The sequence below is a fragment of the Quercus robur genome, chromosome 12 (assembly GCF_932294415.1).
Source record: "Quercus robur chromosome 12, dhQueRobu3.1, whole genome shotgun sequence".
NCBI classification, from domain to species: Eukaryota; Viridiplantae; Streptophyta; class Magnoliopsida; order Fagales; family Fagaceae; genus Quercus; species Quercus robur.
Window position 1 is genome coordinate 14,893,897 of NC_065545.1, and position 112,200 is coordinate 15,006,096.

General features: G+C 34.2%; 10 protein-coding genes and 1 pseudogene across 10 annotated transcripts; 3 read left to right on the plus strand and 8 right to left on the minus strand.

The window, feature by feature from the left end:
* Positions 1-17,830: 17,830 nt before the first annotated feature.
* LOC126709911 (histone H1-like) lies at positions 17,831-18,821 on the minus strand. Its single transcript, XM_050410279.1, has 2 exons — positions 18,597-18,821; positions 17,831-18,504 (listed from the first exon to the last, which is right to left on the minus strand). Exons 1-2 carry the CDS (start codon positions 18,675-18,677, stop codon positions 18,055-18,057), a joined length of 531 nt encoding a protein of 176 aa, XP_050266236.1. The 5' UTR covers positions 18,678-18,821; the 3' UTR covers positions 17,831-18,054.
* Positions 18,822-21,620: 2,799 nt separating this feature from the next.
* LOC126709830 (sulfated surface glycoprotein 185-like) lies at positions 21,621-22,614 on the minus strand. Its single transcript, XM_050410176.1, has one exon. It carries the CDS (start codon positions 22,505-22,507, stop codon positions 21,920-21,922), a length of 588 nt encoding a protein of 195 aa, XP_050266133.1. The 5' UTR covers positions 22,508-22,614; the 3' UTR covers positions 21,621-21,919.
* Positions 22,615-26,499: 3,885 nt separating this feature from the next.
* LOC126710003 (uncharacterized) lies at positions 26,500-28,152 on the minus strand. The gene is made up of 2 exons (XM_050410388.1): positions 27,852-28,152; positions 26,500-27,151 (listed from the first exon to the last, which is right to left on the minus strand). The coding sequence occupies exons 1-2, from the start codon at positions 28,026-28,028 to the stop codon at positions 26,606-26,608; spliced, it is 723 nt and encodes a 240-aa protein (XP_050266345.1). The 5' UTR covers positions 28,029-28,152; the 3' UTR covers positions 26,500-26,605.
* A 1,700-nt stretch (positions 28,153-29,852) lies between these two features.
* On the minus strand, positions 29,853-31,316 carry LOC126709962 (GATA transcription factor 15-like). The gene is made up of 3 exons (XM_050410345.1): positions 30,925-31,316; positions 30,689-30,811; positions 29,853-30,514 (listed from the first exon to the last, which is right to left on the minus strand). Exons 1-3 carry the CDS (start codon positions 30,940-30,942, stop codon positions 30,236-30,238), a joined length of 420 nt encoding a protein of 139 aa, XP_050266302.1. The 5' UTR covers positions 30,943-31,316; the 3' UTR covers positions 29,853-30,235.
* A 6,882-nt stretch (positions 31,317-38,198) lies between these two features.
* LOC126709819 (uncharacterized) lies at positions 38,199-40,637 on the minus strand. Its single transcript, XM_050410163.1, has 3 exons — positions 40,051-40,637; positions 39,514-39,891; positions 38,199-38,774 (listed from the first exon to the last, which is right to left on the minus strand). Exons 1-3 carry the CDS (start codon positions 40,460-40,462, stop codon positions 38,413-38,415), a joined length of 1,152 nt encoding a protein of 383 aa, XP_050266120.1. The 5' UTR covers positions 40,463-40,637; the 3' UTR covers positions 38,199-38,412.
* Positions 40,638-43,382: 2,745 nt separating this feature from the next.
* LOC126710621 (importin subunit alpha-2-like) lies at positions 43,383-49,223 on the minus strand. The gene is made up of 11 exons (XM_050411183.1): positions 48,765-49,223; positions 48,341-48,437; positions 48,159-48,250; positions 47,915-48,046; positions 47,609-47,794; positions 47,342-47,505; positions 47,153-47,231; positions 45,560-45,688; positions 45,202-45,329; positions 44,732-45,103; positions 43,383-44,033 (listed from the first exon to the last, which is right to left on the minus strand). The coding sequence occupies exons 1-10, from the start codon at positions 48,963-48,965 to the stop codon at positions 44,734-44,736; spliced, it is 1,578 nt and encodes a 525-aa protein (XP_050267140.1). The 5' UTR covers positions 48,966-49,223; the 3' UTR covers positions 43,383-44,033; positions 44,732-44,733.
* Positions 49,224-50,727: 1,504 nt separating this feature from the next.
* LOC126709359 (uncharacterized) lies at positions 50,728-54,988 on the plus strand. The gene is made up of 9 exons (XM_050409571.1): positions 50,728-51,012; positions 51,597-51,727; positions 51,834-51,919; positions 52,060-52,154; positions 52,825-52,921; positions 53,780-53,894; positions 54,065-54,219; positions 54,371-54,496; positions 54,664-54,988. The coding sequence occupies exons 1-9, from the start codon at positions 50,831-50,833 to the stop codon at positions 54,895-54,897; spliced, it is 1,221 nt and encodes a 406-aa protein (XP_050265528.1). The 5' UTR covers positions 50,728-50,830; the 3' UTR covers positions 54,898-54,988.
* Positions 54,989-54,995: 7 nt separating this feature from the next.
* LOC126708181 (endoglucanase 25-like) lies at positions 54,996-56,528 on the minus strand (annotated as a pseudogene).
* An 8,318-nt stretch (positions 56,529-64,846) lies between these two features.
* LOC126709339 (uncharacterized) lies at positions 64,847-74,252 on the plus strand. Its single transcript, XM_050409548.1, has 13 exons — positions 64,847-65,134; positions 65,301-65,438; positions 65,603-65,684; positions 66,462-66,538; positions 68,487-68,593; positions 69,540-69,660; positions 71,307-71,423; positions 71,527-71,618; positions 71,899-71,965; positions 72,100-72,178; positions 72,267-72,358; positions 73,487-73,630; positions 74,017-74,252. The coding sequence occupies exons 1-13, from the start codon at positions 64,886-64,888 to the stop codon at positions 74,155-74,157; spliced, it is 1,506 nt and encodes a 501-aa protein (XP_050265505.1). The 5' UTR covers positions 64,847-64,885; the 3' UTR covers positions 74,158-74,252.
* A 24,767-nt stretch (positions 74,253-99,019) lies between these two features.
* On the plus strand, positions 99,020-99,355 carry LOC126708182 (uncharacterized). Its single transcript, XM_050407988.1, has one exon. The coding sequence runs from the start codon at positions 99,020-99,022 to the stop codon at positions 99,353-99,355; it is 336 nt and encodes a 111-aa protein (XP_050263945.1).
* A 4,870-nt stretch (positions 99,356-104,225) lies between these two features.
* LOC126710029 (uncharacterized) lies at positions 104,226-105,455 on the minus strand. Its single transcript, XM_050410411.1, has one exon. The coding sequence runs from the start codon at positions 105,292-105,294 to the stop codon at positions 104,734-104,736; it is 561 nt and encodes a 186-aa protein (XP_050266368.1). The 5' UTR covers positions 105,295-105,455; the 3' UTR covers positions 104,226-104,733.
* Between the last annotated feature and the right edge of the window lie 6,745 nt (positions 105,456-112,200).

A 112,200-nucleotide genomic window follows, 5' to 3' on the forward strand; every position in this document is an offset into this window, starting at 1 on the left:
AAAATGATAATTTTTTTGGACTCCCATCATAATTTTTATTTTTATGTAGATTATCAACGCTTGAGTTTGAGTTTAAGTTGGACTTTTTAGAGAGATAGAGTTTCACTCCTTGTTAAGTTTTGATTAAACAAAAATAATTTTATTTTTAAAGAAAAATGATAATGATAAGTTTGAGTTTAAGTTAGACTTATTAGAGAGAGAGAGTTTCACTCCTGATTAAGTTTAAACTAAAAATAATAATTTTATTCAAATAAAATGATAATTTTTTTTGGAGTCCCATCATAATTTTTATTTTTATATAAATTATCAACATTTGAATTTGAGTTTGAGTTTAAGTTGGACTTTTTAGAGAGATAGAGTTTCACTCCTTGTTAAGTTTTGATTAAACAAAAATAATTTTATTTTTAAAGAAAAATGATAATGATAAGTTTGAGTTTAAGTTAGACTTATTAGAGAGAGAGAGTTTCACTCCTGATTAAGTTTGAACTAAAAATAATAATTTTATTTAAATAAAATGATAATTTTTTTTGGAGTCCCATCATAAATTTTATTTTTATATAAATTATCAACGTTTGAGTTTGAGTTGAGTTTAAGTTGTACTTGTTAGATAGATAGAGTTTCACTCCTTGCTAAGTTTTGACTAAACAAAAATAATTTTATTTTAAAAAAATGATAATGATAAGCTTGAGTTTAAGTTGGACATATTAGAGAGATAGAGTTTCACTCCTGGTTAAGTTTGAACTGAAAATAATAATTTTATTTAAAGAAAATGATAATTTTATTTAAATATTGTGCTGACATGGAAAATTATGAGAGCTTCAGGGGTTTCGATTTTATATATATATATAGTTAGTTAGAGAGATAGAGTTTCACTCCTTGTTAAGTTTTGATTAAACAAAAATAATTTTATTTTTAATAAAAAATGATAATGATAAGTTTGAGTTTAAGTTGAACTTATTAGAGAGATAGAGTTTCACTCCTGGTTAAGTTGAACTAAAAATAATAATTTTAAGTTGTGCTAATGTGAAAAATTGTGAGAGTTTCAAAGGTTTCGGTGTTATATATATATATATATATATATATACACACACAAATATTTATTTTGTTGAATAAGGTTGTAGTCTTAAACAATAATTTTATTTTAAAAAAATGATAATGATAAGTTTGAGTTTAAGTTAGACTTATTAGAGAGGTAGAGTTTCACTCCTAGTTAAGTTTGAACTAAAAGTAATAATTTTAAGTTGTGCTAATGTGGAAAATTATGAGAGTTTCAAAGGTTTCAGTATTATATATATATATACAGATGTTTATTTTGTTGAATAAGGTTGTAGTCTTAAACTACAACAAATTTTGTAGCTAAATTTTGTCCTTTAAGTTAGGACTTAGGAGTCTCCTCTTTCTTTTTATTTATTGTAGTCTAAAGCTATAGCCTATTGTTGATGATCATTTTGGGAATCCGAATAGAGAGGAGAAGCCCAGCAACACGGGTAAAAAAGAGCTAGTAAGAGGACAGGAAAACCATTAAGCCTAAGCGGCAGGAATAATGGATCACAGGTCCATGAAATAAACAAATGGGCATTGAGGAAGCAAACGGGCTTAAGAAGCCCAGAAAGAGATAAATAGCAAACCCATGAGCAGTATGTGATGAAGAAAAGTGAGAATGAGCCACAGCAAGCCTAAAGTAATGCAAGTAAAGAAAGTAAGGGATTGATGGCAAGCCCATAAGCCTCAAGGATAAGAGATAAGGTAATTGGGTCAGGGAAGCCCAAATAAGTTAGTAAAAGCCCATGGGAATGCAGAGTTGGGGAAAGGGCCAAGGAAGCTCAGGAAAAGCAAATGAACCAAGGATGCCCAAAAGGAAGCAAATGGGACACTGGAGCCTGCAAGTAATGTAATAAAAGAACCAATGGCCATACTGAGCCATTGGGGGAAGAACAAATGGCAGGACCAAAGAGGTCCAGCAGGATTAGGTCAAATAACATCACAGCAGGAATGGCAGGAAATAATAGCAGTAAAAGAGTAGGCTGAAAGAAGGCAAAAGCCCACCATCAAATAAAGTCCAGCCCCTAAGGCGAGAAAGTCATAAAAGAATGAGAAATCAGAAAACAGCTCACACCATAAAAAGTCAAGGATGGACAGCAGACTGTGCAGACAAGCCTCCAGACCACGGTGAATGCATGAGCAGCAGGTAAATTTTGGACATACATAAAAGTGAGGCACGCGCAAGGTCCAGACATCACCAGCCTGTACCCAGCCAATATAGGATACCATGAGGTCATGGGTCAAAAGTAAGAAGGCATGGTTTGGTGGTGGGGAGAGGGGAAAACCTATTTTGAGGTTCCTGTTCAGGCTTTTTAAGGGGAAATGTCTTGTTGGGATAACATACCGCCCAAAAGAAGAAGGATGAGTTGGAACCACCAGGTGCATGCCATGAGGGATAGAGAGAGAGAGCACCCACACCATAGCAGGTAAGGGTGTCACGGCAGACAAACAAACAAAATAGTCTTCTTTGTCTGGTAGTGGGGAGTGGCACAACTATCACAAACAGACTAGTGGTGGTTGGCAAGTACACCCAGACCAGACAAAGGCGGTTAAATGTTAAAATAATAAAATCCGGTCATGGCAGGCACTATAAAAAGGGGCTCTTGCTATGCACAGAAGGGGGGACACAATCACGGTAATAGGAATCCCTAGGAGAAAATCGTAAAATACTAGAGTAAGTACTAAGAAAAGAAAGAAAAACAACAAAGGAAAAAGAGAGAACTTAGAACGGCAGGCATGCACCAATAAGTTAATTCCCTCTCTCCCTTTCAAAGTTCTGCTCTCTGTCAAAAGCAAAGGGTTCCCTTAGGTACCAACCATTCAGGTTCGGTTTCCTCAAAGTGATTAATTTCCACGGTAGGATTTCCCTGGGAGATTATTCGCATTGAGGAAAATCGTTCTTCCCTCTTTGGTTTCGGTCCTGTAGCACAGCTCGGTACATAAGATTGATCCTATTTCTTTCTTTTGTTAACTCGTGTCTTACCCACTTATTCCCACTGTTTTTCTTTAAAAAAGTGCTTGTAATTATCATTTTTATTGGGGATTATTTACTCACTTTGATTAAAAGCCAAGGTACCTTCTTTTATTATTATTATATGTCTGCTTGCCAAAACTCATCTAAAGTAGCTCTGCTAGCCGTAAGCATGCTCCTGACAAACGAGGTATAGTTTGCGCACAAGCTGGACCAAATTGAGTTGTAGTTGGACTGGTCTCAACTCCTTTACTCAGAACACTTGGGCCCAGTACCACAGGAGGCAGCTCAGCCCAACATTGTAAAAAAGGCCCACATCACCTATAAGCTTATAGATCAATGGTAAATATTATTCGATTGGTACGAAATTTGACATGTGTGGTAAGAATATAAAAAACATTCATTTCAACGGTTTGATTTTCAAAATATATAGCCATGTTAATTTTTAAGTGAGAGTTGTAGCCTTAAGTTACAACTAAATTTGTAACTAAATTTTATTTTTTTCATTATTAAAAGAAAGTTAGGAGACTTATTTTTTTAGAAAGAAGTTAGGTTAGTGGTACCCCATGTTACAAGCTAGTATTAATAATGTACTACCAAATTATGAATAACACAACTATCATCACTAAGGCATGGACCATATAAAGATTCTAGTAATGAGAGTTCCTTTGCAGCGAGTTTCTAATGAGTTATTACTAGAACCTTTATATATTGCCATCACTGTCAACATTTTTTTAGGTAAGACTGCCATCAGCATCAATTCAATTAACATAGCAGATGTAGAGCACTCACATCCGGCTTTATGAATCCATTTTCAGTTAAATTAACCAGCACGATAGCTAGAAATAACAAAAAATATTCACCATAATACTTTATTACTGTTCAAAATTTTGATAAAAGAAAAAGAAAATAGCTACATGCGGTGCTCGGTAATAATACTATTATCAATACCAAGCATATAGCTTTTGTGTGTCATTTTTACCTTTTTAGGGTGAGGGGTGTGGGTGAATAAATTTCGACAAATTGATGCTGTGGTGAAGATGAAGTGGTGACTTTTTGGCTGAGCCAAGAGTGATTTGGTCTAATCGACTTTTTGCTATTTGGATTTGCTTTTTAGAAGGTGAATGTTTCTTTTATGCCTTTTGGATTAAGGGTAAAGGTTTTATTTATTTATTTATTTATTTTTTTGCAATATATATATATATATATATATACTACTATTTAAGGGGCTTCACTTGTTTGGAATTCTCAATTTTGATGCCTAAAATACCTTTATTATGCTCACTTACAAGTTTTCAACTAACGGCAATAAATATATAAATTAACACTCTTATACTTTAAGACCCACAAACGCACATACACTTTGCCTGTTTTTATCTCTCATTCTTCTTCATATTGAAAATATTCAGTTTAACTCTACTTCCTCTTCTTTCTTCTTCTTTTACATTCAAATTTGGTTTCTAAACAATTTAAACAGACATTGTCAGAGGTTTCAATGGCTTTTCAGGTTCTATTTTTTGCAAGTTCCTTTTTTTTTTTTTTTTTTTTTCATTGACTTTCGTTGAGTTCTTACCTGCCATAGCTGCCAAGTATTCATAGTTTGAGGAGTACTTACTTTTGGGTGAATGTGATTAGGGATTCAAAGGTGTTTGATAGTTGCTTATTACCCATGGCTGACTTAGAAATTTCTAAAAGGAGAGTTTGTGCTTGAACTGGCTACTTGAGAAAGAATATTGGTAAGAGCTCTTTCTTTTAATCTGGACCTGCAATCAACCACAAACTCTTTTTTTTTTTTTTTCCTGAGGGGATTACGCTACTAGGGTTTTTTTTTTTAAAGAAATTTATGTTAAATTTATTTTAGGGGATTACACTGCTACTTGGTTTCCCAATTTAAATCAAACACAAACTCTAACAAACCTATACTATTATCTTTAATAACACGCATGCTAGTTACTTGGTTTGTTGATTAAAGTTTCCTCTCTTTTTTTTTTCTTTTTTTTTTTTTTAAATACTTGGTTTAATGCTAATTATTTTTTCTCCCTCAAGTTGACGTACGCACAAATTTATTGGATTACATTGAGAAGGCGTTGGAATGAAATATTAGATAAGTTCGGGTGAGAGACTTTACAAGAATTATTATATGATTCAAACCTCACATGAAGTGGTTGTTATCTAAGAAATTATTGTAAAAAAAATTTCTTTTGTAACAAAAACTATATTTATCATTTGTATAATTCTATGTGAAATTCAATTTACATTTTTTTTATAATAATTATTAATTTACTACTCCATCAAAAATGTTATGTACCTTTTCTCGGTTTTAAAGGTAGTTGATAACTTTTGTTAGGGGTGGCAAAATCTGACACGACTTGTGAAACTGACACAACTAACCCATTAATAAACAGGTCATGGGTTGAGGCTAAATAGTTTCGAGTCATATTCGGGTTGACACGGCTAACCTGTTTAATAAATGGATTGTGTTCGCGTTCAACATACAAACCTGTCTAACTTGTTTGATCTATTTAGCTTATAAAGTTATTAGTTATCTCGGTATTATTTCTTAATTTATGGTTGTTTTTTTATATGTTTATTACTATATTTATGGTTGTAATTGTATTTTAATTTTAGATATATGGAAATTGATAAAAATTATATAGGTTAGGTATGACCTATGAATCAAATGGATTATTAAACGGGTTATTTGTATTGATCTTTACGTCACTTGTTAATTAAACGAGTCAAAACGTGTCGGGTCAAGTCGACCTGTTTATTAAACAAGTTGTGTTCAGGCTAAGGATTCTTGACTCGTTTATTAAATAGGTCAGGTTCGGGTCAACCCATATAGCCGAATACTCATAGTTTGAAACGACATGAACCCGACCCGTGAACACAAATTTCAACCCTTAATAGTAAGTGGCTAACTTTTAGGATTAAACAAAAATTGATAACTGTTAATAATTTTTTTTTTAAAAAAAACAACACCAAAAAAAGAAAAAGAAAAAAGAATTAGATCTTGGAGCCTTTCCTTTAACACAAAAATAAATAAAAACAAAAACAAAAACAAGAAAATGTGAGCCTTTTACCGTTAAAAAAAAATATAGTTACAAAATTATATAGGTTAGGTATGACCTATGAATCAAATAGATTATTAAACGGGTTATTTGTATTGATCTTTACATCACTTGTTAATTAAACGAGTCAAAATGTGTCGGGTTGGGTTGACCTGTTTATTAAACAAGTTGTGTTCAGGCTGAGGATTCTTGACTCATTTATTAAATAGGTCAGGTTCAAGTTAATCCATATAGTTGAATACTCATAGTTTGAAATGACACGAACCCGACCCGTGAACACAAATTTCAACCCTTAATAGTAAGTGGCTAACTTTTAGGATTAAACAAAAATTGATAACTGTTATTATTATTATTATTATTATTTTATAAAAAAAACACAATACCAAAAAAAGAAAAAGAAAAAAGAAGTGGATCTTGGAGCCTTTCCTTTAACACAAAAAAAAAAAAAATGTAGTTACAAATTTTTAAATATAAGGTTTTTTTTTTTTTTTTTTTCCTCTTTCTTTATTACTTCTATTTTGGATGTATAGTAAGTGGCTAAATTTTAGAATTAAAAAACTACATTTTAGGATTAACCAAAAAATGATAACTGCCATAAATAAAATTTAAAAAGAAAAGGAAAAGAAGAAAAACAACAACACCACCCAAAAAAAAGGGATCCAACATCCTCGAGACTTTCCTTTAAAAAAAAAAACTAAAAAAAAAAAAAAAATGTGAGCCTTTTACCATTAAAAAAAGAAAAGAAAAGTAGTTACTAAATCTTTTTTATTTTATTTTTTATTTTTAATACAAGATAGAAATTCTACTATAACCTAATCTTAGTGTATATGTGTGTAAAGCTCCCTCATAGAGACTTGAGCCCCAACTCTTGCCACCCACACCTTACAAGCACTTATACTTGCAGAGTGACCATTGCAGTAAGAATGTGTAGTTGTGTAGTTGCTATATCTTAAATTGAAGCTCTTTTTAACCTTTTGTTATGGATGTGAGTACATGGCTAAGTTTTAGGATTAAAACACTACATTTTAGGGTTAAACAAAAATTGTTAACTGCCATAAATAAAATAAAATAAAAACAACAACAACAACAACACCCAAACAAAAACAAACATGGATCTTGGATGCTTTTCATATAACAAAAATAAATGACCAAAAAAAACCTAACACAAAAAAAAAAAAAAAAATGTGAGCATTTTACTGTTACAAAAATAAATAAAAACTATTAAAATTTTGTACTTTGTTTTATTATGAATTTGTATTAAGTGGTTACATTAATCTAGGACTATCATAAATAAATAACAGCTATGTCCATTTTTCTCAAAAAAAAACCCACATCTATTTTTATTTCCATAAAAATGTTACATACAGTTTCTTGGTTTTAAAGATAGCTGTTAAAACCTGAATTGTAGCTCTTTTTGACTTTTGTTATGGTAGTGTAGTAAATGACTAAATGTTAGGATTAAAGACAAGTAGATAACTCCCATAAATAAATCAAAATTTTCTCTTTAAAAAAATAAGAAACAATTGAGAAAAGAGATGTAAATAAAAGTTTGGATAAATGAATGATTTCAAAATGAAGAATTCTCAAATATCAGACTAAATTCAGTACTAATAATAAAAATGAATAGATATGCGCTTTAACAATTTTAACTTAGTAATACTATTATTTAAGCATATTTTATATTTTAGATGGTAGACACGATTCAATTGCCCTTGCACTCTACCACGCTTATTATTTGAGACTGTAAAATGGACCGGACTAACTTGGGCTTAAATTTGAATATAACTGCAGAATTCTACATTTAAAAAAAAAAAAAAAAAACCTATGAAAAAAGCAATGTAATATATTAGTACTAGTCGCTAACCCGTGCGATGCACGGGATAGTTAAACAAAATTTATACACATTCACTTTTATTGGTACAATCATTTGAAAATAATTCTAACTAATACACTTAAAAGGGTTAGTAATTTATAGTACTTACCCCCCACTATTAGTATACAGACACCAAGTGCGGTCGTCGTAGCCCTTTGAAAGAACCTTCCCCAATTAGACCTATCAAAAAAAAAAAAAAAAAACACCCAATTAACAAAATTGATCCAAAAGGGTCTAAAAAGCACACAAAATCAATTCAAAAAACAAAAATATGAGACAAAGTAATTACTTTCCTCTGCCAATGAAATCGTCTTTTGTATTGCTTTTCCAAACTGCAGCACTTATCTCTCTAAGGTCTTCAATTAACGAAAACACAAACTTCTCTTGGAATACCGGAGTATTATGACCATCTATACACACATACACAAAAAACAAAATCAGCATAACTCACTATAACTCTATAGAAGCCTACAAAATATAAAGAGAAATTAAAGGGGTTGAATTTGATATTTACGTTTGGAGAGAGAGAGTTTGCAGAAACTATGGCTTTATATTTCTTAACTTGAGAGAGGGGTAAGGTTGCTAGGGTTTTATTTCTTTACTTGAGAGAGGGGTAAGGTTGCTAGGGTTTGAGGTGTTATAATGTTTTTATTTTTATTTTTTAAATATTGTGCTGACATGGAAAATTGTGGTGCCGGCAGAGGCTTCGGTTTTATATATATATATAGATTAGCTCCAGTGGGTAATCAAATCACTCTGGCTAACTAGGACTTGAACTTTTTTTTTTTTTTTTTTTTGAGAAGGAAGACATCAAACTTTATTAAACAAGAAGGGCCAGATCAGCCTGTACAAAATAATAGATGGATGGTGGAACTTCTTCCATCCAAATTACACAATCTGCTAAATTTGCAACTAACTTGGTCAAACTGTGCGCAACTTTGTTGCCTTCTCTCTTTGTGTGAGAGTAGGACACATTTGAAAAATTCCCTGCTAAGGTACAAGCATCTCTAATCAACTAGAACTTGAACTTGGCCTTACAAAAAGGCATGATTTTGTTTAAAGTGTGTCAAATGAGTCCAGCAAATTTAATCTAATTTTAAGTAGAAATGAGTTTGGAAAATAAAATTTAGACATTTTCTAAATTATATTTTGGTCACATTGATCTAACAATTCATAACCTAAATCTAAATATATTCTTTCAACCCCAACCTAAAATAATAATTTAATAATTTTAAGAAGTGTAACTTTTTTTTTTGAGAAACTAGACCCGAAAGTCTACTAAGAAGTGTAACTTATTTCTCTTATTTTACAAACTCTTACTTTACTAAACTTATGCTCTGTTTGTTTCAGCATTAACCCATATATGTGTGTGATTTTAATTGTTTTTTATTGTACCGTGCATATGCACAAGTTATACACTAATGTATATTTAAAGTCAAAGTTGAGAGAATATACAATTAAATTCTAAATTAGATTCTAATTGTTGTCTAATTTTGTGTCATATGTCCTATCTTTTTCTTTTTTTTTTTCGTTTTTTTTTTTAATTTTGTACTAGCTGAGTTAATGTTGTGTAAAAGACAAAGAGTCTAATAAATATAAATATACCATAAAAAAAAACCCAATAAAAAAAAGAAGAAGAAAAAGTAAATTCATGTGTATATAAAAATAAAAAATAAAAGGAGAGAGAGAGAGAGAGAGAGAGAGTAAAACTTAGGAATGAATCTATAGCTTACAAAATGTGTAACTCTTACATTATGTATAATTTGAACTCTTATATGAGTGTGATTGTGATTGTTTTTAATTGTATTGTGCATATGCACGAGTCATACACTCATTTGGATGAATGGTGAAGATGGTTAAACGACATGTTCTCTAGGTCCATTAAGTTTAACATTCAATGATTTTTTTTTTTTTTTTTTTTGTGAAAATGAAGAATAAATTTTGAAGTGTCAATATCATTTTACAATTAAAAATAGATATATTTAATAAATATTATTAGTTATAAATTATTTATAGTTAAAAATATTTTGGCTGTCAATTTTTTTAAAGTGCTTTTAAAAATATATTACTTTATTTATTTAAAGTAAGAAAGAACTTCAAATATACAATTATATCTTTAACCAAATTACCAAAAAGTATGATGAAGTAAATGTTATTAAATAAGTGCCGAAAGTAGCTTAGAAGTTATAATAAGTCTATCTATGAGTTTGGTATTTAAAATTTTTAATTACTACCTATCTTATTCTCGCACTAAAAGGATAAAAGAAAAAGAAATTGACTGCAATTTTTTTTTAAGGATTTTACTAAAGTGTGCCCTAAGGGCACACATTAACCTTTATATTTATGGAAATATTTTCTCAGAAATTGAAAAAGTTGTCATTACTTTTTCAATTCCTGAAAAAATATTTTCACAAATAGAAAACTTAATATGTGCCCTAAGGGCACACATTAACCAGATCTTTTTTTTTTAAGAAAAATTGCTTGCACCTTAAGCAGGACGGACCGTACATTTATTTTGCAATCAATTCGACTAGCTCGGTGCCTTTATCATCATGGATTCATGGTAGATCAGTTGGAATTGATTTTTTTTTTTTTTTTTTTTTTTGATAAGAACAACACAGAGAACTTTCATTAATCTGAATTCTGAGTAAATAACAGTACATCTCTTCTCACTTGACATTGAATAATGGGTGGAGTGTCCTCCACCCATACTACACAGTCAGAAACTAGTTTGGCATTTCGAGCCATTAAGTGGGCAGCACCATTTCCAGTTCTTCGGACATGGTTAGTAGTCCATACCTGGACCTTCTGCCTCCAGTGCTCTGCTCCTTCAATAATTGGACGGATTGATATCGGTGGTAAGCTTTTCCCCAGCAGTGCATTGGTCACCACTTGAGCATCACCTTCCAAAATCACTTGATTGAGTCCTAGGTCCCCTGCAAGCAGTAATCCCTCCTCAAAAGCTTTAGCTTCCACTTCCACAGCCCCTAACGGTAACTCCAACCTTTTACTCATAGCTCCCATTATCTGGCCTTGTGCGTTTCTGATTACAACACCAACCCCACAGCTACCCGACTCCAAAAACACTGCCCCATCCACATTTACTTTGTACCACCCTTCACTCGGAGGCGTCCATCTCTCAGTTCTCGGAGACGGAGTACCAATCGAAGCTGCATTCAAAGAATTGAACTCCGCCACCATAATTTCAGCTTCCTTAGCAATTGTCTTCCCTGACTTGCCACAACCTTCAAACTTTACAGCATTTCTATTTTTCCAAATACACCAAGCTATGATGGCAAAAAACTCCCAGCTGATTTCCCTTCGTTCCTCCCATAATTTCCACACAACTTCCATGAAATCCCGCATAGGTCTTTGAAACTTTGGCAAAGCAAGCTTTGACTCCCTCCACACAGCCTCGGCCATCTCACAGTCCCACAACGCATGCCCCGAAGACTCTACTTTCCCACATACTCCACATACGTCCTCCACAGGAATTCTTTTGAGCTTTAGGCCGTAGTTTGTAGGGAGGATATTCTTGCACGCTCTCCACATAAAATGCTTTACCTTGCTTGGACAGTGCAGCCTCCAGATAAATTTCCAGAACTCATTCCACTTCTTTGGATTTGATACCTCTCCCCCATCTGCTGATCCCCTTTGTTCCTTCAGCCAACTACATGCCACTTTATACCCACTGCTCACAGTAAATCTCCCATTTTGGGTCCATGCCCAAATTATAGCATCCTCTGGAAAAGTGTGGCTAATTGGGATGCTTAATATAGTCTCAGCTTCAAAAGGAAGGAAAACGCTGCTTACCAAGTTTTTGTTCCAACCGCCACCCTCTCGATCTAGAAGAGAATCCACCATATTACTCTCAAAAGCATGGGGCCGAGGACTAGTAACTTTGAAGGATTTTTGGGTTGGCAACCATCTATCACCCCATATTCTCACCCTTTGACCATTTCCTATGCTCCAGCGCAGCCCCCTTTCAAGGACATTTTTAGCTTCCATCAAGCTCCTCCATGTGTATGAAGGCTTCTTACCTACTTGTGCCTCCATGAAATTGCTTTCCGGAAAATACTTCGCTTTTAAGACTCTGTGTGTAAGAGAATCCGGATTTTGCATAAGCCTCCACCCTTGCTTTGCAAGTAAAGCTAAATTAAACGCCTTGAGATCTTTGAAGCCCATCCCCCCATCAACTTTTGGTTTGCACATTTTCTCCCAAGCAATCCATGCTAGTTTCTTTTCCTTGTCACGCTGTCCCCACCAAAAATTACAAACTAAAGAGTTTAGCTCGCTGCACAAGGAGTCGGGGATTTTAAAGCAATTCATTGTGTAAGTTGGAGTAGCTTGGGCAACAGCCTTTATGAGAATTTCCCTGCCTGCCGGTGATAACAATTTTCCCTTCCAACTTGCTATTTTGCGCCCAACTTGGTCCTTAATACGATTGAAAGCTTTCTTTTTTCCCCTCCCAACCAAAGGGGGCAAACCCAAATACTTCTCATGTTGGAGAATGATCTGAGCTCCAAACATATCCTTTACCCCTTCTTGAACCTCCACCTTTGTATTTTTACTAAAAAATAGGGATGTCTTTTCTCTGTTTAGCTTCTGCCCAGACTCTCTTTCATAGTTATCCAGTATTTTGGTGACTTTTAGCCCCTCTTCTATCGATGCCTTACAGAAAACAATACAATCATCCGCAAAAAGTAAATGGGACACTCTTGGGGCTCCTCTACACACTGAAATACCCCTTAGATTTTCGCCAGACTCATCTCTTCTTAGCATTGCCGAGAGACCCTCCGCACACAGGAGAAATAGGTATGGGGAGATTGGGTCCCCTTGCCTAAGTCCTCTTGTTGGAGCAATTTTACCCTTAGGTTCCCCATTAATTAAAACCGAATACGAGACCGTGGATACACACATCATCATCAAAGATATCCACCGATCTTGGAAGCCCATTCTTCGCATCATAGCCTCCAGGAAACCCCATTCCACCCGGTCGTATGCTTTGCTCATGTCCAACTTGATTGCCATTAGACCTTCTTTACCCTTTCTTCTTTGATTGATGCAATGCATGACTTCAAAAGCCACCAAGACATTGTCTGTGATTTGTCTACCAGGAACAAAAGCGCTCTGAGCATCACCAACCACTTCTGGAAGTACTCCTTTCAGCCTGTTAGCAAGAACCTTGGATAGAATTTTATATATCACATTACACAAGCTAATAGGGCGATATTCAGAAATTTTTTGTGGGGATTTCATTTTGGGAATCAAGCAGATGTATGTCTCATTTAGACCATTAGGCATTATTCCAGTTCTAAGTATATGCATCACACTTTGAATAACCTGAGGACCTACCACATCCCAATACTTTTGGAAAAATATAGGGGACATACCATCCGGGCCGGGGGACTTAGTTGGGTGCATCTGCATAAGGGCTCGCCACACTTCCTCTTCCTTAAATTCCTTCAGGAGCTCAGTATTCATTTCTTCTGAAACTCTTCTGCCAACAGCACCAAGACTTGCTTCAAACTCTGTTGGGTAGGATGTGCTATAAATCTCAGTAAAATACTCTAGAATTATATTTTCAACCACCTCTCTGTCCTCTGTCCATCTTCCCTGCGGATCACAAATTCCTTCAATTCTGTTTTTTCTTTGTCGATTGTTGGCCGTGGCGTGAAAGAACTTAGTATTCCGGTCTCCACATTTGATCCATAGCGCCCTTGATCTCTGGTTCCACATCAATTCTTCCCGAAATAGCACCTCATTTATTTCCTTTTTTAAGCCTTGAATCTCTTCCGCTGACTCATGAAGCAAATTTAATTCTTCCAGTTGCTGTAGGCGCCTTTGTTTCTGTTTCAGAACTCTATTAACATTCCCAAATACTTTGTAGTTCCAATCCTGAAGACGACCTTTGCATCTTTGAAGACGTTTCTGAATTGACATTTCTGGACTACAGTTCCACGGATCCCACGCCGATTCTATAACTTCTCTGCAACTCTCTTCCCTAGTCCACATCTCTTCAAACATGAATCTTCTCTTAACTACCCTTTTTGGACCTCTCATTCTAAGAGACAGAGACAGTAAACAATGGTCCGAAGCTGCCATTGCTCTATGATAAACCTTCGCTTCCGGGAACAAGTTTAACCACTCCTCATTAGCTACCATTCTATCCAACCTAACCAACGTTCGTTGTTCCCCCAATCTCCCATTACACCAGGTAAACTGCTGACCCACAAAACCCATGTCAATAAGCCCACAATAACACAAACAATCTCTAAACCCTTTCATCTGCCTAGCATCTCTTTCCAACCAACCCAACTTTTCATCAGAATTAAGAATCTCATTAAAATCTCCAAACACAATCCAAGGCATATGACACTGATTTTTTAAAGAGACAAGTAAATCCCAAGAGATTGATCTCATACCTGAATCGGGGTGTCCATAAAACCCCGTAGCACGCCACGGCTGAGCACCGTTTCCTTCGCTCACGACCACATCAATATGTGTATTGGAACAACTCTTCAAACGAACATCACACCCTTCTTTCCATAACATAGCCAAACCCCCACTGCGGCCATCTGACTTGACCGAAATTCCTTGTGTCAAACCTATTTTTCTTTGTAGACCCTTAATTCTATTCTGAGTTGCCTTGGTCTCTGCTAGAAAAACCAGTAACGGATCGCAAGCTTTCACCTCATCGGCGAGAGCACGAACCGCCGGAGCTGATCCCATTCCCCGGCAGTTCCACGCTAGGATAGTCATTGAGCTCGGCGGTGCTGCCTCGCAGCAACCGCCACTCCGCCATCCTTGGTTTTTGCTTTCCCTGTACTTTCCTTGCTTTGCACCTCACCCTTCCTACGTTTTGTGTTTCTGAGCTGCTGATCCAGTTCTTCCAGTTGTGTAGGACCTTCTCTTTTCCTCTGAATAGGGCCGGACATCTCTTTACTTTCTTTACACAAACCAGCCCGGGCCCTTCTCTTCCAATGACCACTATTTGGGCCTAAACTTTCCGCAACCCAGCCCACATCTACTTCGTACATCATCGCCACTGGGCCGTCCTTATTTTCATCTAAAGCCAAGCCCACTTGACAGTCGTATCTTGGGTCTTGTAGCGCTGACTTAAAATCAAACTTTGGGATTTCACTATGTTGTGTCCCCGTCACTTTTTCCATGCTTACTCCCTTCCCGCCTAATTCAATCCCACTTTCCCAGTTTTTCTTTCCCAACTGAGCTAACATTTCCTTTGTATTTTCACCAAGGTTTCTGTCATTACCCTTTTGGTGAATAGCTTCTGCGGTCAGTTCTCCCCCGTTTGACTTCATTGTCAGCTTCCCCAACGTGTCTTCCTCGAGGATTGATACTTCCGTTACTTGCTCATCACGCGCCACCGCCCTTCTTGGCTCAACCAGATCAATCCGCCCCCCTTCCAAGCCAAACTTTGGGTTACTTCTTGTATCGCCACCCTCCTTCTTATTTGCGAAGCTATACTCACCTCCCGACCGCCTTGCTGGTTCCCCTCTCAGCCAAGCCCCATATTGGAGCTCACCCCTCTCTTCTACCTTGTCACTTCCTGCACCCTCCGGGCACTCCTTCAGGTCATGTTCTAAAAGACCACATCGATAACAGAAGTTTGGCAAGCGTTCATATTTGAAATGCACCCACCTCGCTTCTTCCCCCTCCAAATTAATTTTTCGACCTCTGATTAACTTCCGTGTAACATCTACTTCAACTCGAACTCGAAGATATCTCCCCCACTGAACACCGGTGTCCGCCACATCTACCTCCATTACCTTACCCAAACTAGCTCCAATAGCTCTCCCCGTTTCTCTAGTTCTGCTCTTGAGGGGAAGATTGTAGATTTGCACCCAGAATGGTGACCATTTCAGCACAATGTCTTTCGGGTCTTGCTCTCCTTCGAACTCTTGCAAAAGCATCAGCTGTTTTTCGTAGTGCCACGGTCTCATCTCCATCACTCTTTTCTTGTCTTTTGCATCCTCAAACTCTGCCAAAAATAACTCCTCTTCAATCACCGAAAGCTGAAGACTTTTGTTTGGTTTCCATAACATCCTTATATTCTTTCTCAGAGCATCTAACAAAATACCCCTTCGTGATAGTACCCTCACGACCAGGCAGTTTTTTCCCCTCTCATTTGCAGCTCTCGTACATTCGCCTCCAAGAGAAATACTGACCTCCTCTTCTTCGGTGACTTTAAGTTTCTGCCATAAAGTTTCAAGCTCCTCCGCCATTCCTACCCGTAACCAAAACCAAGCCTGACCTCACCACCAGAGTAGAAGGTCACTTGACTCCCACAAGAACCTGTGGGACCGACTCTGCCTCTACGTGCCAAAAGGCTCGAGAGCAAGGCTTCGCTAAGGAGGAATGCATGGGTCGGTGTGGCCCACGTCCCTTAAGGTTGTGCTTTGTGCCAAAGATAGTGGTGGTGGTGCCCAAAATTAATCCGAGGACGCGTTAACGTCGTTAAGAGGTCGGGCGTTAGAGATCTAGGCATGCCTCCCTAAGCCGAAACATTAATAAATTGCAATACCTTTAAAAGAAAAATTGCTACACTTCTTAAATTGCCATTAATTAATTCTTTTTGTGTATGAACGGTATTTCTATTTTAGGTTGCTCTTTATCTAATCACTTTTGAAAAAGAGATGAAGTGACTTTCAATTAATTTAACTAATAAATTTTTTTATTGTTGAATAAAAAATTTAAGATTTAAATTCCATCATAAATATAAAATTATACCGTATATATGAAAAGAGAGCAAAAGAAAGCAAAGAGGTGCATCGTGGCATTTTGAAGTTGAATTTCATTCCTTGTAATGAAAACTAATTAAGAGTAGCATAAATATCTAGAGACAATGGCTACGAAAGTCACCCAGGGAAAGGAAAAATAGGGTATGATGGCCCAATCCCCATGTACAGGTTATTTTCACATTAATTGAGCCCTCATTTTCTTTCGGTGCTACCCAAATTCTCTCCTACTTTAATTTTGCCACTCATAATTGCTAAGCAATCAATTCATGCTTTATAAGCTGGTAACAACCAAGATGGCCAAGCATCTCTATTGTCAACAAGGTGATGCAATAGGAAAATGTGAACTGTATTTAAATCAAAAGCCAATTGAGCAACAAAAAAAATGACTATGGGCAGCAAAATTATTCACAATCAAGCGCAAGCGCGTAAAGAAAATCACACCTAGAAATATGCGTTTAATTTTTCAACCAAATGTTGGAAAGGTTTGATTTTTGAGTTGATGGGATGGAAATTTTTATTTGAAATTTGGTTTGAGTTCGCAAAATTTCAACCTAAGTAACTCAATCTAACATTAAAAAAAAAATGAATATTCAATTTATCAATTGATGTATTTTAAATTTTTGAGTCTTAGTTTAAATTTGTTAATTTGCTCTATTTTGGCATGTTAAATTTAATTTAATAAATTGGAAACTTGTATCCAATTGTGTGTGTGATTGTAATTATTTATTAAATAATATACTCAAATAGTTTAATGAAAACCTATTTTTTAAAATGATCCCCACCCAAATGACTCAAATCAACTCAATCTATATGAGTTGGGTTGAATTAGATTTTAGAAGTATCATAGATTAGGTTGAATTAGAGATTTCTTAACTCTGAAAATATTGGATTGAATAACCTTTACTTAACCCAACCTGAAGCTACACATCCCTAAATTCACACTAACTGGATTGAGAAGCAATTTTGTTTTTAGTCGAATCCACCCCTCTTCCATTTCATCAATATCCTTTAAATAAACTGCAATTTCCCCCAAAGAGTTCTCCAATAGCCACAAAAGTACATAAACACATAAAAACAAAGTTAAGCAAGATTAACTAAAAGTAAGAACCACTTTAACCAAACATAAATTTCATTTCTCATTCAACGTCAACTACAAACACAAACCACATTCCACAACCATATGGTCCATATCCAGTGGACCACATGAAAACTAAAGGAGTACCACATAGGAGTATATACCATATAGTACCTAGGTAGCAACAAAGTTAAACAATACAACATTTTCTATCTTAAATCTTAATAAATACTGCTACTACTATTCAAGAACAACACTAGCTAGTTCTTTGAAGCACTCTTCCTCTTCATTGGTGTCAAGTTCTTCTTCTTCTTCAATCCCTCTGGAGTCTTAACCTGACTTAACCTCTTCATCTTCTTCGCACCCGCCACCGCCTTCTTTTTCTTCTTCTCTGGGGTCTTAACCTGATTGAGCCTCTTGGTTTTCAAACCCTTCTCCGAAATCTTCTTCGCCTCGTTTTCCTTGGGCGTCACAGCCTTCTTAGCGTCATTTTTGCCCTTCTTTTTCTGGGTCTCTTTCACAGCCAACTTGTAAGAGTTCTTGATTTTCACAAGCCTCTCAGACTTGACAAACTTCTTCAACTGCACAGATAAGACTGTCTTGAAGTTTTGTGGCAACTCTTTCTTGTACTTGTCATCTATGAACTTCGCTATCGCTGGTTGGCTTGACCCTGTCCGGTCCTTTAGTGTTAATATTGCCTCACTTATCATCTGCCAAACAAAAAACAACAAAATTAAACATCAAAATTATTGTTCAAAAATTAAAATTTTAAAAGCAAAAACTAAAAGGGATTTTAAGGGACCTCGAAGTATGGAGGATGGAGGGTCGAGTTGGACTGGGAATTGGTGGCTTTGTTTTTGTTGTCCTTGCTTGATTTCGCCATTTCTGAAAGTCTTTTGGAGTAAGGAAAAAAAAAACTGTTTTGTGTGTGTACTTTGTAAGAGAGATTAAAGACTTTTAAGAGGGATTTTGAGGTGGTATTTGAATTTCAATTTTGGATTTGGATTTGTAATGGCGGGATGGTTGTGGTTGTGGGTCACGTAGGATATTTGATTGGTGGGTTTTTGAGGCGAGAAATGGGCCGTTTTTCACTCTCCGAGTTACACATTTTCCACTTTGGATTTGGACTCCAAACTCGTATTTGTATGTGTGTGTGTGATCGTGGGCTAAAAATTGTTGACAAGATCAAAATGATTTGCCGTTGCCAAAACAAATGACAAGACAATAACCCACCCCCCCCAAAAAAAAAAAAAAAAAAAAAAAAAAAAAAAATACAAAGACAAGACAATACAATAGACAATAACCCACGCATCAAGGCATCAACCATGCATGATAGATCAGATCCAAGATCTACTCTCCATTCTTTGTCTTCACTGAAACCTTCTTTTTGTTTAGTAAAAACTTTGGGCCGTTTGCAACTCTTTTGACACATTAAAGTGAGAGGCCCTGAGTTTCTCAAAAAAAAAAAAAAAAAAAGTGAGAGGCCCTAATTGTCAAACATTGTTTAAGATATAATATATTGTGTATGGTATAATTTGTCTCATTCTCTCTTAAAAGTTACAATAATTTTTTAGTGGAATCTATGATATACTTTATTTTTTTCCGGCTGGAAGATAAGATTTATGCAGTCTATAAAAAAAAGTATTATGAAGCCAAATGCTCTTGGATGGGCAGTTGAATAGGGAGAGAAATCCTTTTTTTCTCATTTATGTTAAAACTCTCTTCTCTTCCTTGTATGCCTCAAATAACTGAATTTTAAAATAAGGAAAAAAAAAAAAATCAAACATGCGGAATATCACAAATGGTGGATCACAAAGTCTATTTACTTTTTTTAATTTTTTTATTATAAAATAACTGAAGTTTAAAATTTAAAAAAAAAAAAAAAAATCGGACACATTGAATATCACAATTGATGGAGCATAAAGTCTATTTATACTTTTTATTTTCTTTATAAAATTACCGATTTAGAATTGAAAAATAAAATTAAAAAAAAAAAACAAAAACCAAAACAAAAACAAAAACAAACTAGACACATGGGATTTCATAACTGGCCAAGTATAAAGTAAAGCACAAACAATAATATAAAAGATTTTTTTTTCTTCTTTTTTTTTTGATGGAATATATAGATGATTTCTATTCCTTCATGTTGGTTTGTTAAAGAATACAGATTATTTGTCCCACTTTATTGGTTTTCTTACCGCTCTTAATAATAGTTCTTTATCATCAAATTAAAACACTAATCAGTTTTTGAGGTAAGCGAGAATTAAACCCCAGATCCTTTATTCAAGATTCTGAAACTTTATCCCTTGAACTAACCACCAATAACATGGATAGCTTCTTCTCGTTAGAACACCACACAAAATGTAACCTGTCTATGCAAAGGGCGATGTATACTTTTTTTTGATGAAGTGGGCGATGTATACTTTAAAACAGAAGGACGTGCAATAATTACTACAGAAGAGCCAAATCCTTGCACTTTGATGGTGGACCCGCAGCAATATGCCCACCCACGAGCCCAGTATCCTATCTCTCGTCCCGATCTCCATTGCGTTGTGTCATTTATTTCACCCCTTTATACTCAAAACAAAGTTAGGAGTAGAACATGATAAAAAATATTCCACTGACATGTGATGAGAGCACGTTTCTTAAAACTAGAAACCCTATCTGGGTCCATTGGTACTTGGCGTCAATTGCCTTGCATTATAACCTACGAAAAATGATGGACATGATCCGTATTGGTGCGCACGATCAGCTTCAAGTCTCTCATAAAAAAAGAATCACCTCATTTCACTCTTCCTTCAAAAGCTGAACCATATCCAGATATCCTCCTTTTTTTACTTTTTCTTTTATTTTTTGCTACCCAAATTTATCTCAGTATAATAAAAAAGAAAATAAAATTTGATGTTGTTCGCTTTATTAATGTTACTAATGGGATAATAAGATTATTATAACTAGACAATACCAAGGCTTGACAACAATTAACTGATTAAGCTGTGTTTTTTTAACTGGGTCCTTTTAAAAACAATAAACCTACTGATGCAAAGAAAGAATTTAATAATTCTACATAAAATTTTCATTTTGATTCTTTAGAGTAAAATCAAGTTGAACACATTGATGCCAAGAGTATTGTTCCTGAACTGGCTTTTTTTTTTTTTTTTTTTTTTTTTTTTTTTTTTTTTTCTGAAAATATCTAAAGATTAAATCTCTCCTCACTTAAATATTGAATTATAAAAAGAAGAAAAAGGGAAAAAAAAAAAAAAAAGAAGGTTAAACGCGAATACACGATGAGTGGATGACTTTGAAAAAAACCATGTGATACATATTTTTTTTCTTATTCTAATTATTGTACAAATATATAGTTTTATACCTTTAAAATAGTGATACAGTTATACCTTTATAGTAGAAAATCAGGTTAAATATAATGATGTCAAGAGTTTTGTACTTTAACTAATTTTTTTTATATTTTTATTTAAAATATCTAAAGTTTAAATCTCTCACCACTTAAGTATCGGATTATAAAAGGAAAAGTAAATGAAAAAAGGTTAAACACGGTTACTTTGAAAATTGAGTACTATGTGATACAGATTATTTTGCTTATGCTAATTATTTTACAAAACTATAGTTATACGTTTAAAAAAAAATTTGTACCTCAAATTTTCATATGAAGAACTAAACTGAGACAAACGGAGTGACTTCGTGAAAGATGCAAATGAAGATTCAAAGAACAAAGTTTACTAAAAAAAAGCCTTTGAGAACATGAAATAAGTTATGCATATAAACTAAAAAAAATAAATAAAAGGAAAATGAATAACGAGCGAGCACATAATAACAAGAATATTATAAATTGATTTATTTTTCAACGTTAATAACATAACATGATAGAGTAGAATACAATACAATTTACAAATGGCAAGTAAGAAAGATTTCTTCAACCACGAAGCCTTATTTGAACTTCTTTTTCTCCAATGGGAAGCGTGGCAAGATCTAAAGGAGGAATGCTAAATAGTAAATATATCACCCATTCTTTCTACAGAAAATTTCTCAGCCTTGAAATTTAACTGACAAAGAATTAAGAAAGAGAGAGCCACTAAGACCCACCACTTAAAAACAGTTAATAAAATGCGTCTAGAAGAAGCATAAGAGAGAAGTAAGGAAAATAACAATGGAGGAAACACATGGGTTCAATTTCAAATGCAGAGAGTTAGATGTAGTATATTCTGGAGGGTAGTAATAGTAATATGGAAAGTAAGGAACAATTGGGTTTGGGGGTGATAGGTACGGTTTTGGTCCATTTGGTGGAAAAGGACGTTGGTTAGGCCCTGATGGTGGTTTTGGTGTGTAACAATTACCAGGACACGGAAGTTGTGGTGGCGGCGGGCATTCCTCGAGTTCTGGTGGCGGCAGAGCAGGCGGTGGCGGCAGAGCAGGCGGTGGCGGGCATTCCTCGAGTTCTGGTGGCGGTGGGGGGTACTCAACCACTGGTGGTGGTGTTGATGGCACAGGACATGGGTTTTCACATTCATTGCACACTGTGCATGCTATTTGGTCTTTTTTGGACACCGTTTGGTTTTTATTGGAATCTGCTGTTGTTGTTGTTGAAGTTGATGGTGTGGCTAAGGAGAGGTTGCAGTGTAAGAAGATGAGAAGGAGAGTGAAAATTGAAGGTAACATTTTTGTGGGGTTTGCAATTCTTTTGTTTGAATACTGTTTCATCAAATTTCAGACCAAAGTGGTAGAAAGAGTGAGGAATTGGGTTGAGGGAGAGAAATATAAAGACAATGTGGGCTTGGTTGTGACGGAGAGGGAGAGGGAGATGGAGATAGGAGTGTGCATGTGTATTGGTGACCGCACCATTTGTCGGTGTGGTTATCTTCTATGGTATTGGTACCACCAGCGTTAGTAACAAACAAAATGAACAAAAATTATTAATCCTAAAAGATAGAAAAAGAAGATTGCCCTAATTTCATCCACATTTTGCATGATTTTTTTTATCACTACAAGAGAACAAACAGAACTGAGGCAGCGTCGACTGCTTGAAGTTCTTGGTCCTACTAGTAATTCTTATGTGAAAAACAATGTTGATCCTTATGTGAAAAACAATGTTGTTAAATTCTACAAAACTGCAAGTGAATGTAGTTTGCCAATTTTTCATCACTGCATCTCAAACCCTCTTTTTCTTTAAAAAATAGAAATGTCTTACAAAGATTTATGCTAATAATAAAACATTGAGGACAACTTAAGTTTCTTAGGTACGTATAGACATATAGGTGCAGTTTGGATAGCCCGTTTGCGTTTTCTTTATGCGTTTCCTTCTTTTCTTTTCTTTTTTTTTTTCTCCCCAGCCGCAACTGTTGACCCGGTCAGCTATGAACAGTGTACTTGTGCACTGTTCACGGGTCCCACAAACTCCACTTTTTATCAATTTTTTCATTAAAAATGGGTCCCACAGCACTATTCACACATTTAAAAATTATTTTGCTACAGTGTTTTCAGTTTCAGTTTTCAGTTTCAGCAAAAATAAACTCATTCCAAACGGACCCATAATAATGGGAGGGGTAAGATCCAAGTATGGAATGGAGCCCGTGGGCCAAGTCCAAGAAAGGGGAAGGGTCTATCCACGCACCAGTCTTTACCTAACATGTGGATGAGAATTTGAGGAGGGACCACAAAGAGGTTGACCTTCCGAGGAGCTTGAAGGGCAAGTGTTCCTTGAGAATTGCTAAGCGGGCGACTTGCACTAGATGACCAAAGGCCGAGGAAGATGGATGACCAAAGGCAGAAGAAGATGGTAGAGACATGCGAGCAAATAAGAAGTGAAGAATCCAGACAAACAAAGTAACTATGATCCCCGCATTCAATGCATTGTACACTCTACCACTTCCAGCAAAACCTTGATGAGATAAGCATCTAAAGGAAGGTCAATGACTCTACAAGTGGAGGGCTTAGATGCAATTCAGCTGACTATATATAAAAAGGAAGTACCCAACAGAAAGGGGACGAAAGGTTGAAAGGAAATATTGATATTGTGTAACACTATCTTGTAATCAAGACTTGAACAATCTATAAACAAATGCTCTTCAGTCAGACCTAAAGAAGTGTTAATTCTAGAAATCTGTTCTTCTATTTTGAATCATTTAACTTTTACCTTCCACTTAAAGGTAAAATCATACTAACACATTGAAGTTGACCTCAAAAGCCCATTTCTCTAACAAATTAATTGTATGGGCCGGTCTAACCTAAATTCTCTGCTCTAAGTGGCCTTAGCTTGTTGGGCTTGCCTACAAATACATTTTTTAAATTAAATTTAAACACATGACTATATTGATCAATACAATATAAATCATGTTAACTTTATCAAAGAGAAGTAAATACAATTCAAGTATATGTATGAATTTAATTAAGAAATATAATGTATAATATTTGCCCAAACTTTAAACGTGTCATGGCGACTCTAGTTGTCTTTGAAACTTCCACACTCATTTTATTACTTTTTAAGAGGGATCTAAGCATACAACTCTAAACGGGTAAGATTAGTCCTTTATAACCTCACAAGTTGCCTCCATTAAACACATCTGCAATTGAAATGCCAATGCTTCTTTAATACTAAGAAATTACATGACAACAAAGGTCACAATTAGAACTTCATAGCTACTGCACTAATTGAATATAATAATAGGGCAAAGTTTCAATTTAATTTGGTTTGAACCCTATCTCTCCATCCCCACTATATACTATCTACTTATCTTAAAAATAACTATATGCATCCTACTTTATCTTTAAAATAAAAGAGAGCAAATTTTACCATGGGAATGGATGAACCAACCACATTAAATTATAAAGGTCTTGACCTCATGACTGTTTTTAATATAATTAAACCAAATGTGCGAGTAGATCAGACAGTCACAAGATCCAAAGTACGGAATTTCCCAAGCCCATACCCATAAAACCCTAACCTAAGCCCATAACGTGTCCTTTTTTTTTTTTTTTGGAGAAAAATAACGTGTCACTTAAGCCCATAACGTGAGCGAGATACCTGGCCTACCAAAGAATAAAATAAAATAAAAGGACCAAGATTCAAACAAATGAGTTGATGTTGTAAATGAGCTTAAGTGAGGGAAAGTGGGCCTTAAAAATAGATTTTTGAGTTAATAAAAAATAAAGGCCGTTTGGTAATGTTATTGTAGTAATGTTGTTTAAGTATTGTAAAAATATCGTGTTTTGTTATTTAAATAACAAAAATTGTTATTTAAACCACTCAATCAAACAGTTCCAAAATTTTCTACAATGTACCATAACTCCTCACAAATGAATGCAAATCTTCTTTCTCACTTTTTGTGTTTCCCCTATACTCTACCAAACATGATAGGTCACATGTGAGATTTTTTTTTTTTTTTTTTTACTTTTTTTACTTTGGTTATTTTCTATAAAAAAAAAACAAAAGAATACATAGTAAATTGTAATAAATATAATATAAAGTGGAATACAAAAAGTATAACAAATTATTTACATTACCCACCACGTAAAGAAAAAAAACACATCTTTGATTTTGTTTGGTTTTAGTTGCCATCCTCGAGTTATTTCTATTTTCATTGAAATAATAATTCAAGATTCTATTTTTGAGAGTGAGGATATACATCAAGTGACAACATCATTACAACGTTCAAGTTAGATTTGCCTAGTTTTGGTAATGCTTATTATGATCTTAGTGTTGGCATATTCAGTGCCAAAATTTCCCAAAATTTTTCTTATTTGTATTTTGAATTTTTGATTGCAACTTTTACATTTGTAGGTTACTTTGTATTTGGTTGAGAAGTCAAGAGATGAAGTTAAAGTTGCTGCAAATGAAAATCTCATTTGAGGGAAATTTGCATGTCAAGCAAAGTATAGTTTTTGAAAAATAGTTATCTAGTGATCTTGTCCAACACTTGCCCCTCACTTGGTCAAGCAAGATTGCGAACCTAAGAAAAATTTGTTAGAGTCGCACTCTCCTATACCCATCCACTGAGCCCTTTCATATAAGGATCTTAACCCACTAGATTTCACACCAAATTCTCATATTGAAGAGCTAAATAGCAACCCTTTAATTCTAGAGCAAAAACGCATTTGTTCTATCTACCTTCACCCTCTGAAATTTACAAATACTTTAAAAGGAGATTAAAACTACACACATACGAAAACCTTGAGTGTTCTTTGTTGTTGTTTAGTGCTGAAAACCATTAGAGCAATCCCAAACCTTCAAAAGGTCTTGGAGTGACAAAGGAGACTTGGTGTTGCGATTAGCAACTCAATATATAGAAACCAGTGACGAGTAAGGAAAAAAGATTGGTACAATTAGTTGTGACATGGATAAAACCCTCGAATATGTTGTCGTTTATATAGCTTGAAGGGTTTGTAAATGAGATGAATTACAACTATCCTTGTTAATAAAATTAGCTCTAGACCCCAGAGAATTGTTTGCTCAGTTTTAAGTTTTTATCTTCATAAACACTTCGCAGTGTTTGATTTGAATTTGCTATTATAATCGTGTATCTATGCATATGTTAATTGGCTAATCGTAATAACAATTAAGACTTAATTGTGTAGATAAGTTAATATCGACATAAGCCATTAAATTCAAAAAATGGGGTGATCATGCTAAATCTTCGTTGCATTTCAAGACCCATTGCCGGGGCAGTGTCCAAAGATATGATAATACCTCCACAACATTAATAATATATTTTCTAAAACCTTTCAGTAAAAAGAAGAAAAGAGAAACACCAGTAGATATTGGCTTTCTAAAATTACAAAAGCCATTTTGTTTAGTACAACACCTCAAAACCATTCACCACGAAGCTCTCTAAGAACCCGTCCGTGTGGAAGATCCGGGTCTCCACGCATAGCATTCTGCCTCCAAATCTGAACGGCTCTCTTAAGCGCCTCCTCCGCCGTGTCAAGCTGCTCCGGCCTCCACCCAATCACCTCTCCCCCAACCTCAAATTTCGAAGCATCAGTTACCCTTGTAATAGGCTTTCTTGTATCAACCATTTTGATCTCTGACAAAGGCGAGGCCTTGTGATGCTTGTAGTATTCTCTGTCATCTTCAGTCTGTCTCTCTCTGTCACTCTGCTCTTTTTCTTTTTCCTCTGGCCATGGTGTGCCGTCAAGCCCTGCACAACTCACTTCTTCTAGGCTCGTTGCATGGCTACGCTTTTGCTGAGTGATGGGGTTCGAGGCTTGGCTCAAACCAGTGCTCTCTAGCCTCGGCGGAGAACCATAACTATAAGGCGTTCCAGGAGGCACTAATGGTCCCGTTTCTTTACTGGGTTTGAGTTCTATTTCTTGATTCTCAGTATCAGCATCCACAACGTTTCCTTGGCCCTATGAATTTCATATGTGAATTTGTGAATAACAAATTCTCAAAATTAATTTACATATTTCAAGTTTAAGCTCGGAGAGAAAAGAATCCTGAAAAGAAGTGCCTTCATTTGGTTTAACATATAAAGTTATTGAGTTCGTTTTTAAACTTATAAAGTTATGTTAATGGTATAATTGACACTTTTCGAATATTGGAACAAATAAAAGATAAATAGAATGACTAAAATTGACACAGTTGTACACTAGATTTCAATTAAATTCAAACATATATATGTATTGCATTTAATTGATGATAACCCTGTTTGTGTAAAGTAGCACTGTTTGTATTTTAATTTTCCATAAATTTAATTAGGAACTTGAATTACCTAAATTTTAGCCTGGCATATTTAAATAATTTTATTTAGTATATCCATTCACTTTTTTTTTTCTTTTTTTGGCTCAAGCGTGAATTATTTACTTATTTATAATAATTTGATTGTTAGAAATCTTTATGGAAAAGACTATAAGGCATAAGCAATAAGTTGAGCTATATTTATTTATTTATAATAATTTGATTGTTAGAAATCTTTATTGAAAAGACTATAAGGTGTTGAGATATAATAAAACTTTGAAGAATTAAGATAATTAAAAGATTAAAAATAAAAATTAGACCCAATTCAAAGAAAGAAGGAAAATTATTATTTTAGCGAAGAAAGAATCTTACTTCGGGTTTTCTATAATGTACAGCAGGGCCAGCTTCAACCTCACCGGAGTGAATGGCAGGGTCAGCAGTGCGACCAGCCAAGGCCGAGGCAAGTCCTCTACGGAGAGCTTGTTTTTTGTTGGCTTGAGATAAAACCCAAGACCACCTTACTGCTGTGCCTGCTAATCTTGATTGCATTTTGGCTTTTGCCTATTATTAAACAATAGTTTGCTTTGCTCAACTTAATTTTTTGGGTTTCTTTGGTGTTGGTCTAATTGAGAAGTGGAGAAGACACGTGTGTTTGAGTAATGACGTGGAAGCAGTTTATAGTCCCTTGTACTTTATTTTTATGAGATGCATCCAGAAGCGTGGAGATCTATTCCAGGCAAAAGCCTAGAAAGATGGAGAAATTGATTCCACAGTATCTAGAAAGTAGAAAGTAGAAAGTAGAAAGTAGAGTAAGCTTTTGGAATGATTGATATGGCAGGCCCTAGAAGATTTGGACAGCTCTTAGTTCATGTCATGCTTTGCATCAATTAGTTTACATGATTGTATCTACTCATAAATTATAAATAATGTAATCTTATTTTTTAGGATGATTAAATTCAATTAGTACAACAAATAATTGAACACTTTTTTTTTTCTTTTGAAGAAGGAATCACTTTCATTCATAGATGAATAGAATCAAAATACAATGCCTCCATAGCATGTAAAAATTCACGGATAGTGTGGATAAAATTTAGATATATTTCTTTAAGTATTGTATAAGTTTTTCAATTAAAATATAATACATCCATGTCAATAACAACTTGAACCTAAAATTTGTTATAAAAATGTCATAATTGTATCACTTTTTTGTATGTATTTTACATAAAATTAGAGATAGACTAGGTCACAATAATCCCTAGTTTCTGGTTCTGGATACCACCACTAACTACTATCTATTCACTAAATCTAGCTTATTCAAAATATGCTTAAGCAAAATATATATATATATATATATATTAAAAATATGAAATAATTTTAAGAGAAGTATTATGTATAGAATATTTTCACAATATTTTCATAGTAAATCCTATAAGTAGCAAGTTGTTATGGATTATTATTAATAGTTAAAAAAAATAATTTAATAATAAATTAAAATTAATAATAATTTACCACATAATTTGTTGTAAAAATATTATAAACCTATCATTTTTCTAATTTCAAAGCCCAAAACTTTGACTTTAATAAGCTGCGGTCAAAGTAGAAAACTGCTAGCTTGTACACGAATTTTTTTTCTTTTTTTGGCTGAATGCTGGTACACGATTATGATATTACAGAATACAGCTCATCAATAATCTAGTACTCTTAAGCTAAGTCTAGTTAAATTTGTACCATCAAGTAAAGTTATGAACTCCCATAAAAAAAATAAAAAAATAAAGTTATGAACAATTAATGAAGGGTTATGCTAACGGGAAAATTATTAGGTACTCTCGGAGTATCATAAATGCGTATTTTTTCTTCTCACATGAATGGTGAATCCTATCATGAATTTAATTAGTGGAACCCATCATTCATGTGAGAGGAGGGAGTACGTATTTATGGTACTCCAGAAGTACACAATAATTTTCCATGCTAACTAGTGTTTTAAGACATTCATTAATAATCCATTTTAGAAAAATTTTGATATCACTTTTATGAGAAATGAAAAAATTTATCCAAATATTAATTACTTTTTTTTATTTCCTTTAAAATTTTTTTTAAAATAAATTATTAACTAATGCGGGCACTTGTTAGCATTTCTCATTAATGAAATGGACTAAATTAGTAGGGCATTGCACTCGGGTTTGCTCCTCATGAGTAATGATGATTTCGTATATCAAATTTGTCTCAGCTTTTGACTCTAGATTCTAGAACCGAATTTTGGTACTCTTTTTAAGTCTCAACACAAATACACAAATTTCTTACTAATATTTTATTCCTCGGTCTTATGAATATTTCAAAATTTCGAATAAATCTGAGCTAGAAAAATAATCCAACTTGTGAACAAATTTAGCGAGGTCAATTGACCAACAGCTTGTTATTTACTTATTTGGCAGCACAAACAATGCATTGTCCCCTCGTGCTAAAAAGCAAAGGTCTACATAAAAAATAAAATAAAATAATAAAAAAAACTGAAAAAGTAATTCAATCTTTGTGAGCACCATCTCTTCGTGTCAAATCCCAAATGCTTTTCCTTTACATCCACTTCCAATTCTTCATGAAGACTCAAAAATGGAACCATTTAGCAGTAACAAGATTGGGTCCAAAGGTCAAAGAGAAAGCTAAAAAGTAAAAAAGACCATGGAGACTTTAATTTCCTTCCACCCAAACAAAGAAAGGAAGGGAAAAATAAAATTCCGATTCTCTTTCTTTTCATTGGTCTAGTTGTAGACACAGCCACAAGATAGAGCCATCAACAGCATGGCGGCTTGTTCTTCTTCTTTTAGTTTCCTCATAATCTGCTTCTCCTTCCCCAATGATCTATGCAAGCCCATTTCTCTTCCTAAAGCCATCAATCCCAGCTTCAATCTGACTCCCACCTTGCCTTTATTGCTTCTATTAATGCTATTCTTCTTGCACTTCTCTGTTTCTCCTTTGTCTAAACTCAGAAGCGCCCTCCTCTTCTTTCTGTATCTGATCCCACATGCATTGCAAAGAGACTGCAAACATTGTATATTATATGAGAAAAGAATCTAATAGTTTGTTATATTAAAAACGTAGAGAGAGCCAAGCTTTGTAGCTCAACTTGCATTTTATCTGTTGATGTAACTATCAAATTATAAAATAAATAAATAAATAATAAGGGCACAATATGAATAAGACTAATCATTTACCCTTGGCCCAGCTGGACCACCCCTCCATAGAGGTGTTCTTGTTGTATGACAATCTGTACAGCTTTTCTTGAGCTCTTCAACCCCACCTAACAGTGTGCTATTCATGTCCTTTGACTCTGAACTCTGTTTCAAAGGAATAAGGTTATGTAATCAAGTCAGAAAAATAAGATAGAATAGTGTACATTTAAACAAGAAACGAACTCAAACCCTTATAGAGCAAGAGATCATATACTCACTTTTGTCTTTGATTCCATGATTGATCACTACCACCTATTCCAATTAAGAAGCTGAACAAAACCCAGTAATAATGGCCAAGTTTGGTTGGTTGTCTAGCTAGCGAGAAAAATGGTTGGTGTAGTAAGTTTAACAAATCCTTTAGGTGATGCTTGTTAAAGGCATAGGTAGAGAGTGAGTATCTTAATGAGAAAATAGACGAATTGGGATGGAGAATGAGAAAGTCAGAAGAATTTGACTATTGTGAAATGTGGCTTAGGCAAAAAAAAAAAAAAGACGAACAGAGCGAAACAGGGGAAGAGAAGCTGCGAGAAATAACATAATGGAAAAGGCCAACACAAAGTTCCAATTATAAACAAAGCAAAGCCGCAAAACAAAGAACACAAAAACCCTAGCTCTAATATGTTCTAAAATGACGAAAACACCACTTATAAACTCCCCAAACATTGGAATCATTTGTCTTTGCACCATACACGGGTACTTTTTGTATGTTTTGTTAAATCTAAACGCACGAGAAATCTCAGCCATTTAAATTATTCAAACATGTCGGAATTTCATATTAATTGAGGATATGATAGTAAGATAGAGGTTATTACCAATGCTATTGGTGGCCTAGTGTTTGGAGCCTTGGGCCAACAAGACTTCGTTTTGCGGAGTATCTTTATCTTGGGGTCAAGTCACCATTTTCCACTAGTGACGTGTTAATATTACTTATTCTTCATCAAAATAAGGTCTTGTCCAAGAGCGGTCAAGGGCTATTAATTGATCTTTAATATAAGCTATATTTTTATTTTATTAATTAAGTTAATTGAAACCAACAACATAAACTACTTACTGATCAACTTTTCAAAATTAATTGATCTTGTTAGACAGATGCTCTATAATGAAAGACAAGCTATAGTTAGAATTGTAGCTACACTTTCAATTTAATATTAATAAATAGTTTGACATGGTTGGACCACAAAAAGAATTGACATTATAAGTGACAGTTACTATAGGCATAAGACAAAAGTTTTGTAACTCAACTACATTTGTTGATGTTTTTAACAGAAAGATGTAAGATTCAAATTCTCTCCATTATCAAATTATTAAAAAATATATATATTGTTTGAAGATTTTACTTTATTAGTCTTTATTTTCGGATAATAAGTTGTGAAGTATTTTATGGGGAGTTATAAGTAGGAGGAGGTGTTATTTAAAATAGAATTCAAGAATCAGTTTCAAAGAATTACTAGTTTTATTTATTTTTTTGTAATTTGTTCATCTTGGCGATCCATACGGTGCTTTTGATACTTTCAACGGGAAGAGCATTTCTTTTTTTAATCCTCGTATATCTGTTTGCTCCTTAATAGAAAGATATATTGCACAGTACAAAATTAACCCAAATTTCCTATTCTAGAACAGTACAGGAACCAAATGCTGGTTACCAACATCCAACACCTTCGCAGGAAAAGCCTCATTTAAAGTTTCCTGGCGTCTGCGTTTTTGTTCTGCGGTTTTTTTTTTTTTTTTTTTTTGGTTCAGCCCGCATTTGTTGACTTTTGCACAGTAAACAGTGCATTCGTGCACTGTTTATGGACCCACAAATATCACTTTTTAGCAACTTTTTCATTAAAAATGGGTCCCACAACACTATTCACACATTTAAAAATTATTTTACTACAGTGTTTTCAGTTTCAGTTTTCAGTTTCAGCAAAAATAAGCTCAATCCAAACGGACCCATAACTTAAATAAAATAGATTTGGTCTCATTAAGGACTTAGCCAACAAATGTCAGATCAACCGCAGAAGTACAATATTGTTTCACCCAAAGAAAATCTTTAATAACTAACAAATACCAGTATTTTTACACAGTTTTACCCACGTCTCAAAAACAATTGAAATTAATTTCAATTACTTTTAAGAGCGTGTTTAAAACAGTTTGTTTGCAACAAATTTAACCCATAACTAAGAGAGAAACATAAGGTATTAGTAATGCCCTGTAACTAACTGTATTACTTTCCTACTAGCCTTTCTCAAAGGCTAATTAAAGCTAAGCATCACTGATTTTGCTTCTTGCATTGGAGACAAAGTATTCATTAAGAAAATGCTTAAAATTTTAATTTTGCCTATGCAACGCACTGTTTCGCACTCTCTACATGCTAGCAATATTAAATGCAAAAAGTTAGAAAGTGAGGGCAAAAGACCAAGTATAGTGTGAAAGAAACTGAAACAAGAAAAACTACACCACTACTAAATTCTGTATGTGGATGATGATAATGGAAGAGAGATACCGAAAGGAGCTAGAATAATGAGAATTTGGTACTTTGTAATTAAATGTTTTTAGAATTTAGAATTCAAACAACAAAATTGGGTAAGCAGTTAACACGAAATATAATCATTTGGAAGAAAAAAACAAGTGCAAGGGCATAAAAGATGCAAGAACAGACAAAGTCCGGCCATATATTCTGGTCCATATGCGCATAGAGATAACCAATTCTTTATTTGTGTTTTGTCTTAAGGACCAGACACAATAAAGAAAAGCCAGAGTGGAACCCATTCAGTCACTTCTTTCCTGTAGTGTGGTCCAAAGACCCCAGACAGAACAAAACTATTAAAAACAACAATGAGGAATAGAGGGTACTCTTGTTGATCTGCCTCCACAAAATAATTCCCAAATGATTTATGGTTTGGTCTATGAGTAAGACTTAAATACAGTACTTAGGTGCTATTACTTAGATTTCCCTCTTAAAATTTTACCATGTAGATTCTTTCTTATAAGATGGAAGTATTTTTTTTTTTTTTGATAACATGGAAGTATCTTTTTTAGTTAAGTAGATACATGGTAAAATCTTAAAAAGAGAATCTAAGGTACTGTACCTAAATTGGTTTATTTGCTTAAGTTTATAAGCAATTCCATCATTTACCTCCGTTCTCCTAAGAGGGAAAAAGAGAGTTTTTTTCATCATTTGTGGTTGAAACACAACATAAACATTTTTGTTTGCTTTTTCATCATATATTGTTTAGAACTATTTTTTTATTCTAATAGAAAAACTCTCGGTTTACATTACACTAACAATGTAAACTTACATTATAGACACACAAAATGTGTACAATATTTATACACATTTGCAAAATATGTACAAAATATGATATTAATGCAAGTTTCAGTACAGATAAGCATGCCTTGTAACAAATAGTTTCAGTGTCAAATGAAACTGTGATCCCGAATGTGATTATAAGAACCACACAAGGTAGGGTATATTGCCACATACATCCAAATTGTGTTGTTTATAACTAAAAATTTGGATAAGGCAAAAACTAATGCAATGCTTATATAAGTTGTTCCAAGAGCAGTGATGGAGAATCTTAATGCTAAAAGCAATTTACATGATGTATGCAACGGAATAGATAAAAGGCATATAATCCAGACAATGATTATTGAAGTGCTTTTTTCACCAAAAAAAAAAAAAGATTATTGAAGTGCTTGAACAATAAACGCACATCTTGATATCAAGTTTAGAAAGCATGCTTTTCACCTATGGCCTACCTTTATGAAATATTTTGATAGATCAGACTTGCTCAACATGCTAGGCTAAAGAACCTCTCTGTCATGGTAGTCTTTTATAAACTCTTTCATCTCGTTAGTTAAAGTTATTTGATATTTGATATTCCTAAAATAACTACTTACCATGTGCCAAGAACATTATAACTCAAGTAGTTTGCACCTTCTGGTGTGTTTTTGATGGACCGAATGGATCAAAGTAGACCGAATATAATTGAATTAGATTGAAGTATTTTTCTAAAAAGGAAAAGACTAAAGTAGACTAAGATGGACTGAATTAGACCGAAATGGACCAAAGTAGACTTGATTGTTCCGAGATGAACCGAATGAGACAAACTAGACCGAAATGGACCGTATAGACCGAATGGACCAAAGTAAACCGAAATAAACTGAATGGGCCGAATTGGACCAAAGATAATCAAAATGCTATACTAATGTAACTCAACTGGAGCTTAACAACCAGAAGTATTATGCCTCAGCTTTTAGATATTAATAGAGAGATAGATATTCATATCATTCAACCTGTTCAGTAGTTGTTGACAATAGCGCGACTGCCAAGCATACATGCATGCATGGCAGGTGAGTTTTTGAAATAAATGAAATCAAGAGCCATGTATTTCAAAATTTCAATATAACAAGAGAGGAGCAGCGTGGTGTGGGGGCAACAATGAACGAGCCCATTGTCAAATCAACCCAGCTGTACTTAATACCGAGAAGCAGTTTAGCCATTCAATGATATATGAGTAAAGAAACGCAAGTCATGCCTTTTGGATGTTCTTGAAAGAACAAATGAACGATGTAACATATACCGATACAACAAGAAAAAAAAAATTTGGAAAAGTGAAATCCAGAGAAATTTTATGGTGCAATAGGTAAATAGGTTATAAAAGCCAGATTAATTAGTATGTCTTTGTTTCAGACCCAAGGCATCTCACGCAGCCTCCATAAAGGTTTACTGATCCAAATGAAATTTGAAAATTGACCAGCCTTAAACCTTGCAAATATATTTGGATAGTTAAATCACACAAACACAGAGAAACATCAGTTATTTGTGTTGCATAGGCCTATGGGTCAGTAGTTATTGTGGCTTGCTTCCGACCAGCCCTAGAATACCTTGTCTCACCACTTCAAACAATGTTTGTGCCTAAGAGAAAGGGTGTTGATAACGCCATCATTGTTCAGGAGCTTATTCACTCAATATCCAACAAGAGGGGTAGGGAAGGAATCATGGCTATTAAAATTGATTTGGAGAAAGCTTATGATCATTTTGAATGGAGTTTTATTAAGGACACTCTTACTTTGTTTAAGTTCCCTAGCCACCTCATCTCCCTTATTCTGAGCTGTGTATTGTCTTCATCCATCTCCATTCTTTTTAATGGTGGGGCACTGGATACTTTTCAGCCTTCAAGGGGTATTAGGTAAGAAGACCCCCTCTCCCCTTATCTTTTCATCCCGTGCATGGAAATCCTTGGGGTACTCATAACGAATAAATGTGAAGATAATTTGTGGGATCCAATTTCGGCCTCTTGGGGTGATTTGCCTTTTTCTCATTTATTCTTCGGGGATGATCTTGTTCTATTTGTGAAAGCTGATGTTAAAAATTGCCAGGCCGTAAGAGAGGTGCTAGACACGTTTTGTGAGATTTCTAGCCAAAAGGTGAATGTTGGGAAACCTCAGGTATTTTTCTCACCTAATTTGGATCATAGTTGTAGAGAGGAGCTTTGCAACATATTGGAGTTCCACTCCACTCCATCATTGGGTAAGTATCTTGGTTTTCCCTTAAAGCACACATTATCTCCGCAAGATTTTGGGGCGGTGATTGAGCATGTTCAAGGCAAACTTGCGGGTTGGAAAGCTCATCTTCTATCTTTTGTTGGATGACTTGTTTTGACACAAGCTACTCTTTCCACTATCCCAAATTACTTAATGCAATGTGTTGCCCTTCCATCAAAGATTACCCAAGGTATTGATAGATTGTGTCATAACTTCATTTGGGGTACAATGGATAACAAAAAGAAGCTCCATCTAGTCAATTGGTCGAAAATCACCAAACCAAAAAAGGAGGACGGTCTTGGTCTTCAATCGGCCAAGGAAAAGAATTTGGCTTTACTTGTCAAACTCAACTAGCGATTTCATCAAGAGAAAGATTCACCATGGGCTAAAGTTCTTGCACATAAATATACTAGAAGAGTTAGACTTTTTGCATTCAAAAACAAATCTTGTTCAACGATGTGGAAGGCTCTTAGTAAAGGTGAAACAATATTCAAGAAGGGCATTAAGTGGATTCCGAGCAAGAATAGTTTATTATCCCTCTGGCATGACAAATGGTTGAGCGATGGACCTATTAGAAGCCTCACTGCAGGCCCTTTTCAGAGGAATGAGGATACTATTTTGCTGAGGGATATTACTCAGAACAATTTTTGGAATTTGGGGTGCTTATCATTTGTTCTTCCTCTCTCTTTAGGCCAGAAAATTAAAGCCACTCCCATCCCCATGTCAGCGACTGGGGTAGACAAAATTTCCTGGTCTTCTTCGCCAAATGGGGAGTTCGAGCTTAAGGAAGCTTATAAGCTACCATGTACAACGCATTACAACCCCCATTGTGATCATTTCATGGGAAATTGGATCTGGAAAATTTCTACGCTATCCAAGATCAAATGTTTTCTTTGGCAATGCTTTCACCAAAGCATACAAACCAGAGAAGTTCTAAATATGAGAGGCCTAAACATACCTCCTTGCTGCCCGTTATGTAATGCTGATGTAGAATCCATTATTCATACATTGAGAGATTGTCGACATGCTTGGGATTTCTGGAATTCTTTTCCCCTCCAATTCAGTCCAATCTGTTTTATGGCGCAAATTTATTGGTTTGGCTGCGGATTAACTGTACTTCTCATCTTCATTCCTCTGTGGGCATCACTTGGAGCACTCTCTTTACTTTTGGTGTGTGGTGTCTGTGGCTTAGACGTAACAATTTTTTCTTCAGGAATCAGCACAACAAAAAGACTGTTATGGCTGAAACAATTGCTAAAGCATCTGAGTTCGCCTTTCTCCGTGTGAATGAAAGACACCGCCACTCGCTGACAACTATTCAGGTCTGGTGGCTGCCTCCTCCGGAGCATTGGTTCAAATTAAATTCAGATGGCTCTTCTCTTAGGTAACCCAGGCAAAGCAGGTGGAGGTGGTTTAATCCGTAACCATCATGGGGAATGGGTGTGTGGATATTCTAGAGCCATTGGGCACACCACCAATCTGGCAGCGAAACTATGGGCATTGCGGGATGGCATTAATTTGTGTGTTGAGTTAAACTTGCCCAATGTCTTAATTGAACTTGATGCCAAGCTGGTGGTTGAGTTATTGCAGAAGGATGAGGGTAGTTTTAATAGCAATGATACTATTATGGCTGACTGCAAGGCTGGTCTGCAGAAGATCCAGAGAACTAGAGTTCTACACTGCTATAGAGAGGCCAATAAGTGCGCCGACGTCCTTGCTAGAAGAGGAGCTCTACTTTCCCATGATTTTGTAATTTTCCATTCCCCCCTAGAGATGTTGCCCTTTTGCTCAGCCTAGATGCTAATGGAGTTGTGTATGAGCGTAAATGCTCAGTTGTTGATGTTTTTTAGTTAATGATATTATCCTGATTACCAAAAAAAATCAGTTATTTGTGTAATGCGGCAGGAACAGATGCAAATACTCTTGGTCTTATTTATTAGAAGCAACATGAATACAGTCATTGACTCATGGGGTCAAGGGTACATCCCATAATCAGAAGATAAATTAGAATTCATAAAGTGTTTCAATATTTTATTTACAGAACACTTATTCGAGTTAGCCAATATCAAATCTGACCTAGTCCTCACACAACAAATAGCAAAAGACACATTAGTGTACTGTTACTCTAAACTAAAGACTAACAAAAGCTTCCTAGCACTATGGAGCAACATCCTTCACCGTTTCAGTCTATCCCTCTGTCCAAGTTTGGAGCAAATATCAGCAAGGAAAGTGAAGAAAACAGCAAAGAAGCACATAAGCCACGACAATATGAGCGCTGCCCAATCCCAAAGGTTTTTCTTTGGAAAGTGGCCCCTATCTGATATGAGCAAACCTCTATAAACAGCTTCAGTTAAGGCATAGGCTGTGACGGGGTCTGAATCTTCTGCAAGATATCCATACTCTGTGAGGCACACAATGTCATACACCCCAGTAGTCTCTGATACGCCTAGCCATTCACATATTTTCAGTCGACCTTCGATCCTTTCCTCCGTTGATAACAAGTCACCATGTGTCAAGATCAAGAAAGGGTCCTCATCTGCAGCCACAATTGATCCAACATGAAATATATCATCTTGTATTCACTACAATAGGAGACATGCCAAACTTACCATGACTTACTGACTAAAGTAATAAGTATCTCTTATAAGTTACAACGGCTATACCACAAGTCCTAACAATCAAATCTAATAAATGAATAGTATGTGGGAGGTTGGTGGGACCAACTATCACATGAGGTTGTTGGGCTAAAAATTAAATTACATGATATTCACTCATTAAATTGTTACACAGATGACTTAGTATACCTTTTACAAGAACAGATCCTAAAACAGAATCAGTATGACCTTTGCAGCGTAGATTTTCTAGGTGGGATTAATTAGTTAATGTCACAATCCTCTTCCTGTAGGAGACTAGGATGTACACAATTTAGTCATGATTGAGAAAAGGTTGATTATAACAAACTGTTAAACTTTTAGTCTTTGGTGTGACCCTCGTCTGTCATGCAAACTAATATATGATAGATTGAAAGCAAACTTAAGAGACAATAACTACGTTTTATAGACAAGAGCTCTTGTGCTCATTGAATAAAGCTTTGAATATTGCTTATCATGCAACTTACATCTGCAATTCAACATAATAATTATCATGACCTCTAAAGATCATAACAATCAAATGTGACCCAAGAAAGTTAACCAACAATCTTGCTTGATTATATATACTTAAGACACAAAAAAAAAGTACTCAAATAAACAGATCTTAAGTTATAGAGGGCTTACTGGATTTTCGTAAAACAGGACAGCAGAAGAGCTCTCTAATAGCCTCCAGTGGCTTAAAATCACCAGCTTTTGAAGCTTTATAGATCTCTGCTATGTTAGCCACAACCATTGCGCAATTCACTTTCCTCTTCACGTATCTTGGAGATGATTTCAAGGTAAGAATTTCGGTATCAGCTTTTGTCAATGCATCATCTCCCGGTCTTAAACATGGCTGATTATGATGAACCCCCTCAGTCATCCAATTGGACACTTCTTCAAGATTCTCACCCATTTGAGCATAATCAAAGCCCCTTGAATCATAAACGCAAAACCCACTTTGTGTGGACCTCAACACATTGTGCTCTTCCAAAAACATAGTAGTGAAATCCGAAGAACTACCTACAAATAGACAACAAAATATCACTTCAATGCTAGAATTATTTGAAGTTTTTATCACTCTGAATTAACAGTTTAAATAGCTTTACTATATTGTTGGCACTCGGCACAAAAATGCACATTATAGACCAAAATTAGAGAGCCTACATAACCGTAGCTTACCTAGTGCTGTTTGAGCAAAGGGTATGAGTCCAGAGCGTCCAAGAACACTGTACATAAGATTTACAAGTGAGCTTTTGCCAGAACCAGTGAAACCCACCAAGAGAATTGTAATAGTTGGTGGGATATCCATCTCTTCCTTGCTGATCCCTCCTATAGGAACCCAAAAATCACCCGAGCGATACGAGAGCAGCTTGTGCCGAAGCTCATGAAGCCCATCAGGTGCAACCAAAGCCAACCTTTCCAGCTCCCTTAGCACTTTAAGCCTAGGTGTTAGACTTGAAATGTTGGGAAGGTCAAACTTGAGCTTAGCACATTCATCAAACTTGGTAGCCGAACGCCACCAGCAATGAACCATTCTAGATAACTCATACTCGTCATCATCATCACAGGAAGAAGTTAGTTGGTTTTTCATCTCTTTCTTCCCAAAAAGTCTTTAAATTTTAGCCAAGATTGTGACTAATTGTGGACTCAACTTTAAGAACCCTGTATGTAGAAGTTTGAACAGTTTGGTTCTTGTTATTGAATACACTATTGCATGAATAGCAAATACATAGAGGAGACAGAGACAATGGTCCTACATGCATTTGTCCAAATCCAACAATCTCTGTTTGCCGAATGTCCTAGTCCTTCAATCTTCTTCACGGGTTTGGCAGCCATAGGATTAGAGGTGCTGGTTCCTAGCTCTTTCGTGTACTGGCACATGAATTTCAAATCGTACTAATTTTACAGAAATACCCACGTGGTAACGTTTATAGAATATTCTCGCCACATTTACCTCGTAATGGTTTTTGATGCGTATTGATACACTTTTTTCATCCAAATCACTAGGACCACAAACGGCACAAACGTCCACAGAGAAACTTAACCCTAATTACTAAACGGCATTTTGTGCTACCACCGTGCATTTGGAAGCTACAGTGCAGTTGATTCTCATACTCTCGAAACTTGTGGCTATTGTTTTTTGAAAGGCGTTACGCCCATCACATTTTTATAACAAATCGTAGGTGAAAAGTTATTATTGATTCTAATTTGAATCATAAATACCACGTCTACAATATCTTTTTACCCATACATAACAATCTGCCATTTAGGATATATTATAAAAATGTTGTGAAAATATTATAGACATAGCATTTCTCTTTGTTTTTTACTTCTTCTTTTTTTCCCATATTCTTCTTCTCTTTGGAACACTATACTCAGCCAAAAAAAACCTAATAGCAAAATGGTATGTCTTGGACAGAGATGGCTCAAACGCATAGTAACCGAAAAAGGAGGATGAACGGTAATGGTGCAAACCCTGTAGCATAAGCTAAAAGGAAAGTACATTGCTGTAAAAATGCCATAGGTTTTGTGTACAGGGCCTCATCTTCAGTTTTGTTCTCACATGCAGTTATTATTCCCCCCCGCGCCCCACCCCCTTTCTAATCAATGGAGGGGATGGGGAAGTGTGCACTTGGCCGTTATAGAATTACCGAGCAGGGCATTGGCTGCTTCATCTATCTTAGAAGTATTCATGCATTGTCAAGTAATGAGTGTTCGGCCATAACCAAGAAAACAGAAAAAGGAAAAAGGAAAAAAAGGGGGGGAGAATTGTTTTTCCCTGCCGACTGCTATGTAAAATTAAACCAAATACAGTGCTTTTTAGGGGGGAATTTTTTTCCCTGCTGACTGCTAGTGTAAAATTAAACCAAACCAGTATATTCCGTTATGTAAACCAAATACAGTGCTTTTTACCCACCCTGCAAAACCAAAAGCCGCGGGGAAAACTTTTTCTTTGTTAATATGTTTGTGGCCTCCAATCGTTTTCATTGTAGTATGTCAAAACAAAACATCCCTTTAAATTTTGATTAAGATTCAAAGCATATGTACACAAGATAGTAATTGGCACAAACTAATAAGTACGAGTACAGACCCCACAACCATCCCTCCCTTCACGACCCTAGCAGGCAATTTACTAGAATCTGCATGTCACACTAACACTTGGGAGTGTTAGGTGTACAAAACACAAGATTCCTGCGCGTATAGGGGTGGGGGGGAAGAAATAGGCGAAACTACACTGATGGTCCTTGAAGTTTACTTGACGTGCACAATTGGTCCCTTAACTTTCAATTGAGTGTTATTAGTCCCTCAAGTTTCAAAACTAAACACTATTAATCCTTTGTTAACTTCCGTTAGTGTTATTGTTTATGTGGCTAACGGAATAATGATGTGGCATTGTTTTAATTGATGTGGTATTTACTATTTATTTTTATTTAAAAACTATACATGTCATAAACTCATAAAAGCAAATAATTGACCCAGTTCAAGTGGGTTAATACCCGAATCAAACAAAAATTATCAATCTAAAACTAACATAAGAGAGTAATAGCCCAAGACCATCGTCCTTCTCCACGCGACAGCAGCGCCGTCATCCTTGACAACCACTTTGATTCATGGTCATGCTCGCAGCTTCGCACAGCCATTGCTTTGCACCTCCCCTCTCATCTTTGGCCAACCCATCTAGTTTGTGTTGTCCCTAGGCAGTTGGGACATGATAGGAAGGACTCTTTTGGTGATATGAGTGTTGATGAGGAAATTTCTAGAGCACCATGATTTTAATATTGGTTGTGCAACATATGATTTTTTTGTGCAGCAACTCAATCTGTTGTTGCATTTTTCAATTGATGATTAAGGTTCTGGACATGGGTTTTGTAGATTATTCAGTTGGGTTTGTTCCGTTTTGATTGTACTTGCTATGTACATATGTGCTTTTGCTTTCTTGTGGTACCAACTATAATTGGAGGTGAATTTTGTAGAGAAGACTTTCATTGTATTGGATGTAGTTGATGGAGGGTTTATTCATAGAGATCCCCTTGTTGAAGGTCAATTAAATTTATAGCCTTTTGACCAATTGCCCTTAGTTCTTTTGCTGTGTGAGCTCAACCATGAATCAGAATGGATGTGGAGGACGATGATGTTACTTAGGCTCGGGGCAGGAGATGCTATTGCCAATAGAGGAAGGCAGCATTGCGTGGAGGAGGACGACAGTATTAGGGTCTCATTAATTTTATTGGGACTTTTAGTTTGATTTGGTCCACTTGAACTGGGTTAGATATTTTCTTTTATGGGTTTATGGTATGTCTAATTTTTTTTTAAATAAAAATAAATACCACATTAATTTTAAAAATACCACATCACTATTTCGTTAGCGACATAGACAATAATATTAATGACAGTTAAAGGATTAATAGCACTCAATTTTGAAACTTGAGGGATTAAAAACACTCAGTTGAAACTTAAAAAACCAATTATGCACATCAAGTAAACTTTAGGAACCAATAATAGAGTTTCGCTAAAGAAATAACCAGACATAAACTTCATTAATCCTTGACTTTTTTGACATTAATACAACCAACAAAAAATCTTTCATCACCAAACACATGGTATCCAGAACAGAAACCTTTCTTACTAAAATGACAAAATCTTGAGATCCCCTATTACCATCAAAACAGGACCTTCACTTTCTTTTTCTTTTTGATAAATAAAAACAGGACCTTCACTTGAAAATAAAAATAAATAAATAAAAAACATAAAGTATCTTTTTCTCATATCGCTCTGAGCTATAAAGCGGAAAAACCAAACAGGCCTTGCCCTTCCATTTTAGTAACCAGCAAAGGAAAAGAAATTAAATGGAAGAGTAACCAGCAAAGGAAAAGAAATAAAATGGAGGCAGGGGTTGCTACATTGTTCGGGTGGTTTTCTCTGGCGATTGCTAGTACTTCCACAATTTTCACAATCTAACCTAATTCATGGTATCACACACACCCCCTTTTATTGGACCACTGTAAGAGAGCAAACATACTTCTGCGATCTCTTCAACTACACCAGACTCGCGAACATAACAGGACCAAAGGGTAAGTAGATATCCTAGCCACCAGAAGTTGAAAAATATTCAATGTCACAAACCTAGACTCCAAACTTCATTCCACTGCCAACCGGAAGTCCTGCAGATTCAATTACCAACAAAGGTCATGACATATGGTACTAATAAACTTCCAACAAATAACAAATCTCACTCAAAACGTAAATTCAATATTAAAACCCATTTGGTAGAACCAGCCCAAACAAACAAGTCCCAGCATGAAACTCAGTCTAAATGGCCAGTTGCAATAAGCAAAAGCTGCAAAACTATCCCTAAACCATCCCACAAGATGTATCTAGTTGTTATGTTTTACTGGGCAGTCCAAATTACACCTAACATTCTTTTTTCTTTTTTAATTTATTTATAATTCGCTAGTTACTACGGGAGAGGGGGAATTTGAACCCTAGATGTCTTGAAATAATTACACCTAATTCTTATAGTATCTAACCAATGAACTTTAGTTCAAATGGCACTTCCTATCCCCATAAGAATGGGTAGAGGGAAAGGGCATGAGTGTAAGACCTACTAGGTGCATTTGTAACTTACCATTTTTTTTTGAAGGTGCATATACTATGTTTAAAATAAAATTATAAAAATAAAAAAGCATCCTTTATTCTAAGTTAAATAATAGGTTAGAATATATGTACAAACTAGAACCAAAACTACAGGTAAAGAGCTCACAGTGACCCTCAGATGAGGACCTATGCACAGCAATTACCTCAAGTCATTTTCACTGAATATGCATCTCAAAATAATAGTTGAAGTGGTAAGAGTGCATACCTTCAACTGAAGTTAAATCCACCAGAAGGAACAGGAACTTCATTTCCTCCAAAATTGAAGCTAGATTGAGGAGCATCACCTGGGGGCAATGGCTCATCATCATCCTCAACCCAATATGTCTCTAAAATCTTCACTGCCTTTTCATATATCTCATTGTTGTCATGACTCTGAAGATTTTCAATCTTATCTATCCCCTCAGCATCATCAATCAATTGGGCATTCAAGTTTACATCTGTCTTGCCCATATTTTTCTCAGCTTCCCCAACCTTTAGAATGTTCTCAAGCCCTTCCAAGCAAACTGTGACAATTCTTGGGTCTGGACAAATTAGGAGATCACACAATGGCTTAATACACCCCTGGCTTACCAAGTACCTACCAGACATTAATCAAATCAAACATTTACATGTAAGACAACGATTAGGCAGAACTATTTAAGAAAAACCAAAATCATTACTGGGGAAAAAAAATACTTGATTTGATCATGGGTGCCACCAGAAGTAGCATTTGAAATTGCCCAAGCAGCTTCTTTCTTAATCTCAAACTCTGCAATTTGAAGTAGTTGGACAAGGGGTGGAATGATACCAGCCTCAATTACAGCCTGCAAGTTTCAAAATACAGGCCTTAAATATCATCTTCACAACATATTAACAAGAATAATATCACCACTTTAACAGGCAATTGACAGATTTCTTCCATAGCCATATTCAGTAAGCATCATATTATCCAATCGATGGATGAAAATGTTTATTGAGCCAAAAAGGATATCAAAGACAATCATGACAACTCACTGATTAGTGTGCATTTTCAAAGATGAATTTACTTGCCCACCTGTATCTGATTTACATTTCCAGCTGTGATGTTTGAAATGGTCCAGCAAGCTTCCTTCTTGATGCTCTTCTTATGATTATGTGTCAACAGGTTCAGGAGGCAAGGAAGAGCTTGATGATTTATCATACACTGAAAGAGGGAAAAAAAGGGAAGCATTAAATACCTCCTCAAGGCAAAGTACAGCATTTCAAACCTAACAAACATGCCATATTCATTGAGTGACCAGCATCCCACAGGGATTTCACGCAAATATGCCATTTGAAATTTTATCTTCTCACCGGTTTTGATATAGTATTCTATTAATTAATTTATTAATTTACAGGTAGTTCCTGATCAGCTGGTTAGGATCAATCTGAACCAGCTCATTATGTATACAAGTCAATATGATAACTATTAAACAACTTAATAGAAAGACAAGACAGCCAATCAGAAGTGTTTTGAAATCCTGACATAATTCTAAACAAGCAAACAGGGATGAATGAACACAAACAAGTGCCTTCAAAAGTAATAAACACAAAAAGTGAGCAAAATTAAATTAAATTCATAAAAATATTTAAAAATTTGAAAAAACCTAGAACATTGGATTTACATGTATAATTTGAAAGTTATTCAAGAATATTGAAAACTCTAAACTAATATTCTGTGCAAAAAATTCTTATTTTTGTTTCAGCCTTTGTTGTAGTTGGAATATGGTTTTGCTGAATTTATTTGGATTGTTAATAATTCTGATTAGAACATCTCATCTGCAAATGATGGGATTATAATAGTCCTTTCATTAGTTAACATCCTTAAGATCTCGGTAATAATTGGGCAGCTGAAAGAGCCCTTTCCCAGTAGTAAGCCATAGCATTTAGAGTCAATTGCAGAGTATATTGTGGGGGGTGGGGGGGCCTACATAAGTACATTTCTCACTAGAAAGAAACACAGAAAGCTCTGCATAAACTTTACACTTCAATCAAACACATCAAGACTCACAGCCAAAAGGAAAAAAAAAAATTGATGAACACTGAAAAACAACAACATTCAATGATTTGTTCACAAAACCATTTCAAACTTTGTTGATGTCTAGCATTTGTATGCAAAAGGTGCTAAGATCAATCTAATTCCAAAAATGACCCTCATATTTGTACTCTTAACTTAAAAATGCCAGTCACAAGCCAAGAGAGAGGACGGAGGTTGTATGCTAAACCAGCATAAAACCTTTGGGTAAACCTTCATCAATAGGATATGATCCAAACTCCAAATACTTATGCATCCTTTCAATATAAATACAAAAATGGCATATGCCAATGTAGCACATCCTGAAAATATCCGACACACCCTATTGATGTAATGTCATTTAAGTTATACAGAAAAGTAAGACATTTTAATTTTTCTACATAATAATCAATAGAATAGGGAAGCATTGCTACAAGAGCATGATATGGTATATTAGCCCATAAGTGAGGATATACAGTTTAATTTAGTTACTAACTAATCTCATCATGAACTAACATTGTACCTCATCCAACTATAAAGAAAGAAAATAGTATAATCAAAATCAACTTTCTAGAACGAAGATTAGTGGAAAATTATATTTTTCATATTGAATACCTGAGTTTGCATATCATCCCCTGTGACAATATTTCCAACTGTGCGAAGGGCAGGAATGAGGACCGTTGGAGATGGATGCCTAATCAAAGAAAAGTTTGAGAGCATTAAGATATCATACGAAATAAACAGGATTGTAACTCCAAAAAAACCAAAAACTAATTCAAAAGTCTAATGAAATCCTTTACTCACAGTAGAAGTTCAACAAGTCTGGGACAAACACCCGCATCAATGACAGCTTGGATTTTATCATTGGTACCATCTGAAAGATATGATAGTGCCCAGCATGCATCAGTGAGGACTTCCTCATCATTTGACTGTATAAGACGCTCAAGAGCTGGGATTGCAGGCTTTGTCTGTGCATTGAGATTTAAAAAATTTAAAAGCATGTCTGGAACAAAATATGAAAATGAGAAAAAGATGCATTAGACACCAATGGCTCAGCTTTATGTGTACCACCTGCTCAAATGGAGGTGGTGGCTTGCCCCTACAGAAGTTTGATAATGTCCATGTCGCATTTCTCAACATAGAAAGTTTTGCATGTTCATTAAACTGTGCCAGCAACGGCAATAAGGCCCCATGACTAAGGACAAGATCACGGCATTTAGGTGAGTCACCGGCAACATTTCCTAATGCCCAAACAGCCTACAACTCAAAAGGGGTTTGTTAGCAACCAATTGACAAATAATTTAGCTGTAAGGAATCAACAGCAGAAAATCCTCAAAAAAATAAAGCTTATACAAAATAGCAATTAGAAATATACACCTGTTCGCGAACATCATCAGCTGGAGAGCCTAAAAGTTTGACAAATATCGGGATGGCTCCATGATCAATTACAACCCTGGTGTTTTCCGATGTCCCAGAAGCAATATTTGTTAGGGCCCAAGCTGCCTCAAACTGAACAATACACCCAAGACCATAGAAGAAAAAAATCAACAAACATGAAACGACACGAATAACATACGTGAATTCAGTACCAAACCGAATAACATAATTTAAAAAATCGAACCTGAAGTTGCGGGAACTCATCCCTCGCAAGGAACTCAACAAAGCGAGGAACAACACCGGATTGTACAACTTCATTAATCGGAGGACTGCGCTCTGGTAAAACATTCATAGCAAGACAAGTTAACCTACTAATCACCACCAGTACAAAACGAACAAAATTTCAACATGACATTGAAAATTTACCAATCGAAAGCAGCTTTCGGAACTGAGTGGTTGCCTCAAGCTGCAAGTTCATGTCATCGGAACAAACGCCACCAACCATGGCAGGTAGACTTTCTAACTGCATTTTACATCAACAAAGGCGTCATTCATTTACATCAAACCACACCTTTCATCTCTATAATTTGTTCCGAGTTCGATTTTCTCGTTTCTCGAATCTAAAACGTTACAATTTAGTCCCTGAACAATTACAGAAAAGCTAGAAGGACAAAATCGATAACTTTTACCTATTGTTGATTAGGTCACAGTGAGTATTGAATTAAAACCTAAAGCACTGAGAAGCTTTTAATTTTGGGGATTGAATCGTAGTTAAAAGCAATAAAACATTGAAACGCAGAGGATTATTGATCAGAGAGAGAGAGAGAGAGAGAGAGAGAGAATCAGTTACCTTCTTTTCAGAAGTTGGAGTCGAAGGCATTTGAGGAGCAACAAGGCCTTCACGACGCTTCTTCTGCAAGCTCTCTTCACGACGGTTCTTACGGATCTCGACCATGTTGTCCTCCCTGCGACGGCGGCCTTCCTCGGCGTCCACCGCCACCTTGTAGCGGTTCCGCCGCACCTCGGTCCTGGCGTTCGGTCTCAGAGACATGGTTTTTTGGTCGGCGTGGGAATCGAAGATCGAAGAGTCGGTGAGAGAGAGAGTGAGATTGAGATTTGAGGGTAAAGTGTGTGTGTGACTGTGAGTGAATGAGTGAGACTGTGAGATAGTGATTTTTTTTTTTGTTTGTTTGTTCTGTTCTGTTTAGACTAATTCGAAATGAGATGGAGAGGAGGGCTCTGTGAGTGACATGACATGATTTTATAGATAGATAGATAGGTAGAAGGGAAGGGAAGGGTTTCAAAAGTTTCCTTCTTTTAGCCAATCTAACAACCGGTGGATCTGAAACTGGGACTGGATTTCCTCTTTATTAACGGAAACGCCATTCATTTTGAATTTGAATGATTGCGGTACTACTCACCACTCATCACTCGCCTCGCCGCTCTAACGTCACTGGGCTGTGACTGTTAGTTAATGAAAACCACCCATTGTTTTTCTAAGGCTACGTTTGGTAAGTCTACAATGATAATGCATTAATAGAACGCATTTTTTAAAAAGAATTCATTAGGGCAGAATTTTTTTAAATTAAATTTTGGTATTGTAAACAAACTTTTACTGAAAATTAATAATACTAAATGAAATTATGGTTGGCTCGAAATCTTTGCATAATGTTTTTTTTTTTTTTTGAGTTTTGACAATTTTGATTCTAAGTTTCATGGAGAAATGAAATTGATTTGGCTTAATGTTAATTTTTGGTAGGCTGACTTGGCTAACTTTGAATATTTTTTGCACAATGATCTACTAAATTTGGGAGATTATGCCAATGAGAATTTAATGATAGTGAATCTAATATTAGATGTCAATCAGGTGGAACAAGTGTGTAGTATGGAGTGAAATAAGGGATGTGTCGCAACATAGCCTTTCTTGGCTTTTTGACTCACACGTGCAACACTTATGGACTCATGGAAGTGCATATGCTCCAAGCCCACATGCTCCTTCTTCCTTCAGGCTCAATCATGTATACAAATCCTCTCTTGGGCCTTACAAACTACACTTCTAAAAATTCCCTCCAAAGAGATCTCTTCGAGTGGGCTTATACCACATGTGATGAGATAAAGTAAAAAAAAAAAAAACAATAGCCAAATCTTGCATGTTGGGTTGTTTGTTAGTTGGGTTTCTAGGTAGACTTTTGCACCGATTTGGTACATAACATGACCTATTTTGAATGATCGTCATGTCAAAAGCCCAAGTTTACCAAGTTGGAATTATAAATGGATGATTTTTACAAAATTTGTTACTTCATCAATTTGAGAGTGGGAGAGGGGGACAACCCTACTCACCTTTGAATAAGTAGGATTGTGTTTGAATACCGATTTGGTTTAATTGCATTTTATTGAAAATTAGGAGTAAATGGTTCAAAGATATTCTACATAAATTACAACCCTACTCATCTTTGAATAAGTAGGATTGTGTTTGAATACCGATTTGGTTTACTTGCATTTTATTGAAAATTAGGATTAAATGGTTCAAAGATGTTCTACATAAATTACACAATGTATCAATTTTCCAGTCTAATAACATAATTTTATTAAAAATTATTGAAGTGACATATTATGATTGGTGTATAATAAAAATAAAATCAAGACCCATGTTAAAATTATGTTGCTCTAATCAAAACTTGTTATTTTAGCTAACAAGCTTGTAAAAAATATATATATATATATACACGTCCCTAACATTGTTCAAGAATTTGTATTTGGCCTTTTTTGCGTCTGGTCATACAAATTTTTTGTTTTTTTGAATAAGTTAACAAATTCACTGAGACGAGACATTTTGGACACTTCACCTCAAACTCTCCACCGAAATGGTTTAGATAAGGAACGCATCAAAGAAGTAAAGAACAGGCCTCAGAGTAAATGGAAGAGAAACTATCCTCTGTGGCAAAGACCTTTACCCCATCACCCATTCAAGAACTTTCTCATCTTGCTCAACGATGCAACGCTATCAACCTTGCTGAAGGCTTCCCAGACTTCCCTGCACCTTCTCATATAAAAAACGCAGCTGTTTCTGCCATTAATTCAGACTTCAACCAGTACAGGTTGGTGTTCAACACTGCAACTTCTTCAATGAATTTGAGCTATTTATATCGATTCCTGATATGGGTTTGATTCCTTGTTTATAAACTTTGTTTGATTTTGTGCTTCCCGATTCACAATTTTGAATCTTTAGGCACATTTTCTATCTGTCATTTACTAGAATTGTACTGGACCATGAGAAAGAAAACAGAGTAGAACTATACCCACAAAACTAAATTGCATTGCTGCAAAGCTGACATGATATTGAGCTGAAAAGAGCTAACGAGGTCTATTATGTTGTGGCATGCGTAGTCCCAGGGAATGTGTTAGCTTTGCTTGTGTTGTTCATTAATTGTTATGCAAAATACTACTTTTCCAAATAATAGGAGACTTGGGCTCTATTTATAGACACCCTCTTACCCTTTTATGAAGAGCTATACCCTCTTGAAGGGTTGCTATTTTAGGAACAAACATAACCCTTTGTAAAGTCATATTCATTCACTTAAGAAACTTAATATGATACCAATGCAAAAACTACACTTGCTCCTTTTTTTTTTAAAAAAAAAAATTGTTTGAAATTAATGGAGAGCAACTGTTGCAATGTAAGGCATGTGCAAGAAATATGTGACCACTTGGCAAAGATAGTGAAGAACATGCATGGTTTGGATGTCAACCCACTTACTGATATAGCTATTTGCTGTGGCCAAACCGAGGCATTTGCAGCAGCAGTGTTTGCAAGTAAGCTCTTTGCTATTCCTGTTAGTTGATGTTATTATTTGAGTCAGCTTTTTCAGTTTTCGAATACATATGTGATTCTCTTTACTGCTATGCTATGTAAGGACAGTCATAGACCGAGGTGATGAAGTTGTACTTTTTGACCCTTCATATGAAACATACGAAGGATGTATTGCCATGGCAGGGGGAGTCCCAGTAAGCTTCTTATTATTACTTAGGGCTTAAAGTCTTTATCATAGATTATAAGTTAGTCCTGCTGCATGTTATTACCAAGGGTACTTGATACTTTTAAATTCATAATTACTTACTACCATTAACAAAAAAGGAAATGACAGGTATTTGTGGCACTTGATCCTCCTCATTGGACCTTGGATCCAAACAAACTCATGAAGTCTATTACTGGGAGAACAAAAGCTATTGTATTGAACAGGTGAGTAAACTCTATGAAGGGGACACAAAAAAGTAGTTTTTCAGAAATTGTACTCACTCTAAAAGCATTCTTCCAGAACTCACAGTACATTTATAATCAATGGAATAGAGATTCTGGTAGAAATCTAGAATGCATCTTTTTTTTTTTGTTTCATAAACTGAAAGAAAAAGCTATGACAATTGATGAAATTTGATTAGAATCTTGACCATAATATTTTCATAAGTGATTTGTTGGACATGCAGAATATCATTCCTATAAGGATTGCTGTAGGACTACTTTCATGTTGTTCTACTTCTCTATCTCCAAAGTTTGTTCTTACCTTGACCTTGTCACAAACATCAAATAAACATAATTCACAAGAAAGTTTTTATATTCTCTCTGTTGATGAGGCAATAGGCACTATAGAATTGGGGCATGACTTGCATGTTTTTCTAAAGGACAATGATTATGAAATATTGATGATTACAACCATTAGTCTCAAGCTATAGGGAAATTTAAAAGAGAGAGAGAGAGAGAGAGGAACATGGCAAGTTTTACCCAAATTAATTGATTTCTTGGGATCCATCTGTCATATATAATAATAATAAGTGGAATTACTTGACAAATTATTTGCAAAGAAATGCTATATTTGCATAATGATTTAGATATGTGCTGATGTAAAGTTGTGCAGTCCTCAGAATCCTACCGGCAAAGTTTTCACTAAAGATGAACTAGAGATTATTGCTGGAATATGCCGCACAAGGGATTGCCTAGCTATAACAGATGAAGTATGATGATATACTTTGGCTTATCAAACTTGATCATGCATGAATGGATTAGATGATCATCCCATGGCATCACATGTATCCTCATGGTCTTTTGATTTATAGTAAACATTTCAAAAATTTGTAAGCTGTTTGTCCCATCTTATAGTTCATAACCTGACTTTTTTTGGGGTGTGGGGAGGATGTATGTATTTTACACCCAGGGTATTGTTTAAATTAGTGCCTTTGCGAAACATAGCAAAAAGATGGAATGCACACATGCTAAGAGCACGTATTCTTTGTTGTTAGACTGGATGCCACCATAAATTTTGATTTTGAACCAGCCATCTCAATTGGATTGGTGTGATATGATTGTGGCTGAAACAATAATGAGAACTTCTTCTGCATATGGTTTGGCTTATGGTTAATAACTGGATGTTAGGGTATGTGATTGTTTTAACCTTTTTTAGTTAAAAAGTGAGATGGTATTAATATCCTAAGAAAGATGGTAGAAGAGGAAGCAGAAAGTGACTTGCTAACAAATGAAAATGTAAAAAGGATTAAGAATATCACTTGCATTTAAGGAAAGTTTTGAAAAATGGGAGTTCCTCTCTCATCTTCTCATTTCTCATGATGGCTTGTTGCTGTTGCGTCTATGCCATGTCCAAAGTTACAGTATTACTTACTTTATAAATCTGATATATGTACTCTGGTTATATTAAATAATATTTTTTAACAAATTGCAATCCCCATTCTTTCTTAGCTTTCAATAAGCAATGGCACGCTTTTTTGGCTGAAAGTGCTGACAAACAAGAAAGATTGAATTAACTATTTCTATAATATCTAAAGATTTTGTCTTCTACTTTGTTGATGTTTCCGCAGGTATATGAACATATAACATTTGACAATGAGAAACACATATCCCTTGCCTCATTTCCAGGAATGCAAGAGCGAACTATAATCACATCATCCTTGTCTAAAACTTTTAGTGTTACAGGTTAAGCTGACATCCTACACAGAAGACTTCTAATTTGAGTTTGTTCATGCTGGGAAAATGTCATTCTTTATTCATATTTCTTGGAATTTTTTTATCTCAACTTTTAGCTATTGTCCTTTACATCCTTTGTAGTACCCGATTTTCCATTTCAGTTTTAGTAACTGGTGCAGGTTGGAGGGTTGGATGGGCAATTGCTCCAGCTTTTATCACCTCTGCAATCAGAAACATACATGTTAAAATCACAGATTCTGCTCCAGCGCCTTTCCAGGAAGCTGCCTTGACTGCTTTGAGAAGCCCCCCAGAATACTTTGAATCATTGAGAAGAGTAGGGTCCAAAGAGCAACTTTTTAATTCTTATCTAGTTCTGTGAGGTTGATAGTCCAACTTCACTCATTTATATGATGTCACTGAAATGTAACATCACAGCTATGCCATTAATTATTATTCATGATTGACTACATTTCTGCTTTGCTCAGGATTATGAAGCAAAAAGAGATTACATTGTCAAGTTGCTTGCTGGGGTTGGTTTTAAGATTCTGTTTAAGCCTCAGGGTTCATTTTTTTTATTTGCAGAGATTCCTGAAAATTGCCCCCTTTCTGATGTAAGTGTTTTTCTACTTTGTTGGTGTAATCATTTTAAAAAATTACAATAATGGGTTACCATTGTTTCTGTTCATTTCAAATTCCATTAGGTCTGTCATAAGCAGTTATAATTTATAGCAATCCTGAGTGAGACTTATTTTGCTAATGCATATATTTATTCTTTCAGTTAGAATGTGTAAAAGAATTGATACAGCAGGCGGGAGTAGTGGCCGTTCCAGGTCGTGGATTTTTTCATACAAATTTATCCTTGAAGAAATCTTCTGAGGTAGATCATAGCTATCAGAAAAGATACATCAGGTTTGCTTTCTGTAAGAGTAATGCTACTTTGGCTGCAGCCGCACAAAAGCTTTTGCATTCCAAAGGTCTCAAGCTTCATTCTATTCATAAAAGGGATGCTTGATATTTGGTTTGTTTTAACTGAGGAAATATAAGTGTGACAGGGATTAAATGAAAAGTGATTCAGCCAAGAAAAGAGATTTAAATTCAGAGTACTTTCTCTTGTATTAGTCATTAATATTCAACGCAAACATTACATTTTTTTTATTAATCTTCCAAAAGGTGAGAACCAGTAATCTTTGCCCAACTTCATATAGTGAGTTGCAAAGATGAATATTTATGCCTAAGGAGATTTGGGTGGGCGAAAAATATGTAATGAAGTAAAAAATTTCTAATCACAAGTCAGATGATCTACCTAAAAACCTAGTATCCAAGGTGATGAGGTGGTGGTGGAAGAGAAGTGACAAGTGAGTGGAGGAATTGCATAGAATATGGTGTTCTTGTCAATGCCAGCTTGCCTTTCACTAGACAAAGCCACAAGTGAATTCATGTCTTGTTGCATCACTTCAAGTGATGCAACAAGACCTGAATTTCATGCAAGGGTCTCAGCTGTGTGTAACAATAGTTGGAACTTATCTCGTGGAAACCATCACTGTTGAATGTCCCTCCCATCTCAATCCTTGTCAACTATCATACTTGCTTTGGTTGCTAGCAATTGATGCCGCTCTATCTTGCACATCTTGTGGGAAACGATCACCAAAGCCAACAACATAACTCATATTTCAAGGGTTCTTGCCGAGGATGTAATCAACCTGGGTCCTAGCAACTTCAACTAGTACTTCTTCGGGATAAAAATCAGGTCCGCAATACCATTTACGCTGAGATAGAATGTAAGATAATGACCGTATAGAGTATAGTGTAGTTAAGAAAGCAGCATTCGCTACAAATTGAAGAGGCCGAGGCCTTTTATGGTTTAACTGGATTAAACCACCTTTTGTTCTGTTGAAGCTTCAGAAAAATTGGTAGGTATGAGCACTAAGTTTTGTCTATCTCGTTGTCTTAGGCAGCTTATTGTCCCAGCTAACTGCAAGACGATCTTGACCTTGCAAAGAAGCATCAATCTGATTGGCTAGAAGAGGATTTGTAACAAGTTTAAGATAGGAAGAATTCCTAGTTGCATAGTACAACCGAGGTCCACTCCACCAAAACTCATCCAGTAACAAGTGGAACTATTGGAAGGTGGAGATGGGCGATGGGTCTACACCTCCAGTGTAGTTTTCATCTTGTCCCTTTGTAGCGAACTTAAAGACTGTCAGCACCATGGAAGAATTTCTTTTGAGTACTCCATGCTGTCTTTGAAAACAATGAACGCAGCAGCGGTCTCTGTAGCGAGAGCTGGGCACGTAGCACATATTAATGCAGGCCGGTTGTAGTCAATAGCTCAGGAACATGTTTCAATTTTCCCACCTGGGGAACCACCATCTGCCCCATCAACAAGTGAAGCAATCTTGTCTGTGGAATTTGCTGAGGAACCAAACGCCTTGAGAAGGTATTCTGTGCCCAACTTGATGATGAACCATGGCCAAAGATGCTGAGAATCATATGATAGCCACCCGGCAGCTCATCTTTTAAGCAGGAGTCACCTCTCCATGAAGCATTATTGTTCTTTGGGAGTCTTCCAGCTATAAGAAAAACGTAGGAGAAAAAATATCCTATCAGAATCATTGAGGCAGTTGGATATGGAATTAGTAACATGGAAAACGCACGTATTTCGATATTTAATTATTAAAATCTTTCTTTCATTCCCAAAGCTGAGAGCTCCAAATAAAAATTAATAAGTGAAAGAAGAGAGCCAACAATTGTAGAAGAAGTAGATATTTGACTAATTTCATGGGGTTATACTAATCTAAGTTATGTGCGATTGGATTAATTTTTGTACTAGATTTTTTTTTTTTTTTTTTTTTTTTTTTTTTTTTTTTTATAGAGAGTTTCAACCTATGGCGTCCACTTTTGATAATACTCTTTATCATCAAACTAAAATATTAATCGATTTTTGGTATAGGCGGGGATTGAATCCTAGATCTTTTATTCAATCATCAAATACTTTACCAATTGAGCTAACTAGAACTCATTGTACCGGATGGTTATTAGCTAATTTGTTGAAACTTGTGTAAAGTTATAATTTACAACTATGTTTTATGTTAACTTTATTCCATGACAAAAGGTGTTGTATTTGCTTTAATTTTGTTCCTTGTATTTTGTGGGATTTTATTGTATTGAGTTTAGTATTAAGTTGGTGAAGAATCGAGCATGAAATGAAGAATCAATTTCAGGACTAACTCGCAAGAAGCTCACGAGTAAAGGTTCCTGCAAAAAAGGCACGTGAGAAGCACAAGCTATCAGTTTTGATAATACTCTTTATCATCAAACTAAGATATTAATCGATTTTTGATATAGGCGGAGATTAAATCTTAGATCTTTTATTCGACCATCATATATTTTACCAATTGAGCTAACTATAACTTATTGTACCGGATGGTTATTAGCTAATTTGTTGAAACTTGTGTAAAGTTATGATTTACAACTATGTTTTATGTTGACTTTATTCTATGACAAAAAGTATTGTATTTGCTTTAATTTTGTTCCTTGTATTTTGTGAGATTTTATTGTATTGAGTTTAGTATTAAGTTGATGAAGAATCGAGCATGAAATGAAGAATCAATTTCAGGACTAACTCGCAAGAAGCTCGCGAGTAAAGGTTTCTGCGAAAAAGGCACGTGAGAAGCACATGCTATCAGTTCCGCGAGTGTCTTGTGAGAAGGGCCAACCCGCAAGGTACCCGCAAAACTCTTTGCCTAGAGGATTTTAAGTGTGACTTTCTTACCCTTCACCCATACTATATATACTCATTACCCACAAAAGTATGAGAGGCTATTCAGAGAGAAAAAACCCTAGATAGGTTTTCTACAACACAACACACCCACCTTTTAGAGAGAGAGCTACTCATCCTTAGTGAGAAATCATAATAGCCTTTTTCTCCTTTCCTCCCCCATTGTCATACTTTGAGAGGAGATTTGTACTTAAACACAACTCACACCCTTTCAGAGTGTAGTGAGTGTTTTGGAGCTTGGAAAGTTTTGGGAATTTGCCAAAAGAAGCTGGTGAGGCTTGACGGATGCAATCGGCCGTATTGCGAGATTCGGAAAGCAAGAGAAGACATGACTCCGAGAAGTCCGTTGATAGCAGGAGCTTGGAGAGATCAAGTACATTGGGTAGACTAGGCTTGGAGGGTTTTTTGTTATTCATATACTCCAACTTTATTCTCTAGTAGATCGATTTTGACTTTAAGGGTCATGGAAAGGTTTTTCGTCAAGTTCTTCAATTTCCTCTTCGATAACACGTCTTAGAGTTATCTTGTGTTTGCATCTCTCTTTCCTTACTCTTGTGCTTTACATTTCTTGATGATTGTTAATGTTTATGGACTAGAGTAGTTATCGGTTCATTACACACATTTACTCTTGTTCCGCATTTTGATTAAGTAAAAGTAAAAGCAATTTAGTAGTAATTTTAAATTTTGGGATCTAAACAAGCTCATGTGTTTTTAGCACAAATCCAAACCCTTTCACGTGGTATTAGAGTGGGTATACTTGTTTTGGTATCATTACCTCTGTATATCCTTGACTCATTATGTTTATTGTCATGAATAGTGTTTTGTATGCTTCTATGGATGTTTTGGATGTTATTGAGTGTAACATGCCATGTGTTTGTGGAAATGCCCCTATGAGTATTAATCCTTATGATTGTGATGACATGTTACATGAATCTATGGGTGTTGTTAATATTCCAAATGTCAAACTCTTAAAGAAAAAGGCTAAGAAGTTTCGTAGGAATTTGAGCAAGTTCATTGTGAAAAGGATGATTTGATTGCTAAGCTCAATGAATCCAACAAATTGGTTGAAAAGTATAAGAAACTTATTGAACATTCTCTTGAAAAACTAAAGGAGTTTGAATGTTTAAATATGAACTTGGATGATAAACTTATTTAGTCTAACAAACTTGTTGATGATTTTAAATGTGAAAATGAATCTCTTAAGATGCATGCCAAGTGTTTGATTGCAGAACCTATTGCTAAAAATAAAGAAAATCTTTGTTACAATCATGTTGTGTTGCCCGATTTTGTGCCTAGTATGAGTTCTATCTCTAAAAGCAAATCGGTGTACATTCCTCCACACAAAAGAAACCAAAAAGTGGAGAGAAAGGCTCTTAAGCCTAAGCCTTCGTTTAGGTCTCTTCCTAGGGATTTGAGTGGATCTAAGTTTGTTCCTACTTGTCACCATTACGGTGTGATTGGTCACATAAGACTTCAATGTTCCATGTTGAAGAGAGAACAAAACCATATTGTTAGATCCTTCCCTAAAAAGCTTAGTAGACGTAAACCCATTGTTTGTCACCATTGTGGTGTCTTTGGTCATCTTAGACCTCATTGTTCTAAGTTTCAAACTCTTAAGAGATTCAAAAGAAAAGAAAAACTTGAGTTTCATGGAAGTTGTGCTTTGCAAGCTAAACCGGATTTGATTGAAAGTGGTAATTGTTGAACCATGTGGTTAATGCTCTTACCTCCATATCTATGTGCATCTCCGATTCTCATTCTTCCAACTCTCGTCTCACTTCTCATAAGACACTCATTCCAAACAATCATTCCGTTTGGATGAGGAAGGGTTCCTATGGTTGAATTTTTGCTATTTTGGTCATCGATCTAATTCTTTCGATTTTTGTAAGACCCTTCATGCATTAGATGCTTTATTATCATGCATTTATGCATCATTCATCTCTTTATATGCATTGTTTTTGTTGTTACTCTTACTTTTCTGTCTTTGTTTTGTGTGAGCAAAAATTCAAAAACACATAAAAAGTGAAAAATTCAAAAAGTTTGATCGAATATTTTTTAGCACATTTCACATGTAAGTTTGGCCTAGTAACTCCGTACTAATGGCGTAGTGGATTTACGAGTTTAGCTTGTTATGTATGCACATTTTTTAAGTGTGAGCGACTTTTAGAAATCTACGTTTGATTGTTGTAAATGGATCTTCAAGCCTGTCATGAATGATTGGTCAATAATCTTACTTGATCTTGATACATGCGTAGACTTGTGCCTATATATCTCCTCACTTTTTTTTTTTCTTTTTCAAAGAGCTCTACAAATATCTATCTCTAAAAGGAGAAAAGAGCTAAAAAAGCCTTACTTCGAAAACTAGTTTGACTAGGAAAAAGTTGAGCAAATTTGTATTAAAATGTATGGTGCCAAAGTCAAAGGTTTATTTGTCAAAAATATCAAAAAGTTCATGCATGGCACTGTTACTTAAAAATTTGAGTTTTATTTGATCAAAAGTATGAAAAATAAAAGCCAAATGAAAAGTTTTCACTCAAAATGTAAATACATTGGTGATGAGTCATATATGTTCATTTTTACAAGTGAAATAGGTCACTTGACTTCATACTAGTTGTGTATGACTTGATTGAATTGATCATTGAAATTTCATACTAGACTATAGACTAGTTCATACTTGATTCACCACACAACACACAAGTCTAATGTTCAATGAATGCCTATTTAATTTGTGTGTTTGTACATGTTCAAATGTGATGTGTGTGTACTCAACCATATGTGGATCAAATCAAAAAGATTTTTGTTTTTTTTATTTACTTTTGGAAGTGATTTGTATCACCTATATTTTTAAAAGTTTTTCAAGTTGATTTTGTGTGAAAAACATGTTTTCTGGGTGTTTTCGTGAGTCATTTCGCAAATAATCTCAATCACGAGTTTGGACAGAGAGTTTCGCGAGTGTTTCACAAGTACTTTGCGAGAAGGGCTTACCCACGAAAACTCCTAACTTCCCGCGAAAATTACTAGATTAGCATTTTAAAAGGCATTTCGTGGGACATTTGTTTTAAACTTCTCCCATCTTCTTCCAAATCCTTATTTTAATATTTCTATATCAAAACCCAACTAAATTCAATCGGTTTTTATTCCTTTAACATCTCTAAGGTAATTTTTAATTCTTTTCATTGATTTTGATCCTTAGATTATGTTTTTGGGGGTTTTAAGTTCATAGTTGAGATTTTCTCAAATGGAGGTTGGAAAACTTAACTTTGGGTTTTGTTTTAAATGATGATCTGCTTTAGATGTTGACCCCTTGTGGCAAAAAATAACATGTATTTAGGCAAGATTTTCATATGTTCATGCATTGTTTAACATATATGTGTAGGGTGTACACTTTAAGTGTTTGAAAAAAATACCTTTATGATATTTTTTCACTCTTTTGGACTCCAATGAGTACCAATTTTTGGGGATTGTCCATAATTATTCATGTTTTGATAATTGGTTGTGTAATTTACATAATTTGCCCCATGAGTGCCTTGCTCATGTATTGCTCATGCTTCTCATATGCACACTAGATGCACCTTTGATGTACATATTCTATCACTTGACATATTTTGCATTCACTAATACTAGTTAAGTCTTTTTAGACCTTTTTAGCACATATAACATGTTCTTGTGTTAATGTCAAGCCTTGCTCTATATCTTGTTTCATCATTCTTAGCATGTCATTTTTACTTTATACTTTGTAGCATTTTGTTTTTAAGACTATCGTTTGAATTTAATTTTCTCATTCATCTTGCACCCCTTATGCATCATTATCCTTGTTCAATCTTCTTTTCTTTCCCTCATTCCTCTTGATTCATTTGTCTATTTGTGACAAAAAGGGGGAGAGTATATTAGAGAGTATATCGGAGTATATTGTCATTTCTATATGACTCATGTGCACATTCTCAGGGGGAGAAATTCTATCTCGTGCAGATTCGTAAGGGGAGAAAACCATAGGGGAGATGTATATACCAAGGGGGAGAAGACATTTCCCTTTATGAGAAAACTTTATTTTGCTTTATGCTTGTTTTCTCGTTGCTTTATGGTGTTTTGAGTTACATTTAGTATCTATACTTTGTTACTCTCATCGCATCGTGTTTTTATGTTGGACATGCATACATCTTTATGCTATTGTGCTTTATTGGTCGCATGTTCGGATGATCATTTGCTTTGTTATATGACCATTGTAGTCATTTCCATATGATTGTCATATGTTTGATCAAGTTGCTCATATGTTTTACATCATGTTTACTTGATCACATTTTACTTGTTACATTATACTTGACCTTTTATTACTTGCTCTACCTTGAGGGTCTAATGCGTTTTGTGCAAGTGTTTCAAGTTACAGGTATATATGTTCCAAGTTCATCACAAGTTTTAGATTTAGGTGTGAGTGAGTTTTGTCATTGTTTCCAAACTCATGTTTAAGTCTAAAGTCTGTTATAGGGTGTTTTGTCACAGAATAGCCAAATGGAGAGATTGTAAAGTTGTGATTTACAACTATGTTTTATATTGGCTTTATTCCATGACAAAAAATGTTGTATTTGCTTTAATTTTGTTCCTTTTATTTTGTGGAATTTTATTGTATTGAGTTTAGTATTAAGTTGGTGAAGAATCGAGCATGAAATGAAGAATTGCAATTTTGCGACTAACTCGCAAGAAGCTTGCGAGTAAAGGTTCCCGCGAAAAGGGCACGTGAGAAACACATGCTGGAAGCTAAAGAGTCATGTCAGACTGTCAGTTTCGCGAGTTTCTCACGAGAAGGGCCAACTCGCGAGGTACCTGCGAAACTCTTTGCCTAGAGGATTTTAAGTGTGACTTTCTTACCCTTCACTCATACTATATATACTCTCATTACCCATAAAAGTATGAGAGGCTATTCAGAGAAAAAAAAAACCCTAGATAGGTTTTCTACAACACAACACACCCATCTTTTAGAGAAAGAACTACTCATCCTTAGTGAGAAATCATTATAACATCTTCTCCTTCCTTCTCCCATTACCATACTTTGAGAGGAGATTTGTACCTAAACACAACCCACACATTTTCAGAGTATAGTGAGTATTTTGGAGTTTGGGAAGTTTTAGGGATTTGCCAAAAAAAGCCGATGAGGCTTGGCGGATGCAATTAGCCGTATTGCGGGATCCAGAAAGTTAGAGAAGACATAACTCCGAGAAGTTCATTGGTAGCAGGAGCTTGGAGGGCTCAAGTACATTGAGTAAACTAGACTTGGAAGATCTTTTGTTATTCGTGTACTCCAATTTTATTCTCTAGTAGATCGATTTCAACTTGGAGGGTTGCGGAGAGGTTTTTCGCTGAGTTTTTCAGTTTTCTCTTCAATAACACGTCTTTGTGTTATCTTGTATCTGCATCTCTCTTCCCTTACTCTTGTGTTTTACATTTATTGATGATTGTTCATGTTTAAGCACTAGTGTAATTATCGGTTCATTACGAACATTTAATCTTGTTCCACACTTTGATTAAGTAAGAGTAAAAGCAATCTAGTCGTAATTTTAAAATTTGGGATCTAAACAAGCTCATGTGTTTTTAGCACAAATCCAAGCTCTTTCAACTTGAAACTACATATTTTGTCACACATTTAGGTGGCGTTTGGGTATTGCGTTTCTTGCGTTGCGTTTTCTGCATTTTTTTTTCCTGGACGTGCGTCTGGCACTGTTCATTGTCCATGAACAGTGCCAAACGCGTGAATAGTAACTTTTTTATTATTTTCAGTTTTCAGTTTTTAGTAAAATAAGTGGTATCCAAATGGACCCTTAGTATAACTATAAAAGCTACCAAAAATTATATGTTTTGTCTAATACTTAGGGTCCATTTGGTTGGAGGTGTGGAAAAGTGAGAGAATAGAAAATGGTAGGAGGATGGAAAAGTGGGATGATAGAAAAGATTTTAATTTCTTTCTTTTTTGTTTGGTTGGGAGTGAAAAAAGTGGAGGGATGAAAGAAGTGAGTTTGTATAAATTCACTCATGTATGCTTGTTATAAATGATGCCCAATTAAAACAAAAAAAAGTGACAAACAACCAAAAAAAAAAAAAAAAAGCAAAAGAAAAAGAAAAAAAGAAAAAAGAGCAACGTACAGTAAATCAAAAGGAAAAAAAAAAAAAAAAAGGAAAGAAGAGGCAACGCCCAAGGGAAAAAAAAAAAAGAAAAAAAAAAGAGGAGGAGGAGGGTAAAAAAAAGTAAGAAGAAGAAGAAGAAGAAGAAGAGGAAGAGGTGGACGAGGAGGCAACGTCTAATAATAAAAAAAAGAAGGTGAAGAAGAGCAATGTACAGACAAAGCCCATGTGCAAGTGCACATGGGCATTTTTGTCCATTAAACAGCTCCATTTTCTTCCTTCAGTTTTCTTTCCATTTTAGAGAGAAAACTTTCTAGTGAGCTCGAGTAAAAAACACTTGGATTCTACTATTTATTTTCTTTCATTCCTATCTAATCAAACACACTCCAAAAAAGTTTTATTTTCCATTTTCTCTTTAAAGCTTTCCATCGATCATATTTCACCTCTCTAAACAAACACACCCTTAACAAATATTATGGATATCAAACGGACAATTGATAAGAGCCATCCATGTTTAATCTCTCTAAAAAATTTCCTACAGTTTTACTTTGAATAATGCACCTACATTTATGATCACCTAACGTTCAATTCCCTCCCTCTACTTTTGAATTATAAAAAAAATGGTAAAAATATTTGTCTTTCCTTTTAATAATTATCTTATTCATCTTGATGAGCTATAGCAGGTAATTTTTTTAAAATAATTGAATTAGTTTTTATTAAGCAAGAAAAAAATGGTTTGTAGGTCTCTCATTGTCTCCGCACTACTTAAATTTTTGCAATATATTATAGAGTGACCACTTGAATACTAATGTAACTTATTATTACTCGAATTCATAACACTCATAATGATTTTTTACCGATAACTTATTCATGATGGTTTTTGAATTGGCTATGTCAGAAAAAAAGAAAAAAAGAAAAAAAACCAAAACACGTACAGTACTAAAGAAACTTATCACTAATCGAATTCACTTGACTTTTTACCGGTAACTTTTAATTGGGGTGGTTTTTGAATTGGGTATGTCAAAAAAAAAAAAAAAAAAAAATTGTTGGACCTGTTGGTTAAGCCATAGACTTTCCATAATAACTTCAATTAACGCAGCAATATTGTCTTATGCCGGCGTCGACTCCAGCCCGAGACAAAAAAAGAAAGAAAATGTCTGCGCTGATCGACGTGGCGGAAGAGGAAGAGGAAGAGCAACGCACACCTCTTCTCCACAACCACAACGCAGCAGCATCCACTGATGACATCGTCCCCTCCTCCCCCTCCCCATCCAACGGCCCAGATTCATCCCCTCCCGCCGCTCCCACTCCCAATCAACGGCTCCACTCTCTCGATGTCTTCCGCGGCCTCACCGTCGCCGTATGCACCCCGCCTCAACTAAGTATTTCTAACTTTTAACCTTTAAGTAATTATTACTCTACTACCCCTTTGGCTTTGACCGAGAAAGTTGAAACTGAAACTGAAACTGAAACCCACTCACTCAGAATTAGTCTGAAAATTAAGCTGCTTTGTTTAACATTGACAGTTGATGATTTTAGTAGACGATGCTGGAGGGGCATTTCCGTCCATTAATCACTCGCCCTGGTTCGGCGTCACACTCGCAGATTTTGTGATGCCATTTTTTCTCTTTGGTGTTGGTGTCTCTATTGCTCTAGTATTCAAGGTTAGTATGTTTATGTTTAATACTAACATGTTATCAATGTAGCTCAAAACACAAGAATTTTTTGCTCTTTAAATTTTGCATTTCTTCTATACTCTATGAAGTGAGAACTTAAATAATGTTTTGAAATTGAAATAGACTTGTAATAGTATATGTTCATTGTGCAGAGAATTTCTAACAAATCAATTGCTACAAAGAAAGTCGTGCTAAGGACAATCAAGCTGTTCATCCTAGGGTTGGTTTTGCAAGGTATGTTGTTTTTCCTACCCTTTGGCTCGTTCATGACAATGAGCTATGTAGCTCAACTGACACGTTGCGTCTTCTATTATAATTGGATGGAGAGTAGTGAGATCGTGTGTGTAAATTACCAAAAGGCAAAAATATTGTTTTCGTCCCCAAAGTCTACATGAAATGAAGTTCGTTTTTCATCGCTAAACTTTAAATACTTCTTTTTCTATTGCTAATCCATTGAAAAATGTAACATTTTCTGTCCTTGAAACTTTAGAAAGATATTTTTTGTCCCTAAATGATTCAAAAAAGTTATTTTTTCGTCCCTAAACTTTAAAATGATCTTTCATACCATGCATGTGACCAATAACTTTTGTGCCACTTGTTCACCTCAAGTGTACCTTTTAAAAAAAAAAAATGTAATGGTCCTGGTTGCATATCAAATTCTCTAATGCTATAAATAGTAACACCTACAAGTAGGATAAAAGTTAACGAGACTGGATGGAAAGACAGAAAGTATAATGTTTTCAATAGTTTAGGGACGAAGACGAACTTTAAGTAAACTTTAGGGGCATAAGCAATATTTTTGTCAAAAAATAAATCTGTTTGTGATGAGATTACTGTCAGAATACAAAAATTTCAAAGTAGTTTGAATTGAGTCCTAGCTCTCAACTACCTAATGTAATTAGTATTTATTTACAAATTACAACTCAGTAATTATGAGGAGCTGTTTATGTACTTTTGTTTATCAATGCTTTGATAAAAAAAAGATTTGGTTTTGTTTGGAATGTATTCTAGGTGGGTATTTTCATGGGCGTAACGATTTAACATATGGAGTTGATGTGGACAAGATACGTTGGCTAGGTGTATTACAGGTAAGCATTATTCAGTTCAACACGCTACAAATCTTAACACTGTTAGACTTGAACAACAAATATGACAAAGGCCTTGCTTACAGCCTAACAACAATAGAGTAACAAAGCCTAGCATGCTCCCTTTACAGAGCAATCAACCACAATGGTAATAACAACTGAGGTTCTGCACTATCTATCGGTGCATCAAACTCAGTTTACCAAATGATTTGGCACTGCATTGAACAGGCAAAGCTTAGCGTTTTGTTGCATAGAACAGACAGAGGAATCCCCCCATAGCAGCATATGGCTCTGTTACTGATAAAAAATTTAAATTCCCTTTAGCTGCCACTGGAGCCTTAACCTACCAACTGATAGCTTTTGCAATATTCTTCTCATTCTTCACCTACTGTCCATGTATACTGGCATTATTTTTTTTTTGGCACGAGATATGATTTACAACATCTCCCAATACCAGCTTGCAAATATTGCAATTAGCCTTTGCCTTGAAGTTCCTCAAGTCACAGTCAACAAATTTGCTCAATAGAACCCCAACAGTCAATCTCAGGCTTCTTAATCAAGCACTTCTCATAATTTCCTTCTAAACACTCTAGGAAAAATCAAACCACACTCAAAATTGAGGTGATCCTTGCTCTCCATACAATCCCTACATAAACACAAAACGAATCCCTTTTATAACCCCACTGGAGCAATCTAGCATGAGTAGACACTCTATTCCTGAATGCCAACCAGGAGATAAACACATGATTTGGTATTGCAGCAGAGTACCATACTCATTTCCACCAGGTTTCAGCACTTACAAAAAAAAAATCCTGATTTAGAAGAAATTCAGATTGGATTATTTTTCTCTCTCTTATCTAAACTTGAGGTTGATTACTTTGAATTCCACTCAAATCATCAGATGTTGCCACTCCTCTTGATGCATGCTGGACACTTAAGCTTCCATGCAATGGGCTGCATCATACACTACCATATGGCCAAATCTGGTGTAGAGAACTCCAAGTGGATGCTAATTGTCATGCAATAGGGATATGTTGCTGTCATCCCCCACTTCAAACCTTAGAAAGGGCCTCGCTAAGCTTTTTAACTTCAGAAATTTTCTCCATCCCTTGGTACAATGCTGAGGAGCCTTCACAAAAAGTGGGGAAGCATTTATTAATCAGAGATTCAGAAGCAAGATCATGATCCAAAAAAAAAGCAGTAGTACATGTTTTGATAGTGTTTTTTCTATAAGAACCTTACTACCACTATTGCAGATACTGCCACCACTACATCTTCTCCTACATGCTTGGTGGTGATAAATATAATTCAATTGCTATAACTACAATACAAAATCTGGTTTTCACAAAAAGTCAGAAAGGATAATTTAGTTGATTCAACTTGGTCCAGACTTCTCAGAATGTAGGGTTGATAATGCTGGGTTATGACAGAAGAGCTCCATTGCATTGGTGCAACTTTATGCTAGGAAATTCTTAGGTGCATGTCTAATCATTTGCTGTGTGATGTCTTCTCTTGATTTGGTAGTATGGCAGTGTATCAATGCCTAAGTATAATCTATACATCTCCTGGGGTTTTGGATTAGTTTAGTCAATAATACAATCGTGTCCTGAGTTAGGTATTAACTGAAAATTCTTTATATGATCATATATTTGCATAGTTTTTTCCAGGAATTTTGGGCATTCAAATGTTTTTTTTCCTACTCTTGAAAGTGAAAATTCATGTTCTTGTGTATTACCTCATGTGCACTGCATCAAATATATGCCATATATGGATGATTAAACTGAAAGGGGCATACTTAACCTCAATAGATGAATTGTTCTTTTAGGATTGTTTACTTCAGAACAGATAAAAGTACTATTATCTGCTGGTCTAGTTCTATAAATAGATATTAAGATTCAAAAACCTTTTAAAGCTAACGTGCATATTGCAAATGTGTTTACATAATTTACAGAGGATATCAATTGGATATCTGCTGGCTTCAATGGCGGAGATCTGGCTTGTTAACAACGATATTGTTGATTCAGCAACAGCTTTTGTGAAGAAATACTACATTCAGTGGTTAGTTTGGTTAGAATACATAATTCCACTGGTACTCATGTTTTTCACATGCAATTGCACTTCGTAGATGTATTTGGAATGCACACATGTTTTTGGTTTTATGAACTGATTCTACAAAAGCTTCAAGAGTGTGCTTCTTGACTGACTTCATGTAGAGATAAAACCATATTTTTTGGGTTTTAACTAAAGAATGGAAGATGGAAGCAGGATGGTTGATCTCAAAATAATTATGGAAATTTTAATAAGAAAAGTGCAATCAAGATGCCAAGTTTTGGTCCTTTTATATTTCTGTTCTTTCTTTAGATATTTTTGCACCTACTTGGCAGTCTTGGGGATGTCAAAATTTAAACCGCGCTCTTTTTTTTGGAAGTTTGTGTTATGCTTAGCTATGATTTTGAAATGAAGAGGCTGAGTTGAAAACATTTTGTATATACTTCATGAATAGGTGGTAATTATTAAAATTTATGATGATCAGGCTATAAATTTTAGGAACATTAACCTCAAATGTTACTTTAAAAAAAAATAAAAAAATCATTAAGGCCTTTGAGTTATGAGTCAGATTATTGGCAAACTTATTAACAGGAATCCAATGATATCACGTGACAAAAAAATCTAGGGTGAGATGACTGGCATACTTTTTTCTTCTTCTTCTTGTTTTATTTATTTATTTATTTTTGGTTGTGATAACATAGGGAACCTATCTAAAGAACAGCCCTTTGGGCTCGCCTCTAGTCAGTAAAACCTACAGGCAATGACCTCACCTGCTAGAATGAGTTGGGTAATCTAGGGACATTCACCCCTTGTGGGCAATGACCTGCATACTTTTGTCATTCTAATTTTGTTTAGAGTTTCTAGGTCTCTTAGATGGTATACTTTTTCACGGATGATATGTTTCTCCTCTTGCATTTGAGGTTTTCTAAGTGCTAACTTTTGCTTAATTGTGCAGGATGTTCGCTACCTCACTATGCTCAGTATACATGTGCTTACTATATGGCCTTTACGTTCCGAACTGGGAATATGAAGATTTAAGCATGAATTTGACTGGTTATGCATCTGGTACTCAAATTGTGAGTTGAATCATATAATTTCTTGAAAGTTTTTCATTGGCAACATTCTGTCAATATGTCAATCTGTTGATGAAGATAGCTTGAGACTTCCAAATTTGTTACTTTATAACTGAAGATGTTCTCTTTACTTTTCATATCTTTTCATGTCTGATTTTGATTTTTGAGCAATATGCCATAAAATGATTAGTTAACAGTATTGATTACTGGATGCCTATGTTGGGCCTATTTTCCACAACTGAGACTTATATTTGATGCACATGCTTCACTTGTTTTGTTGGGTAGGGTGTGAATTGAAGCTGTTCTTATGACCCAATTTCTTATGGTATGTGTATTGGACATTGATAAATTACCACTTGTCTCAAAAGATTAATTGTTGGTGTACGGCACCGAGGTCCCAAGACCCAATTGGGCCCTGGGTTCAGGCCCAATGGCACAGCCCCATTACTTTAAATTCTGCTTGAAACTACCTTCATGAACTACGAGTTTTGAGCCTTGACCCCTAACCGATGCTCGACATAAATTTCCCGAACAAACAATGAATCCTTGTCCGGACGTACCATAGGATGCTCGACAGTTCAGGAAACATCACTACCGAGCATATTAACTTGAGTTGGAACCAAGTTCCAAAGCCATAATCGTTGCATTCCACTCTCACCTAAACATCCACTTACAACAGATAATATTGGACCTTCAATTGCACTAACAATGGCAGTAATCATGATCTCCCCACTAACTTAGAGCTATAAATAGGAGAAGCTGGGGGAGAAATGGGGGTTCAGAAAAAAGAGAGAAAAAACAGTCATTCAGGGAGGGAGAGAGGATATTACTTTGAGTCTCTGTGCTGAGAACGACCCAGAGTAGGAAATCCAAAAGCCCACCTTATAAATAAGTTGTGAGCCCAAGTGAGGTTAAGCCCAATAGTCTCATTTCCGGCGCGCACAGTTGGGCAATGATGAATTTAATCTTTTAACTATTATTCTAACACTTTCTCTCATGTGTGGGCCCAAACTCCCCCTTAATAAGCTAGACCAAACATGTTGGATTTTTAATTTTTTAAATGGAAGGTAGAGTGGAGACAGAGTTTGAACTCCAAATCACTTGCTTTGATAAATTATCACTTGTCCCAAAAGTTTAAGTTGTTAAGAAATGGTGAATTCAATCATTTAGCTGTAAACCATTATTCTAATATAGATAATATTTGGTTTCTTATTTTTCATTTTGTTGGATAGTTTGTCATTCAAATTCCAGTAACTAAGTGTGCTTGCAACTAGAATTGTCTAAGTAGTCAGCAGCTTTGACTGCTTGTCCTGGAATCTGAAGGTGGCCCTAAAGCACTTCTTTAGGCCTAATTTTTGTCAAATAATCGATTAGAAATGATTTTATTTCATAAGAGTGAGATCTACACTGTGAGAACATGTAATTGCTGTATACATGGAACCACAGTTTTAACTAAATTATGTAAGGAAAGAAGATATGAATCTAGAGATCTATGTTATGGGTGCTTCCCCACATGTTTGCAAACAAGCTAATTGTTGCTTACTGCTTAAAGTCTTGTACATGTTTTTTGTATCCCATTTTGTTTGTGGAACTTATTCATTTCATTTACCCTCAAGTGGAACTATTTTAAACAAGAAATTGTTCAATAGGTTCATTGTGAAGTGAGGGGCAGTCTTGAGCCTCCTTGTAATGTGGTTGGCTTGATTGATCGAGTTATTCTTGGTGAACATCATCTTTATCAACATCCTGTGTACAGAAGAACAAAGGTTATTTTTCTTGGCCTTTGTAACTGCTATCTTGAACTCCCTATCTATAGGTTCTATTGTTTGTTCATCAGGGGGATCTTATCTTAATCTTTGTTTTGCTCAGGAATGCAGTATTAATTCTCCTGACTATGGACCTCTGCCACAAAATGCACCTGGGTGGTGCCTTGCACCATTTGATCCAGAGGGCATCTTAAGGTTTGATAATGGCATTCCTTTTTTCTGTTTCCTTGTATATTATTAACTTATGAACTGTGACAGTTTATAATGTATTAGAGAGAGGGCACTCAAAGCACAGTTAATTTCTAAATACACTGTACAACTTTCTTAATTGCAATTCCCCCCCCCCCCCCCCCCCCCCCTTTTCAAAAAAAAATGGCAATGTAAATGTTAAAGCGTTATTCATTACCATCCTCATTGATAGGTGCTGGTTGTTGGTACTTGGTTGCTAATTTCTTTTGCTTACAAATTTTTCCAGTTCATTGATGGCTGCTATCACATGTTTTGTGGGATTGCAATTTGGGCACATACTTGTGCATTTTAAGGTACAGTGTTTCTTCTTGTTGCTTCATAACATGTAGGCATAGTTTTAGCTATGTCTTATTGATTTTCAATTTGTCTTGATGTGACTCTTTGATAGCTTTATTTGATCATATAAACTTTTATCTTTTTTCTTCAGGACCAAATGCAGAGGGTCCTTTTATGGTCCATGTTATCATTCCCTCTATTAATTGCAGGATATGTTTTGGAGTTGCTAGGTATTTTGTCTTGTATCTGGTTTATATCTTTTAGCTCTTTGTGAATTTCACTTTGTTTCTTGCAAGTAATTTCTGTAAGGTATATCAGGTGTTCCTTTCTGCAAGCCACTGTATACATTGAGCTATATGTGCATCACGGCAGGAGCATCAGGCTTGTTCCTAACCATTATCTTTTACATAGTAAGTTCATCATTCTAGATAGTGCTCTGATTAATTGACCAATATCCCCATGATTTAAAAGTGACCCAAGTTTAGCTTGCTATGACTTGTACCATCAGGTGAGATCAAACCCAGTGATCCATATCAATAATTGATTTGTTAAATTGGGAAAATCATGGAGAAAATAGAAGAGTTTACAATCTCTTGATATGTCAGCACTCTGACTCAAGCTTGAGTTTATCTTGACCTATTTTTCAAAAAGTTTTATTTATTTATATATGGGGGATGGGGGTTCCAATAAAGGGGTGTCTCAATTTTTTTCAATTATAATTAGGTCAAAGGAAAACATCACTTGTAATTTTTAGTCATTAGCAATTTCTCTACCATAAAATTATACAACTTGATTTCAACATAAAGCCGTGGAATTATCATGGCATACTGAAATAAGTGTGACTTTAGATTCTTTATATTGATTGCAGAATTCTTGACATGTTCAGGAGAAGTGCAAATGTGACGTTAAATTAAGTTTTGCCTGTAGTATGTAGAGATTTTCGTCCTATAAAAGTTTCAAATTCTGAAGGTCATCTCCCTCTGTTGAGAAATCAAAGAAGCTATAGGATTAGAGAAGTTAATCTTGAAAGGCACCTAGATTTTGTCTGGCTTTCAGTGCTTTGAGATTAGAATGTAATTTTTAGAATCTTTATATCACAGATGAATGTATTGACTCCAAACTTAGATGGAAAGTGTTGTGATACGATTTTAGAGTTGGCATCATTTTCTACCTTTGAGTGACAGTGCCTGATTCTTAAAGGATGGAATGCCCAATGATGGGAGACATCCTCTGCCATATATTTCCAATCCTTTAAAATATTAAGGTCTTACCATACTCTCTGGTTTTCGAGGTTGCTTTCAACCTTTTCCTCCAGAATCCACAAACACAGATGGTGACTATGATATATAACACCAGTAAATCTACTCTTTGGTTTGATGACAAGGACCTATATGATGCGTAACATTAGCTTGTCTTAACATCTCTGCAATGTGATACATAATGTTCAATTGGAATAATGAGACTGAAATTACAAAAACATTGCCTGTTTAGTTAAACCATCTTTTAAAAACAAAAAATTAAACCCTCTGTAAATGCAGGTTGATATCAAACATTTCAGAAAGCCCACAATGTTACTAGAATGGATGGGGATGAACGCTCTCATTGTATATGCTTTGGCTGCTTGTGATCTCTTCCCAGCAGCTGTGCAGGGTTTCTATTGGCATTCACCTGAAAATAACTTGGTAATTCTCTTTCTTTGTACTAGGGTATTACTTGTGAGTCACTATGCTTCTCTTTTACAATAAGCATATGTCTATGCAAGAAAAATTGCGGAATTTCATCTTTTTAGTGCACCCTCCAATTGTTGTGTGGAGATTGGAGAAGTTGCTAGTTAATATTAGTTATATGTAAATATTTTGTTCATTGCCTCACTTGTGAAAGTGGATTGACTGACATGCAAGATGGGTACTTCTTGACAACAATATTACTGAAGTATGTATCATCAGGAGTGTGATATTATTTTGTACCATATTGTAATAGATTTATGCGATTGTTGAACACAATTGATGTATTGGTTGACTTGGCACATTATCTGATAGACAATTTTTGGGCCAAATCTGATGTGCAGGTTGATGGCACAGAATCGTTATTGCAGGCCATGATTCATTCAGAAAAGTGGGGTACCCTGGTGTTTGTAATGCTTGAAATTTTGTTTTGGAGTATTGTTGCTGGTTTCCTCCACCTGAAAGGCATATATTTAAAACTATAAAATATATAGACATGTACATGGTCTATGTTGTATGTCCCCTGTAAATAACAAAATTTTTGCGTGTATATGATTAGCCATCGCTGTGTGTGTACAAATTGCTAGCCTAATTGAACCAAATGACTTCTACTTTTAGCTGGTTAGATGACTTGTAGCATACTTTTAAATTAACTGTAGCATTAAAAGAATTATTTGAAGCACAGCTGTACAAAGATAAAGTGAACAAATTGAGACTGTTCTTGGAGCTAGAGGATGATTTTGCGGCTAAGAAGTGAAGCTTTGCCCTTATTAAAGCATAAAGTGGGAAATGAGCGGACATTTCTTTTTGTGGCATGATGATTGGCGCCCAGATGGTCCCCTATTTCAGAAATATGGGGCTTTAGAGTAGCACATGATACTGCAACTGTTACTTCAGCAAAGTTGTCGAGTGCAATTTTAAATGGCCAATAAAATTGGCATCCTTCTAGGTTAGATGACCTCTAGTTATGATTTAAGGAAAGATGGCTGATGTTCTCATTGTCATTGGTGGTAGGGGCGGCCCAACATAATTTGGGGACTAAGGCGAAAAATTTATGCGGGACCTTTAATATGTAAATATTAATTAAACAAAATTATTTAATACTAATCAAATTAAGGTTAATTCGATACATTAAATACATAAATAATACCAACTAGACTAATGTTAATTTCATATAGAGAATTAAATATCATCGTTGAATTATAAATATTAATAAAAAGAAATAAAAATATATTGCAATTGAAAAAGATACTTTATTTTGGATATAAGACGATGTATAATTAAATAAAGTTGTAATCTAATTTTTAATTTTATATTTTGATTTTAAGAGAGAGAGATAGATATTATTTGGTGTGTGGCTTTGTAGGATATTAGTTTACAAAAATCAAAGTCTCAAATCATCAAGGGAGATTAATCTATAATTGATGATTTAACACATTTGAAACATCTTTTTGAAATATTTTAGGGTTTTAATTGAGTTAAGGTTCTATTGGTCTCGTAATTTGAGAGTCTTAATAGAAATGAAAAAGAAAAATGCGCTAATTAAAAGTACTATAAAATGTTCAAAATATAATGTGATATTGTCTCTCATTAATGAACTTCATCAATTTAACTAATGAATGTTTATATCACTTTTTTGTAATTAATAACATGACAATTTGTAAACCAATAGTAAAATTTGTAGTATCCTTAACATCTCTAATAAAAAAAAATGTACAACCTTTAAAATATATATATATATATATATATATATATATAGTTTTATAAAAATTTGGGCCTTCAACTATGGAAAGTGGGGTATTTTTTTCTAAGAAAATTTTTGTTTTTTGGTGGGGCCTTAGGCCTAGGCCTAACTTGCCTAGGCCTTGAGCCGGCCCTGAATGGTGGTGAAGATCATGTGGAATGGAGGGCTGCTGCCTGTTGCTAGTAATGCAGTTTAATTGTGAGGACTTGGACGATGATAACTTGATAAGGGATATCGGGATTTAATTGGTGTGTAAGCTTGTTTGGTTTCCTAAAGTAGTGCCTAAAAATGCTTTTGCAAGCTGGTTGGTAGTGAAGAAAAACAAGCTTACTACCAAAGATTGGCAAATTGGGGGTATTCAGGGACGTGTTATGTACCTTCTGCGGGAATAGAACTAAGACTTGGGATCAATTTGTATGTTGAGTGTTCATTCTCTAACAGGATCTTCAATCGACATGGTGATCCTCAGGAATGTTTAATCAATTGGTAAGTAGGAGATTGACATGAAAAGTTTGAATGACGAGTCAAAAGGATAAAAGGGAAAGGATTTCAGCATGTCATGACTCATGACTCGAGTGAGGTAGCATCGCAAGAGTAACTTAACGCATTTGGATTGATTCAAATGCTAGAATTTATGATGGAAAGATTTGAACTGAAGCTGAAGCTAAAATTTTTCAAGTTATCCTGTAGATAGAAACTGTAAAAACATAAGAAATTTTATTCAAAATAGCAATTTTTGTAGTTTTTGGAACACTTTTACTTGTTCTTATTGTTGATAAAGTGAGCTATTTTTATTTTTTTGATAATGATAAGGTGAGCTATTGTTTGCTGTTAGTTGAATTTTTCCTGCTTGTTTTTGTGTTGAAACTTTAGTTATTTTGTCGTATGGGGTTGTACTTTTGGTTTGGTGAATAAAGTTGCTCATTCCTAAGACACGGCGGAAAAATAAAAGAAAAAAAGAGTGAAGGCACTGTAACATTGATATTGATATAAAAAAGACAAATTCTACCAAAAAAAGATATAAAAAAGACAAAGGCTAATAATGACTTAAAGCAACTCGTACAAAACATAGAAATTATCTTTTATGACAAGCGTACTCGATATCTCTCTCTCTCTCTCTCTCTCTCTCTCTCTCTCCCTCCCTTTTTTGAATTATCTTTTATAGATATATATTGTATATGTCTATTATTTTTCTCCAATGAGAGTGGTCATTGCTGTTTGATATTGACTATTTTTTCTCAGTATATATAGTTCTTCTGTTTGTCACACACTAAGTCATTAAATGAAGGAATCCCTGGGAGATAATTCTGAGATGCTATCTAGGTGTTTCAAATTTAAGATCTTATGGATCTCATGAAGCTTTAGAAATTATTACGCTAATCTATCTCATACACACCAAGTAATTAAATAGAGAAATATCTTGGAGGTGACTCTAAAATATTGACTAGAGGGTTTCAAATCCAGATCTTATAGATTTCATGAGGCTTTAGAAATTATTAGACCAACCTTTTGGGATTATTATAACATCTCTCTTGCATACGTGTGGACTATGTGGACAAGACGTACTAATATATACCTTTTATATCAGAACATTACATTGGCCTGTAGCACATTATTGAAGGCAGATCCCAAAAAGGTTAGCCTATGACATGAACTTTGGTGTACACAGGCACAGCAAATTGCTCTATGAGAGAAACAATGGCCAAAGCCCCATTTTCTTGTGACTGGATCTAAGATTATTCAAGACTTCCACAGCCTTAGTGTGTCTAAAGGAATATCATATGTAGACATGACAAAAATTGTTGTAAGACTAAAACATTCAATCATTAACTTTGTGTCTAAAAGTTTTGTTTGACATAGACAAGACTGAAAGATTATACCAAGATTATGTCACTCTCACTCCCTTTGACAGGAAAATAAAGAAAAATAGCAAGGTAAAGTTTAATTCAGCAGCTTTCGGTATTCATTGTGGCCAACAAAAAATTACTTGTGTAATCCAAAAGCTAAGAGTCCGTTCACATGGCCTTTTTATAAGTATCATATCCTAATTTCCAGCATGTTTACTGAAATAACCTTTGTCTAGAATATGAAATATTTGGTTTATGTGTTTGATGGAGAAGGTTGAATTCTTGAGTGAGGTTGGATTGAAAACTAGGACTTAGATTAATTTGGATGTAAATTTAACAAACAAAATATTAAATAAAAATGAAATCTCCATTTAGAAGCATTGGACTTCGGAAATGTTATATTTCTAGCTCAATATAAAATCGTATCCTTTCATAAGCTGTAAACTGCAAAAATCAAGATCAAAGTCCCGAAAGGGCTACTTCAAAAATTTTATTCAATAATTAGTAACTATATTATGATAACGAGTAATTGTCCTTATGTTCATTAGCTAAAAGCTGCGATTTTCATGTAGAAAACGAGTAGTTATATGTTATTGAAATAATTATACAGTAAGTGATTAGTTAGGAAGCATAAATATTTTATTTAGGGCATACTCATATCATACTAATGTCATACTGGTGCTATACTGGTTGTATCATATTTTAATTTTTTAGAATTTACTCGTATCACCACTTATATTTATGTTTTATATCCGTATTCATGTTCGTGTCCTTGCTACCTGAATGATTAGAGATGTCCCCACAGCCCCCACTGTTTTTGATAAAGATGGGCAATCCCTTTTGATAAAGGAATCGAATCCTCAAGATTGACGTCTTGTTGGATAAGAAAATACACCATAAAAGGTTAATAATTTATTCCTGTCTTTTCAAAAAGAATTAGTGGCAAATATAGACTAGAATAATAAAGATCTCTAGCTCAAAGGAATTTCCTGCTTTGGTATATTTAGTTTCTTCCTATCAAAGACAGAACTACTTAGTTGGTGAAAAAGGGTTTTGAGCAGGTGCGGCTCTACATAGAGTTCAGGGTGGTCACAGACTCACAGGACCACCCTGACTTGGAAAAAAAAAAATTATTATTATTTATAAATTTTTGATTTTTTTATTTTAAAAAAAACTTTGTGACCACCTTAAATTTTTTTTTTAGGCCCAATATAATTAAATTCTGGACAAAATTTGGTAACAAGCATGGGTGTAAATTAAGGTTACAACTCTATTCAATATTTTTTTATTGAACATGAATTTAACAAATCTACTATTTAATTAAATTTTCTTCTTAAATTCTTCATACTAGCAACATTTTAAGAAGATAAAATATCAATAGTTATGTCATCAATCAAATATTTAAATTTCAAATTTTTGTAATCTAAAATTATACATAAAAAATAATTTTATGGATCGAATGACAAACAACATCCGATTAGCATGAAATTTTAATGTGTTTAAGAAGTATAGAGAATATGCAATTTATCGATTAGATTTTCAAAATATGTAACTATGTTAATTCATTTAGTGAGAGTGACTACAACAAAGTTTATAGCCAAATTTTGTTCTTAAACTTTAGTCTTTTTAACAATATATTAGGTCCTTACAAATAAAAATAAAAGTCCAAGAAAAATTTTATTTAACTAAACTTTTGAAGAGAAATAACTTGCAATATTGATAATTAGACTATAATATAACGATTTCAAAATAATAAGATTTGTAGAAGGAAATTGTAAGATTTTATGTATTTGCGTGTGTGTGTATTTTTTTATTTTTTTTATTTTTGGTCTATGTACAAAATATTCTTTTTATTAGATTATGTATAATTTAAGTTTTTTTTATTAGATTATGTATAATTTAAGTTTTTTAAGGACCACTCTCAAAAAAATTCCTAGAGCCTAGTTTTGAGCAATCTCTTTTGGCCATAAACAACTTTAAATGAAGCTCTCCTTCTTTTGATTCCACCACCATTTCCTGGGGTAAACTCACTAAAGATCTATTCCAACTAGTTTTTCTTTTCACATCAATATAAACGCCAGCCACTAGCCATGCCTGCCATGCATTTTCTTGCATTGCCTTCTCCCTTTTTCCTAAACACTCCCTCCAATCGTTAGGAAGAAATAAAGAGAAAAAAAAATGGCTACTGAGAAGGCCAATGCTGAAGTTTCACAAACCCAAAGTAGCAGCACCCAAGATAATTCAACTGATCAATCAGAAAACAGCAAACAATCAGCAACACCTTTCTTTGGAAAAGCACTTGCACATAGGGCACTTTATGGTTCAGGCAGCAGAAGCAGTGGAAGCAGAAAGGTTAGAACCAATGACGTTAAGTCATTACCAAGTAGGCTAAGCAAGGTCTCATTGGCCGAAGGCGGTACGAAAAACTAGAAATGTGCTCTTTTGAGCTTTTCTATTTTTATGTACTTGAATGATGTTCTCCTTGTTCAGAATTAGATGTAACATAAACATTCCCATTATGTCTAATGCAATATTATGAAATAGTATTATGTTTCTATATAGCACATTATCCTCAATTCTTATGATCATCTGTACTACAAAAATGCTTGTATTTAAGTCAGAACATGAAAACTTGTTAGCATACGCTTCTATGAGGTTGTAACATCATTCATCATTTGTCACTGTCATTAATTAACTTCAGTGTCTCCCTTTTACATAATTTTGCATCGATCACCAATAATGAAACTCATCAAGAAGACTAGTAACAGGCTTTCAACTATGGCAAAGCTGAGTTTTTAACATTTGGCATAGGCACACAGAATGACATTCCCTTCTACTACCATAAAGAGAACCATAATGCATTACAACTAAAATGCAATTGCTGTGGTCATATTATCACCATATCTAATTGGAGATAGCAAACAACATTATACTTGCATGCACGCTTATGTGGACATTTTCTTGGAAACCACAATTTAAAATCCAAAAAGCATGAGAAAGAGAATAATTATAATTTAATCTTGCATCTAATTCATGACTTGGGCATACATTAAAGAATCTAAGAGATTTTTTCAGTCCTGAACAGAGCCATACTAGAAAAGTATGAACCCAGTATTTGTGTGCAATAATTGCATCAGTATTAGGCTCAGGTTTAATCCAACACAGTAACAAAAAACATATAAACTGTGACCATTTTTTTCCAGATGCTCAAACAGTCAAACAACTGAAGAATAATTGAATGAAATCAAATACCAAACTGAATTTGATCAATTCATCTAAGAAATACTAGTGTGGATTAAGTCAACTCAATCTCTTTGTTTGTAACAATGCCCAAGTTGAAGGTTTTCTTCTTGAAAAAGGAAACAAATTCTCCAATCTGTTTACTGTGCTTCATAGTTAAGACTCATTAAATTAATCTTTGGAAACATAAGCCCAGCTCAGTTTACATAAACAAGATTTGTTTATGATAAGCCTTAAAAAGAGCAAATTGAAAAGAACTCAAATATACACAAAAATTCCCAAAAGATTTGCAATCTAAATTTATGTGATATACACAATAAAAATAAATGTGGGGTACAGGAATTTAAATAAGGTAATTGCGCCACGTGTCATACCCATGGTTGAGGGGGCCATTATCATGCCGAGGAGGTCACACCCTCAGACAGTAAGACCACGTTAGTGACACGTTACCATAGGAGGTTATACGGTAGAGAAAGAGTTTCGAAAAAGGGGTTAGCCCTAACATGACTAAAGGGATGGTGACTGCCACCACATTTAATGCATCCCACCAAACCTCCTGGTTGCATTTATGTGAAGAAGACCCTTGAACAGTATTGCTTTGAATGCCGCAACTCACAAGGGGTTTGGGAAGGTGTCTGATGGGACAAGCACTCAAGTAGTGGCCTAAACAATTAACAAATGAAGGAACAAGATCATCTAAAGGGAACTATATAATGTAAGAAACCTTCCAGGGAAAGGGGATTGGAAAATTTGTATAGAGAACACTGTAGCAACAAGAACTGAAATTGTATCCAAGTCTAAAAGAATTATATTCAAGAATCACTCTCCTCGTACTTTGCCGAGGAAGGATTTATTTGAATAGAACTTGTCATTCTTAGCTTTCTTTTAGACGGGGTTAATCTGCAAAGATGGGCTTCGGTCGGGATTGTTGAGTTTACGCTTGTAGAGAAAAGCTTGGGATCTAGGCTCAGTGATTTTTTATTGGACCAGAAAGCTAGGAGTGTAAAAAAAAATGGCCCACTATCATAAGGCCTTCTTATTATGATGTGGACAACATTGAGAGAATAAACTGTGGCCCAAGGGCTGGAATATGTGTAGAAATTGATGGGCTGAAATGCGAGTGGGACTAGAATAATGGTGAGTTCAACACCCAATTTCTTCACAAAATATTCAAATTTTTTAGATAGGTAAATATTTGGAGAGAGGAAGATGGGTTTTTAATCATTAACATGGGGCACCACAAAATTGCTTTCATCGTTTAGCTATCACTTTAAAGATATTTTAAGTGATATTTAAATATCACATACAAAAGTATATAAAGTGTCTTTGTTGGATATGACTTGTGTCTAGTACATCTATGCACTAGACAGATACAATTTTGGACACGTGTCCAATGCACAGATGCATTGAACACAAGCTTCACTTGTCTTTGTTGCTTAGTAAATCGAATATGTTCAATTGCTGGTGAAACTGCAACTGAGTTTTGAAGAGGGTAAAAGCAACATTTTCTGTTTATGCTGCACTGTTAGCCGTGCACTCTATCATGAACATGCTTTTGGTACAAGTACTAAAATTATTGTTTAAAAGCAAAGGAACAAGGGCCCAAAATTAAGCGATATCAATGTACTAATAAACACAAGTCACATGAAATGTGGGGGGATTGGACCTCCAATCTATGTCAAGAATTGTTCTCACTTAAAATTTACAAGTGAAAAATGGCAAATGCCAACGAAATGTGAGCCCGCAATGGTACGTAAAATGTACAAATAATTCTAGTGCTTGATATATTTTTGTTTTTGCAATTTTTAGCTATGGAAGTTCAATTTCTATGTTCCTTAATAACAAAGTTGACATTCATAGCGTCATGTGACGTACCCGTTTGGAATAAAAATCCCTAAGTATCTATCATTTCATGGCAAAAAAAGTGTTTACCAAAGTGATGAGAATTGCACCAATTTTGAAACAAAGCCAATGGTGGGAATGGTTGACCTTACCCTAATAGAAATGCTTAGCCATTTATTATAAATAGAAGGTGTTTGATGCTGCATCATTTAAGTGTGTAGCTTAGGCATAAGTCGCTTCTGATAAGGAAAAGTTGGGCCAGGTGGGTCATCTTCAAGGATTCGGCAATCTTAAGATGTCTACCATCGCCATTGGTAATTTCAATTTTTTAACTTTTAATGTCTACCAACAATTTTAGTGTCTAATCAAAAGGGTTAAGGGTAACTATTATCTTTTCGTACTAATGTTTCAAAAACTAATTAAGTATCATTTGGCTGGATTGTGATTTAAGTTCTTGTCAATCATATATCGCAATCCGTGATTTATCCAATATTAAATAAAGCTAGTTGGATGAGGAGTTTTCTGTTATCAGCATCAGCTTCTCAATTTAATAAGATTGAAATTCATGAAAATTCAATGAGACAAATTTTAGACCATATATCTTATTCAATAGCAAACTTAACGACCATTGGATGAGTAAGATTAATGAATGATTAAACAGATAAGGTCATAACATATATATATATATATATATATTTTTTTTTTTAATTTAATAACCCATAACATAATGATGCCTAATTCCATAGTACTTAATGATGCCTAATTTCATCACTAATGCTATATATGATAGAATTTTAACTTATGACGTCATCTGATAGACAACAATTAGTTTTTTATATAACGGGAGTTCAAATCCCAAATCTCTAATGCTAATGCTATATAGAATGCTTCATTCAAATTCATGTTTTAGTGAGCAAGAGTTTCTTCCTGATGACAGTATTCAGTAGAGTCGATCCCAATACAGATGGACAAGGAGGTCATAATTAATTTTTAAGCTGCAATATTTTATTATGGTGCACATCCTTAGCATGTATTTCCTTCATAAAATAAGTCGTATTGTGGGAATAGGGAAAACAAATTCCCAAACTTCAAAATTGTACATCCTTAGAACTGAACACAGTATTGGTGATTGCTCGATTTAGGGCTCTGCGCGAAGGGTTGTCATGCAATGTAACTTTTACGTAAGGACAATTTAAAACGCTTCTCAAAATGAGGGGAAATAACAAATTGGAGAGACTGCAATAAAAACTTTAATATAACAAATAAAAACACTATTTAACCCAAAATTTTTAAGACTATAAATCTGGATTCGATTAAGTTATATCATATCATCAACTTATTTGTGGCAGGAACAGAGCCAGAACTTGAAGTTAGGACTTAGGAGGGCAATTTTGCTGTTAGTTGCGTTCAATGGCTCTAACTTCTGGCTTAGTTGCTTAACAGCTAATGAGTTTTTGTGTGTGTGTGTGTGTGTGTTTTATGTGTGCATTTAAGTATGAACAAAATTATTTTGTTTAAAATTTTTTTAAGGGTCAAGTTGTTCGTTTTAGGTAAAATTGGTTGATTGAGTTTAATTGTTTTTAGCGTTACTATTGGTAATTTTTGGGCTTGTTTATTTTGCTTTAGATTTTAAATCTGGTCTTTAAAAGAAGGAAAATGCTAGAATTACAAACTTTTTTTTTACAAATTATTAATGTGATAAGTGGTTATTAGTAAGTAAAAATGCTATATAAGCGATGGATTCAGATACAAACCAATAAAAGTTTACTCCCACACCAATTTATAAAAATGTTATAGAAAATTTTGTGACTAGAGTAGTACTCCTAAAAGAATCAATGATAATATTAAGGAGGGCAAAGTGTGATTTTATAGAACAAAATTATGAAATTGGTGACTATATATATATTAATTAAAAAAAAAAAAAAAATAGGGGGGGCCATTGCCCCCAAGTCCAAGTTTCCCTCCGTCCCTGATTTGTGGGTTTCAGTTAGCTCAACTAATAAAATCTCTGATGATTAAATAAGAGATTTGAGATTTAATCCCAACATCTTTATCTTCTTCAACTTGTTTGCCTTTTCTTCACGTAGGAACGCAAAAGGAACAGTAGTTACACGTTCAAGCTCCAATTGAGAAGGCAAAAGTCACTGCATAAAGTTCCCCACAAAGGGTTTCCTTCAAAGAAAGGGAGATTTTTGTGAAAGTTATGCAAAAGTGAAAGGAATGGATACTCATGAATCATAATAAGAAGAGACTACACCGAAAAAATAACTCGTGCTGGGGGCAATTTGTGTACTTTTATTGTTCCCATATCCTAGAGAATAGTCACAAAAATGACACATAAGTCTAGCTATTCGGCTCATCATAGAAATAGCTTTAGTAGGGCCAAATAGCCACTCAATGATTTTCGTCCGACTGCCAGATTCCAAACAATGGAGGGGAACGACGATTTGACACCATTACATTAGAGAGTGGTGGGGATTGAGTTTGCCTCTGGGTGTCTCAAAATTTTCCCAAAGATATGAACACATTATTTTACAGAAGGCATTGTTGAAGATTGAAGAAGTACAGATAGCACATGGGCACAGCCATAATGTCCCATCGAGCACCAATATCCAATTTGGATAGCTTTATTCATTTGAGCATTCACATGTATTTTATGCTACCATTCCAATGTTGCTCATCACTTTCATATGTATATATAGTCATTAGAGCATACTTACCAAAAAATATATATATATATATATATAGTCATTAGAGTATTTACATGTATCTTTGCTATCATTCTGATGTAAAATTGTTGTTCATCACTTTTGTATGAATTTATTTTTTTTGCGAATAGTTCTAGTACCACAACTTCTTTTTGCTATAATTCTAATGTAAAATGGTTGCTCATCAATTTTATATGGATCTATTATATATATATATATATATATATATATATATATTTCCAATTACTCAACAAAGATTTATCTCAACCTTTTAAGCTAAATATGTTTTAAAATGGCTAAATTATAAATTGCATATTCTAACTTTGATCTATTTTCAATTTAGTTCTTCAACTTTATCTTTTTTATTATTATTATTATTATAATTTCTTATCAACTTTTTTTTTTTTGAGAAAGAAAAAGTTGATAAGAAATAATAATAATAATAATAATAATAATAAAAAAGATAAAGTTGAAGAACTAAATATGCAAAACAACTTAGTTTTGGTATTTTATAATTTTTTCTTAAATTAAAAGGAAATCTAGAAAAGTCATAAAAAATCAGAAAAGATATATAAAATCGATATTTTTTAATCAAGGAAGAACAATAGGGGGGAGAGAGAGAGAGAGAGAGAACAAGACTCTTAATCAAATAGAATAAAATGACAGGAAATTAAAATTGGAATGAAAAATAAAATAAAATTAGATGACTGAATTGAAAATATGTCAAAAATTAGAGATCACGGTTTATAATTTTCTTTAAAAAAATGTTCCACAAATTAAGCTACCATCCATAATCCATTGCACACAGTAGGACATAGCAGTGATACAAAAAACACAGGTTATATCGGCGTTTCTTTCCTGGGGGTTTTAAAATTGCCACTAGAGGTCAATATTTTTGTAGTGAGAGTGTCAATAAAAGTTTGTACCGGTTAAACCACATTGCTGTTGTTCCATTTAAAGGACATGATGAAATAGTTTTATTTTTGTCCTTTAATCAACGTGATTAACATTTTGCCTAGTTGAACAAGACTGACTTTCAAGGTTGTGTTCGTGTTGCCAAGAAAAAAAGAAAGAAAGTAAAACACAGCCAAACACATTAGTCCTTGTTGTTTTAAAAAGGAAAACACATTAGTCCTTGCATTAGTTACTCTCTCCTCCGTAGAACACCACTACTAGAAGAAGACCCCTCAAAATAATTAAGTTCAATGATCGGTGGTCCACTTAACGAGCAAGTGAGTAGAAGAAATAAGTGGATATTGCAGTACTCTTGGATTAGTGATGGGTGTTCTGGTCGACATTAAGCTTTTAGAATTTGTTAAAGGTAAAAGTATTTCTTTTTGGAGAGGGCCGCAAGTATGGAATAACTGGCTCTTTTTTTTTTTTTTTTTTTTTTTTTTTTTTTTTTTTTTTTTTATGGGTTCCTTTTTTGAAGCACAAACTTTAAAAATATTTAGTTTGATTTTTAAAATTTTAAATCAAAGCTATATATATATATATATATATATATATATATCATTGCACTAAGATAATACCATTATCATCTATATTTTTTCGGTCTTGTTAATGGGTGCTGTAGGGGGCGGTTTTGGGGCTCTGGCCCAACAGGCGGGTGGTTCTGGCCCAAAAGTCCCTCAACAATGAATTTGTAGAGAGTAGGTTAAAGAACTAGGTCTTTGACAGATGAAACGTAGTTATGAACAAGCCATGCAACCAGTTGGACGTAAGGATATTCTTCCAAGCTTTTGGAATAACAGTCTCTAGGGCTGAATCTTCTGCTTTTGTCTCTAACTCCTTTTCTCTTTTTCTATCCTTTTCTTCTTCTTGCTTGCGATCCCCTTTCCATGGGGATTACCTTCTCTTATATAGCCTTCTTCCTAAGATCATGACTCTACACTTGTCAACCATCTCACCCTCTACTTGAGTGCCTGTCCCCTAGGTCATCATTCCTCTTTCTGTGAGTTGCACTGGCCAAGATAATTCTGCGTTCCTGTCCCTTCCGCATTAATGCGGCTGGAAAAGTAGTTCCTTGGCATTTAATGCGGCAGTTGTGGTTGCCCCCCTTCCTGAATGTCACGCACTATTCCTTCGTATTGGGTGACTTTTCGCCATGTATGGAGGGTAAATCGGACACCCACTTGGCAAGTCCGAGGAGGTATTCCTCCTCGGACGCCCCTAAGCAGGCCCGGCCCAACATGGTTGGGATGGAATATCCCACGCCCATGCCTTTCCTTCTTGTCGTGGTTGGGCTTGGTACATGTACTATGGCCCAACATCAGCGGACGGATTTTACCCCCACAGGTGCCATTAGGGTAACTATTAATAAATTATTTTAAGAAAATTTTGACACCACTTTAATAGGAAATATAAAAAGCCTACAAAAAAAGTAATTGCTTTTTTTTATTTTTTTTTTATTTTTACGTAAATAGTTTCTAAAAACATTTCCTAAACCAATTCCCTTAGGGTATTTATTAACATTTCTCCTATTTTTTTCAACCTTTCTCCTTTATTGAACACTTGATTAATCTTGATGATCTATCAATATTCCCTTTCACACACACGCTATTGTAAAAACACTTAGAGCATGTTTAGTATACAGAGTGAAGTTTAGGATATAGATAATAATATTTATTACTAAGAACAAATGATAGTATGATGTAATAACTTTATATTCTTACATTTGATTGTAAAATTAGTTACATAATTAAAGTTTGTAAAGATGATGTATCTAAAATGTTCGAGCTTTTGTAAATATATTAATTTGACAATTTGTTACACAAATTAAGTAATAATTATTACAACTTTCAAAGATGAATGGTTAGTTTTCAATTTAATGAATAACTATATGTATAAGTTACAAATCCCTTTAATAAAGATACATTTTTTGATGAACCCCTTTAATAAAGATACAATCAAATAACCTAATAGCTATTTCATAAATAATCATTCTATTACAGGATGTGTATTATGGCATACCAAACATGTACTAATTAAAGTTAGTCCCTTTAAGGAGCCAATTATTAATAACCACATTACCCTTATTGTTTGCTTGTACATATTTGCTTATCAAAAGCGTTACTTCTACAATATTTTTACAATACTTTTACATTCGTTTATTAAAAGTGTTGTCTACAACATTTTTACAATATTTTTATAATAAATTATAGGTAGTAAGTTATTGATTCTAATTTAAATTTACTATCGAAATTACTTATTTGTCTCCTGTAACAACAAATAACAACTTGTTACTAATTAAATTTGTTGTAAAAATACTGCAGATATTACATTTTTTTTCTTAAGGAACGTTGAATGGTGACTCTTCTTTTGTTTCCTTGGTAGGTATGGATTGAGGAACATTTAATGGTGACTCTTGCTTTGTTTCCTTGGTAGGTATCAAATTAAAGCTAAATTCACTTTTCTGCTCACATCAGATAGCTAGTAATGATCAATTGCCTATATTCTTACAGCTAAATTCTCCGTAGTAATGAGTAACGACAATAATGATCAATAGCAAATTAGCTTATCCATAATGATTAAGTTAATGACTTTCTACTGATCTAAAAATGTGCAGCTATCCTTATACATATAATAATTAATTACCTCAATGTCAAGTCCACGGGATCAGAAAAAACTCAGCAAAATAGATTCACCAAGATCACTTAAGATATATCCCATGATGCACTTTCAATGGTTTCTTATGAACTTGCAAGATTTTTGAGAAAAGTAATGTCAATCAAGCTAGGGTTATGGGAGACAATGTGATCATCGAAACCCTGAACCAGAGCCAGAGGACGTGAATACATGTCCATGCGCATATCGGTGGCCGACAGCCTATCCCTTCAATAAGCTTAACAGGAATCGACACGTAGTGTTTTTGTGCAAAGACAAACATAGTATGCAAAGTACAAGAAATTATTCATTTCCTCAATGGAGGATGGGAACACAATGACTCATTTCAAGTCCTTTCTGCTCTGTTAGGTTCCCTTTCATTATTTTCCTCTCAGGCTTCAATCCGATACGCTTTGCAAAAACAATGGTACGATGGATTTCATCAGACATGAAAATATTTTCAAACAAAAAGTCATTAACCTAAGGAAGACAGGAAGTGAAATTATATATCACTCTATTTAATCATATCAAAGTACTCTATCTCTATCTGAATTCAGATTCTTGTCAACTCTCTCCTTAAATTAAATGTGCTAGTTGTTGGTGTAATCAATCAATTGACACGTTACCACCAGGCCTTTTCTTATAATAAAAAAATTTCATAATATTTCATATAATAAGGATGTTGTTATAACTTACAAGAATATTTATTTATAAATAAAGCGATATCCCTCCGTGTTTTTACTTTTAAACGAAAATGTTTAAGATTTAAATCTTCCAAGTTTCAACTATCAAATGGTTAAAATAAATAACAAAAATTAATAGCATATGTGATAGTTTTTTTTTCCTCTGTTGGCTTGAGCATCAGATAATATTAGGATTTATTAAATCCTAGCTGTCTAGAGGGAGATTAATTTCACTAGGGGTGTTTTGTAGTGATATTCAAAAAAAAAATTATCTAAAAAATAGAAAAAATATATATTTTAATAGAAAATTTGCTAACATATATAAATTAGAATTTAATAAGGCTCTGCTTGGGAGTTTATAAAGGAATGGAATGGAATGATCATTAAAGGAATGGAAAGGATTTAAGCAAGGGGAAATGAATAGAAAAGAATGAAATAGAATGGAATTAAGTAACCTTGATTGGATGTTTTAAAATAAAGGAATGAAAATGAATGGAATGTAAGTAATCTTGTTTGGGAGCAATATGGAGGGAATGGAATGGAATCATTTTATAACAATATTACTATTAGACCCCTATTTTAAAATAAATAGTTGAATATATAGGGGTATTTTGGGAATTTTAATAAAATTTTAATTAAATCTAAATCAATTCCCTCCTATTCCTCCCAATTTTGGGGGAACAAAAATTTGAGATTTTGAGGGCTTAGGAGGGAATGGGTATTCCCTCTTAACCATTTTATTTCCTCCCACCTAAACTCGCAACTAAGGGAATAAACTTTTCATTAATTCCGTTAAAACTCCCAAACAAGAGGGAGGGAAGAATATTCTAAAAATATTTTTTTCATTCCATCCTCCCAAGCAGAGCCTAAGAGAGATAAACCAAACATATTTTAATCAATTTTTTATTTATTTTAGTTTTAGGTGGTTTATTTATTCTAAGGAAACAGTGAATTCTAGTGAGTGTTAATTTACATTTAATAAAAATTAAATAAGGGCCTGGTTAATGCATGTCTTTATGGCATACATTAACCATCAATTTTAAGAAAATTTTTATGAAAAATTGAGAAAACTATCAAAATGGTAAGTTCCTTTATTATTTTTCCATAAAAAATTTTCTAAAATTATTTATTAACATTAATAAAATCCTTTAAATAAAGATAACAAAAAATTATCTTCATTTTATATTATATATATATATATATATATATATGGAGTCGGATTTCCATGAAAATAGTAAATTGTGGGCATAGACAATAATACAAATCACTTTCACCAGTATTTTCATCATATGAATCATATGATAGTGCATGTGTCTTTCATGCAAGTCTACAAGAGCAGTGTTTGGCATGCTAAAGTGGGAAAACAAAACATGTGCAGGTTCCGGCATTTAAAGTACTGCTTCAAGTCTCAATAAGACATTATGAAAATGATTCCTAAGCTGTGAATATGATGTCTACCTAATGAGGTTGATAGGAATATGATACATATCTAATGTGATATACAGATTATAAGAGTATTTTTTTTATCTTTTTCTTTTGAGAAAAAAAAAAAAAATATATATATATATATATATATATATAGAGAGAGAGAGAGAGAGAGAGAGGTGTTTTGATATAGATTACTTCATGGGCAAAAAATGGTTTTTTTTGGTGGAGCTTTTACTTTATGGTGTAGTGCAAACTCATGGAGCTTACAACATATGTGATTGGGATGTTGTATCTTGAGCCTTGAGGGTGACACCAGTGAACCGAACTACTCAAGAAGCAAGGTTAGAAAGTTAACTCAAGTAGATGGTTCAGTGAAGTCAATTGAAAAGAAAATCGAGTTTTTGCGAAATTGATTAAAATGATAGCTTCATAAAATGATTCTTTATTCGTGTATATTACTTTATTATTTGCGGGTTAAATAATTGTTATATATGCTAGGCATCTAGTGTAGCGTTTCACAAATTTACTAGTATTGTGAGTGATAAATGAAATTTTTGTGTGATTTGTAAAAAAAAATCTATGTTAAACCAAAGGTGTACTTAATACTAGACCGAACAGTATCCAAAGTAGACCTTCGCTGATCAATTATTTACCTAATAGTAGTGTACCATGTACATGATTCTCTATACTATATATAGGTAAATAATTGATCAGTAAAGGTCTACTTCCCATCCTAGCAATAATGGGAGGGTGAAATCCTACCTATGGAGCGACTGAGCATAGAGTTAGGTAATATTAACACAAAAAAAAAAAAAAAAAAAAAAAAACAAACAAACAAAAAAAAATTGGAAACTCAAACTAATTTTATGTAATTGGAATTATTTAAAGGAAAAGGTTCCCTTCAAATACCTCTTATATCTTCTTAGTGGATGTGAATTTTGAAAATATAACAATTGGATTACATGATCTTATTATATCATATGCTTGCAAAATTTCAAGAAGACCAAAGATCAATAAGATCAAATAATAAATAAGATTCAATTTGAACGAAATTTACCATGCGTGTTAAGAATATAAAGAACATACAATTCAAATATTAGATTTTCAAAATTTATATGAAATGTTTTAAAAAAATTTCTCCAAACAAATTAAAAAGTAAAAGAAGATGGTAACAAGAGTGAGTGGTGATGGATTTGGAATTGATTTTGTCATCATGGTAGCCAATTAAGCTATTGTTTAGGAAATGATATTTTGAGCACCTATAGCTATAAGTTATCATACTGATAATGGGTATATATATAGGACAAATGCACAAAGGCAGTGTCAAAAGAGACGGGACAAACACGTATATTAGAAGTGGTGACAACCCATATATAGATATATATATAGCTACAATAAGCAATCTTTTAAGATTACCACATCGTGCTATGGACAAAGACTAAAATTCCCCCCCGGTTTTCTCGGGCACTTTTTTAGTAAAAATTCACCATCATCCCCTACCTCCATTGAACCTTCAAAAAAGCACACCAACACACCAATAGCCATTAGCCAGTGTAGTAGTAGAATGAGAATCTCATAGATCGGACCAAAACAAAAAAAAAAAAGGCTACAATGGCAAATTTTCATGACATCAACATTTGGAGAAACAGTGTTTAGAATCAAAGAACATGTTTTGCTATTACCTTTCACTGTTCATTATTAATGACAAGGCCAAAATAAAGTTTTTTTTTTTTTTTTTTTTTTATTACTTAATCAAAAAAAATAAATAGATGAATCATTTAAAAAATAAAATTAAAAAAAAAACCTTTTCTCTATAAATATGGGGTATTTACTTTAACATGCATGTCACATAAACTTTGCTGTATATCATTTGGCAGCTGAGAGCTTGACTCCTAGTCCAACCAAATTGTCATCCACCATTATGTCTGATAACGATAAGAACCCAACTTCGAGACTGAAACTATTCGGTTTTCCATTAACAGATCACCACCAAGAACTTCCAGACAAGACAGAAAACTTTGAAGATCACAGAAAATTCACTTGTCAATTTTGTGAGAGAGCTTTTGCCAACTCCCAAGCACTAGGGGGCCACCAAAATGCACACAAGCGAGAGCGTCAAAGAGCTAGGCGTGCTCAGTTTCAGAGTGGCAGACGGTGCTCAATTCTCAGCTCTCAATCTGTGAGATCAGCACCCTCCATTTATCCAAGAGGGTACATCGCCAATGGTACTAATGCTGTACCTATCTTCGACTTACAAGGACATCCCAATTGTAATGGATCGCGGCCGCTTTTAATTTCATCATCATGTGCTCGATTTCCTTCTCGATTTTTCGTGACGAATTCCTTGCAACTTGCTGATAATGCCCAGTCTTTTGCTGAATTCTCAGGTAAGTTGCCTGCAGAGGGGGAGGAAGGTGTTGATCTCCATCTAAAATTGTCTCCTTCTGGTTGAGGATATAGTTAATTAGATTAGATGGACCGTATTGCTTGGAATCTTATACCTTTTGGGAACATTTTATTTTAATTAGCATATTTGAAGTTTGATTTTGAAGGTGTAAGATTGACAAACAATCAGTTATAAACTGCAATAATAATAATCATAATAATTAAAAAGACATTCGGATTGCAAATCATCATGTTGTTTTTTTTTTTTTCCTTTCATTATGTTCATCTATATGCCTAGAATCTTAAAATGGAGGCTGTTAACCAATATGATATAGCTCCATAAATGAGCAGAAGCAGAATTAATTTGTTGTTCAACGGAATTAATCATCAACAAAACAATGAGAATAGTATGTGGGATATATGTAGAAACAATATCATGGAAAATGTTGAGTATAGTCCTAGACTCCTAGGTAGGTAGATAGACACTTTTTGAAAACACGATTTTCTAAAGTTTACATGGAATGCTAGTTTGTGCAGCTTTGTTGGATAACCAACATTTCTGGGAAACCTAATATTAGAGCATCCACATCAGTGGATGCAAAGTCTTGCAAAATATAAAAAACACTTCATTTTATACATTTTGATCAAAAAAACATCCACATCAGTGGGTGTAAAATTGTGCATAAATGCACAAGTGCTATAGTAACCGTGCATCTTGTGCATTTATACACGGTTACTGTAGCACTTGTATTTAATATATATATATATATATATATTTTTTTTTTTTTTTCTTGTCTCTGGTTGCTCTCACTCTCACCTCACTCCCCCTTTTTCTCATTTGATCAAATCATTAGAATGGCAAAACCATTAAACCTCTCGCTGCCCTTGATCTCTTGCCGATCGCCATGAAGCTTCTCCGATTGTTGATCGCTTTCCTTTGTTTCTCGTTGTTTGATAAGTGGGTTTTGGGTTGAATGGGGTGGATTTGGCTTTCTTTTGTTTCTCATTGTTTGATCAGTGAGTTTCGGGTTGGGTGGGTGATGATTTGGCTTTCCTTTGTTTCTCGTTGTTTGATCAGTGGGTAATTTGGCAAAGGGGTTGATCTAGCCGGATTGAATGGGTTGGCTTTCCTTGATGATGGTGGTTGGGTGGGTGATGATGGTGGCTGGGTGTGGAATGATCATTGGTAGTGTTGGGTCTGTGAGAGAGAGGGGTAGTGAGTGAGGAAATAATAAAAAATTATAAAAGAATAAATATTTTATTGAATAAATGTATAGAATAGATAGACTGATATGGGTGTTTTGTAAAAAAATGTGTGTAAAATAGAAAAAGTAGTTTTGTGTGTGTGTGTGTGTGCGCAAAATAGATGGAAAGTTTGCATCCATTGATGTGGTTGCTCTTACTGGTGATAAGATAGGAAGTGATCATATAATTTTGAACTGGTTGAACCGATGGCTATAGAGCATCCACATTGGTGGAGCCATAAATTTAGCAATATGGCTCCACAACCAAAAGAGATTTTTTATTAAAAAGCAATATGAATACAACAATTTAATAATTTCTTTTTTTTACATATGAGCTACAGCACACAGTTCCAACGATGTAGCCACATTTTGGTATTTGATAGTGCTAAAAATAACAATATAGTTTTTTAGCACTACCAATACTAGTGCTCTAAACCACGAAAAGAGAGATTGTACACAGGTATATATATGGACTTTGACCAAACGAAGCATAGTGCAGTTTTACTTTTACCATTTTTGTTGAGTAATGCCATTTAAGAATTGGGCAAATGACATTTTGGGACTCAACAAATGAGATTTTTGTCCACTGCAAATCAATAAAATTTTATTTCTTGACAGGCTATTGAGATTTGTTCAAGCTGCAATTTGCAAGTTGTGCCAGGACAAATTAAGTTTGGTTTCAAATTTGATTGTAGCCAATGATTACAACTCTATTTAATATCTTTTTATTAGATGTGAATTTTGACAAATTTATCATTGAATTACATTTTTTTCTTATATTTTCATGCTTGCAAAATTTCTAAAGATAAAAGATCAATAATTGTGTCATCGATCAAATGTTTAAATTTTAAAATTTTGTAATCTAAAATATGTATAAAAAATAAGTTTATGGATCGAATAGTAAATAACATCCAATTGGCACTAAATTCGACACGCATATTAAAAACATAAAATATATGCAATCCAACGGCTAGATTTTTAAAATATGTATCCATGTTAATTTTTTTAGGGATAAAGTTTGGCTAAAAATTTGGTTATAGCCAATGACTACAACTCTACTCAATTTATTTTTATTGTATGTGAATTTTTCCAAATCTACTATTAGATTACATGTTCTTCTTATATTTTTCATTCTTACAAAATTTCTAGTAGATCAAAGCTCAATAACTATGTTATCAATCAAATATTTAAACTTCAAGTTTTTGTTGTCTAAAGTTATGTGTAAAGAATAAGTATATGAATTGAATAGTAAATAACATCTAATTGACATGAAATTTAACATGCATGTTAAAAATATAAAAAACATGCAATCAAACGGTTAAATTTTTAAAGTATATATCCATATTAATTTTTTTAGTGGGAGTTATAGGGTCCGTTTGGATTGAGCTTATTTTTGCTGAAACTGAAAACACTGTAGCGAAATAATTTTTAAATGTGTAAATAGTGTTGTGGGACCCATTTTTAATGAAAAAGTTGATAAAAAATGTAATTTGTGGGTCCATGAACAGTGCATCTGAGCACTGTTCATGAAAAATCTGGTCAACAACTGCGGCTTGGGTGTAAAAAAAAAAAAAAAAAAAAAGGAAAACGCAGAAAGTGAACGTGGACGCGCAAACGCGCAATCCAAACACAGTCATAGCTATTGGCTACAACCAAATTTAAGCGAGAGTTGTAGCTATTGGTTACAACTAAGTTTGATACCAAAATTTGTCTAAAAGTTAATTATTAACTTAGATAAATCAACCATCAAAGGATTGGGAATGCAAAATGTATATATAGAAATTATATGGACTCAACTTTTTTGATAAGAATAACTCTTAGAGTGGTCCTTAGAGTCCATGACCACAGTTCCTGGAAAGATTTTAGAATAGAAGAGTCCAAGCGGTTTGAGGCCACGTCTATAAGTATCTACAGGATCCTAGGATAATGGGTATGATTCATTTGTAAATTTCAATTCTAATAATGAAATTCCTTCTTGGGGTTAGGATTAATCCCCATAGTAATTTTTCCTATCAATGCATTCATAGGTTTTCCACTTTGTCACTATGTGCTTGTGTCATTTGTATGATTGTTTTATTTGGTGATGTGTTTAAATTGTGGTAATTAACCGGAATTGAAATGAATACATAATTGGTTCATTTAACAAGTTAATTAATCATCGAGCACCCTTAGTGTGATAATTACTTCATAAGTATAAAGTTCTTGTAGGGTAGAGGAAACAAGAGTCAGAGTTGAAACTTTTTGGAAGAAACTTCACACATATATACAATTAAATTAGTTACACCAAAAAAAAAAACAATTAAATTAGGTTAGAGTAAAGTTTTTATCCAGTAAAAAAAGAAAAAGTTGATTAATTACTTTGTAAAATGATCAACTAAGGAGTGTAAATTTCTTTTTAGTATGTCGCATATGTCGTCTAATGTGATAAAGTCACGTTAATGACTTGTGTTTTCTTTTCCCGTCTCCTCTTTCTTTTCTCCATCATAACTTTTCTAACCCTCAAAGTTTTTTTTTTTTTTTTTTTTTTTTTTTTTTTGAGCAATGAAAAAGGCATGTGAGGGAAATAATATAGAGTAATAAACAAAGGCAGACAGAAAGTTTTGTTTAAAAAGTAGTAAAGGCTCCGCCAAACGAAGGCATCCGCAACACAAAACATTATGCATTGACAGCTAGTTTACTATATAAATCTCCTTCTTTAATCAAAGAAAGTACCGTCAAGCTCAGAGACCATGGGTATCCAGATATAATTTAAAAAAATAATAATAATAAAAAGAAGAAGAAAAACCCATATTGGAGAGGTCTAAAAATGGGATTTTAGATAAAAGAGAACTTTCATCCAGCATTTTCATGAATTGTTCAAATGACTTTCTTTTGAATGGAACAAAACTTAAGTATAATTCCCTTAGATACTCTAGGCTTTTAGTTGAGATTAATGACATTTTTTTTTTGAGATAGATTAATGACATTGTTCTTTTAGCTTAGATATGGTAAAATTGGACCCAAATGAAAAATAATCCAACACAAATCTGAATTTTTTTTGACCTGGAATAAAAAGGCTTACCCTTGATCCGATTTTTTTTTTTTTTTAATTTTTTTTTAATAGAGATTGATGCCTGCTCGGTGAAGAAATTGCTTCATGTGAATCTTTTCAAATCTAGTTGTTTGAACTTAGCCAAGACATTCTCACCAGTCATCACCTAACACTATAACTAGAGATTACATGCTTGGCTTATCTCTAGAATGATATTGCACGCATAAACAACAAACGTGGATGCAACGTTGTTAAGGTTTGTCTTATTTCTATTGCATCCATGCTTAAAAATACGAAACCTCATTTGTTCATCACTAGTCTACCATATCGAAATAATCAAATTTTAATTTAACAAAATATCTTCTTCTCTTCTTCTTTCTTTCTTTCCCTTTTTAAATCTTTCTCAAAAAAAAAAAAAAAAAAAAAATCTTTCCCTTTTTAAATTTTTTTTTTTTTTATTTTTTCCAATTTGAGTGTAGAACTCTCAATTAACTTAAAAAATTAGAGTTTCTAAACAAAAAATAAAAAATAAAACTAAAAATATAGGAAAATATTTTCAGCAAATCCCTTATAGAATCTAGGTAAGACATACCAAGTGTGTATATGACTAAATAAAAAATCATACCTTGATTAAAAATAAAAATCAAAATCAAAATCAAATCCAAAATGCTATATCTTGGGCATAGTCCATTGCCAATTGCGATGGAAATTCCAATAGAGAGTAAGAGAATGAATTGTCACCGGTGACTGCTACTTGCTAGAAACATGAAAAATATGATATCATGAATATTTTTTGTAATGGCCACTCATGATCATTTGAGTACAGATGTGAAAAGGAGTAATAAAAATATGCGATTAAATAATTAAATTTATTGTATCCCAATAGTTTAAGTTTTTAGTATAATCATTTATTTAACATAGTATCAGAGCATGATGTCTTGAGTTTGATTTCTATATTTCCCTTCCATTCTATCTCTAATGTATTAAGCCTCACCTATTAAACACGTGAAAATAGTATTAGAAGTATATTATTAAATGATTAAATTTTACCATATCTTAATAAGAACCATTTCTCATGTCTATTTTGGCTATAAAGTGACGATGTTATTTCCTCAAAAAAAAAAAAAAAGTGACGATGTTATTTTTTTAATGTTGACATGTCAAAATTTAATTGAAGTATTTAAGTTACAGTTGGAAATGGAACTGCTTTACTGTTGTGGATAGAATTATACAACTTTTTTTAGATTTAAATTTAAATATAGTCATTAAAACTTTAATGGTGCATGTGAGGTATGAGAGAAGAAGAAAAGGCTACAAAAGCCTACAACTTTCCGATGATTAGTTTGCTACTCGAAGAGTTTAAAATAAATAATTAAAAAAAAAAAGTTGTGAAGAGCTGACAGACCATTACAGGATTACCCTACATGTATTTTCCAAATATGCCCTCCTCGAAACCGTAACCTCACCTGAGACCACATTAAAAAACCGCAGTGCATTGTCCAAATTGATTTCTCTCTCTTCTAGTTCTAGCCTCTTAAGCTTGTCCGCTAAGCTCGACCCATATCCGAAAAGGGCTCCGGATATCCTAAATGGATGGGTTCGGGTCGAGCAATGGGTACGGCGGCGGCGGAGGCGGAGGTGGAGACCGGAGGTTAGAGATTGTGAGTGGCAAGGGCTTTAACTCGAACCACGTGTACGCCACTCGGATTGACTCGCCGGATCTCCCACCGGTTCCGTACGCGATGGCTCGGGCGAGTCAGGACGGGTCGTCGAAACCGTGGGGCTTCAATGACCCGGAGGTGAAGAGGAAGAAGAGGATCGCTCAGTATAAGGTTTACACGGTCGAAGGTAAGGTCAAAGCTTCGTTCAGAAATGGGTTCCGTTGGATCAAGGCTAAGTGCTCTCAGATCGTCCGAGGTTACTAGGTTCTTTTTACAAATCGGGGGAATCAACGGTTCAGATCACGCCACGTCACGGTTTGTAGGACCCATTTGATGGTGTGGGGTCGGTGGGTCCTGCTGCACCATTTTTGTCGGGAAGCTGTGTGGGGAGAAATTTTGGGGTCGAAACAATTGGAGAAGAGAATGCGTTTTTGTCTCTTTCTTTGCTCTTCTTTCTTTCTGGGACATTTTCATGTTATTGTTCTTAATCTCTCTGTTCTAATGTTCAAATTATATGGTACATTCTTTTTTTATCAATCAAATGATTTCACATTCAGAAAAGAATAGCATTTGGCATATTGAATGTGTGTCAATGGAGGAGTATTTTTTTTTTTTTTTTTTTGATAGGAATGGAGGAGTATTTATTTTCAGATTGGAAATTTGAAAATAGATTGATTTCTATTTGTAAGTATAATATCCTTTCATCTTATGTTATCAAAAGTTTTATTATGTGATCTTTTCATTTTGATGTTATGTTATCAAACTTTTAGGGACATTTCATCATGACCTTTAAAACCAGAATAACAATCCTCATGATTCATGATCATGAACATCTTGCAAATGTCAATTCTCACATTTGCATTAGAGTTAAAATGTCAATCCTCACAAATCCTGTGCTTGCCAAATTTAATAATTCCTACATTTTCCATATATATATATTTTTTCCATTAATGGATATTTCTTTTAATATTCTTGAAAAATACCAAAAATGCTGAAAGTTTCATAACTTAGCTAACATCATATGGTATTTTCAACAAATATATTCATCAGTTCATGGTTCAAATTTTCCTTCTAAACTAAAAGCATCCACAGCAATGGAGCTATATTTTTAGTTATTTGGCACCACAAAAAGTTATTTTATTTATTTTACCTACTCACATGCTGCAGCAGTGGATCTATTTTAGCTTTTAACACAATAAAATAATATAAACATCACAATAAAATAATATATCTCTTACAATAAAATAATACAAATCCACAGTCATCACAAAACAAACCCACAACAACCCAAAAATCTGGTAACCCAAAATTGAAACCCACCACGCCGGTACACCAAAACCCACCACGCCGATAAGTCGAAACCCACCACGCTAGTATGCCAAAACTCACTCCTATCCACGAGCAAGCACAACCACAAGCAATAACCACTTCGATCCATGAGCAAGCACAACCACGAGCAAGCACTCCGATCCACAGAAAGCCACTTCAATCCACGAGGCCGACACATAAGCACAACCCAAAACACAAACCCAAAACGCCAAAAATAGAGAAGAGAGGCCGAAATGGGTCAGGTCGGCGATGATGGGTCTGTGGCAGTTGGGCTCGTGCAAATCGACGATGGGTCTAAGGAAGAAAAAAGGGTCTGTGGGTCTATGGAGGAAGAAAGAAGAGATGGAGAGGCAGTGAAGAGAGAGACAGAGAAAGGAGAATGAAAGCAAGCAAGAATAAAAAATAAAAAAAGTTGTGTGAACGCAAAATAAAAAATTATTATTATTTTTAACTTTTAGCTATAGTGCACATTCATACATAAATGTGCACGGTAGTAATAAAGTTAAAAATTTTAGCTTTAGTTTCACTGCTGTATGGTTATTTTTGTGTTTTAGTGGAGTTAAAATAGTTATATAATTTTTTAACACCACTGCTACGAGTGTTTTAAAACTATCATTTTCTCAACACACACACACACAAAAAAAAAAAGAAAAAAAAAAAGAAAAGAAGGAATGAAAATAGAAATAAAAAGCAAAGGCTACACATAACCAGCCAACAACCTTTGTACTTGGCTAGTAATTCATTTTTCTTTGTAAGGTCTGAATATGAACAGGCACCACAAATGGTATAGTAAGTAGTAACCCATTTCTTTATTTTCTTTTTGACACCAGTAGAAACTGGTAACTTATTTCTGAACCCTTCAAAATTAAGGGAACAATCATTATCAATCCCACGACCACGACCACGACCACGACCACGACCACGACTATCGAGTATAAATGTTTGTTCTCCTAACAGCCAACCAAAAAAAGAGAATGTTTTCAAGTCTTTTATTGCTTTTGTTTTGGGCTAATCATGGAATGTAGCTGTAGTCCAAGTACAGAGGGACACTAGAACATATTTATTTTGGGGATTGGCTTAGGAGTGCACTAAACTAAATTGTTGGTGTGTGTCAAACGCTCTTTCATTCTTTTAATGCACCCCAATCACCTAAAAGCACCTCCATCTCATGCATTGGCAACTGCCAAACTGGAGAAGTGTAACATATGGCCTCTAATTGTAAGCCATCCCCTTATTGAATTACGCAACTATAGAGAATGGAAAATTGCCAACCTATCACAAACTATCATATTAAGTATTGTACTACTAAGTCCACAAAGTACAACCAATTACAAAACGTCATGTATTATTAGTGGGTTTCATTGTCACTATTTAGGGACCAACAAAAATTTGCCATAAAAAGCATGCAAGAACCCATCATATGTCGACACATGTTAGCAATGACACAAGCAATTCAATTAAGTGCTAACATGTACCATCTTGAACATTAAGACACTTCGACTAATTAAATGATGTCATGTGTCTTGGATAAAAAGTCTTTAAGTTCCTCCATTCAGATTGTGACAAGTCACTTAACCACCCCCAAACTCCTATAAATAAAAACCTTCATAATAAGGCATTTCGCTCACATTCAAAAACACCAAGAACCACCAAGAGGCATTCAAAAGATTCAAAAGCGTTCAAAAGTACGTATAGAAGCTCTACTGGAATCAAACCCTAAAACCCTAAGAACTTCAACCTTAGAATACGAAGAATATTTGAAGAGAAATAGTCCAAATAATCTTCCTAGATCTCAAAGTTCACCAGGATCAAGCTTACAAGCCTCCAAAAACTTCAAGAGAACATAAATTGAAGAAGCTCTACATATTTAAGCCTCCAAAGCCCCAAGGAACTTTCACAACAAAAACCTTCAAAGACAAAGAATGCATGAAGAATACATAAAGAACATGAAGAACAAAGAATTTCTAACAAGCTCATAGTCAGAAATTTATTGTAATTTTGTTTTAAAGACCTTTGATCCATTCCTCAATCCAATTGAAGAATATTGGGTGTTAATCGAATCAAGATTACTTTCCTACAATTCCAATTAACAAATCTTTCAAGGATACCGAATCAAGGATCATTCTTTTGTAATTACAGATAATTGTACCACTATTTCATCAATACAAATTCATATTTGTGAAACTATTTTACTTGTTCGATATTTATCAAACTCGAAATTTAGTAGTTTACAACAACTCATGCAATTTTTTTTTATTTTTTATTTTTATATATCTCTTTGATTGTTTGTATAAAGGACTTTTGTTCTTCCAACCTTCAATGCAATAACCTGTAACTGTGCCATTTTCTGACTTGTCCAATATCAGACTACACCTACATTGATAATTGTTTTTTTTTAAATGAAAGTTTTTTTATTTTTTTCCTTTTAATTTTCATTTTATTTATACTTAAAATCTATATATATATATAAGGGGGAAAGGCGGGAATGGGGAAGGCGATGGGGAAAATTATCAGGTGTAGTAAAGAATCGCTCATCTCCTTAGAAAAATAGCCTAAAAATCAGAGGAAAGAAACTGGTTTAAAAGGGAAAAAATAAATAGAAAAATCATCAAAAAGACTCATGTAAGTTCTTTTAGTATGCTTTAGCAAGAAAGGGATATGGTAATTCATCACAAAAAAAGAGGCAGCGTGAAAGAAATTTTTTGTGCTCATCTTTTGGCAATGGCAAGAAATGATTCTAGGAGTCTTCTATATATGTTGTATTTTGTTCTGCATGCCTTCTTTTCTTGTAAGCCAACTATTGGGACATTTGGGGGTTGCCGACCCAAGACCATGTACTACTAATTAATCTCAAGCTTTTAACGATATTTCCATTTGCACTCAAAAAACAAAACAAAACCTTTTTATATATTCTGTAATGTCTTGGTTCAAGAAGTAGGCCTGGCCGGCCCATTGCAATAACCTTGGAGGTTTGTCCCAAGCCTGCAGATACGTACGCCTAGCTATTCAATATAATAGGTTCGGCTAACTTCGATTCTCACTAATTCTATGTTTTCCAAATAATTAACTCTGAATCATTTTAACTGTCTTGACCTAGTGATTAGACGAAATCACAACGAAATGAAGTAATGAATGTAAATCTTCTCTTACCTGAATTTTGTTCTAATTAATATTGTTTTGCATTTTGTTCCAGATGCTGTAAATCTTCTTCTAGTGTCGACCCCTTTATGTTTATCATTATAAATTTATTGCAGCACTCACTCCTGCTGAGTCCTGATACTCAAGGCAACATTTCATTATGCTGCCAAATCATTTGTAATAGGTTTCAGATAGTCGCTGAATAAATTGAGATCAGGAGCAATTAACTCCACTCCTTCACAAAATTTTTTACATTTTTAATTTTTTAACCTTAACTTTTTACTTCCTTTCAATATTTTTTAATCTAACGGTTGAGATTAAAAGTTGTTTTTTCCAATCTCAATCTCAATCTTTTATTGCAATTGCATATTGCACTCAATCCGTGGCCGAACAACATCAATTCTAAAAGCTTACACCAATTAATGGCCCTCTTCATATTTTTTGGCAATTCACTTGATATGTGAATGTATGAATTATGTCAAGAAAAGATGGGGTATTTTCTTTTCTTTCTAGCTAGTAGATGTACAAAAATTGAATCATAGTGATTTCAGCATGTTTATAACCAACCCTGCTACCCAGAAAGGTGAGCTTCCACCCTTTACATGTACTGTACAACATAAATTTATGGCAATATATTTCTTTCTTAAGCTATATATGCAACAAAAAATTAAGGCAAATCAAGCCAAAAATCAAATATCATTTCTGACGATAAAGTATACAAGAAAAATTAGAAGCATCATCCCCCCATTTTTCTGATACATTTACAATTGAAAAACATACTAGAGAAAGAACACAAAAACAAATGATAGCTTAGCTCTCTTCGACGAAATTAACACCTAAAAAGTACAGAAAGACATTTCTAAGAATTGACTTAATAATCATTAACACATATATTTTCTCTATTTCCCAAATAACACCAACCCTTCTTTAAATCATAGTCCCTGTAAATTTCTGTATCTTCTTCTATATATGCTATTCACCCATTGATTCCAACAATCTTAATCCCTTGGCCCATAAACTTTTACCATGACCAAAACAAACAAAAAAAACAAAAACTAGGGGAATAAAAATGATGCATGCATGCAAAGTAGTAAAATTCTAAAATATTCAAACCCCAAACCAAACGTTCCCTTTCTGTCCACCCTTCAATCTATTGACCTCTGAATCCTCTCTTGTTAATGACCATCATCAACGAAGTCCATTTGTTGCAGCTTCATTTGTTGATAGAACTGAGCAATGAACTCCTCAGCCTTTGCATCAATCATCTCGTCTCCACCATCTTCATCTTCATCATCCTCATCATTATCCTTGTTTAGCTCCTGGAGGTTAACCGCGGAGGCATAGCGGCTCATACCATCTTCAGAACTCGAAGAAGAGCTTGCCCCAGATTGATACGTGGGTGAATGTAAATCCTCAAAGTATTCGACCATTGGCGACGTGACAATAGGTTTAGGGGCTTCAACAATGGAGGGTGGTGGAGATGATTGATCGCTTTGAAGATGCAAGGGACGCATAGACGCCACGAGACCCTTCCACGAGTCCTTAGACGGCGCCACATCCACAGGAAGGGGTTTCAGTTTATTGGACTTGCGGCTTCGGATCATAAACAATGCTACTTTAACAAGGTGCATTGGACCACGCTTCTTTTTCTCATAGACAGAAACCTGCTTGGTCTTGATGTTGATTTCAGGGTTAGGGTCTATGTTGATGATGAAGTTTGATGCTTTTTGTTCCATTAGGAAAAGGGTGCAGAGAAATGGGATTCTGTTTGTTGTGAAGGAATTGTTAGTTGCTCTAACCCTGCGCAGAGCAGGGGTAGATGGAAGAGAGACTAGCTTGGTGGGAAATTCAGGAGCAGGCGGCGGCTATATATATACCAAGACAATATATAGGATGCTAGGTATATACCCTAATATAAATTTAATAGGAGTTGTTATATATAGGAATGGTTTATATGAGGTTTGCTTCTTCAGAGGGTTCACAACAACGTGTAAGAGTTTGTGTAACTTTATTTTTAGTGGTTTAAGTATTGCGTTTAAAAATAAGTTAGTGTATCCCTCAAAAGAAAAAGAGCTAACTGTATAAGTATAAGCTGTAAAAGTGGAGTTCTAAAAACTGGAATAAATAAAACCTTAAAAAAGAATATTTAACATTACAGATCGACAGTGTGACAAATTTATGTAGATGTAGTGGTTGTAAAAACTGACAAACTGTGTAATGAGTTTGTAGGTATTCATTCTAGTTGAAGTGACTCAGTCAATTGGCATATATATATATATATATATATATATATATAATGGCATAAGCATTAGGGTAATTATGTTTTTTATTTATTTATAAGAGATAGAATCATGTTTTGTATTTTCAGTAGAATTATAAAGGGTATAACATGTGCCCACAATCTTCTGCAAAGTCGATCCACTAATATATCATATATGTCTATAGAAGGTCAAATGGGCAATGATGTAATCGTGAAATGAAATTGAAGAAACCATGCTAAAACATAATTTGCTAATATCTTTAAGATTCATAAATGTAGAAAGGTATATGGTAAAATCATTAATATTAATGATCATCAAGCTAACTCACAAGCAATGCATTCTAACTAGGAGAACTCAAACTTTGTTTCTTTTTTCTTTCTTTTTTTTTTTTTTTTTTTTTTTTTCTTTTTTTGAAACTAGGCCTCAACCTAATCAATGTGCATTAGGAAGTATATAAAAGAGTTAATTAGAATTTAGAAGAAAATGGGCAACGCAGCATAGACATGGTAGTAAAATAAATTAATTAATAATAAAAAATGGTTGTGGCATGGTTTGACAACGCAGAAATTGGCGTGAGGGCGGTGTTTCAGGCTAAGAAATCGGTTGTAGAAAAAGGACAAAGCTTTTGCTTTACTCATTCCTACGCCGTAGGTTTCTGATTTATTTTGAACTGGTCCTATCTGTCTCTCTCTCACTACCTAATATTTTTGCCAAACAGTTTTCCATTTTGATTTTTAGAATACTAAAAAAAATTTGCATAAGATATGAGACTCAATGCAATGACCCTAAAACATGCGTCCATGCAGTCTGCGTGACCATGTTAGTACAGTACATCTTCATCACATTTGTTACAGTGGGGTCCGCCACCAATTGACATCTACTTCATTTGGACGTATATAATTGGTGATGGGTCCCATATCTTCGTTTAATCATTGATTATGATCGGTACGTACTCGCGTACACGCATAATCTTCGAGCTGCTTCTTTGGTTTCTATAAGGAATTCGTCTAAGAATATGAATTCCTACTTATAATTTAAAAAGATATTGTAGTGTATTTTCGGTTAATTAAGTAAAAGAGTTTTGTGGTTTACTATCATTACTTGTGTTGCTCAATGTTCATTTGAAAAGATCTTGTTTTTTTAACTTTATAAAAAGCTATAACTTGAAATAAAATGGGGTTTAAAAAATCATGCTTTGAAGAAAAGAAATATGATTTCGCTAAGAGTTTTATAACTTAACTGGTTGACATTTTATGGTATTTTTAATAGAGACATTCATAATTCAAATCCTCTCATCCTAAACTATCAAGTTAATTATAATTTTTTTTTTTAAGTTTCAAAACATGATCTTCAATTCTGATAACATAATAAATTTTCAATTGTTCCAAAAACTTAGACTATCAAGAAATTCTGAATTTATTCATTTAACTATAATTCTAACAACTATATATGATTATTCTTTACTATCACATCATGACAATGATTTTTTTTTAAAAAAATTGTTCTGGACAAGATTTGATGTAGGTTCATTATTCTTTTACAAGAAACCTTACTAATTGAACATATTTGAAGAAACACAAAGCACAGATATTGTTGTACGTCTCTAATAACTAGTTTGAGATACCAAATAATTCTTTAAATTTTAAAAAGAAACTTACGTGAAAAAAAAGTTGGAAATTGTTGATTGGAAGGTTTTAATTACCTCCTTAATTCAGTTAATTGTTGTCTGGGGCAAGTGTGCATCATTGATTTTCCAGCATTGGAGAATTCTCCAGTTTTACATATACATGAAATTGATTGAGTATAGAGGTGAGAATTTATGGAAATTAAGAAATTCTTTTGCACTAACATGTCTTTTAGTAAAGTAGTTTCAGTACCACCACGCACGGACTAACACACAAAGCAAACAAGGGAGCTAGGGTTGCATTCAGGGGAGGAAAAAATAAAAAGAAACAGTGTAATCATAGCCGATACTTTTAACTGATACTTACAACTACATATATAAATACAACTATGCACATTTATAAGGACAAAATTTAACTACAAAATTGGTTGTAACCTTAGGTTACAAACTTACTTAATTTCTTTTTATTGGAGGTAAATTTTGACAAGTCTACCATTAGATTACATCTTCTTTTTATATTCTTAATGCTTGCAAAATTTTTAGAAAATTAAAGCTAGACTTTTTCAAAATATATAGTAATGTTTATTTTATTGAGTAAAGTTATAGTCTAAGTCAACAACCAATTTTGTAACTAAACTTTGTCCTAATTATAATCTAGAAGCGGCCCTTAAACCCACAAGGGCCATAACTCACAAGGACAATAAAGGGGTTGGAAAATCCTTCATAATCATAATTTAATTTTTTTGATAAATTTTTTTTTTTTTTGATAACCATAATCATAATTTAATTAAATGAACGATTCAATGATACCGTATTAAAATTTTAAATCTCTAAAGATTAACCAAATCTCTCCAATATTATTGTCAACTAACCTTAAGCAATACCAAATCAATTTTTAATTTTTTATAGAAGAACCGGCCGGCACCAAATCCCAAAAATTAAAATATTATAAAGTTACGAACTAAGTTAGTACTTCCATAACAAAATTCTACAAAATCACATTGTGCTCTTTATAACAAGGTTAATTACGGATGTACTAACTTGATTTTTTCTTTTTCTTTTTTGAGAAGATACTTACTTGATATGTTTACAATTTTTTTAGCAATATTTTTTCCCCAAATTTCAGAGATTAAAATAAAACGTGATTCAAATTCAGTGATAAATTATATATTTTCACCTTAATTAAGTTTTTTTAGAAGATTAATTAAGTTAATTATAAGAAGGTTAAACGGTCTACATTCTCAATGATCCTATTGGGCAATTCCTATAGAGGGCCTGACTTAAATGTACTCTTTGGTCAAAAAAAAAAAAAAAAATAGAGTTATTAATGTGCTTTTCCCTAACAACAAATAAAATTACAACATCAAAAACAACAAGAATTAGTCCAAAAACTGTTAGGCAAGGTTATAAATCCTTAATAGTCTGGTTATGGCATGCATTCCTTTGCATCATTTTTATTCTATTCAAAATCATACTTTTGGTAAACTTTTTAATTAATGCATTTTTTTTTCTACTTCTACTAATGCTATTTTAGGATTTTTTTTTTTTTTTTTAAATTTTATTCCCTTGGCTTGACTGAACTCACTCTTTTTTAGTAGTCATGCATTAATCGCTCTCCTTTACACATGATCAAACCATCTTAAATAACTCTTTATTATCTTTTTACAAAAAAAATTTCTCGTTATGAATTATATATATATTTTTTAATGCATTTTTATTTCAGTCACACTCATTTTATGAACATATTACTTCTTAACAGTCAAACATTCAGAACTATAAAGCACAGCTTGTCAAATAAAATATGGCCAAAAAAGATAAATATGAGGGGGCTTAAATTTTAAATGATATGGGAGACTTAGAAAACAATCATTGTAACACATTACAGCTGTAGAAATACAAGTTAGTTCCACTTCCACAAATCTCTGTCTAACAATGACATGAATGTGGGATTGCTTAACGGAACATTTGGAAGCATCTACATCAAAGAACCATAAAGTCATAAACTTTAAATCAATAAAGTCATAAACCTTAAATCAAGTGTCGTATTGAAGATGTGCATTGGTGACCAAAATAATCTATTGGTTTAAATCAGAGTAATATATAGAACAAAAATATTTTTTCTATGCTATTTTCAAGCAGGGATTTATTTTTATCACACATTATAAACCATTTGATAATTTTGGTTCAGTACATTCGTCCCAATAAATACCTATGGAGTTGCTTAATCATGACAACGAAATTTGCATTATTCTAATATGTGTTTTGGCTATTTGTGAGACTTGAATTCTTTTTTTCTTTTTCTTTTTCTTTTTCTTTTTTGTGGTAAATAGAGATCATCTATAAATACATAGAAGAAGTTATAAAATCTATTACTTATTAGAATATATATATATATATATATATATATATATTTTTTAATAAGTAATAGATTTTATGAATTAAGAGTATTAAATAAAAGTATAATAAATTCGTATTGAATCTTTTTATATCTTTTAAGTTTTTTTTAAAGATATATCTTTTAATTTTATATGTATGAATGAAACAAAATTAGACTGAAATTGGAATGACACTTCACATGAAAAATTTGAGTGCATTGAAATTCTAAAGAGACTTGTTATATCAAATCATAGTTCAATTAGCCGAACATTTGTTATAATGTATTTGTTAGAAATGCTAAAATATGCCAACCAATTGAGCTACACGAGAGATTACAAATTACTAGTGTATAATTGATGTATATGTACGGTACAATTAAAAATAATCACAATTACGTACATATATGAGTTCAAAGTATACCTAGTGTAAGAGTTACATTTTTTTAAACCATAGATATATACATAAGTTTTACTCTCTTTTTTTGGATATATACATGATTTCACTTTTTTTTGTTGAGTTTTTGATAATTTATTTATATTATACTCTTTGTCTTTTGCATAAAATTAAATCACTTAGAACAAAAAAAAAAACTTAAATACGACACATGACATAAAATTAGACAATGATTAGCTTTTATAAGTGTTTTTGTGTTACTTCACAAGTGTCACCATAACCATAAGTATAGATATGTTTGACGAGGATTCTAAGCTAATGTTAAATGGATGTACGCATCACCATTAAGTCTTTCTAAAAGATGACCTTGTTGCCAAAACAACACAAATTAATGCTTGTCCCAAGTCCCAACAACAAAATATATATATATTTATTTATTTAAGGGATATGTTAACTAATGCTCTTACAGCAACTGTTAATAAATCATAATAGGAAGGTTTTGATACCACTTTCATAAGAAATATAAAAAACAATCAAAAACATTTATTGTTCTATCATTCTCTTAATAAAATGTTTCTAAAAATAGCTCATATTTTTAAAGCTAGTTAGTGGGTGATAGCAGATACAATTTCCATGCACCAATGCCTTCTTTATTATTTTTCAAGTAGATATATTAATTGCAATTTTCCATCAAATTATTATACATCGAGATTAAATAATGATGAAATTTCTTAAACAATTTTTTCTTAAAAGTTTCCAACCTTAGTCCAATTAAACTTCTAATTATCACATCTCATAATCAATTGTCTATACGCAACCTTTTTTGAAAAACTACGCTCTCTCTAGTATTTATATACATAAAATTCCAGTACTTCACGTGGTAATCGCAAGGTATATACGTTTGGTAAGTAATTTTCGTAGCTTCCCTTCCATCCAGAGGAACATGAGGTGCCAGCTAGGTAGTTGCTTCACTTATAATGCGTTTACTTGGTCATGATTCGTGCTTGTATTGCCTTGCTTCATTTGCACTATAGGAACAATCAATAGCTGGAGGTTTTAACTTTTACACTTCTCTTTCTTCAAATTCAGACTGTTCTTCTGTCATCAATTGAAGAGCAACAAGTCGTAAATGGGGGCCACGAAAATATGAAACTGGTGGCACCCAACTATACAAGCTTTACCCTTTATTTATTTTTATTTTTTCCTGTGAGTGTTTTTTGTTTTATTAGGCCCATGAAAAAATGGTCCATACTCCACAGTACAGCATGGTCCAGCTAGTTAGTTCACTTTAAATTGGTGATCTGATAGAGACACTTCTTTCAAGGTGCCCTTAAGTTGTTTTCTTTATTACAAATTAGAATGGAAATTTTAACTTCTAAGAAAACACCAAAAATTTGAATCAACCCCCCGACTTCTATCAACATAATATAGACAATAGGCAAACATGTACTACCGACAACCATAAATCAAGCCCAAACAATTCAAATATCATTTCAATTATCATTTTTATATATATAAAAGGAATAATTCATTAAGATAAAGAAACCAAAACAGAAGAAACACACAGATTGCATTTCAAAGGGAAGGATGAGAAAAGAACAAAATCTTCAATCTAGCTCTACCCCCATATAAGCCAAGAAGTTTGTACAAATATTCACTTCTCTAAACACATAGTTAATCCAATTATCATTCAATTTTAGCTAATAGGTCCTCCGGTAGTTGGAAGAGGTGAGATTTAACCTTAAAACACTTTTATTGAAAATTTAAATAGTAACAATTGAATTATAAGACTTTTAACAGTTAATTAGTCATTTAAATAATGAAGGTGCAATACATTTTGACGTAGAACAGACTGTCATGGTCTTTTTAGACTTTCATGTGCGTCTGAAATCAACACACAAGGCAAAAAGGCACTAGTAAAAATCATAGGCCTTGGAGTCGGAATTGCATAAAATTTGGCTGACTAAAGCGAAACGGCCTTCTGAGCA

Excerpts from the sequence above, each read along its gene's own strand:
- LOC126709911 (XM_050410279.1), bottom strand. The coding sequence starts at position 18,677 with ATGGCGAAATCAAGCAAGGACAACAAAAACAAAGCCACCAATTCCCAG. Across the intron at positions 18,505-18,596 it reads TCCATCCTCCATACTTCGAG|ATGATAAGTGAGGCAATATT; the intron begins GTCCCTTAAAAT and ends TTTGTTTGGCAG.
- LOC126709830 (XM_050410176.1), bottom strand. The coding sequence starts at position 22,507 with ATGAAACAGTATTCAAACAAAAGAATTGCAAACCCCACAAAAATGTTA.
- LOC126710003 (XM_050410388.1), bottom strand. The coding sequence starts at position 28,028 with ATGCAATCAAGATTAGCAGGCACAGCAGTAAGGTGGTCTTGGGTTTTA. Across the intron at positions 27,152-27,851 it reads TACATTATAGAAAACCCGAA|GGCCAAGGAAACGTTGTGGA; the intron begins GTAAGATTCTTT and ends TGAAATTCATAG.
- LOC126709962 (XM_050410345.1), bottom strand. Across the intron at positions 30,515-30,688 it reads GTGGTCCAGCTGGGCCAAGG|TCTCTTTGCAATGCATGTGG; the intron begins GTAAATGATTAG and ends CAATGTTTGCAG.
- LOC126709819 (XM_050410163.1), bottom strand. The coding sequence starts at position 40,462 with ATGAAAAACCAACTAACTTCTTCCTGTGATGATGATGACGAGTATGAG. Across the intron at positions 39,892-40,050 it reads CTTTGCTCAAACAGCACTAG|GTAGTTCTTCGGATTTCACT; the intron begins GTAAGCTACGGT and ends GTCTATTTGTAG. Across the intron at positions 38,775-39,513 it reads TCCTGTTTTACGAAAATCCA|ATGAGGACCCTTTCTTGATC; the intron begins GTAAGCCCTCTA and ends TTGTGGCTGCAG.
- LOC126710621 (XM_050411183.1), bottom strand. The coding sequence starts at position 48,965 with ATGTCTCTGAGACCGAACGCCAGGACCGAGGTGCGGCGGAACCGCTAC. Across the intron at positions 45,689-47,152 it reads GGGATGATATGCAAACTCAG|TGTATGATAAATCATCAAGC; the intron begins GTATTCAATATG and ends TCCCTCTTTCAG. Across the intron at positions 45,104-45,201 it reads GGCACCCATGATCAAATCAA|GTACTTGGTAAGCCAGGGGT; the intron begins GTATTTTTTTTC and ends AATGTCTGGTAG.
- LOC126709359 (XM_050409571.1), top strand. The coding sequence starts at position 50,831 with ATGGAAGAGAAACTATCCTCTGTGGCAAAGACCTTTACCCCATCACCC. Across the intron at positions 51,013-51,596 it reads TCAGACTTCAACCAGTACAG|GCATGTGCAAGAAATATGTG; the intron begins GTTGGTGTTCAA and ends TTGCAATGTAAG. Across the intron at positions 51,920-52,059 it reads CCATGGCAGGGGGAGTCCCA|GTATTTGTGGCACTTGATCC; the intron begins GTAAGCTTCTTA and ends AGGAAATGACAG.
- LOC126709339 (XM_050409548.1), top strand. The coding sequence starts at position 64,886 with ATGCCGGCGTCGACTCCAGCCCGAGACAAAAAAAGAAAGAAAATGTCT. Across the intron at positions 65,685-66,461 it reads CCTAGGGTTGGTTTTGCAAG|GTGGGTATTTTCATGGGCGT; the intron begins GTATGTTGTTTT and ends AATGTATTCTAG. Across the intron at positions 68,594-69,539 it reads AAGAAATACTACATTCAGTG|GATGTTCGCTACCTCACTAT; the intron begins GTTAGTTTGGTT and ends TTAATTGTGCAG.
- LOC126708182 (XM_050407988.1), top strand. The coding sequence starts at position 99,020 with ATGGATGGGTTCGGGTCGAGCAATGGGTACGGCGGCGGCGGAGGCGGA.
- LOC126710029 (XM_050410411.1), bottom strand. The coding sequence starts at position 105,294 with ATGGAACAAAAAGCATCAAACTTCATCATCAACATAGACCCTAACCCT.